The 108,628-nt window shown below is 41.4% G+C and overlaps 1 protein-coding gene across 5 annotated transcripts; it reads left to right on the top strand.

Annotated features, from left to right (window-relative positions):
• The first annotated feature begins 27,184 nt into the window (after positions 1–27,184).
• On the top strand, positions 27,185–102,007 carry LOC149468382 (inositol polyphosphate-5-phosphatase A-like). 5 transcript variants are annotated; one of them, XM_089670272.1, is made up of 17 exons: positions 27,185–27,317; positions 29,903–29,974; positions 40,622–40,663; positions 44,255–44,355; positions 45,462–45,549; positions 77,305–77,368; positions 81,940–82,043; positions 85,568–85,620; positions 86,196–86,315; positions 92,731–92,809; positions 92,897–92,968; positions 97,022–97,096; positions 97,203–97,276; positions 97,392–97,503; positions 97,584–97,652; positions 97,743–97,799; positions 101,828–102,007. In XM_089670272.1, exons 2-16 carry the CDS (start codon positions 29,918–29,920, stop codon positions 97,794–97,796), a joined length of 1,164 nt encoding a protein of 387 aa, XP_089526398.1. In that variant the 5' UTR covers positions 27,185–27,317; positions 29,903–29,917; the 3' UTR covers positions 97,797–97,799; positions 101,828–102,007. The 5 variants fall into 5 exon arrangements, with proteins under 5 accessions (XP_089526398.1, XP_089526401.1, XP_089526400.1 ...); XM_089670275.1 differs by lacking the exon at positions 27,185–27,317 and adding an exon at positions 27,392–27,437; XM_089670274.1 differs by lacking the exon at positions 27,185–27,317 and adding an exon at positions 27,446–27,628.
• Positions 102,008–108,628: the final 6,621 nt, after the last annotated feature.

Genomic DNA, 108,628 nt, shown 5'->3' with positions numbered 1-108,628 from the left:
AATCCATCTTCATTCTATCCAATACATAAAAAAAGGTTTTTCCTTTAGTTATACTTAAAGAAGTTGGCAACAACTGCATCCATATCTCTTTACTGACAGGTCCACTTTAAAGTATTACTAAACCCACAATAGTAAAATCAGTCTGTATATGCAGAAAAGCATGCTTATTATATTCACTGTGGAACCTAGGGGATTAATCCTCTGCATTGTGTAAAAAGGCTGTTTGATACCGACTTCTCTGATTTTCCCCTTCTTCCAGTGTCCCCTTCTTATATCCTGATAAGACGTGTGGAGTCACTCTGCTCAAGCTCAGTGTGGTGTGTATTGCTAGAGAGGAGGGTTTTTTTTTCTTGGGAGAGTGCATGTGATCAACACAGGGCCAATCAACACTGTCCAGACAGAGGTGAGGGGTTCTGCATCTTCAAGGAGCAGAATGAAAACTCCTACGAGCTGTAACCAGTGCTCTGCGGGACACATATTGAAGTCACAAAACTGCTCTAACTGCTGATGAGAAAAGGTATTTAGCAGTTTATATTTACTAAAATAATTGCATTTCAATATTATGTGTACTGTGGGAGACTAGATATAGTGAATGCAGGGTCCTGGGTTTAGTAACACTTAAAGACTTGCACTGCTAATGCAAACAGATTTGCTGTATTTAGCTGCAGAATGAAAGTGAAAAGAACAGAAAATTTTAAAATGATACTAAACTCACATTTTGTTATATTTAAATATATTGCATTTATTTTAAGTAGAATTTACCTCTTAGCTCTTTTTTCACTTTCTCATCTCTCAAATGCAAGCAAGTTTCTGCTATTCTCAGGTTTCCTGTTCTAGAGTAGCTAAGTTTGTTCTCAAAGTCCCGCTTGTGTATGTGAACGTAGCCACCCATTCCTGCTTGCCCCCGAGATGGACTACACAGCTACATGCAGACTCGTTCATCTCTATGGGAATTGTAGTATGCATAGAGCAGATTGTGTAACAATAGATAACGGCATTGCTTGCTCTACAACAGTAGCTGTGAGGTGCATCAGTGGATTATAGGAAGCGTACACAGGACTAAAAACAACCCCACTGAAATCCATAGTAGGAGACTTTTAAAAAAAACATACTATACTTAATATTTTAGAACAATTGATGGAAAAAAAATTTGAGTTTAGTGTCACTTTAAAAAAAAGTTCAACAAAAAGCTGTTGCTTACTGTGGCAGACCTTTATTGCTCAAGGTAGGCTTGTTCAATGTCTCTTCTGCAACAAACTACACCTGCCTGCCTCCTCACAGGACTGTAAACCGAGCTGCACATTACAGCGGTCTGCTCAATCCCTGTGTGTCAGAATGACTAGCTGCTACGCATACGCAGAAGTGATGTCATCCTACACCAGCCAATGAAAGTGGCCAAAGAACATCAAACAAGGAAGGTGATAGAAAGAAAGGTATTTTAACCCTGTAGTTCCACTTTGTTTTCTCAAAGTATAGGACCCTTTTTAAATATGGTAAAGTGAATAACTTGCTTGTGTTGTAACGCTGTTACAGTGAGGAACAGAAGTATTTGAACACCCTGCGATTTTCCAAGTTCTCCCACCTAAAATCATGGGTCTGAAATTCACATTGTAGGTGCATTCCCACTCTGAGAGACAGAATTAAAAAAAAAATTCAGGAAATCACATTGTTTGATTTTTAAAGAATTTATTTGTCTTGCACTGCTGAACATAAGTATTTGAACACCTAAAAAACAGCAAGAATTCTGGCTCTCAAAGACCTGTTACTGTGCCTTTAAAAAAGTCCACCTCTACTCCACTCATTAATCTAACTTAGTAGCACCTGTCTGAGCTCTTTAAAGACACCAGTCCACACCACAGTCAGTCAGACACCAACTACTACCATGGGCAAGACTAAAGAGCTGTCAAAAGACACCAGAGAAAAAATTGTGGACCTCCACAAGGCTGGAAAGGGCTATGGGGCAATTACCAAGCAGCTTGGTGAAAATAGATCAATTGTTGGAGCAGTTGTTAGATAATGGAAGAGGCTAAAGACGACTGTCAGTCTCCCTCGGACTGGGGCTCCATGCAAGATCTCTCTCATGGGGTGTCACTGATGATAAGAAAGGTGAGGAATCAGCCCAGAACTACAAGGGAGGAACTGGTCAATGACATGAAGAGAGCTGGGACCACAGTTTCAAAGGTCACGGTCGGTAGAACACTACGCCATCATGGTTTCAAATTATACATTGCACGGAAGGTTCCCCTGCTCAAGTCATCACATGTCCAGGCCCGTCTGAAGTTTGCCAATGACCATCTGGATGATCTGGGAGAAAGTCATGTGGTCAGATGAGACCAAAGTAGAAATTTTTGGTCTAAACTTCACTCGTCGTGTTTGGAGGAAAAAGGACGAGTTGCATCCCAAGAACACCATCCCTACTGTGAAGCATGGGGGAGGTAACCTCATGGTTTGGGGGTGCTTTTCTGCGAAGGGGACAGGACGACTGCACTCTATTAAGGAGGGGATGAATGGGGCCATTTATTGTGAGATTTTGAGCAACAACCTTCCCTCAGTCAGAGCATTGAAGATGGGTCGTAGCTGGGTCTTCCAACATGACAACGACCCGAAGCACACAGCCAGAATAACCACAGCCGTAAGAAGCATATCAAGGTTCTGGAGTGGCCTAGCCAGTCTCCAGACCCAAATCCAATAGAACATCTTTGGAGGGAGCTGAAACTCTGTGTTGTCCAGAAACCTGACAGATCTAGAGGAGATCTGTGTGGAGGAGTGGGCCAAAATCCCTGTTGCAGTGTGTGCAAACCTGGTCAAGAACTACAGGAAACGTTTGACCTCTGTAAGTGCAAACAAAGGCTTCTGTACCAAATATTGACACTGATTTTCTCAGGTGTTCAAATACTTATGTTCAGCAGTGCAAGACAAATTCTTTTAAAAATCATACAATGTGATTTCCTGAATTTTTTTTTTAAATTCTGTCTCTGAGTGGGAATGCACCTACAATGTGAATTTCAGACCCCTCCATGATTTGTAAGTGGGAGAACTTGCAAAATCGCAGGGTGTTCAAATACTTCTGTTCCTCACTGTATATCTTAATTCGTTCAGACAAGACTGAAGAACCCCGCAAATGATCTATGTGGTAGGATATTTGCCTTCTTTCCTTCACAATTTTATGAATCCAAATGACAGCTTCTTTCTTACTGGATTCTTCAGATTATAGAAATCACAATCACTGGGAAGTAGAGAAACCTCCACTATGGTTATGTGGAAGGTAAACAGAAACAAACCCTGGAAAAATCTCACCACTGAAGTCCCTGTGAGAAATATGCCAAGGTGCTTAAAGCTCAGCTCCAGGCAGGAAAAAACACCCTTGCAGTGCTTCCCCCCCCACACCCTGCCAGGTTGTAAATGCGCATTAAAGCAGAATTTAAGGCATTTTACAACAGATTGTGAGCAGGCAAACTATTATCGCAGAAGGGACATATGATGCTTCTTCTACAATATAGTACACCTACCTGCCTGCTGGTAGTCCTCTGCAGCATGTAAACGTGGCTGTGAATTACCTTTTGTTTATTTGTTGTCATATGACCGCTAGGCCTCTGTATATGTCCTTTCCAGGGAGAGCACTTGGTAAAGCTTCCTACCAAAGCCTTGATATCTGTAAAGGAATTGACTGTTCTGACTAAGCAGTGCCGGAGTTCAGAATTCAGTTGCAGAGCATGTGTACTTTAACCACTTTCCCTCCAGAGGATTTACCCCCCCCTTCCTGACCAGACCATTTTTCCATTACGGCGCTGCTTTACTTTAACAATTGCGCGGTCATGCAACGCTGCACCCAAATGAAATTTTTTGTGCTATAAAAAAAGACCGACAATTTGAGGAAAAAAAACAATATTTCTGACTTTTTGCTATTTAACATGTCCAGTGAAAAAAATGTTAAAAATCACATTTCGTCAAATTTAGAGCAAAATGTATTCTACTACATGTCTGCTAAAAAAATAAAATCCCAATACGTGTAAATTGGTTTACATGAAAGTTATAGCATTTACAAATGGCGGTATATATACTGGGATTTTCTTTTTTTTTTTTTAAACTAGTAATGGTGGCAATCAGCGACTTACAGCGGGAATGCGGCGGGCATTGTGACACTAGGGGGAACTTTCTTTGGGTCACTGACATCCCCAGTGACACCAATACAGTGATCAGTGCTAATAAAAAGCACTAACACTGTACTAATGGCACTGGGCAGAAAGGGGTTAACATGTGGGGCGATCAAAGGGTTAACTGTGTGCTGTTTTACTGTAAGCTGTGTGTGTGTTTCACTGTAAGCATACTGCTTTGTATGGCTCTGCTAGGTATCTCTTCCAAGGTAGCAGGGGCCTTGGGTACTGGTATATCTGTGCCATGGGGGATGGGACGAATTGCTGAGTGAAGATTGGGGTATGAAATGGAATGCTTCCATTTGAAATTAAACCCTTTCACATCGCATGAACAAAAGTAACAGTTGTCACTATACCATAGGAATCCCATAACGGAAAGAATTTTTTCTCACCCTTCAACCAGTTTCGGAGGTCCTCAACACACCGTTTGCACACTTTGAGGCGCCCAAACTTTATCTTGAGCTCCAATTTTTAGTCCAAAGTATGCAAAGTATACTTTTTTCACAAAGTCTATAATATTCTGCTGTTGCTTTAACACTGTATATTCAGCACAGATTAAACAAACTGTCTGGCAAATTAATACACTTTCGCGGAGCCATAACATAATGGTTGAAGAATGACGAGCTAACACGAACTGCGATGAAAAAGTGTGAACAGCCTAGAACCAAGAACCTGATGATGATTCGTGCGAAGTGTGGACTGCAGGAGAGAGCAGCTCTGTGTCTGTACGTCACAGTGCTGGCCACACCCCCCTGCACTGACCAGAGCAGCTGCTATCTGCCCTGTGTCTCCCTCCCACTGAATTATTCAGGAAAGATTAACCCCTTCTACCATTAGAAGCACAGACTCGGGGCTGAGGCTTACACATACAGCATGCCGTTGAGTATCCCAGTAGTCAGACATGTCACTCAGAGCAGCACTTGTATTCACCCCCTTTGCAGGGGGGGAGGGGCTGAGATTGTTTACCTGCAAATAACAACAAAGGGCCAGAAGAGAACTAGGGAAATGAGGAAATATTTTTTTTTCCCTAAAACTTGCTTAGCTTATGTATATATTGCTGACCATCAGATTTACAGTGCTATATTTTTTTTTACATAACTCGGACAACCCCTTTTTAAGGTTTTTTTTTGGCATTTTATATCTTAAATGCACTTACAGTGGGGCAAAAAAGTATTTAGTCAGCCACCACTTGTGCAAGTTCTTCCACTTAAAAAGATGAGAGAGGCCTGTAATTGGCATCATAGGTAGACCTCAACTATGAGAGACAAAATGAGAAAAAAAAATCCAGACAATCACATTGGCTGATTTGGAAAGAATTTATTTGCAAATTATGGTGGAAAATAAGTATTTGGTCAATATCAAAAGTTCACCTCAATACTTTGTTATATATCCTTTGTTGGCAATGACAGAGGTCAAACGTTTCCTGTAAGTCTTCACAAGGTTGGCACACACTGTTGCTGGTATGTTGGCCCATTCCTCCATGCAGATCTCCTCTAGAGCAGTGATGTTTTGGGGCTGTTGCTGGGCAACACGGACTTTCAACTCCCTCCAAAGGTTTTCTATGGGGTTGAGATCTGGAGATTGGGTAGGCCACTCCAGGACCTTGAAATGCTTATTACGAAGCCACTCCTTTGTTGCCCGGGTGGTATGTTTGGGATCATTGTGATGTTGGAAGACCCAGCCACGTTTCATCTTCAATGCCCTTGCTGATGGAAGGAGGTTTGCACTCAAAATCTCACGATACATGGCCCCATTCATTCTGTCCTGTACATGGATCAGTCGTCCTAGTCCCTTTGCGGAGAAACAGCCCCAAAGCATGATGTTGCCACCCCCATGCTTCACAGTAGGTATGTATTCACAGCATTCTCCTCCAAGCACGATGAGTTGTGTTTCTACCAAACAGTTCTATTTTGGTTTCATCTGTCCATATGACATTCTCCCAATCCTCTTCTGGATCATCCAAATGCTCTCTAGCAAACATCAGACGGGCCCGGACATGTACTGGCTTAAGCAGGGGGACACGTCTGGCACTGCAGGATCTGAGTCCCTGGCGGCATAGTGTGTTACTGATGGTAGCCTTTGTTACGTTGGTCCCAGCTCTCTGCAGGTCATTCACTAGGTCCCCCCGTGTGGTCCTGGGATTTTTGCTCACCGTTCTTGTGATCATTTTGACCCCACGGGGTGAGATCTTGCGCGGAGCCCCAGATCGAGGGAATTTATCAGTGGTCTTGTATGTCTTCCATTTTCTAATTATTGCTCCCACAGTTGATTTGTTCACACCAAGCTGCTTGCCTATTGCAGATTCAGTCTTCCCAGCCTGGTGCAGGTCTACGATTTTGTTTCTGGTGTCCTTCGACAGCTCTTTGGTCTTCACCATAGTGGAGTTTGGAGTGTGACTGTTTGAGGTTGTGGACAGGTGTCTTTTATACTGATAACAAGTTCAAACAGGTGCCATTGATACAGGTGAGTGCAGGACAGAGGAGCCTCCTAAAGAAGAAGGTACAGGTCTGTGAGAGCCAGAAATCTTGCTTGTTTGTAGGTGACCAAATACTTATTTTCCACCATAATTTGCAAATAAATTATTTCCAAATCAGCCAATGTGATTGTCTGGATTTTTTTTCTCATTTTGTCTCTCATAGTTGAGGTCTACCTATGATGCCAATTACAGGCCTCTCTCATCTTTTTAAGTGGGAGAACTTGCACAATTGGTGGCTGACTAAATACTTTTTTGCCCCACTGTATGTGAATTAATTAATAGTAATTTGGACTTTAAATTTGGTTAAAAACCCATAATATAAAAAAAAAATCAAAAATTTGATAAATTTGAAAACAATTTTGCATTTTGTGGCAAATCATGACGTCTTTTTTCAATATTTTATTTGTTTTCAGCACACCAAAATACATGGAAATTAGATGAAAATAACCAAACAGCTTTTTAGTCGCAGACCTGTGCTTTGAATGGGCTGCCAATTCAGAGGAATGAGAAAAAACAGACATGCAATATTTTTCTGATGCAGCATCACAACACATGGTAGGCTGTTACAATGCATTGTGGCGCACTGCAGTGCTTGTGCATCAGAGCTGTGTTGCCTTAGTGCTTTCAACATAAATGGCACTGCAATGTGCTAATACATATGACATGTGTTGTGGTAATTGCCACATTACAGCAATGCACGTAATCGCAAAGGTGTGCTTTTTGGTAAAGCCTTTGCTTAAAGTATATGTAAACCCAAAAAACAAAATCTATATAATATATAAGGTAATATATTGTGTTCTGGAACCCTTTTGGGTTTCAATAACATTGACCATTGAAACCAAATTAGAAAAGATAAAAAAAAAAAAATTCATAAATTCATCATGCTTGAGGTGATTGTAGCTGTATTAGTGCACTTGCAACAGAAACAATTGAGTACTGTCCGTGATATGTTTTTTATTTGCACTAACATACAATTTTCAGGACAAGCTTTTGGAGTATGTCCCCTTCTTCAAAGTCCAAGCAATACTACTTCACAAAGTTTTAGCAGAATGTTTTATAACCATTGCTCTGTACATTTGTTTGTGTGTTTTTTTTTTTTTTTGTTTTTTTTTTTGTTTTTTTTGTTTTTTTTTCTCTCCACCTCAGAGATTTTCTTTTAACATTGTGCTAGAACTTTGTGAAGTAGTACTGCTTGGATCTTGAAGAAGGGGACATACCCCGAAAGCTTGTCCTGAAAATTGTATGTTAGTGCAAATAAAAAAAGTTTCACGGACAGTACTTAAAGTCATCATGCTACTGGAAGGAGAGCAAATACAATACAGCAGAGTTTACACAATAGGTTACCCCTGAATAGCCGGGGGGCACTAGTACAGTTTTTATAGAGTGGATGAGAATCTCACTAACTTCTTAGAACATGAAATGTTTTGAGCTTAGCCTCTGCTCTTTCAGAATGGCCTGGGGACCTGATAACCTAGAAAACCTCAGTTATGTTCTGCTTGAGCCTCCAGTCCTCGCTAAGTGGAGTCTGTTTTCTCATATATGAGCTAACTGGTACAGGGTGAGTTTTTCACGCAAAGATGAATTACAGTGCATTAAAAACAAAACAAGATGGCTACTATGTACAAAATGGTTCTCATTTTTTTTCTCCTTCAATAGCAGCTTTCCAGACCTTGAATGTGGTGGCATTCGTGTACTTTACAGGCTTTTTGCCCTTCATTTTCAACTTGTGATTCTGCAGGTTACAGTGCTCCTTCACCCTTATGTATCAGAACAGGAGCAACAAGATTGGACTACAGAACACCACCCTTTTTCTATTTTCCATAACATAGAGGGGTGTGGCTCTGTAGTCCTCAGAGATAGCTAAGATCAATGTAATTGTTAACTTCCTGTGCTGTTATCAGCTCACAAGATATTTCGCAAAATCAGCAGGTATTTTTTTTTTACCTTCTTAAACGAGAGGATAATTGTTAGGGTTTTCATACACCTTAAGGCCTCCTTCACATCTATATATTCTGTTGCAGTGTGTTATGCAGTCCGTTAGGGCAGCCAATATATTTAGAATGGGTTGTCAACACATGGTAACTAAAGGGAAATTTAACCACTACACACAGCATGTGTGTTGTGGTGTGCTGTAGTGCAGTCTGGTACCAACATGTACTGATGTGAAGCCAGCATAAATGGAGGAGGCAGGGGTTTCCAATGCTTACCAGGTCAAGCAAGCCAGAAATAAGTCACAAGTGTTTGTGAGTGCTTGAGGATATAGTTGTTTTAAAGTATGGACGCAAAGGGGGTTAGCGAGGCTACTTGTTCAGAAGAAGTCAAGCAATGGCAGCCTCTATTCATAACATGAAAGATTTAGTAGAACTATAGGCAAACCTTTTTTTTTTTTTTTTTTTCTTTTTTTCAGGAAAGTTATAACCCCAAAGTTTTTGGGGTTTTTTGCCATCTGTGTCTCATTGGAGAGTTTTCCCTTCACTTCCCATAGCCAACACAGAAAGCGAGGGGGAATCCCTGCAAATTTAAGGGAATCCCTTGGGGCACCCAAGATCACCAGTAATAGTGTCTCTATTGGAAGATTTCCTCTCTATAACCTTTCTAGGGACAGCCCAAAATGTGGGATTTTCTTTCACTTTCAATGATAACCGTAAACAGGAAAGGGGGAATCTCCCTAACGGGCACTGGCAGCAATAAAAAACTGACAGGCGTTCTAATCCTTCTCCACTCTATCCAATAACAAAAAAAAGAGAGAAAAAAAGGTTTTGCCTTTAGGCAGGCCATAGATGATGCAATTTTCTTTCCTGTAACTACCTGTCCTGCAGAACACAATGATTGCTGCCAGGGCTATAGACTCACATGTAAACAATCTGACAGGCTGGTTGTACTGAAGTCAATTGATCAACTTCAATACAACCAGCCTGCCCATAGAATTGAGTCTATTTACGGCCAGCTTTAATTATACTTTAGGAAGTAGAGCTTGGCTCTTGAGTGTTTTAGGTTATGCATAGCTTATGGTATCTAGTGTTAGTAAATCAAACACATCCAGCTATTAATGTGTATCTAAAGCTAAAATACTTTTTGTTTTGGATACAATAGGGAATGTTTAAACGCCTTGCCAGGTTTTGTTTTTACTGTTTGTGTCCCATTTCTTGTTATTTCTGTCCCAAAGACACAACAGGAAGTGAAGGGAAATTTCTCCAAGGTAAAGGAAAGATTTTCCCTCAATTTCTGTTCAAGTAACAAATGTGAACTTTTGTATTTCCCATCAATTTATGTCCCAGTGATAATAAAGAGGGACAAAGAAAACCATGGTCTAACCATTTCACATTCTATACACAAAAAAATATAAAATATTTAAAAGAAACAAACTTTCATTAGCAAGTCCAGATGCGTTTTAACTATCATTACATTTATAAATGTAAACTTTTTTTTTGGTATTTGTCTGTATTCCTTAGTTCTCTAAATGCTATCAAGCAGCAGTCGGTCTCCCTGCCATTCCATGGACAGGAAGTGCAGTCATGTTCTTACAAATAACACTTCCCAGCCCCCGTACCTTTGTGCGTAGAAAATTTCAGCTGATGAAATAAAATCATTTAATAGGCAGAAAGTTGTAGACCATGGAGTCTTACAGAAGATGAATGTACATATGCTGTGTCTTTAAATTTGACCCTTTCCTTCTCTTTCATGTTGGCGTGTGTAAGTCAAAGGAACCAGGACATTTTTAAAACACAATACACATGTAGAATAGAGCTGCTTCAGCTAACGATTGACAGATCAAAATTAATCTGGTTCAGTAGGGTCTGGCCGAATTTCACTTTGTCTGATTGCCCCCACTTGACAGAAGTCAATCATTTCACCGACTTCTCTTGAAAGGACATGTTAGAAAACTTTTGTTGATCAGCGGCTGCAGCCTCAGATCAGTGTGTTCTAACATCAGCAAGTCCCGCTGTCAGAATACAATTTCCTGGATGGGGAGAGGTGGCTGGAGGAATCCTGTTAGGTTTTTTTTTTTTTTTTTGGTTTTGTTTTTTTGTCCAGCTGGTGGGCTGGAAAAAGGAAAAAAAAACTCCCAGTGTATGGCCAGTTCTAGACTGAGAGACAAGCCCTTACTTGGCTTTTCATGTCAACACCTTCATTTTCCAAATTATTTTGTCATTTATTTTTGCTAAAAATGCAAAGTTTATATGTATTTATGTTCTATCATTTTATCATATAGTCATGCATATGATATAAAAGGTGGCCATACACTATACTATCTGTACAATTGTTATCCAATCTCCTTTAGATTTACAAAAATTATATAATACGGGGACAAACATAAACAATACTTTTAATTTTGCATCCAATCAAGCAGACTCTTATGCCTAGTACCCATAATGAAAAAATGAAATGAAAAATACAGCTTTCTGAGCATTTGTCCAATAATCTGATCTTTAGTACACAGCTTTCAAGAGCCAATCACGACAGTTCATGCGAAATTATCCAAAGGAACAAGAACAAAACTTTTTCTCGTACGATAACAGAACAAACGATTTTTGGTTAACCAGTACAGTATTGTCCTGTGAAAAATTGAGTGACCAAGACCGCGCATGCTTGGAAATGAAAGAATACATCACATCATTGTGGGAAGCTGTATTCTATCTTACGAGAATTTTCATAACTTTAGTAACCTCTTCGTTTTCGATATGAGATGCATAGAAAAAAAAACAAAAAACGGACGATCATTCATCTGATCTCATCCTGTGTACAAGGCGTAATACTACATAGTTGATGGTAGTTTTAAAGGAAACTGTAAAGTGATCAATATTTATTTATTTTTTTTTTTTTTTTTGATGATGCAGTTGTAGGTGAGAACCATTATACAAACAATGAGAGGCTGACAGATCCTGCAGCCATTAAAAGCTGTTTGCTTGTAATCAGACATGGAGCAATTACCTGAGCGTGATTGTCCCGAGACACAGACAGTCTGTGCCCAAGACCGGTCACTCAAAAGTTAGCCCTGCTCGAGCGATTACATATGAGCGACCACGATTAGCTACAGTAGGTGTCAGCCTCCTATTGCTTCCAGTGGTTCTTCCTCATTCAGCTTATCGCCAGGGACCCCCACAGGGTTTCTGACATGTAATCGCACATGGCTCCATTCGCAAGTTTTAGCCAAGGTTCACATAGGTATGGCAGCCAATTCATTTGAATGGGCTGTCATGCCTCCTGAAACGCAGAGATAAGGTCCCTGTACCATTTTTGGAATCGCAGCCCACACAGAAACCACAAGTATAGTGCGAATCTACTTGCGGATGCAATTTCCAGTGCAGGTAGCATATCATTAGGTTTAATGGAACCCGCCTGCATCTCCTGCGTTTCACTGTGCGGGTGGTTGCAGCTGCGGGAACAGGTGAACCCGACCTAAATTCATGTATAAAGGTTTTCAAAGTTCACACATTTTTCTAATCAGATTCAATTGAGAAAATGTTTGAATTGGGTTAAAACATTTATAAACCGACCATTTAGAGTGCACCAAACATAAGATATATTTTGCATGTATTCTAAGTAATGTGTAAATATAACACAAGTATTTACTACCTTTCAGAGAATTCACAATACTCCTTCTGACCTTGTCTGCATCTATCCAGTGTCAATATCTTCTTTCCAATCTGGGATGCTGGTTCAGAGATGAAGCAGTTATGTAAGTTCTGGTGCCTTTCCAGTTACTGGCTGTGTTCACAAATGTCTGACACAACTCAATCCCTGCTGCGGTGTCTCGCCTTTTGAGTTGCTACAAAATTACAATGACTAATGACATGGTCTATACCTAGGAATAGTCACTTGACTGGAGTTCAAGGCCAGCTTTTAGGGCTCATTCACACTAGGTGCAACAACTGGCATTTTCCTGCATTGGATCAATTCCAGTCCCTGCAAGGGCACACAGAAAATAATTGTGCTGTGTTCACACTGCAACAGGGCCCCAGGTTGCCAAGCTGTGTCATCCATAAAAATGCATACCGTATATACTCGAGTATAAGCCGACCCGAATATAAGCCGAGGTACCTAATTTTACCACAAAAAACTGGGAAAAACTATTGACTCGAGTATAAGCCGAGGGTGGGAAATGAGGCACCTACTAGTCAATGTAAAAAATAAAGATAGAGAATAGTGCCCCATCATTGGTGTCCGTGGGAGGAATAGTGCCCCAGCATTGGTATTAGTGGGAGGAATAGTGCCCCATCATTGGTGTCAGTGGGAGGAATAGTGCCCCATCATTGGTGTCAGTGGGAGGAATAGTGCCCCATCATTGGTGTCAGAGCAACGAATCGTGCCCCATCATTGGTGTCAGTGGCAGGAATAGCACCCCATCATTGGTGTCAGTGGGAGGAATATCGCCCCATCATTGGTGTCAGTGGGAGGAATCGTGCCCCATCATTGGTGTCAGAGCAACGAATCGTGCCCCATCATTGGTGTCAGTGGGAGGAATAGCACCCCATCATTGGTATCAGTGGGAAGAATAGCGCCCCATCATTGGTGTCAGTGGGAGGAATAGCGCCCCATCATTGGTGTCAGTGGGAGGAATAGCGCCCCATCATTGGTGTCAGTGGGAGGAATAGCGCCCCAACATTGGTGTCAGTGGGAGGAATAGCGCCCCATCATTGGTGTCAGTGGGAGGAATAGTGTCCCAACATTGGTGTCAGTGGGAGGAATAGTGCCCCATCGTTGGTGTCAGTGGGGGGGAGGAAGAGTGCCCCATCGTTGGTGTCAGTGGGAGGAATAGTGCCCCATCATTGGTGTCAGTGGGAGGAATAGTGCCCCATCATTGGTGTCAGTGGGAGGAATAATGCCCCATCATTAGTATCAGTGACATCAATGATGGGGCACTATTCCTCCCACTGACATCAATGACACTTGCTGACTCCTGTTCTAGTATGGTACTGCTGCAGCCAGCATATGTGGTTGCAGCAGCACCTCTGCACTGCACACTTACCCTTACTCGATTTTCGCGGGTCCGCTCGGCTCCGCCTCCTCGCCCGTGATTGGCCGCCTGTGTGCCTTTCCTGAGCTACAGTTCTGGCTGCCAATCACCGGTGAGGAGGCGGAGCCGAGCGGCAGGAGTGAGGGAGTGGCCGGAGTGACTGAACGAGCAGCACTTCCTGGATGGATCGTCGTGGGAGCCAGGTAAGAGACTGCAGCCCTCTGCCAACCCCTGTACTTGGTGACTCGAGTATAAGCCGAGGGGGCCGTTTTTCAGCACAAAAAATGTGCTGAAAAACTCGGCTTATACTCGAGTATATACGGTACTTTGTGCATTTTTCTGAAACGGACTGGAGCTCACCCAAAGGCTCTGTCTACTGTCCATTTCTGCGTGCTTTTCATCTAAGCTCCGTTGCTTAGAGATAGGAATGCCTGGAAAAATTGGGGGAAAACATTTTTCTTCAATTTTTTTTCTCAAAAGCAGTTTGTTTTCTTTCTAGAAAAATTAGGAAAAAAAGTGTGGAATATCTTCTTTTGCAATGATATATTTATGACATGGTATTCAAGCTACAGTGGATATAAAAAGTCTTCACACCCCTGTTAAAATGTCAGGTTTCTGTGATGTAAAAAAATGAGACCAAGATAAATAATTTCACAACTTTTTCCACCTTTAATGTGATCTATAAACTGTACAACTCAATTGAAAAACAAACTGAAATCTTTTAGCAGGGGAAGTAAACACTAAAAACTAAAATAATGTGGTTCCATAAGTGTTCACACCCTCTTATAACTGGGTATGTAGCTGTGTTCAGAATTAAGCAATCACATTCAAAATCATGTTAAATAGGAGTCAGTACACACCTGCCATCAATTAAAGTGCCTCTGATCAACCCCAAATAAAGTTCAGCTGTTCTCGTTGGTCTTTCCTGACATTTTCTTAGTTGCATCTTACAGCAAAAGCCATGGTCCGCAGAGAGCTTCCAAAGCATCAGAGGGATCTCATTGTTAAAAGGTATCCTCCAGGAGAAGGGTACAAAAAAAATTCCAAGGCATTAGATATACAGTTGTGTTCAAAATAATAGCAGTCAGACATCACTAACCTGATCAATCACTGTTTTTGGTAGAAATGATATTTCTACATGGCAAATAATTTACTAGCAGGTGTAGTAGAGTAATAGAAATCCAACAGACCCAACAGTCATGACATGCATGCTGCTGATTCTGTGTAATTGAATCACTAATTGAAAGGGGCATGTTCAAAATAATAGCAGTGTGGAGTTCTATGAGGTCATTCATTCTTTGAAAAACAGGTGGCAATTATTGCCCTTATTTAAGGAAGGAAGGCAGCAAATGTTGTACATGCTGGTTACAGTGCATTTCTCTCTGAAATTCTGAGGAAAATGGGTCGTTCCAGACATTCTTCAAAAGAACAGCGTACCTTGATTAAAAAGTTGATTGGAGAGGGGAAAACATATAAAGAAGTGCAGAAAATAATAGGCTGCTCAGCTAAAATGATCGCAAATGCTTTAAAATAGAAACCAAAACCTGAAAGACGTGGAAGAAAGCGAAAAACTACCATTCGATGGATAGTAGAATAGCCAAAATGGCAAGGACTCAGCCAACAATCAGCTCCAGGAAGATGAAAGAAGGTCTAAAGTTACCTGTGAGTACTGTTACAATTAGAAGACGCCTATGTGAAGCCAAGCTATCTGCAAGAAGCCCCCGCAAAGTCCCACTGTTGGAAAATAGACATGTGCTGAAGAGGTTACAATTTGCCAAAGAGCACATTGACTGGCCTAAAGAGAAATGGCGCAATATTTTGTGGACTGATGAAAGTAAGATTGTTCTTTTTGGGTCTAGTGGCTGGAGACAGTTTGTCAGACGACCCCCAAACACTGAATTCAAGCCACAGTACACTGTGAAGACAGTGAAGCATGGTTGCGCAAGCATGTTTCTCATACTACGGTGTTGGGCCTATTTATTGCATACCAGGGATCATGGATCAGTTTGAATACATCAGAATACTTGAAGAGGTCATGCTGCCTTATGCTGAAGAGGAAATGCCCTTGAAATGGGTGTTCCAACAAGACAACGACCCCAAACATACCAGTACACTGTGTTCCAAATTATTAAGCAAATTATATTTTTCTAATTTACCTAAATAATCGATGTAAATAACAGTCAGCATAATTCTCATGTTATCAACTATTAAGAGTACAATTCAAATTTTATTGAGCAAACCTCCTAATGATAACAGTATTTTTGTTAAACATAAAACACTTACAATACACTGTTCCAAATTATTATGCACAGTAAGTTTCAAAACACTTTATAGGTTGTAAAGAACTGAAAATTGTCATTTGTTGTGTTTGCAGGATTTTTACTGAAATCAAAAGCTATTTCAATCAAACTTTTAACAACATTTTAACTTTTTAAACATTTTAACAGGTCACGTTACATTGTAACATAGGACCCCTTATTTGATAGCAGCTTCACAAGTCTTGCATCCATTGAACTTGTGAGTTTTTGGGCAGTTTCTGCTTGAATTTATTTGCAAGATGTCAGAATAGCCTCCCAGAGCTGCTGTTTGGATGTAAACTGCCTCCCACCCTCATAGATCTTTTGCTTGAGGATGCTCTCAAAGGTTCTCAATAGGATTGAGGTCAGGGGAGGATGGAGGCCACACCATGACTTTCTCTCCTTTTATCCCCATAGCAGCCATTGATGCATGAAGATGATTTTATTACGGAAAGCATAGTTCTTCCTTCTGTACCAGGGAAGAAAGTGGTCAGTCATAAACTCCACATACTTTGCAGAGGTCATCTTTACACCTTCAGGGACCCTAAAGGGACCGACCAGCTCTGTTCCCATGATTTTGGCCCAAAACATGACTCCACCACCGCCTTGCTGACGTCACAGCCTTGTTGGAACAGGGTGGCCGTCCATCAACCATCCACTACTCTATCCATCTGGACCATCCAGGGTTGCACGGCACTCATCAGTGAACAGGACTGTTTGAAAATTAGTCTTCATGTATTTTTCTGCCCAATGCAGCCGTTTCTGCTTGTGAGCATTGGTTATTGGTGGCCGAATAGAAGGTTTATGCACAGTTGCAAGACTCTGGAGGACTCTACACCTTGATGTCCATGGGACTCCAGAGGCACCAGCAGCTTCAAATATCTGTTTGCTGCTATGTAATGGTATTTTAGCAGCTGCTCTCTTGATCTGATGCATGGATCTGGCAGAAATCTTCCTCAATGTGCCTTTATCTGCACGAACCCGTCAGTGCTCTGAATCAGCCGCAAATCTCTTAATAGTGCGATGATCATGCTTATGTTTTTGTGAAATATCTAATGTTTTCATACCTCGTCCAAGGCATTCAACTATTTCACTCTTTTCGGCAGCAGAGAGATCCTTTTTCTTCCCCATATTGCTTGAAATGGTGCTCTGCTTAAAAATGTGGAACAACCTCCTTTAGTAGTTTTTCCTTAAATTGGGCTCACCGGCCAATCTAATTATCACAGGTGTCCGAGATTGTTTTCAGTGATCAAAAGAGCCCTGACACACAATGCTATCCATGAGTTAAACTGAAAAACAAAATATTTAATCTTTGTGACACTTAAATAGAATTTGCATAATAATTTGGAACGTGGTGTAAACATGCAACAGCTTGGTTCCAGACCAACAAGATTGACCTAAAAAATGCAGTTTCTGAGGCAAAACCAAATAGAGAAGAACTGTGGAATGTAGTCCAATCATCCTGGGCTGGAATACCTGTTCACAGGTGCCAGAAGTTGGTTGACTCCATGCAACACAGATGTACAGCAGTTCTCAGAAACAGTGCTTATACAACTAAATATTCATTAAGTGATTCAAAGGAAAGCAAAATCTTCAAACATTTTTCAGTTTATATAGTGAATGTTTGAGTTTGTAAAGAAGAATACAAACACTGCTAGTTTTTTTGAACAGTCTAATATTCACTTTTCTTCAATTTTTTTAGAGAAACAACACAAATTTGATATATTTTTCTTCATGTTTTGATTTGGAATAGAATGTGTAGTGTTCCCAATGCATTTGTGTGTATGGAAAGAAAAGCTATTAGAAGGATTTTGAACTTTATTCACTTTTTTTCAACACACTGCTATTATTTTGAACACAACTGTACCATGGAACACTGTGAAGACAGTCATCATCAAGTGGAGAAAATATGGTGCAACAGTGACATTACCAAGAACTGGACGTCCCTCCAAAATTGATGAAAAGACGAGAAGAAAACTGGTCTGGGAGGCTGCCAAGAGGCCTACAGCAACATTAAAGGAGCTGCAGGAATATCTGGCAAGTACTGGCTGTGTGGTACATGTGATAACAATCTCCTGTATTTTTCATATGTCTGGGCTATGGGGTAGAGTGGCAAGATGGAAGCCTTTTCTTAAGGAGAAAAACACCCAAGACTGGCTAAATTTTGCAAAACCACATCTGAAGTCTCCCAAATGCATGTAGGAAAATGTGTTATGGTCTGATGAAACCAAGGTTGAACTTTCTGGCCATAATTCCAAAAGATATGTTTGGCGCAAAAACAATACTGCACATCACCAAAAGAACTCCATACCCACAGTGAAGCATGGTGGTGGCAGCATCATGCTTTGGGGCTGACTTTCTTCAGCTGGAACTGGGGCCTTAGTCAAGGTAGAGGGAATTATGAACAGTTCCAAATACCAGCCAATATTGGCACAAAACTTTCAGGCTTCTGCTAGAAAGATGAGACATGAAGAGGAACTTCATCTTTCAGCATGACAGTGACCCAAAGCATACATCCAAATCAACAAGGGAATGGCTTCACCAGAAGAAGATTAAAGTTATGAAATTGCCCAGACCTGAATCTGATCAAAAATCTGTGGGGTGATCTGAAGAGGGCTGTGCACAGGAGATGCCCTCGCAAACTGACAGATTTGGGGTGTTTTTGCAAGGAAGAGTGGGCAATTATTGCCAAGTCAAGATGTGCTATGCTGATAGACTCATACCCAAAAAGACTGAGTGCTGGAATCAAATCTAAAGGTGCTTCAACAAAGTATTAGTTTAGGGGTGTGCACACTTATGCAACCATATTATTTTTGTTTTTTATTTTCACTCCACCTAAAAGATTTCAGTTTGTTGTTCAACTGAGTTGTACAGTTTATAGGTCACATTAAAGGTGGAAAGAGTTCTGAAATTATTTATCTTTGTCTAATTTTTTTTACATCACAGAAACCTGACATTTTTAACTGGTGTGTAGCTTTTTATATCCACTGTAAGTAATATAGGCAAACTGGGATTGGAAGTTCAGTCCTATGTACTTGGCAGAGGAGTGTGTGAGACCACAATGACAATAGCTTAATGTACAGTTGTGTAGTACCAGCACCATCCTGTGGCTGACAGTGATAATCGGGGAAAGCCTCAATATACAGTATTTTGTGATGTTAGGTTTTTCAAGTAAATGTTGTTTTACTTTTCTGGGGTCAATTTGCTGGGGGGATATTAGAATACTATATACAGTTTTTTTTCTTGTAACTATATGTTTAAAGAACAGAACCAACATCTGCTTCAAAGTGTTCACCTTTACAAAAAAAAAAAAAATGAAAACACAGTCCTGCGTGGAACTGCTCAGCATCACTGGAGGTAAGTACTGTGGGAACAGGTGACGGGGGAGGCTGTACAGTATTGGTTCATTTTATCTGTAAATTAGAGACGTGCACAAAGAAAAAAAAATAGTTTCATATTCATTCATTAAGTAAATCATTTAGTTTCGTCAGATTCATTCTGTTCCAATGATCCGTTTTTGGAATTCGTTTTGTATATTCGTTGTTTCGAATCAATTTGTAATTTCAGAAGTTATTTCAGAAGAGTGGTTATATTCCTTTTAATGTGTTTATTCGTTGGTGTCATACCTGCTAGTCCAACCCACAAAGAGTAACCCAGTAGAGGAACAGCAACCAATAGTGATCCAATCAGCACATTGGACAACAGTTGGAGGCTCTCTTCATCATTGCTGATCTTGCCTTCAGGTCTCCAGTACAAAGATGGAAACCACATCATGATCATCCTCAGGGGTCCCTACAACTTAACTTTGCTGCAACATTTATCTAGAGATAATTGCACGATTCCAGGAGTCATCCATGTCCTGCTAATCACTGGGCGAAATCTGAGCTGGTTCCGGTTCTTAATATCAGTATAATATGAGATATAAATAAAGGTTTACTGCTTGGTTAAGGACCACCAGGCGATTACTCCAAAGCTCAGAGATATATCCAGCTGATCCTGTTTGGAACCTGTATGCCAGTAGGAATCCCCAGATGGGTCATCTTTCATCATAGAACCATCTTTTGGAGTTTCCTTTCATCCACAGTCGGAGTGATCTTTGGTGTATGAGACACAAACGCACATTTAAATTGTGCTTCCGGTGAGTGCGCAATTCATTCATTTCTTCTGCACATTGCCGGACTACATGCATTACAAAGATCTCATCAGGATACACTCATCTGTGTTTCTTTGATGATTGGACTATATTGTGCATTTATATTGTGCGTTTTGTATTGTGAAGTGAAAATTGTTGGAGTTCATGTCATTCCTTCTCCTCCTCCTGTTTCCAACTTATTGGAGGATCACATATAGTGTGTTTGGTCACATATAATGCATATGGTCCACATCTGCTGATATTTAAGTAAGGGATATTGTACCATCTCCAATACTGGTACAGTCATATAACATCAAGCGCTGCACTATTTATCTTATAACATATTGAGCTGATTGGACAGTAATGAAAGTAACGTAATTAAATTTAAATTAATTTGTTATAAATTGGAAATGGATCCAACTCTATCCAACCAAACACAAGAAGTTGGAATCATCTTATTTCACTTTTATACCTTACGGTACTTATTGCAGTATGTTTCCAATTCATATATAGTAAATTTTTTATAATAATGAGACATGTTAATGCAAAATAAAAACAAATTTAATCTGAAACAATTCAGATCATTCATTATGTTGTTACATTTCTTCAGATGCTTGAAACTTAACAAAAGGCCCAAACTATCGCATCATGTCATATGAATGAATTTGTTGTTTCATTATAAATTATTTCAGATTCATTGAAATTCATTACTATTGTGATTCGGATACTTCCATTCATAATGAAACAAGTCACATGCTTACTGTAAAGGTGAACTAACATCTTGAGGTCTGAGGTCTGGTCTACTTGGCGACTGCCTACTGCAGATATACTACCACAGAGAGGCCCCGCTGCGCTGGATCACGTACATTTATGGGATCTGGCTCTTCCAGGTGGGGGGTGCGTCCACATGCACCCAACGCCTTGGCTGTGCTGCCATTCACTCCAGCACATGCCGATTAGTGGGTTCCAGTCAATGATTTATGGGCAGGACCTGCTGATCAGCTGAGCGAATGACAGAAGAGAGCACTGTATTGGTAAACAACACAGGACAGATAGTGGTTATGTGCCTTTTTTCTCTTTCTGTAAAGCAGGGAATAAAATCCGGCACATTGGTTAGTGAAACACAGCACACAGTAAGCATTGTTAGGCACACAGTTAACACTTTGTCCCTAAATGTTAACCCCTTCCCAGCCAGTGTCTGTACAGTGACATTGTATATTATTAGCACTGTATTAGTGTCACTGGAGATGTTAGTGTCATTTAGTCTGTTCCCACTCAGTGTCAGATCACAGTCCCGCTATAAGTTGCTGATCGCTGCCATTACTAGTATAAAAATTAAAAACAATTCCAGAGAATATACTGTTGTTTGTAGACGCTATAGACGCTATAACTTTCACACAAACCAACTAATATACACTTTATTGGGATTTTTTAACCTAAGCCATGTAGCAGAATACTTTTTAGCCTAAATTTATGACAAAATTTAGATTTTTTACATTTTTTTATTGGATATGTTTTATATCAGAAAGTAAAAAAAAAGTTTTGTTTTTCAAAATGTTCGGTCTTTAATTTATACAATAAAAATAAAATCCCAGTGGTGATCCACCAAAAGAAAGCTGTATTTGTGTGAAAAAAATTATATAAATTTCATTTGGGTACAGCATTGCATGACCGCGCAATTGGCAGTTAGTACTGCAGTGTTTAATTGGGCAACTATGTGGCAAATGAGGTTTAATGTTGATAAATGTAAGGTAATGCACTTGGGGACTAAGAATATACATGCATCATACATACTAGGGGGAGTACAACTGGGGGAATCAATGGTGGAGAAGGATCTGGGAGTTCTGGTAGATCACAAGCTTAATAATGGCATGCAATGCCAAGCTGCGGTTTCTAAAGCGAGCAAAATCCTCTCTTGTATTAAAAGAGGTATAGACTCCAGAGAGAGAGATATCATTTTACCCCTGTACAAATCATTAGTAACACCTCATCTGGAATATGCAGTTCAGTTTTGGGTCCCAATTCACAAAAAGAACATTGTGGAACTGGAGAAAGTACAAGGAAGGACAACCAAACTGATAAGAGGAATGGAGGAGCTCAGCTATGAGGAAAGATTAGAGGAACTGGATTTATTCTCTCTTGAGAAGAGGAGATTAAGGGGGGATATGATCAACATGTATAAATACAGCAGTGGTTCATATAGTGAACTATTAGAGCTATTCACCCTGAGGTCATCACAGAGGACAAGGGGGCACTCTTTACGTCTGAAGGAAAAGAAATGTAATCTCCAAACACGGAAAGGTTTCTTCACAGTGAGAGCTGTGAAAATGTGGAATAGACTCTCTCAAGAGTTGGTTCTGGCCAGCTCTTAGATACACAGAATATAACTGGATACTAACATTTATAGGTAAAGTTGATCCAGGGAATATCTAATTGCCTCTCGGGGGATCAGGAAGGAATTTTTTTCCTTGCAGGAGCAAATTGGGTCATGCTTTGCTGGGGTTTTTTTGTGCCTTCCTCTGGATCAACTGTGGGTATAGGATTAGAACTTTTTTTTTTAGGGGTGAACTGGATGGATTTTTGTCTTTTTTTCAGCCAGACTAACTATGTAACACATAACGAAAAATGGTCTGGTCATGGAGGGGGTAAGTGGCTAGTTACTAAATGGTAATTATATTGTGGGGCATTTATAAAGCCTTCACATGCAGAGATGTTGCATTTTTATGCATTGATAAAACAAAATAATTGCTAATTATTTACATATGAAAATATTTAAAGGTACAAATGAATGTGTTATACACTCAAAGTGTTACTATAGGCAAAATTAAAAATTACATTTATGATGTAGTATGTCATCAACATTAACACAGCAGTTTTTGTTTTCCTCCCAAGTTTTTGTTCTACCCACCAACAACCCAGTTAAACACTGGGCCCTGTCCTGATGACTTTTACCTGCAGCATAGGGCCAGATGTGCACCCAAAAATATGTGCTTCTTTCAAGACAAAGGTCATTCTCTCAGGTTGAGTGCTTTTTTTTTCCATTCAACCAAGTCACAGATCTCTGCATCCACACAAGCAATGTGGATGCAGAGATGTCACCTGCCATGGCATTATATTCTGACAGCCCCCCCCCCCCAGTCAGAATACACAGATCATGTGGCCATTGGCTACATGCACTGATCCTGATCTAATGCTGGTTTTCCAGCATGACCATTCAGCAGACAGCATGGTTGTTAGACTGGCTTCTGTTTAACCACTTCCCGTCTGGCCAATGTATATAAACGTCCAGAAGGGGGCATTGCAGGAGCGGGTGGCTATTTATAAACATCCTCCCTGCTTCCCTGCCTGTGCATGCTCCCTAGGAGCGCGCGGCACCGTGATCTGGTGGAACACCGAATGCTGTGTCCTCTGGACACAGCGGAATACCGATCGCTGTACAGGACCTCTGTGTGAGGTCCTGATCATGTGATCACTGATTGGTCAATCAGTGATCACATGAACAGTCGTAAGCAAGATGTCACTTCCTGACATCATTGCTTACTACTAGTGAAATTTGTGAATGATCACAGCTTTCACATGGTACAAGGCTATTCACAACAGCCTTGCACCATGCGACAGGCTGTGACCAATCACAGCTCACACAGTATTTCTCAATGGCTGCAAGAATGCAGCCAGAGAGGAGAAATGATTGCTTTTACAGCCTTTATGGGTGTAAAATCAATCAATGTAAAAAAAAAAAAAGAAATCTTCATCACCCCCCACAAGTAGTACAGTGTCACTATGGTGACACTGTACTGCTAGGGTGATAGTATGTTACAAAAAAATAAAACAAATAATAATATAAAAAAATATAAATGTCAAAACCTGTTTTGAAAAATTATAATTTTTGGTTATAAACTAATCTGGGTTATTTTTTTTTTTTTACTAAAAAGATAGATGAATACATTTTGGTCAAGATTTATGAAGAAAGATTATTTATTTGCAAAATTTTATATGAAAAACACTTTTTTTCTCAAAATGTTTGGATTTTTCATTTATATAGCAAAAAAATAAAAATCCCTGTGGTGAATAAATACCACCAAAATAAAGTTTTATCTGTCTCAAAAAAAATGCTAAAAATTCGTATGGGTACAGTGTTGCATGACTGTGCAATTGTAATTTGAAGTGTGGCAGCACTGAAAGCTGAAAATTGGCCTTGACAGGAAGAGGGTGAAGTGTCCGGACTTGAAGTGGTTAACAGAGAGAAGTACACACAAACTGCAAGTTGGCCAGTTCCTGACTTTAGAGCAGCTTCACACTGCTCCCATGCGGTGTTATTGTGCTTTCCCATATCTATCTGACATCTATGAGGTCCTGTGGTTTGGTCCGGTTTCAGAAAGCGCACCAAAGATGCAGCATGCAGGAATATTCACAAGTATCTTCTTTAGGTGATGTGGGATTCTAGATGGGCATAGTTGGGCATAATCCATTGTGTGCTGGAGCCTTGCACCACTTGTAGTTTGATTTTTATTATTGTACTTGTTTTGATACATTTGTGTTTTCTTGTGGGAGTTTTGCTGTAATTTTCTGAAACCGCACCAAAACTGCAGGACCACATTGAAGTCTATGGGAAAGCACAACTAACCTGCATGAAAACCATGGGTTAGCTGTGATTTAGCAAATGTACAGCAGGGCAGTGTGAAAGGGGCACAAAAAATATTTTTTAGGAGACAGATTAGGCCCAATTAAAATTTCTGGTTGTTTCCTATAATATACGGTATCAACTATTTAAAATCAGCTCCACCGTAACCGTTCTCTTTTCTATCCAAAATAAAAAAAAAAAAAGTTTTGACCGTAGATATATTGAAACCAAAATGTATTTTTTTCCAGTACTTTCAGATTTTTTTTCCCCTAGAACTGCATCAAAATGTGTCTTTGTGCATGAACATTTGGCTGGTACTACACTGTATCTGAGCACCATAAACCAAAAACACTATTGATTTTAATATTCAAAGCAAACCTTCTATTCAATCCATGCGTCCAAGCTTTATATTGTTGAGAAATCACTTTGAAAAAACACCCCCCTAGCATACCTCGCCATGGCCATCTTAAGTAAGGGCAGACGATTCATGTAGCAGTTACTTCCTGGAATCCGTTTGCCCTCTAGCTTAAGCATGCAGGCAGGAAGGTGTGTTTAGCTGTGAAAAATCCTCCTCCCTTCCTCTCATGAAAACTCCTGGGATGTGACATCATTTGCCTAGGCATGGAAACCAGGAAGTAACTTAACAAAAAAAGAAAAGTAACTATATTTTCCTTTTTACCAATGCTAGCAGCATAAGGATTAAAATTAGTCAATGTTGATTGAGAAAGTGAAGTTTTGCTTTAACTACTTGCCGACCGCAGATAGCCGAATGACGGCTACACTGCGGCCGGCAAGTTCTGGGAGGGCATCATATGACGTGCTCCCAGAACGCGCTCTCCGTGATCTCCGGAGATCACGCACCTGGTGATCTCCATGATAGCTGTGTCCTATGGACACAGCTGATCACGTGATGTGGTAAAAGGCCAATCACAGCGTCCTTTTACCACATGATCAGCCATGTCCAATGACACACTGATCACCGAGAAATGCAATTGCCGGTTCTTACCTGCACTTTCCTCATGCTGTTAGAGCGCGAGGAAAGTACTACCGAGAATCGGCAGTTGTCAGAGCAGGGATCGGCACCAATCATCAGGGCCCTGATGATCGTGCCCAGCAGTGCCACCCACCTGTGCCCAGCAGTGCCACCCACCTGTGCCACCTACCTGTGCCCACCCACCAGTGCCCATCAATGCAGTGCTGCCAGTCAGTGCCCAGCGGTTGCGCCAGTCAATGCCTAGCAGTGCCGCTAGTCAGTGCCCAACAGTGATGCCAGTCAGTGCCACCTATCAGTGCTGTCTATCAGTACCCATCATCAGTGCCGCCTATTAGTGCCGCCTATCTGTGACACCTCATTAGTGCTGCCTATCAGTGCCGCATATCCGTGCCACCTCATTAGTGCTGCCTATCAGTGCCCATCAGTGCTGCCTCATCAACGCACATCAGTGCAGAAGAAATAAAAAAATAAACAAAAAATAAAGCTCCCAGCGGCGATTAAATACCATCAAAAGAAAGCTCTATTTGTGAGAAAAAAAATTATAAAATATTCATGTGGGTGCAATCTTGCATGACCGCGCAATTGTCAATCAAAGTGCAACAGCGCTGAAAGCTGAAAATCGGCCTGGTAAAAAAGGGGGTATAAGTGCCCGGTAGGCAAATAGTTAATGAAGGAAACTATGAACAGGGTTATGGAAAGTGTCTTTAAGGCCCCTTTCAAGCAGGGTGGACTCTGTCAAGTGGATCTCTCCGCTGATCCCCACAGAGCATGTGGATAACAGGTCCATGTCCGCTCCACTATGCAGAGTGGACACAGACACAGCCTGCTGTTTTCTATGGGGCGCCTGTCCATTTCCATCCAACTGTCATCCGATCTGAACTATTGGACAGATAGGGAACAGATCCTCATCTGTCTGTTTTTAGCAGAGAGGATTGCATCGGATGCCGGCAGGTGTCAGCGGAAATGTCCGCTGATACCAACTGCTCCATAGAGAGCTATGGATGATCCGATCAGGTCCGCCTGAAAAACTGAGAGGTGGACCCAATCAGACCATCAATGTCAAAGGGACCTTAGGCGTCATTCACATGGCTGTAGAAATTTAATAAAATTATTACACGTGTTTTCTAGGAGAAAAGGTCCTGCATAATGATCAATAAAATTCTTGCATGTAGATGCATTTAAATGTATAAAGACACATAAGGTGCATATGCCTAAATAACTTGTTTTTATGATCACTTATCTTTCCCCTTTATTTAGACTTAATTTACAATTGTACAAATGCGTATACATGCATTTATATTCCTAAGTGCGTAAATCGCATGTTCTGTAATTAAAGAACATTCGTATGTGATTTTTTTTTTTTTTACGGCCATGTGAATGAAACTCTCCATACATATTTTTGTGCCATTTGAGAAAGCAGGCAGCTTGGCAATATGCAGGAGACCTTCCTGATGGTTTTGTAATCTTCTGAAGATTGTAGCGTGAGATCCTGGAGTTGGTACAAGCTGATTGTCTGTTTTCTGCTCACTACAGATAAGGACAGTGAAAAGCGGCAGCTGCAACTTTGTGTAATACCAGAAAGGAAGTACATGACGGTGTGTGGTGCAGGGGCTGCTGGGTGATGTGGCAGAGCCGAAATGTCTGCTCTAGGAGAAATCACAATGTAATGTAACACTGTTGGTTAGGTAAGAGCAACAGAAGTGTATTGATAAGGGGACTGGAGAAAAGAAGAACTGGAGGGATCAGCCTGGCAGGGTTTTTTAGTGGTTGAACCCTGAACATTTGTCTTTTTTCAACCTAACTATGTAAGTGTCAAAGCTGCTGAGTAGGATTTCACTCTCCTCCATGTTGTAACTTGACACTGAGTAACAGAAGAACTGTGCAAGGTAACAAGGGGACATGAAACCGAAGAGCGAGAAGAGCTGGGAGGTTGAGAAGGACACAGAGGAGGGACAACACCTGATCTACATGACATGTGTGTGGAGGGGAGGGACAGGTATGTGACAGGAGAGGTATGCACTTGGATGGGCTGAGGGCAGAGCCTGCAAGACACTCCTCAGCCAGGAAGGTGGGAGATTAAAAGAATGGCAGAAGGCGGCAAGAGATAAATAGTAAAAAGAGTGAAATCCTGGGATATCTACACGCCTATCAATTAGGTTATTACCCAAATCGGAATTACTGGGATATCCTGCCTTGGATACAGAAAACCTAATGCCTCCTAATGCCTGTGATGTGCATCATGTGTGACACTTTGCATACTATTTACCTGTCTCCTGTGGTTATGTAGCTTCCAGTCTCTCCGATGGCTCTGCACCTCTGTCCTTCTTTTTCTCTGTCCCTGCTGCTTCAGTTGGGTAACATCTAATCGTGGTCTCTCTGTTCTGGGGGTGCTGCCGTTCCTAGCTGCAAAATTTGGTTTTTCACTATTTTTTATTATCTTGGTGACGTTATATCTGTGTGCACTGTGCCTTGTCCTTGTGTCATATTATAGTCTGTACTTTGTACTCGTCATCATTCATTCTGTGTTTTAAATCTCTATTATTTATACTGTGTAGCTCTGTGCAGTAGTTGTGTCATTGTGAGTAGCCTGTGGCTCACTGGCTTCATTCTGTATACTTTGTGTCATTGTGAGTAGCCTGTGGCTCACTGGCTTCATTCGGTATACTTTGTGTCATTGTGTGTAGCCTGTGGCTCATTGGCTTCATTCGGTATCCTTTGTGTCATTGTGAGTGGCCTGTGGCTCACTGGCTTCATTCGGTATACTTTGTGTCATTGTGAGTGGCCTGTGGCTCACTGGCTTCATTCGGTATACTTTGTGTCATTGTGAGTGGCCTGTGACTCACTGGCTTCATTCGGTATACTTTGTGTTATTGTGTGTAGCCTGTGGCTCACTGGCTTCATTCGGTATACTTTGTGTCATTGTGTGTAGCCTGTGGCTCACTGGCTTCATTCGGTATACTTTGTGTCATTGTGAGTAGCCTGTGGCTCACTGGCTTCATTCGGTATACTTTGTGTCATTGTGAGTAGCCTGTGGCTCACTGGCTTAATTCGGTATACTTTGTGTCATTGTGAGTAGCCTGTGGCTCACGGGCTTTATTCGTATACTTTGTGTCTTTGTGAGTAGCCTGTGGCTCACTGGCTTCATTCGGTATATTTTGTGTCATTGTGTGTAGCCTGTGGCTCACTGGCTTCATTCAGTATACTTTGAGTCATTGTGTGTATCCTGTGGCTCACTGGCTTCATTCGGTGTACTTTGAGTCATTGTGTGTATCCTGTGGCTCACTGGCTTCATTCGGTATACTTTGTGTCATTGTGAGTAGCCTGTGGCTCAAGGGATTCATTCGGTATACTTTGTGTCATTGTGTGTAGCCTGTGGCTCACGGGCTTCATTCGGTATACTTTGTGTCTTTGTGAGTAGCCTGTGTCTCACTGGCTTCATTCGGTATACTTTGTGTCATTGTGTGTAGCCTGTGACTCACTGGCTTCATTCGGTATACTTTGTGTCATTGTGTGTAGCCTGTGGCTCACGGGCTTCATTCGGTATAGTTTGTGTCATTGTGAGTAGCCTGTGGCTCAGTGGCTTCATTCGGTATACTTTGTGACAAATACTCTGTCATCCAATATATCCCTGTACCAAACACTCTAACCTGTTCCTAGTACTCTCATTGTCAATCCAAATACCTTGTGCCTAATACTCTACCTTGGTCCTAATACTCTCATTGTCATTACCTATGCCCTGTGTCTACTACATTAATTTTCATTCCGTATACCCTGTTCCTAAAACGCACATTAAAGTCTGTGTATATCCTGTGCCTAATACTCCCATTGTCATTCTGTGCACCCTGTGACCTATATATATATATTAATTTGTAAATCTGTATACCCTGTGCCCAAAACACTCATTTTCCTTTCTGTTTACTGTGTGGCTAATACTCTCATTTTCATTCTTTATACCCAATCTCTACTACTCTCGTGGTCATTCTGTAAAGCCTGTGCTTCTCTCTGTATAATTAATTCTGTGTCACCTGGGGCCTTGTGGTGGTCCTGGCATTTTGTGTAGCCTGAGCCATTCATTCTGTGCCACTTGTGCCTTGTGAGGTCCTGGCATTTTTTGTAGCCTGAGCCATTCATTCTGTGTCACCTGTGCCTTGTGGTCCTTGTACCATTCTGTGTAGTCTGAGCCTTTCATTCTGTGTCACCTCTTCCTTGTGGTCGCCCTGCGATTCTGTGCAACCCAAATCATTCATTCCATTTCACCTGTACCTCACAGATACTGATCTGAATTATGGCACGCCTGGGAATCCTGCTCATCACTGCTAACATTGGCTCTATGTCTGATGAGGTGAGTTATGATCCATCATATTTTGCTTGCTAGCTATTGCTTATTTCTAGCTCCTTAGTCAATCCTATGACTTTTAAAGGGTCAGTCCTTTCAGCACTGATATTTAATTTCTGGGAGGTTGCCGATTGCTAAAATCACCTATCCACTCACCTACTTTTTATAATCTGTAAATACTGGCTGCGAGATCTCTGTACCAGCCTTCCCATGCCTTAAACTTACTCTTTCTCTATGTGACAGCACTGTGTGCCTATCCATCGGTACCAATGCTGTCATGAGGGAGGAAGAGGACTGAGTTTGCCATATTTGAAAGTACAGGGTAGTGTAGGTTTATTTATTTGTGATTAATTTATTTTTTGGAGTGTGATAAAGTCATTTTTGGGTATGATAGGTTTCATGTCACCAAAATATTTTTGTCAAAAATCTACTATGACAATTTCATTAGGACAACAACTTATGTACTGGCTAGGTCTACCTGCCACCAGTCACAGGCATTGTGAAGTCCCTCTCATCTTGATGGATTTTTATTTTTTATGTTAGATTATGCAGAATGCAGTGGAATGACTGAGACATACAGTGTATTATTATTATTATATAGGATGTATATAGCGCCAACAGTTTGTGCAGCACTTTACAAAATGAAGGTAGACATTACAGTTACAATACAATTTGGTACAAGAGGAAACAGAGGGCCCTGCTCGTTAGAGCTTACAATCTAGGAGATGGGTAGCATAAGTGCACTTTAATGGGAACCAGTCACAGTTGGGTTTATGCAAGAATATGATAATTATTACAACTGTACCAAGATTTTTGTATTTGCCCCCTAATTTAAAGAAGTCACTAGACTTCTAAAAATGTTCTTTGAATCTTTTAAGGGACCAAGTGCATGTAGCATTTGGCCCCACTGGAATCCGTGCCGCCATTTACAAGCAGCCTGCTAGGACAGTTCACCCTCTCCCCAATTCAACCACAATGCTAGATAGGAGTTGGATTTATGGGTGGAAGCCCTGGCATCGGGTTTCTCGGGAGACCAGCTCTTTCACTTTTATCACTGATCAGCGCTCATACATGGTATCAGTCCTGAATGCCCTGATCGTTCACTCATAAAATTGAAAGATCACACACTGCTGCGGGGCTGTGTGATCTGTGGGTCGAGGCTGTGTATGTGTACAGGCAGTCAAAGATAAACACACAGAGCTGCAGAACTGAGTGATCTTTTACTATTATAAATGAATGATCTCTGCTGCCCTTACATAATAGTAAAAGAACAGTCATCTTAGAGAGGGACAGGGCTCGGTGCTGGCTGTACCTCCCTTGGGTGTAGAACTATAGGCAAACTTTTTTTTTTTCATTTTGAAAAAGAGTAATGGAGGATTATAATTGTTGGGGAGACATACCGTCACTTCCTGTCCCATAGGCAAAACAGGAAATTAGATGAAATCCCTACAAATTAAAGGAATTCCTTGGGTTGCCTGAACCATTGTCCTCATTGGAAGATTTCCCCCCCTATTACGTTTCTGGGGACAACCCAAAATTTACTTTCACTTTCAATGATAATGTTAACAGGACAAATAGGGTGAATCTCACTAACAGGGACACAGACAGCAATAAAACCCTGACAGGTGTTCTAATCCATCTCCACTCTGTCCAAAACTAAAAAAAAATGTTTTGCCTTTAGTTATACTTTAAGAATAGAATGGAGCTACAGTCAGAAAAGGAGACACTTTTAATCCCCAGCAGGATCATATCCTATACGCTTTCGGTTCTCCGCCAGGTATAATAAAAGACAAATTATTATTTTTTAACTTTACTTACTTTTGTCCAGCTTGAGTCATGGCTCTGATGCTGTTGCCTCTGAGAGTGAGGCACCCTGTTAACTGCTTGAATTCCAAAAATAGTGTGTGATCAGACCCTGACCTCTGACCCTTGGCTCTCACACCAAGTAAGCCAAAATAAGGTTCTAAACTTAATTTTTTCATAGGTAATCATGCACATTCTTAGCAATTTTAGGAAAAACTCCAAGAAAGAAAATAAACATTTAAAATCTGCTGGCATGCAAAAAATTAAGTACAAAGAGGTGTATGCCACCTCCTGGATCTCTTTCTTATGATTACAATTTACTGTTTTACCTGTGCTCTGAGAGGGGAGATGTGGCTCTCCTACACAGCAACAACTCTGCCCACCTCTCTTTTCCCGTGCCCATTCACAGAAAGCATTGGATTTTTGAATGGGTTTACATAATACAAAGTGTTCCATGATTGGGCAAGGAGAGAGGAAGCACAGCTGCAAACAACTCTATGACTGCTGTGTAGGACATTGGTGGTTGAGGTCCTGGAGTGGGGGGGAAGTATAGCGATAAATACACTATTGCTGCTCAGTGAAACAATACACTGGAAGGAGGTGGCATACACCTTGTTGCACTTAACTCCTTGTGTGCCAGCAGATTTTGAAAATTTTTGTTTTTCCCCTGAAGTTGTTAGGACTGAGTATTGAGATTCATGTATAAGCCCAATTGTGACTAGCCTACTTTAAACTGTAAATTCACTTTTGCATTGCAAAAATGTAAGCCTCTTTGAATATTTAAAATACAACTTCAACTTTACCCTTGAAATACTCAAAACTTGTAGATTTAGGTCTGCATGACAGGCAGTTACACTAAGGCCATGTTAACATGGGGCATGTACTACAGTGTACGCCCATGGAGGGCAGTGTTTACCTGCACAGTGATGTACAGGTGTTCTGTGCATCCCCATGCAGCTGCTGCATCTCAATTGACATCAGTGGATTGCCTACATAGGGATTCATGGAACACCTGTGCATCCCCTTTTGGGTAAACATGGCCCATACACTAAAAAAATGATCGGCAAACATTGACAGCATCCTGTCAGATGCAGACACTGTTTGGGTAATCGGGCAGCATGGCTGCTTAAATACAATTGCTAGCAGAGTCCTTGATCCATGCTGTTTAGCGTTTAGAAAAATCTGAACCATATCTGGCTAGCTTTAGGTTGCAGTGATTCTTATCTGTACACATAACTGCTTCAGGTGATACAGATTTCCCATGACTATTGCACCAGAGATAGGCTTGTCCACTCCCCATTACCACCATGACCGGTCCGTACAAACCCCCCTTTCCCCTTAACCAATTATACTTATAAAACACATGACACCAATTTTGGAGTAAATGGCCAACATGGCCTTTTATTAACAACACAAATTTAAATACACCAACCATTCCTTATAACACAAACCCAAAGAATTGTTGTTGGTCTTCGAAGGCACCCCCAAACAATCCGAAATGCACCTGCGGACAACCATATACACTAGGCTTCCAGCCGCAACCAACCAGCTCGGAGACAACCATACCGTCCGCAGTGCAGCACCACCACCTTCCAGTTAAACATTGGTTAACTGGGAATGTCCCTGGGCATCCCATACCACCGATGGGTCCCACACCATTGTTTTTACCTTCCAAGATAAGAACCGCCTCCAAAGACCAACAACCGCCCAGGAACCAACATAACCCCCCTTTACCTGGAGGGACCCAATACTCACCAAAACAGGGAGGGCGGGAGGGAAGCTCACACTCCTGACTTCCAGCTCAACTGACACCCCCTCACTGAAACCCCCCACCCTAAGGTGCAGGAAACCCCACCTACTCTCAACCTTCCACCAACCAAATACCCCCGACTATCAAAACAAACCCCTTGGATCTGCCTTAACCCTTTCTGTTCCTCCTTCCCCACTCTGGGCCTAGTCATGTATGCCCTGCGCCATTTCTTCTTTCTTTTTTTGCTACGGGCATTTCTTGAAAACCAGCAGAATTATAAAAAGTGCTTTGGGCTAGTAAGTACAGTCAGGAACCCTGAGATGGTCAAATGAAAGCTAGTAATAACACAGATGAGCAATGTTGCAAATCAGCATTTCATGTACTGTATCTGTGTACTTGTTCCAGGTCAGGGAATCAGAATGTACTGAAGGAGGACCAGCATAATAACTCAGGCAATTAGCATTTTCTGGAGACCTTCACTAGAGTTATCCCCTATTATGTCTTTTATGACAGGTTACCGTAAAGCAGACCTTCACCCTAAACTAACTTTCCCTCTTCCTTCCACTCTCACAATTGGATACATAATTTTTTTCTGCATTTCTGGCCTAGGTAAGAATTCTCATTTGTGTCGCCCCAGCCCCTCCTGGTTTCTGTGAGTACGCAGATGTGCCACAGAGCTTCAGGTCTCAGACCTCTGTGGCATATCTGCACAAACATGAGTTTCCCCAGCAGATTTGCATAATCATGGAGTTCTCTGTGCATGAATGTGCGCAAATGTGCCGAAGGGCACTACCTGAACCCAATGGCCAGGCAGAGCCCTTTGGCACATTTATTTATTTATTTCAGGTACTTATATAGCGCCATCAATTTACACAGCGCTTTACATCTATATATTGTACATTCACATTAGTCCCTAACCCTCAAGGAGCTTACAATCTAAGGTCCCTAACTTACATTCATACATACACATACTAGGGACAATTTAGACAGGATCCAATTAACCTACCAGCATGTCTTTGCAGTTTAGGAGGAAACCGGAGTACCCGGAGAAAACCCACGCAGGCACAGGGAGAACATGCAAACTCCAGGCAGGTGGTGCTATGGTTGGGATTCAAACCAACAACCCTAGTACTGCCAAGCGGAAGTGCTAACTATTTAGCCGCTGTGCCATTTGCGCATGTACCATAATGGCAGCTCCAGAGGGGATTGGGCCTCTAAAAAGTGGACTGAAGTCCCTCTTAAAAGAGAACCTGAATTAAGATAAATACACCACTGACTCCTCGTGAAAGTTCTAACTACCTAGCTGTCATAGTTATCCAGTGGATTTAAAGGAGAATTAGGGCCAAAGCTCTTTTGGCCCTACTTCTCTTGTGGGTCACAGGAGTGCACTTAGTTCTGCACTTCTGTGACCTGTATTCAACCAACAGTGGGCTAAAGTTTGCTGTCGGCTGACATCACTGAGCCAGTCCAAACTCTTCAGGGATCTCAAATGTCGGGATCTGCCCAGATTCCTGGATCAGCAGCTGGCTCAGCCTCTCACACCACTGAGAACCTGAACCAGCTGCACCCGCTCCAGCCCCCTCCACAGCCTGGTGTTTCATTGAGTACTGGAGGGATAGAGCAAAGAGCTGGTGACTGACAGTCACCACTCTGCTCACTGAAGACCAACAACTGAGAGATCAGTGGTCTTTTATCGCTCAGCTCTTGGTCTTAGAAGCAGCGGGGGGACACTTGCAGCATCGGATCAATGCTACATCCACCTAGATCAGTATGTACGTTTGTTTTTTTTCTTTCACAAACTTCTCGTTTGTTTTTTCTCTTCTCTTTAATGCTTTTTGAGTCTCTGACCAGAAATCAATATGGAGATCAGGAGTTCTAGCTTCAGTCTGATTTCACTTGCTGCATACTTCCTAGTTGTTGCATACTTTCATACTTCCTGGCTAGAAAATACTGAAGCAAAGGAAAGTCAGGCTACTGCCATTTTTGTGAGAGAGGTCAGCACTGGCAGTCACCATATTTTTTCAATATAGATTTCCATAAAACAAATCTAAAGGCTCCACTTTGTCTTGTAAATCAACTAGAAATGAGAGCTTTATGAGTACAGTATACTGGGATTTGTAGTTCCTCTGTAGGCGTTTGGACTTAGCTTGGCTATGCATGTGCTTTAATCCATGCTGCTCCCACCTGCCACTGCTCCAGCTCACCCTCCCCCAACTTCCCAAGTATATCCCTGCACTATTGCACTCATTTGCATCCCCCAGCTGCCTTGGAAATAGTCAAATGTAGATCCTGATTTGCAGTTTTAAACCACAGAACATAAACACCTTGTTAACCTTTCCTGTCCCACATTTGCATAGTGTTTCTCTAAAATACAAACTAAGCTTCATGTTTATCTTTAGGCACAACTTCCATAATGTGGATTACTGGATTGTAAACCAGCAAATTTGTCTATACCAACCAACAAGCTTAACTCCAGCCAGGTGGAATATAGTCTTAATATCGCAATATATTCAAACCTCATACCAAAATGCTCTTCCTTCCTTTCTGCAGTGTGTATATACAGTGGGGCAAAAAAGTATTTAGTCAGCCACCAATTGTGCAAGTTCTCCCACTTAAAAAGATGAGAGAGGCCTGTAACACTGTTCAACAAATTTTTATTTTTTGCCAGTTTTGGAAACAAAAGGATCCATTTCCTAATGAATTTCACATTCTGAGTTCAAATATAACAATGAAATTTGTCAATTGGCTCTAGTTTTTCTGTAAACGGAAAGTTTTCTACTATAGGCGTAATGACTACATAATGCACAATAATTATATAGATAGATGTCTTTCCACAAATATAAAGCAAGTGATATTGACTACATAACAAAGCCTAAATGGCATAATATATTGCATAGGATTACCAAGAAAAATGATAGCCATAAGCTAAGTTGAATCATTTTAATACTTAGGATTCTCACTAGTTTTGTCTTCAGTTTGTGTCGGTTTTGCTTCTCTTGGCTTTTCTCTTGTATTCGAGGAAAGGGCTATCTCTTACAACTGCACGTGACTACACGCTTCAGGTTCTTCCTCACTTGACTCAACCACGAAGGATTCTGGTGCTTTAGGAATTGGTAGCCCCTCTCCATGAGGAACTGGACGTATTGCCGATGGAATATTTGGATAGTGCACAGATAACTTTTTCTTCTTATTTAGCCCTTTTACAATTGGAGGCACCATACAAAAGTAACAATTACTAACATGATCTGTTGGCTCTCTCCAAATCATTGGCACAGCGAAAGGCATAGATGCCTTTTTTCCATTCAACCATTGCTCCGGTGCCGTCCCACAAGAATTGCAGCATATATGTGGTGCCCAGCTCTTGTCCTGGTCTCCTATCTTGCAGCCAAAATACAAGTTGTAGGCTTTCTTAATCATTCCTGTTATCCTCCTTTTTTGTGAGATAAAAGTTATTTCACCGCAGATATAGCAGAAATTATCTGCTTTATTCACACAAGTTCGAGGCATTACTGAGTAGCCTATATAAGCATAAAACGAAATGTAAAGACGCTGTCGAACTACAATCAGCTACAGATACTGCAGCTTTTATGCAGTGAAGTGATGCAATTAAAGGCTAATATTGCATCATCTCAGTATACATGCAATTTTCTATTGGTCACCAGTATCAATTGCGCAATATGCAGCTGAAGTTGCATCATAATTTTGAATGGCTTACGTCATTAGATGGGTGAATATATCATGGAAACTAGAGCCAATCAACATTTTTTAGGGTCATTTTCGTTTTCAGCACCCCAAAATTATGTAAGATTAGCTAATTTTATGCCCAAAACTTTTTACCTGTTGAACAGTGTAATTGGCATCATAGGTAGACCTCAACTATGAGAGACAAAATGAGAAAAAAAATCCAGACAATCACATTGGCTGATTTGGAAAGAATTTATTTGCAAATTATGGTGGAAAATAAGTATTTGGTCACCTACAAACAAGCAAGATTTCTGGCTCTCACAGACCTGTACCTTCTTCTTTAAGAGGCTCCTCTGTCCTGCACTCATTACCTGTATCAATGGCACCTGTTTGAACTTGTTATCAGTATAAAAGACACCTGTCCACAACCTCAGTCACACTCCAAACTCCACTATGGTGAAGACCAAAGAGCTGTTGAAGGACACCAGAAACAAAATTGTAGACCAGCACTAGGCTGGGAAGACTGAATCTGCAATAGGCAAGCAGCTTGGTGTGAACAAATCAACTGTGTGAGCAATATTTAGAAAATGGAAGACATACAAGACCACTGATAATCTCCCTCGATCTGGGGCTCCACGCAAGATCTCACCCCAGGGGGTCAAAATGATCACAAGAACGGTGAGCAACAATCCCAGGACCACACGGGGGGACCTAGTGAATGACCTGCAAAGAGCTGGGACCAACGTAACAAAGGCTACCATCAGTAACACACTACGCCGCCAGGGACTCAGATCCTGCAGTGCCAGACGTGTCCCCCTGCTTAAGCCAGTACATGTCCGGGCCCGTCTGAAGTTTGCTAGAGAGCATTTGAATGATCCAGAAGAGGATTGGGAGAATGTCATATGGTCAGATGAAACCAAAATAGAACTGTTTGGTAGAAACACAACTCGTTCTGTTTGGAGGAGAGAGAATGCTGAGTTACATCCAAAGAACACCATACCTACTGTGAAGCATGGGGGTGGCAACATCATGCTTTGGGGTTGTTTCTCCGCAAAGGGACCAGGACGACTGATCCATGTACAGGACAGAATGAATGGGGCCATGTATCGTGAGATTTTGAGTGCAAACCTCTTTCCATCAGCAAGGGCATTGAAGATGAAACGTGGCTGGGTCTTCCAACATGACAATGATCCCAAACATACTGCCCGGGCAACGAAGGAGTGGCTTCGTAAGAAACATTTAAAGGTCCTGGAGTGGCCTAGCCAGTCTCCAGATCTCAACCCGATAGAAAACCTTTGGAGGGAGTTGAATGTCCGTGTTGCCCACCGACAGCCCCAAAACATCACTGCTCTAGAGGAGATCTGCATGGAGGAATGGGCCAACATACCAGCAACAGTGTGTGCCAACCTTGTGAAGACTTACAGGAAACGTTTGACCTTTGTCATTGCCAACAAAGGATATATAACAAAGTATTGAGATGAACTTTTGATATTGACCAAATACTTATTTTCCACCATAATTTACAAATAAATTTTTCCAAATCAGCCAATGTGATTGTCTGGATTTTTTTTTTCATTTTGTCTCTCATAGTTGAGGTCTACCTATGATGCCAATTACAGGCCTCTCTCATCTTTTTAAGTGGAAGAACTTGCACAATTGGTGGCTGACTAAATACTTTTTTGCCCCACTGTACGTGGTTTCAGTTCCAACAAATAGGTATTTTATGCCCCCCGTTTCTTCTTCCTTATGGTTTGTGTGACTGATTGCCTCTTTTTACCCAATAAGCGTCTAGTAGACAGTGAACTGCCGTAAGCCAGGCCCACATGCATGCACAGCACTCAAGTGAATTCTTATAAAATCACTGGTATTGTAGTGTATTATTCATCCTAAGGAACATGGTGGATGTATGTGACGTTAGACTCTCCGCACGGCACCAGGACACAGAAAATGAATGCAGAGGAAGCAGATGATATCACACGCAAGAAAACCTTCATTAATCAAAAACAAAGTTTGTTGTAACGTGAAAGCATTTTATTGTTCAAAGGCATAGGGCGCTAAGGGTGAAAAGTGGGCATGATCCCGGAGTTCAGCTTTAGGCAATTATCATTTAAACATATTTTTCACCCATCTTTAAGTTTGTCTTCCTCTTGAAATAGAGCCAACCGGACCATTGAAAGTCCACGATGCATTCCACAGAACGTTGGTGTGTGATTGATTGTCTTGGTTACCTGTCAGGTATCCAGCATAGCTGTCAGAAAAGACAGCCAATGACAAGAGTAAATAAATCAATTGTTTGTGGGATTGTGAAATCATTTTCTAAGGGTTAAACCTGTTTCAAAAAGCGACTAATTTGGAAACCAGCAACCAACCCAAAAATAAAAATGGAAAATGTTGCAGTTCACTGGAGGAGGTTTTCAATGGGGTTCTGTAGTCCAGAGAGAGAACTGAGAACAATGTTAACTGATGATAGTCAGCACAGAGAGAACGCACTAGAAAATATCAACTAACAAGCTTTTGGCAGGAACAATGGGTATTTTTTGCAATTAAACAGATTTAACAAAACACGTTTAATGGTATACAGTTGCAAGAAAAAGTATGTGAACCCCTTGGGATTATGTGGAGTTTTGCATGAACTGGGCATAAAATGTGCTCTGAACGTCATCTAAGTCACAACAATAGAAGAACACAGTCTGCTGAACATAATACTACACAAACATTAGATGTTGCCATGGTTTAATTACACATAACATGTAAACATTCACAGTGCAGGGAGGAAAAAGTATGTGAGGCCCTAGCTTAATGACTTCTCCCAGAGCTAATTGGAGCCAGGAGTGAGCCAACCTTGACTCCAATCAGTGTGATGATATTGGATGTGTTGCTGACAGCTGTCTTGCCCTTAAAAAACACACACCTCCACGTAATCCCAAAGGGTTCGCATACTTTTTCTTGCAACTGTATTTCACAGAACAAAAGGGAGTAAATAAGAGCAGTTAATTGTTAGGGTTTACATACGCTTTAACTACTTATTTGGTAAGGAATCCATACCTATGATGATTGAGATTCCATAGGAACCACTCATATTCAGGCTTGTACTGAAAAATTCTTTCCCTTGGGGAAGGAATACTTGAATCAAGTTGGGTGTTGTTGGCCTATACAGGCAGTTCTCACTATTCAGGCCCATTGTTGTCAGCTGCACCTTTCTCCTCTTAAAAAAAAATGTCAAAATTTACACAAGTATTTGTAAAAAAAAATACATAGGCAAATACAATTCTTCACTTTCTAACAGGAATCAGTAAGAGACTGTGACATGATGTATGGACACCTTGCTGACTCTGATGAAAGCTTTGTTTGCCAATGCAGAACATTGTTTATATATTTCATTCTATTAATCCAATTTATATATTATATTCCAACAGCCAGGGGAGATTGAAAAAAACTGGCTTCAGGAATTCTACAAGGTAATACCATTTACACTGTACAACTATATCTGTCATTTATGTAATAAAATGTAATACCAGTTAAAAAAAAGTAGTTGATGGAAATAATTCTATCATTGTGTGTAAGTGCCTTAAAACATTGATCCCATAGAGCAACATGAAAATATTCATGCAAATCAAAAGTAAAAAAATCAACGATGCTTCTGGTGACTATAATTATTGGTTACTATTGTTAAAGCCATTTCATCAGTATGACAGTCAGGCAGCTAGCATTTTGCAAAGGTTAAGTTAGCAGTGGCAACCAAGCCTAAGGGCCGGTTTACATCATGAATCATTTGATTCATATGCAATCAGGGTGCAGTGTGATTTCAGCCCATTCATTTAAATGGACTGAAATTGCGCTGAACTGCACCAAAAGTAATGTATCACTACTTTAAAAAATGCACTGCACCTGGATAACATGATACTACTGCACCATGAGATCTTGTACAAGCAAAGACACTGCATCAGGGTGTCGTTAAGTTAACACTGATATCCACTTTGGATTGCAAGTGTAGTGCATTTTGAACTCAGTATGGCAAACCTGCACGGAGCATGGGTTTCTCACAACACGTTCTGCTGTGAACTGGCCTTAAAGCTGGCCATATACTGATAGAAAGAACCTGCTGGACCAGCCAAATTTTCATCAGAGTGTGCGTTCTGCTGCTCAACAGAAGTCAAGCAATTGACAGAAGGTGTTTGTTTAATTGACTTCTGGCAAAGCTGCTGATCAGTGTATTCTGACAGAGGCAGGGGGATTACTCCATCCACCAAAGAAAAAACTAACCGTGTATGGCCAACTTTAGTATCACCGTAAAAAGAATAGAAGTCATTGCTGCACAAGGTGTGTCCGGGTTAGAGAACAAAAAAAACTATCCTAGAAGAGAACAGTAAACATTACATTACATTACATTGAGTTTATATAGCGCCAAAGGGTTTGCTCAGCGCTGTACAATAGAGGGGGGGACAATACATGAAACATTACAGCAGCTACGAACAGCACACGAGGGGTAAGAGGGCCCTACTCTTTTGAGCTTACAATCTGGGAGGGAGGGGGTAGTGGTACAGGAGGAAGTGGCTGTGGGGGATGGAGTGGTAGGAGGAATGAAGGAGAGCAGCAGTTAGGTGAGGGTGGGGTAGGCTTCCCTGAAGAGGTGGGTTTTCAGGGAGCGCCTGAAGGTGAGAAGGGAAGGTGACAGTCTGATGGATTGGGGTAGTGAGTTCCAGAGGATGGGGGAGGACCTGGAGAAGTCTTGCAGTTGTGCATGGGAGGAGGAGACCAGGGAGCAAGATAGAAGGAGGTCCTGTGAAGAGCGAAGGGTACGGGTAGGGTGGTACTTGGGAATCAGGTCGGTGAGGTAGTTAGGGGCAGTGTTGTGAATGGCTTTGTAGGTCAGAGTGAGTAGTTTGAATTTGATGCGTTGGGCGATAGGGAGCCAGTGGAGGGAGAGGCAGAGGGGGGTGGCAGAGGTGGAGCGGCTGGTGAGGTGGATGAGTCTGGCAGCTGAGTTCAGGATGGTCTGAAGCGGGGAGAGTTTGCACTGGGGTAGGCCGGTGAGGAGGGAGTTGCAGTAGTCAAGGCGTGAGATAATCAGGGAGTGCACAAGTAGTTTAGCGGTGTCTGGGGTAAGGAAGGTGCGTATTTTGGCGATATTGCGGAGGTGGAGCCTGCATGTGTTTGTCAGTGATTTGACATGAGGTTGGAAGGAGAGGTTAGAGTCCAGAATGACCCCAAGGACTTTGGCTTGCGGGGCGGGATTGATGGTGGTGATGTTAGTAGTGATGGATAGGATGGGGGGGGGGCGCGGGCAGGAGGGAAGACGAGAAGCTCGGTTTTGGAGAGGTTGAGTTTGAGGAAATGGAGCGACATCCAGTCAGAGATGTCGTTTAGGAGGTGAGTGATGCGGGCGGAGAAAGTGGAGGTGAGGTGAGGGGTGGAGAGGTAAATTTGAGTGTCATCAGCGTAGAGATGGTAGTTGAAGCCGTGGGAGTGTATGAGTTTGCCAAGGGAGGAGGTGTAGATGGAGAAGAGAAGGGGTCCAAGGACAGAGCCCTGGGGGACCCCAACAGAGAGGGGGAGGGAAGGGGAGGTGGCACCATTGTAGGAAACGCTGAAGGAGCGTCGGGATAGGTAAGAGGAGAACCAGGAGAGAGCGGTGTCTCTGATGCCAAGGGAGAATAGTTTATTAAGGAGGAGGGGGTGGTCAACTGTGTCGAAGGCCGTGGAGAGGTCCAGGAGGAGGAGGACAGAGTAGTCGCCTTTGGCTTTGGCGGTAAGTAGGTCGTTGGTGATTTTGAGGAGGGCGGTTTCGGTGGAGTGTAGGGGACGGAAGCCGGACTGTAGTGGATCAAGGAGGTTGTTGTCAGTTAGGTGGGCGCTTAGGCGGTTGTAGACTAAGCGCTCCAGGAGTTTGGAAGTGAGTGGCAGCAGGGAGATGGGTCTGAGGTTGTTTGGGTCAGAGGGGTCCAGGGAGGGCTTTTTGAGTATGGGGGTGATGTGCGCATGCTTTAGGGGGGAGGGGAATACGCCGGTAGAGAGGGAGAGATTGAAGATGTGGGTGAGGGAGCAGATGAGGGAAGAGGGGGGTGACTGGAGGAGTCGAGAGGGGATAGGGTCTAGGGGGCAGGTAGTGAGGCGGGCTTCAGAGAAGACCCTGGTGACTTCCTCAGTGGTAGCGGGGCTGAAGGAGTGCAGAGCTGGTGGGGTTACGGTAAGCGGGGTCTTGGGTGTGGAGGGGGGCAGTGCGGTTGCGAGGTCAGAGGAGGGAAGAGATGAGGGGGAGATAGGGGGGGGGAGGCTAGGTGGGGAGGTAGATTGCGAGTTGACTATGTCCTGACGGATTGCATCAATTTTATTGTGGAAATGAGTGGCAATCTCGTGGGCGGTGAGTGAGGTACTGAGTGGAGGAGGGGGGGGAGAGAGCAGGGAGTTGAAGGTGGAGAAGAGTCGGCGAGGGCAGGAGGAGAGGGTGTTAATCAGGTTTACGAAGTAAGCCTGCTTGGCGTCGTGGAGGGAGGAGGTGTAAGTGAGGAAGGCAGATTTGTAGAGGGAGAATGAACGGGGGGACCTGGTTTTGCGCCATAGTCTCTCCAGCGCACGACTGCGACGTTTGAGGCATTTAGTGTGGTCGTTCTGCCATGGTTGGAGCGGTCTGGGTTTGATGTAGCGTGTGGTTAGGGGTGCCAGAGAGTCTAGGGTAGCTCTCTGGCAACTGTTCCATCTAGGAGTTGTGGATGTATTGAACTTCACTTAGTGACCAGTAAGTACACATGCTTTGCAGGGGCAGGAACAACGAGGACCTGGGTGAGGATATTAGTAAGCATTAAGGTAGTCTCGAATCTGGATCAATTTATTAAACATGGGGATATGGTAACGACTGGTGACAACCCAATATGTACTGGTTGTCCTGCCACATATGCCATATGTGGCTTACACAGAATTCTTGTTCTGTTTGCTGCCCCTTTGCTTCATATTTATTCCTTTAGACTTTATAGAAATGTATTTCTGATCTGTTTTTGCAGTTTTACTTATAGTTAACTTTTTTTCCTTGAACATCTGTGTTCTCCTATTAGACAGTACAGGCGCACCAGCCAGCTTTCATAGCTCTTCATCTGCAGGAATTTGGGGGGAAGAATTACCAGGTGAATATGGGGTCTGCTGAAACCTTCATCAGGTAATATCCTCATCAGTATCTGTCAATAGACTATTTTAATTTAATCTGTACTCCACGCAGATATAAAAGACACAAATTAATGCACCTCTGTAATCATTAAAATACATTGTGAAATGTATTTTGTAATGCAAGCAGTAGAAGTACCTAAATCTGATGTAGTATGTATCAGCGTCTTACAGTCTATTGTACTGCAGAGTTCAAAAAGGAGGAAGGAGTAGCTGCAGAAGGAGACAGTCAGGTCTGTTGCAGTGCAAGGAGCATGCTGATAGGAGGAGAAAACAGAGAGATTAGCTCATCAGTGTGTTACTTCTCCTTCAATGACCAAAAAACGGGGTGGGGTCAGGGAGGAGACCTATAAATAAAACTGAAACTGCAGCAGAGAAAGATCCAGTCTCCTTCCCTGCTAAAAACTGCCTGTTGCAGCGCCAATTCAAGTTTGCCTCATTCACACGGATGCTGTGGCCCACACACTGATAGCATTTTGGGGCCATGTGCCACCCCTCCATGCGTTTCAAATTAGAATGGGTGGCTGTGTCCATAAAATTGTTTTGTCCATAGGCTGCCTGTGCACAGCTCCAGGGGCATAAACAAATGGCCCATTCGTGTTGTACAGGCCACAGCGGCCATGTGGATGAGGCCTGTGCGTTTCTTGCTTGGCTTAATTTGTATGTTGTCTGGCCACGTCTAAATATGAGCACAGAAGTGAAGGGTGAGAAGTGTATTAGTTTCTCTCTGTTGTCTCTCAGCAGTCGTTTGATTGATGAACTGTAGAGTCAAGTGTAGCTCTTTTATCAAGCAGACCGATGGTAGTAACTCTGGTTTTATTTTTATAATCATTTTAATGCTCATGTCATGGGGGGACAGACAGATATAGTTGAGGTGTATCCTAAGGGTTGAACATAGGGCAATATGAACTCCTAAAAAGACCCTGAATATCATTCAATATATGTTACTGTGACTCATTCAGTATAAACTGCAGACATTATACCGACGGTGTTGTAGAGCAATACTATGCAGCAATATGCTCCATTGACACAATTTAGTATATGTTACAATGAGTTGTATTATTCTGAACTGACCCTGATCAACTGCGTCTGATTTTATAGGACTTTAATACAGAGTGAAGAGATGTCACAATATGACTGGGTTCGAGCCTTCATAGACAATGACTTTATGAAACCAGACAGCTTTACAGTGAGTAAAACATGTTCATTCAGGACTATATTAACTGTATCAGCAATCTGTAATAATTCTTACATTGGACAGCTTACTACAGCAGAGTGAGATGTTTTACCATTAATCTAAATGCTCTCCACTAGCTCTCCACACTGCTTTGCATGGCTGTGCTGTGCACAGCCATCCAACACAGTGTGCACGAGCTGACAGGGAGGAGTACTGCATTGTTTACATACAGTTCTCCTCCCCATCAGAGATGCTCAGCAATCACCGGGTGCCGTCGAGTAATCACCGGGCTGGACCCCGTGATTGGCAGCCGCAGCCATGAATGGCCGCATGGGCAGGGCGCGCACGTGCCCCCTACCCGGAAATGCAAAATCACGTATACATACGTTATTTTGTGCACCTGTGCTGCCCTGTAGCAGTATATCTGCTATAGGGCAGTCGGGAAGCGGTTAATAGAAGTTAACTGGTTACAGTGGCTAAATGGTTAGCACTTCCGCCTGGCAGTACTAGGGTCGTTGGTTCAAATCCCAACCATGGCACCACCTGCCTGGAGTTTGCATGTTCTCCCTGTGCCTGCGTGGGTTTCCTCCCACACTCCAAAGACATGCTGGTAGGTGAATTGGATCTTGTCTAAATTGGCCCTAGTATATGTATGTATGAATGTGAGTTAGGGACCTTAGATTGTACACCCCTTGAGGGTTAGGGACTGATGTGAATGTACAATATATATATAAAGCGCTGCGAAAATTGATGGCGCTATATAAGTACCTGTAATAAATAATAAATAAAATACTATGCACAGATGCACCATCTCCTCCACAACTGACCAAAATCTCTGACTCCAAATCTGGTCATAGTGGTCAGGTAATCTGTACTGGGATGGCATAATATAATACTGGTACCACATCAGCAAGGTCTTAATAGAGTAACTTCAAAAAGACAGAAGAAAGCTTACATCAGAGACTGCTTGCCTAATTCTTTGTTTGAGTACATACAGTAAATGGTCTTTTCCAGAAACATAAAATACATATTTGACGCAAACATTTCAGCATAGAATTTGTATTTAATATATAGCCATACAGCCTTTTTTTCCAGTTGGCACATATTTTATGACCGCCTCTGTGACAGCTAAAAAAAATAGCCACAAGAGGGCGGCATCTGCTTATCTTTTAACATATATACTTGAAAGCACATTGATATCAGGTCTATGCCAGAACTGGATTTATCAGCTCAATCATCTTGTTATTATTATAATAAAATACTGTATGTTTAAACAGTATTCAGCTGCTGTAAAAAGCACATCACAATGAACTATAGCATACACAACCAGTGTAGTATTTATAGGTTTCAGCAAAAACTTTGTATAAGCCAAGACTTGGGCTACATTTCCACCTCTGTTTTCTCTGCAGTGCACTTTCATTGCAGTGCATTTAGACACATTTTTGCATTGCAGAAATGTAAAAATGTTAAATACATAAAGAGGGGGATTTACTAAATCTGAGGCATGCAAAATCTGGTGCAGCTCTGCATATAAACCAATCAGCTTCCAGGTCTTATTGTCAAAGCTTAATTGAAGAAGCTGAAGTTAGAAGTTGATTGGCTACCATGCACAGCTGCACTAAATTCTGAGTGCTCCAGTTTTAGTAAATCTCCTACAAAGTGTACCATGGTGCAGAATGGCAAATTGTGGGTGTTCTAAAGGGCTTGGTCTAATGTGACATCTTTTCACAACTTCAGACATCAGCTTTCTTTGCAGTTTCCAGCATTTAGTCACATGACATCTCAGAGCTGCAAAGAAAGTCTCTACTGAAAGATGTCCCTCTGAACTGGAAGCAGGTAGCTACACTATATTGCCAAACGTACAAGGACACCCTCCAAGTCATTGGATTCATGGCTACAAGTGTGTAAAATCAAGCACCTAGGCATGCAGACTGCTTCTACAAACATTTGTGAAAGAATGGGTCGCTCTCAGGAGCTCAGTGACTTCAAGCTAGGTTGCCACCTGAGCAATAAGTTCATCCAATAACTTTTCTTGTTACTAAATATTCCACGGTCAACTGTTAGTGGGATTATAACAAAGTGAAAGCTACTGGGAACAACAGCAACTCAGCCACCAAGTGGTAGGCTTTGTAGAATGACAGAGCAGAGTTAGTGTGTGCTGAAGCACATAGCACACAGAAGTCGCAAACTGTCTGCAGAGTCAATAGCTAAAGACCTCCAACCTTCATGTGGCCTTCAGATTAGCACAACAACAGTGCATAAAGAGCTTCATGGAATGGGTTTCCATGGCTGAACAGCTGCATCCAAGCCTAGAGTAGTGGAGGCGTGTTCTCTGGAGTGACGGATCATGCTTCTCTGTCTGGCAATCCAATGGACATCCCTGGGTTTGGCGGTTGCCAGGAGGACGGTAGTTGCCTGACTGCATTGTGCCAAGTGTAAAGTTTGGTGGAGGGGGGATTATGGTGTGAGGTTGTTTTTCAGGGGTTGGGCTTGGTCCCTTAGTTCCAGTGAAGGGAACTCTTAAAATGTGAGCATACCAAGACATTTTGGACAATTTCATGCTCTCAACTTTGTGGGAACAGTTTGGGAATGGCCCCTTCCTGTTACAACATGACTGCGCACCAGTGCACAAAGCAAGGTCCATAAAAACATTGAAGAGCGAGTTTGGGGTGGAGGAACTTGACTGGCCTGCACAAAGTCCTGACCTCAACCCGATAAAACACCTTTGGGATGAATTAGAGCGGAGACAGTGAGTCAGGCCTTCTTGTCTGACATCAGTGCCTGACCTCCCATATGCTCTTCTGGAAGAATGGTCAAACATTCCCATAGACACACTCCTAAACCTTGTGGCCAGCCTTCCCAGAAGAGTTGAAGCTGTTATAGCTGCAAAGGGTGGGCCAACTCAATATTGAACCCTACGGACTAAGACTGGGATGCCAATAAAGTTCATGTGCGTATAAAGGCAGGGGGCGCAATACTTTTGGCAATATAGTGTATATAATACCTGCTATGTGACTCTGAATGCTGGTCCTCCTCTGATAAATTTTGATGTATGTCCACTAGGGGACACAGCCCAATAAATACTATTAGTAGTGTGAGTGTCCTAGGGGGCAAATGGTGCTCTCTTCCAGGCCCAGTCCTATCCTGCTGTGCATGCAGACTTTGGGCCTCTGTTAACCAGCTTCTGTTGGTTTTAAATTGGTTTTGCGCACCCATATAAATGTATGAAAATGCAAAATGTGCTTAAAGCTGACTCCAGGAAAACAAAATGCTCCTTTGCAGTGGGGTTACCCCTGCAATGCATGGATTTAATGCTTGTTTAAGTCTAGGTCCCGCAAAAAGCACTTTTGCTTATATTAACCTCCAGTTCCACAGGCTCCTTCAGTTTGTAAGACCAGTCCCTGCAGCCTCTTCTTCATTATGAACTGGTGGTCACAAGTCTTCTGACATCACTAAGACCAATGCAGAGCCCATAGCCTTGCATTGGATGTAGGGATGCTGAGGGAAAATCTGCTGCCAGAGCGTGCAGCTCAGTGTGCATTCAACAAAAGATTGCAAGCAAGCAGATAAGTCTTTCTAACTGCAAACAAGACATAGCATGTCTCTTCTGCAATAAAGAGCTGCCTGCTCCCAGTTTTTTATTAGTCAAGTTTAGTTTCGCTTTAATGGTTGTCTTTCCAGTGCCCTTCAAACCTGTGCATTGCAGAGTGTTATACTACATTCCCAGTAATATGCAGTATCCCACGTGTTAATGTGCATTGTGTTAAGCCCATTCACTTTGATCTAAAACCAGATATGTTCCCTTTATTTTAAAGCCAACAAACGTATGGTTACCATAACACACAGATATGAAACCAGCCTTAGACTAAGATTGCAATGTGCAAAAAATTAATTTTTCGCTGATAAAATCTGCATCTGCTGAAAATTAATTTCCAACAAGCTGTTAAATTATTCAACCAACAGCTCCTATTTTATCGGTTTTCAATGGTTGTCCTTTATCTTTATTAAAGGAGAAGTAAGTTTTTTCTTTTTAGAAATCATACTCACCTAGGTGGATGCAGCATCAGTCCAATGCTGCATCTGTCCCCCGCCGGCTCTAAGACTGAGAACTGAGCAGTCAAAGATTGCTGATCGCTCAGTTCTCAGTTCTCCGTGAGCATAGAGTTGGTGACATTCAGTGACTTCTGTCTGCTCTGCACCCCCCTCCCACACTCACTGGAGCACTGTGTTGTGGAGGGGGTGGGAGAGGCTGGTTCAAGCTCTCAGCGGATCACTGAAAGGTTGAGCCAGATGCTGTTCCAGGCTCCTGGGTGGATCCTGTCCACAGGATTGGGATTTTTCCCCAGCCTGGACTGGCTCTGTGATGTCAGCCAACAGCAGGCTTCAACCCCCTGTCAGCTGAAAACGGGTCACAGGAGTACAGAATGAACTGCACTCCTGTTATCCATAGGAGAAGTACAGCCAAACAAGCTTTGGGTACAACCAGCCTGCCCATAGATTTTTCTAATCTTGGCTGGTCCCTGCTTAACCAGCCGAGATTTGATCCATCTATGGCCATCTTAAGTCAATGGCATTCAACTTTCTTGATCCACCCACTTGTTGTAGGTCGATGACTCAGAAAGCATTCAGAGCCGGTTCACACTATAGAAACGCAGTCCAGATGTGTTACGGATGTGTCTCTGCATGCACATTTTTGGCGCATTCCGGTGCATTTTTTATGCATTCCAGTGTGTTTTTTATGCATTCCACTTAATTTTTTCCCCTCTCTTTTTCTTTAATTTAAATAGGAACATGTGCGTTACAGTGCATTTTACTGCATTCTAGTACAGTTCTGTGCAGAAAAAATGCAGCTTGTTCTACTTTTTTTCCTGTTCTACTTTTTGTTGGAACGCACTGGAACTGCAAGTGCTGATGTAAACTATGGCATTGACAACCATATAACCTACTTTTTGTGCGTTTTGGATGCAGAAAAAAAGCAACTGAAACACATGTAGTGTGAACTGATCCTCGAGCCAGAGGGTTAGCTTAAGGGCCGGTTCACACTATAGAAATTCAGTCCAGATGTGTTCTGGATGCATTTCTGCATGTGCGTTCTGTGCATTTTTGATGCGTTCCAGTGTGTTTTTTATGCATTCCACTTCATTTTTCCCCTCTCTTTTTTATTCAATTTGAATAGGGACATGTGCATTCCAGTGTGTTTTTGGTGTGTTCCAGTGCGTTCTGGTGTGTTTTTGGTGTGTTTTACTGTGTTCCAGTACAGTTCTGTGCAGAAAAAATGCAGCATGTTCTACTTTTTTTTTCTGCAACTGGAACACAGTGGAACTGCAAGCACTGATGTGAACTATGACATTGGCAACCATATAACCTACTTTCTGTGCATTTTAGATGCAGAAAAAAAAGCAATTGAAACACATGTAGTGTGAACTGACCCTCAAGCCAGTCATCAGCAGTTTCAAAGGAAGATCAGCAATGGCAACCACATCATTTTCTTTTAGGGCCAGTTCACACTACATGCGTTTCAGTTGCTTTTTTCTGTATCCAAAAGGCACAAAAAGTAGGTTATATGATTGTAAATGTCATAGTTCACATCAGTGCTTGCAGATCCAGTGCGTTCCCGCTGCAGAAAAAAAGTAGAACATGCTGCATGTTTTCTGCACAGAACTGTACTGGAATGCGGTAAAACACACCAAAAATGCACTGGAATGCACATGTCCCCATTTAAATTGAAGAAAGAGAGGGGGAAAAATGAACTGGAATGCATAAAAAATGCACTGGAACATGACAAAAGCGCATCATATACGCATACGGAACACATCTGAACTGCGTTTCTATAGTGTGAACCGGCCCTTAATAGATTACTTTATATTCGCATATTTTTTTTGTTCTGCCATGAATATAGTGCATACAAATTATGCAGTATTTTACAGAATACATAGATCATTTATATCAGTCCTGAGTTTACAACTGAATATGCCCACTCCATCATACAGCAAACACTAGAACATGTTTTTGATGGAAGCTTATGTTGCAGAACCTTTAAATCTAAGATCGTCTGTCTATAAAAAATGTGCAAAGCCATTCATCAGTAAGGCTAGAAATGCATTATATGTGGATGGGGGACTATGTGCAATTGCATGTGTTCCTGCATCCACATCAACAACACACTGCTGTTAGAAGACATGCAGCGGTGCGTTTACTTCTTAATGACACCCCCACGGAAAAAGCAGGATGTTTTCCTGTGCTGGGAACCACATAACCCTCTGCGGTTTCAGTTAATTTTTCCTGCGTTTTCTGCACGTACAACATCAAATGAATGGGCTGCTGTTCCCAAGCAAATGCAGCCTCAGGGAAACCTCAATAGTGTGAACCTAATCTAAATCTGCATGTACAATCTTTAAATTTATTACATTTTTTGCAAATTTCCTCTAGCATTCTGTAGAATGGTTACATTGTATTTTTGGTTAAAATGATGTATGTATTTCCTATGCTCAATATGACCTCTAATGGCCATAATGTAGTATTTTGTTACGGCTCATAATAAAAGCATATTCACGCACTAACCATAATAAAAGCATATTCACACAACTAACCATAATAAAAGCATATTCACGCAACTAACCATAATAAAAGCATATTCACCCAACTAACGTACAGATTTACTGGACAAATGGCTATGAAATTTTTCATAACTAGACCGCAAAGTGTATGCAAATGCAAAATGTATTTTAGTATGTGTGGCATCATGCATCATTTTACACAGTAAGCAAATAATATTTTGTTAATCTATTCCAAGTGAATCTTTTTCTTATGCCAGTAACAGCATTTCCTGTATTGGCTGACAACACAAAGTTGCTGCCTTGCAATTAGCAGTAGTGTTGTCGGCTTGCTGTACAAGCTCCTCAGTTAGTTGTTATGCTGTCTGGCATGTCTATTAGATAGTTCAGCGGCTAAAGTTGGCCATATATGGCTTGAGTTTCGAAATGCGAGCTGTGGGTGACCCTGTTGGCACCACTTCTATTCAACAAAAGTTGATTTTAATGGATGGAGCCAGGAAGAAAATTATCAGCTGAGCATAAACTACAACCTGTCTGGTGCAGTCACTCTTTGTGTATTCAAACGGCTGTGGGTGCAGCAGCTGTCTGAAAACAATAGCCAGAAGTCTAGATTGCTCTATCCACGCCATTTAGCGCAGATTGATTATTGATTTTCTTTAGTTCAGCCCATGGTATGGCTGGGCATTTGTGCCACAAACCTCCCTATGCATTGCAATGTATTCACTACATTAACATGCAGTGCTCCTTTTTGTAAAAGAATGCTTACATTTTCAGCTGCTCATTCCATTAATCTTTTTTTTCTGGGGGTAGCTCAGCTGCTTGCACCTGAGCAGCATTTTTACCACCCCTTGACTGCTTCCCCTTAGGCTGCAAAAGCAGCAGATGGGGGCAAAAGTTATAAAGGGCTGTTGCACTGGACAGGGAGCATCAGCTATCAAATATGACTTATTCACCATGCAGTTGTGGCACAGTGGTGCAGGTTTTTTTTGGGTTAAAACAAGTGGTGAGGAGGCAACATTAACTTGCCCTCCAGAGGATTTACACCCCTTCCTGGCCAGGCCATTTTTTGCCTTACGGCGCTGTGCTATTTCAACTGGTAATTGTGTGGTCATGCAGTGCTGTACCCAAACAAAATTTATGTCCTTTTTTCACACAAATAGAGCTTTTCTTTTGGTGGTATTTGATCACCGCTGGGTTTTTATTTTTTGTGCTATAAACAAAAAAATTGTGAAAACCCCCCCCGATATTTTCTCATTTCTGTTATAAAAAATATATAGTAAACTCAAAATTAGTCATAAATTTAGGCCAAAATGTATTCTGCTATGTCTTTGGCAAAGAAAAATCCCAATAAGTGTATATTGATTGCTTTTTGTGAAAGTTATAGCATCTACAAACTATGGTATAGATACTGCAATTTGCGCCATTTTATGCTTTACAGGTCTGCACTAGTTTACCTGACAATTGTGTGGTCATGGAGTACTGTACATAAATTAAATTTGTCTTTTTTTTCACACAAATAAAGCTTTCTTTTGGTGGTATTTCATCACCTCTGGGTTTTTAATTTTTTGCGCTATAAACAAAAAAAAAGACCAAAATTTTGGAAAAAAAACTATATTTTCTCATTTTTATTTGAAAAAGTACCCAGTAAACTCAAATTTCTTCATAAATTTAGACCAAAATGTACTTATACTAGCTTATATGTGCTATATGTCTTTGGTAAAAAAAAATCCCAATAGGTGTATATTAATTGGTTTGTGTGAAAGTTATAGAGTCTACAAATGGCAGTATAGATCTTGGAATTTACGCCATTTTTTGCTATACGGTTCTATGCTAGTTTAACTGACAATTGCGTGGTCATGCAATTTTGTACATAAATTAAATTTGTTATTTTTTTCACACAAGTAGAGCTTTCTTTTGGTGGTATTTGAACACCTCTGGGTTTTTTATTTTTTGCGCTATAAACAAAAAAAGACTGAGAATTTAAAAAAAAAAACAAAAAACAATATTTTCTCATTTCTGTTATAAAAGACATCCAATAAACTCAAATTTCATCTTAAATAAGTGTATATTAATTGGTTTGTGTGAAAGTTATAGTGTCTACAAACTATGGTATAGATACTGGAATTTACACAGGTTTTACTTTCTGACTGCATATCACATTTCTTTAGGTGCTAAAATGCCAGGGCAGTACAAACACCCCCAAATTACCCCTTTTTGTAAAGTAGACACCCTAAGCTATCTACTGAGAGGCATTTTGAGTCCATGGAAGATTTATTTTTTTCCCCACAAGTTTTTGGAAAATTAGTTGTTATTTAAATGGTATATTTTTCACACATGCCATGGGTATACTTGGATTTACACCACAAATCATATTCTGCTACTTCTCCTGAGTATGGGGATACCACATGTGTGAGACTTTTTGGGAGCCTAGCCACATACAGGAGCCCGAAATCCAATGACCCCTTTGAAAGCCTGATGGTGTGTAAATTCCTCATTTCACTTCCTCACTACCTATCTCAGTTTCAGAGGCTCTGAAATTCCAAGATAACACCACCGCGCCCCATAAATGACCCCTTTTTGGAAAGTAGATACCCCAGACTATTTGCTGAGAGGCATGTTGAGTCAATGGAATGCTTTATTTTTTACCACAAGATTTTGGAAAATGACGAAAAAAATTGTATTTATTTATTTTTACACAAAGTTGTCATTTAAATGATATATTGCTCACACATGCCATGGGTATATGCAGTGGTGTATTTAGGTTTTGTGCTACCCTAGGCAACACAAAAATTGTGCGCCCCCCCAATTTGGCAAGTAATTTCACATATAACCATGGCATATATGAGCAATATTTCATAATATTAATATTATCATTTAAGTGATTTTTTTTAGTCATTATCCAAAACTTGTGGTAAAAAAAATAAATTCTTCTACTGACTCAACATGCCTCTCGGCAAATAGTTTGGGGTGTCTACTTTCCAAAAAGGGGTAATTTTTTTTGGGGGGGGGCATTTGCCCATCATACCCAGCATTAGAAGTTTATGCCACACATCACTCACGCTTCTAACCATCTGAAGACCAAGCCTTTTCTGACACTTTGTTCACATGAAAAATCTGTATTTTTTGCTAGGAAATTACATTGTGTATTTTTTTAAAGCAGACACCCTAGTAAAGAAAATTATGGTGGGTGCTGTATTTTTTTATGTCAGATAGTACTCGTGCAGAGATTTTTCAATTGCAAATTTAAAAAAATAAAACACTTTTTTCTTTTAATACACAAAAACACATTATATTGGCCAATTGTTTGGTAAAATATAAAAAAATTATGGTATGTCAAGTAAATAGATACCAAACATAACATGCTTTAAAACTGCGCACGCCCCATGCAATGGTGATACACTTTTGTTTTAGATTTACACAGGAGGTTTAGTGCTAGAATATCTGACGTTCATGGCGATACCTCACATGCATGATGCAACCGCTGTTTACCATACCAACACGGGGTCAACGGTTGCGTACACAGTTGCGCGGGGAGGCGAGGGTGCTTTTTTTTCCTCAGTTATTTTTATTTTTTTATTTTTTTTTTTACACTGTCCCTTTCATTTTTTTTTTATCAGTTTTATTGTTATCACAGGGAATGTAAATATCCTCTGTGGTTGCAATAGGCATTCTTTTCTGAGAAACCTGGGGTCTATTAGACTCTAGATATCTCCTCTGTCCTTACATTATCTAATCAAACCAAGATCGGTGTGATCAGATGCTTTCCCAATTTACAAATGGTGCTGTTTATATCCTGGGAAACGGAAGTGATGAAATGCTCGTAGCTTCCGATTTCTTAGACTATAGAGATGATTGGCACCATTCCGGTCTCCAATGAGCTCTTTGGTCAGCAGGCAGAAACACTGGCTGCATTCTCAGGTTCCCCCGATGGCACAGAACTGCCCAAGAAAGCTGTGGAAGGCAGCAGGGGAGGGGGGGCATCTTGTCCCACTGCTTGTAAAAGCAATCCTGCAGTTAATTAGCCACTAGGATTGCTTTTATATGAAAGCCTATCGCCAGCGGAAAAAAAACAATACCAGGTGCAGCTGTAGGCATCATCCTGGTATAACCACTCATAGTCCAGTGATGTACCAGTACGTTTCTGGTTCTTGTTGGTTATATATGCTATGTTATTTTTTTTTTTTCATGCAGCCTGTGGGCTGAATTAAAAAAAAAGAGAAGAAATCTCTGCTAGAAAAAGTGTATAGTGTACCCACCATTAGAATATACCACCCTGCATCCACCCACTTCTAATGGTGGGCACACATGAAATGTTCTTTTTTTTTTTTTTTTGTTCAGCCAGTGACACCCCAACGCACTAAAGCTGGCCATAAACAGAGCAAAATCTGTCTGTTTCAGCAGGGAGTGTATTAATTTTTATTGATGTGTGGCCCTCTGCTCAACAGAAGTTGATTGTTAAATTGACTTCTGTTGCATTGACAAGTTGGAAAACTTTTCTCGATCAGTGGCCACATCCACTGATCTGTCTATTATGACAGCAGAGGGTCCCTATGTCCATATATAATGTTCCCGGGGGGGGGGGGGGGAAGCATTGTTCCATCCACCTCATTTATGTGGATGGAGGAATATGTAAATTTTTTTGTTCCATCTCCAAGCAGCCCATTCTCAGTCAATCATTTGCCCTAACATAATGCAGTGGACAAGTGTAAACCCAGGCTTAGGGAGAACAAAGTCGGCCATGCATGGATCCAAATTTGGCTGGTTCAGCAGGGATCGGCTGAATTTCGATCCATGTATGGCTAACTGGTTGTATACAAGTTGATCTGTCAATTGTATTGTGTACAACCAGCCGGTCAGGTTTTTCCCAAATGATCAGTGGTGCTAGCTTTAGCACTGCTGTGTAAATAGGCGCCATTTAGCTAACTCTGAACGTCACAAACTATCTTCCCCTTCACGCTTGTGTGAATGGAGTGTGTGCTGTAGAAGGTGCACGTAGACTAGAGGGAAGCCGGCAGCTCTCACATTAAAGTGATTCTAAAGGCTTATTTAAAAAAAAAATAACAAACATGTCTAAACTTACCTGCTGTGTGCAGTGGTTTTGCACAGAGCAGCTCAAATCTTTCTCTTCTCTGGTCCCCCGCTGGTGCTCCTGGCCCCCACAGAAAGCAGCTTGCCATGGGGGCACCCGAGCATGCGCATTCCCCAGCCACTGCTCCGTATGTCCATGCACACACAGAGCTGTGACTTGGCCCCGCCCCCTCTGTCTTTTCATTGGCTCACTGGCTGTGATTGACCATAGTGGGAGCTAATGGCTTTCTCTGCTATCTTATTTATTTATTTCAGGTACTTATATAGCGCCATCAATTTACGCAGCGCTTTACATATATATTGTACATTCACATCAGTCCCTAACCCTCAGGGGGCGTACAATCTAAGGTCCCTAACTCACATTCATACATACACATACTAGGGACAATTTAGACAGGACCCAATTCACCTACCAGCATTTCTTTGGAGTGTGGGAGGAAACTGGAGTACCCGGAGGAAACCCACGCAGGCACAGGGAGAACATGCAAACTCCAGGCAGGTGGTGCTGTGCCTGGGATTCAAACCGACGACCCTAGTACTGCCAGGCGGAAGTGCTAACCATTTAGCCACTGTGCTGCCCTTCTTAGGCATTGAGGAGAGGGAGTCCCAGGATAGCCAAGACATCGCTGGATTGAGAGGGGGCTTAGGTGAGCAATAAGGGGGCTGGGGGTGATGCTGCACAGAGAAAGGGTTTTTACCTTCACGCATAGAATGCATGAAGGTAAAAAACCTTGAGCTTTTACAACCACTTTAATTATCAGCACACTTGAATCAAGTCAGCGAGGGTGACTTACTCCTGTTTTGTGATGGAGTTGGTGTGCTGTTTTCTCTCTCCTCTCTCTCTCTCTCCCTCCCCCCACACACAGTAGCTAGGATAGGTGTTCACTGAAGGGAGGGGGAAACAACAGCAGATCATAAATCGGCTGATATCTGAACTGCACTGCATGTGTTATACACGGGAGTTTTTTACAGTCTCTGCTCTGGGGAGGGGGGGGGGGGGGTTCAGCCCCTCTGACTCCCCTCTTATCTACGCCCCTAGGGAGGGCAATAAAATAGGGCACTTGAAAAAGTAAGCATTCTTTTACAAAAAGGAGAACTGCATGTTAACATATTGAAGACACTTTAATGCATAGGGAAGTTTGTGGAAAAAGTCAGTAAAGATAACCCTTTAACTGAAGCAGTGTGCATAACAGTCTGACAACTCTACTGCTGATTAGGAGGCAATAACTTGGCCCTAGAGCAATTTTGGCAATAACTTGCTTAACCCCCAGAACATTATATATTTTCTGAAAACGGAGGCCCTGTAGAACTAAAAGATGATAGTTGCAAATGTTAATGTCACATGACATTTGTGTAACTGTTTTTTAAACACAAATTTTCAGGAAAAATATAACAAAATTAATTTTAGTGCAAATACATACAACAAAAATGTTTGGTAAAATATAATAGATGAGGTTGCGTCAGGTAAATAGATACCAAACATGGCAAAGTCTTAAAAAAACCCGTGATATTGCAAAAAATCCCCATAGGTGACACTTTAAAATCCTTTACAGCTCATCAGTTTAGAGTTAACTGTGAGTTCTTGTGCCAGAATTATTGCTCTCACTCTGACGTTTCCGGCAAAATGTCACACGTGTGCCGCAACTGTAGTTTATAGTGGCCACATGTCACACGTGTGGTGTGACTGTGATAAACTGGTTTATTATGCCACCCACTCTGTGAAAGTGATCAGCAGCTAAACAGCCGCTGCATCACTTTCACTTTGAAGCCAGGAGCCGGTTGAAGAAAACCCACAGAAGCTGATGGCTGCTACTGCTATATTGTACATCCAAAGAGCTGACCTGGTTGAGCTAGCCAGTGGCATCAAAGTCATGGGAGGCCCTGTCGGTACCACCTGGCTTAACAAAAGACAAATGAGCCAAGTGCAGAACTATTGGCCGAACAGTGACTGCATCTGGATGCAGTCACTGTTCAGGTATTCAAACAGGTGCAGTGTCTGAAAATGGCCGGAAATGGAGATTCCGCAGTCTATACTGTTTATCATGAATGGAGTAATCTATTGCTATTTGGACTGAACAAGAGAATTCTAAGTGTGTATGGCTCACCTTAACCACTTGCCTTCTGAAAGATTTACCCCCTTCATGACCTGACAATTGTGTGGTCATACAACACTGTACACAAATTAAATTTACATTTTTTTTTTTTGCACAAAAAGAGCTTTCTTTTCGTTATATTTGATCATCACTGGGTTTTTTATTTTTTGCGCTATAAACGGAAAAAGACTGAAAATTAAAAAAAAAAAAACAGTATTTTTTACTTTTTGCTATAAAACATAGCCAATAAAAAAGTTCCAAAAATAAAATGTCTTCATAAATTTATGCCAAAATGTATTCTGCTTTGGTAAAAAAAAAATCTGGATTAGTGTATATTAGTTGGGTTGTGTGAAAGTTAAAGGCGTCTACAAGCAATGGTATATATACTGGAATTTTTTTTTTTTTTTTATACTAGTAATGGCAGCAATCAGCAACTTATAGTGGGACTGTGATCTGACACTGACGCTGGGTGGGAACTGACTAAATGACACTAACATCTCCAGTGAAACGAATACAGTGCTAATAATATACAATGTTGCTGTACACTGGCTAGGAAGGGGTTAACATTTAGGGGCAATCAAAGTGTTAACTGTGTGCTTTACAATGCTTACTATGTGTACTGTGTGCTGTGTTTCACTAACCAATGTGCCAGTTTTACTCCCTACTTCGCAGGGAGAAAAAAAAATGACACATAGCCACTGTCTGTAGAGTCCTGTGTTGCTTACCAACACAGGGCTCTCTTCTGATCAGAAGGTCCTACCCATAAATCAAAGGGTGTATTAGGGAGTGTTATTAGTGTGTACTTTGTGGTGTTTTACTATTTTGCGGAAATAAACACCAGCACGTTCCCTCTGACAGGACAGTGATCTGTGTTGTGTATATATATGTGATTCTGTGCAGAACAGCCGCCCTGTAGCCTTAAAACTTGAACAAAAAAAAAACAGAACCAATTCCCCCATCCACACACTCAAGGTGGATGTGGGAATCCTCCTCACTGTGTCATTGTACCCTGACAGCGGGGCTCCCTCTCTGTCAGAATACACTGATCAGTACTGCCGCCGATTGGCCACATGCGCTGATCGAAGCAAAATTTTCCAACATGCCAGTTTATCAGAGGTTGCTCAACTTCTCACGGACAGGAATGGCCATACATGGATTGAATTTCAATCCATGTATGGCCAGCTTTCATGTTCTTAGCTTGTAATAGGAAGATCTTGCTGACAGGATCTTTAGATAAGAAAATAATTACACAGCAACAGATACATGGAGTCATGATGCTAAAGATACTGTAAAATAGATTTAAAAAATACCTACACTTTAATTCAAGCAGTGTCCTTAGAAGCTATTGAACCCAGAGCTAAACAATACAGTGGTCTATGGTTATAGACATCTGTGACTATAAACATCTGCGGTTATAGAAATGCCATGCAGAAAAGGTTTTGGTCAGATCCAAACATATGGTCTGCATGGTGTATGCAGTCCCAATAATTGACCAGCCTGCTGTCCTATACCCTTTATTTACAATAGCTAGGAATAGCACAATGTCACCTAACAGGTGGTAAGAACATTGGAATGGCAGCTCATTAATAAAGCAAGGTTTTCTTTCGCTACCTCTGTAAGAATCCTCCCCATTCCATTTGCTTGTAAAAAAAAAATCTCTGATATACAGAAATGGAATGTGGCCATTAATTACAATATACAATGCGATATGGAGCAGAACTGTTCTCGAAGTGTGGTTATCTGCTCCATGTTTTATCATTTCATGTCTGATAAGAGAATCTGGTCCTATGACTACTTATCTACACTGCAATGAGAAAATTGTACATAATACAGATTACACGATTTACAAGCCATAAAATTAGAACTGTTACAAATGTCAGGTGCAAAAAGCATGGTATATCAGTGATGATTGATATTCACCTAAATGTTTGTAACCATGGCCACACAATGCGGGATACAATTTAGCTTACAGTAGACAGTAGTAGTACAGTTAAACCTGTCATATAAATAAAATCCCAGTCCCCCACTACTTTGTGCTGTGCAATCTCCCAGGTGTTGTAACTACAGATCCTGGGGACATAAAGCAAACTTTTGCGAATGCCCCCCAGAACCTGGCAGGGATAGAGCTCTCACCGACCTTAAGGCCTCGTTCACATGGGCTTACTACAGTACAGCTTGCGTGATGTGTTTACCTGCCCAGGGATGCGCAGGTGATCCTGCATCCCAATGCAGGCAGCTCCATTCATATTGGTTAGAACGCAAAGGCTGCATGGACACAGCTACGGTTTCCAATCTGACATCTGTGCACACAGTATGCATTCAGGTACGTGCACGCGCATGGATGTCCCGAAAAAATGGCTTTGTAGTTTTAAGTTGTATTTGTACTAGATTTATTCCTGTTGGCCACAAGGACATGAAGAAATGTTTAGTATGACTTTGAGAAGTAACCTTAAAATGAAGAAAAAAACACTTGTTTTGTTAGAATTACTGTCAGTAATCGGCATCAGAGAAGGCCAAATCTCTGTAGCTACACTTCTGAAGCCGGGACTAGACCATATAAATCTACTTCAGTGCCAAGCCATTTCTGGCACTTTTTGTTTACATTTAAAATCATTACTTTTTGCTAGAAAATGTCTTAGAACCCCAAACATTATATTTTTTTTAAAGCCAAGGCCCTGGAGAATACATTGGTGTTTTTTTGCATTTGTTAATGTAACACGGTATTTGTGCAGCGGTTTTTTAAACACTATATTCAAACCTTTTTCTTATCTTTAACTCAAATTATTAAATCAGACCGTGAAATTAAATATAAATGTAGTCCCAAAATATATTTCCAAGTCCAAACACAATCCTGTGTGTCCAACTTCAATATTTCCATCACTCTGGACCTGGTGAATACCTTGATAAAATGAAACTAAGATAGTGTATTACCTTCAAATAATAGCTTACCTTCACAATAAGTAAGTATATAATGAATTTGTGCAAAAACAAAAATAGATTCAACTGTGAGCAACACGTGAATCATGCAAATCACTATCATGTACACTATATAATAAACTAATAAATAGCGAAAAACTGTGTACACTCAAAAATTATATAAACAAATAATAAAAATAAAATAAAAAAAAAATTATAATTAAAATAAAAAAATATATAAATAAATAAACAAACCAAATTAATTAAAATTAATTACACCAACAAAAATATTAAGCAAATAAAATAAAATAAAAATATATAAATAAATAAAGTAAAAGGTGAACACTCCATGAACACTTCTATAGGGCAAGAATGCATACAATTACCATCATGGAGCAATATCAAGCCTTAAGGGATATTCAGATGTTTAGCAGTCTCTTTCAGGCTCTCAATAGCTGTATATAGGGTAAGCCTTTAATACACCATCATCCTCATAAAAGATAGAAAAGAACCCATGTAGCATGATATAATAGGTACCAAACCATTTAATACAGCATCTTACATTAGGGACTTGAACAATCAGTAATATATTCGAATGACTCAGCCACTGCAGCTTCCTAGGATGTAAAACACGTTTTCCATTAATCAAAAGGGCCACGCCGCCACTTTCTTTTTTTGCGCAATTATGTCAGACGTCACATCCACTGACGCGTTTCGTCACTTCCGGACTTCTTCTGAAGGGATCCCTTCATAAAATCCACATGGATATACTTACAAAGATGGCCGCCGGCCCAACACGGATTTGGCGGCGTGACGTCAGCACGTATGGCCCTTCCTTGGATTTATGGATACAGCAGACTGTTTGAAGGGTTCTCTAAGTCACCAAACCTCTCTGGTTACAATGCAACAAGGATCTTAAATGCTAGAAAAGAATTCACAGATAGGCTGAACAATGGTTACAATGCAACAGGGATATCAGTGTTCCTAGCTTTGCAGCCACCATCCAGTCTTCCTTCGCCCTCTGCACTTCAGTCAGGTATACACATTATCCCAGACAAATGACTACCCAGGAAAGGTAAATTAGATTACCTCCAAATTTATTTATGCATTGTGAAATGCATGTTATAAATGCAAGCAGTGTATGTATATCTGAATTTTACTTTGTAGCAGCCTCTTGTAGCCTCTTAAAGAACAGAGCTCAGTCTCGAAGAGAAAATAACACAACAAGGAGCCAGTCATTTGTGCTGCATTGCGTATCTTCTAAAGGTTGTGCTTGTAAGAGGAGAGATCAGAGTGACAGAGAGGTGTGCTCATCAGCCTGCTGCTTCTCCTTTCACTGTCCAGTCAAAGGCAGGTAAAGGGATTAAACCTGTAAGTGTTTTTTATTGACCAGAGAAGAATTAGGTCCCCTGTCCTACCAGATTGGTCTGTTCTGTGCGACAGAGCTGCGTAAACCTCAAAACTGGATAGATAGAAAATACAAATCCTATGGCAGATAAAACCGTTCTCATTTATGTATTTAATCTGTGTGATTATCAGTTTGCCTGGCATTTAGTATTAAGAAAGCTATGCTGTATTTTTGGTTTCTTAATGGGTGGATATTGGTTTGTTGTGGTCAACCTCACCTTAAAATGGCTCATCCTGTAATCAAAAAGCAATACTCTGTCTTTTAATGAAATTGCATAGTATGGCATTGGTGTAAGCTAGGTGGCTTTGCACACTATTTTCAGTACTTATGAACCTACGTATAAATCACGCACTTAACATTTCTGTCTGGGTTTTGCACTTCTACTTTTCCCTCTTTATAGTACACACACCAGTGTATTTTGATATCATATGACGTGATAATTGAGATATTGATAAATGATTTGACCCATTTGATTATAAATGCAAATCAATAGATTTTTGTTGTTGTTCTGGCTTAGTGTAATGGATCATGAATAAACAAATAATCATTCTAATGAGTAAGTTGGGTATTGTGGAGAAGAGGGAATAATCAGAGAAATAAATGGGTTCATTGTTTAAGATATAAGAAAAATCAATGTGTTGCAGGGGAAAGACACAACGCAGCTCATAAATAAACAAAACTGGTGGTGTGGGAACTTACTGTGGTCTGTAGCCTTCCTGCAATCTTTTCTACCCTGTCTTCTCCTTTCTAATCGTATATTATATTCTGGATATACATATTGTACAGTGTATGTGTGCGTGACCATCTGTCTATTTAAGGAGGCTTACAATGATTTGGCCACAGTAAGTTGATCAGCAAAAATGAAGTCTACCATTTTATCTGTCAGTTTTCTCTAAAACTGTATCCTGCCATCCCTCATAACACCTGTGGCTCTGGACGTTCTTTTAGTCACCCCTACGTTCCTGTGTACTGTACAGCCCTGTGTACCCAAACATTCACAAAGCAGAACTGAACTTCCAGTTTAACTCAGCTTATTAAATTCCATGTGCAAAGTCTTCCAGATTCTGAAAATGCATTGTAGATGCATGCATGTGTAAATGCCCATGCTTAGAAGCACCGGTGTTTACATGAGTACAGACGTGTACAGCCATTCACTTCTAGGGACAGCTGTATGCTCCACTTATGGCTTCTCAGGCGTGGGAAAACTCCAGGAATTTCTTCTGCCTGCAAATGTTCTTGTACTTGAGGCATTGAATAGCCAGAAGTTGGAGCTTTACATTTGTTTGTTTTTTTCACATTTCTCCAGGCTCCCTTTGCTTGTTTATTGTAAAGCCTGTTGTTTGCAGAACTCAATAGACCAAGCTCAAGTTTATTCATGCAATGACCCTTCCATTTTCATACTTCTCAGGACAAAGGGTCAGTCTAGGAAACTAAGTCTTAAAGCTCTTTTGGCCCTATCTAGGATAAAGCTACTGTAGCTGTAGGTTGACATCACTGAGCCTGTCCAGCTTTGGAGAGACCCCAACTCAGAAAGCTGCTGGGAGAGTGAGCCAGCCTCTCGCCCACTCCACAGCCCGGTGCTCCTGTGAGCACTGGAGGGCCAGAGCAGAGAGCCGGAGACTGACAGTCACTGCTTTCTGCTTATTAAAAACTGAGACCTGAGTGATCAGAGGTCTTTAGTCGCTCAGTTCTTGGTCATAAAGGTGGCGAGGGACAGATGGATGCTGCATCCACCTAAGTGAGTATGAATAATTGTTTTTTTTCATTCCTGAATTGCTCTTAAAGCAAGACTAAACTCCATATACTCACCTCCTCTTCAGCAATGTATGCTCCCACCTCTCCAGCTAGTCCATCTTCTTGTATTTTACATGGGTTTAACGTCTTCACCCATTGAAAGAGGGGGTTGATTTGTCTCAGCATTGAAGGCATGTATACTCACCTCTTTTTCAGCAATGTTTGCTCCCACCTTGCCAGACAGTCCATCTTCTTCATTGAGAGTGGGAGTTCATTCATTCCAGAATTGAAGGCATGCATGGCTTAGTGTGCGTTTAGTAGAAGAGGCGCCATATCTAAAATCTGGCCATATTTAAAATGTGGACATTCATCACCAAAGTTGAACGCAGAAAACATAAGAAGATTTCTTACTTTGTATACACCAGAAAATCTAACAATTATACAACTGTACTACTTATAGCCTTGTCTATTTTTACCTCACTGCAGTTTTGTATACACGCATATTTATGATGTAACATGTACCAAGTTCAGCATGCACCCTCTTTAACAGCGGGTGGGGGATCTTCTCCCTGCACCCACTGTAATAATGCGAAAACAGCACAGTTGTGCAGTGCTCCGTTCACACGGCCACATCAATAATTCACAGTTTCCTATGAATGAGTAGACTAAAAGTACTGTCAGTCATTGTGGCTGATGGCTTGTAGTTCTCAATGTGCTACGTGGACTCTGGTGGGTGCTCTAGTATTTCATTGTTCTTCCTGCTCTCAAGTAACTGCCTGTTTTTAGAACCACTTGAAGTATGACTTTTCAAATGACATTATCATATTGATGATTATATTATATTTACAGCAGTATTAAATCCAGAAGCAAACATGTATTATGTTGCAGCTTACTAAGTCTTAGATGTGGTTGCTGCATTTCATTTCTTTTTAAGGCTGAATTTTATTTTTACTTGGTGATCCTGCCAGTAAGTCTATAGTTTTTTAGCAGAACAAGCTGTACTGCAGATGTAGCAGTTAAACAGTTGAGGCAAACTATTTACCACTCCGGATGTGCTTGCAATGATCAGCTTTTATTCATGTAAAACCTTTATTCCAAAACAAAAACAAAACGGTTACTGTAACTGCTCAACCCCTTGACGCCGACGTCACACAAATATGCGGCCACACGGAACTGGGCTTTTTTCCGTGGGGCAGCATATTTGCGTACTTGTCTTTGTGCTGGGAGCGCGCCGCTTGGCGCACTCCCAGCACAAAGACCGCGAGGACCGGGACTGGGACCCGGGACTTCCGATTCCGGATCACATGATTGCTGTGATAGCCTCTGATTGGCTATCACAGTGATCAGTCACTGTACAACCCGGCCCCCTTGTTTTTTTTTCTCTCTATGAATGGAGAAGAGAGATACATTGTATCTCTCTAACTCCTCGCATAGAGGGGAAAACAATGTTTGTTACAAAAAAAAAAAGATAAATAAATAAATATTAAAAAATAAAAAAAATTTTAAGAAAAATACCTAGATCAAGGTTTGATCTAGTTCAATGCCAGGGTTAGTGTTAGGGTCAGGGTCAAAGGACAGGATTTAAAAAAAACAAATTGGTGTCAGTCAGTGTCAGTGTGTTTTAGGTAAAAAAAAAAAAAGACAAAATCAAAATGCGCACTATTGTTTCTGGGCTGTATTACGGGTACAAACAACAAATAACATACACATATATGGTATCGCTGCGGTCGCCAAGAGCTGGAGAATTTATTTTGGCTTGTTCTTTGGTGGTAGGTTATGGTAGCGACAAGAAACACACAGCTAAATAAAAAAATGATTTTTTTTTTTACTATTTTGGGCCAGTTTTCCTTTGATAATAAAAACAAAATCAGGAGCTATCTATTACCATTTACCACCAATTGAAAGCCCAATTTGTCCTGAAAAAATAAAGGTATAATCCACCTGGATGTACAACGTAGTTGTGATGATATGTACGGTTTTACTAACATATGTCAACGTTGCAGAATTGTGCTTAAGCATTTAGATTTGTTTTACCCTTAGGCGTGAAGGGGTTAAAAAGTGTTAGCTGGATTTCAGCTTCAAATTGTTAGTGTATCTAAATATGCTAGTACATCTAACATTTCCACCACCTCCCCCCCCCCCCCCAATCTCTATTGCTCCTTCATCCAGAGTGGAAACACCCTAAGGCAGGAAGTGTGTTACTGTCCAGATCATTTGGTGAAAAAAGATGGAAAAAAGCCTTAAAAAAAAGAAAACAAATGCAGCCACAACATCTAAGGATTGGTAAGCTGCAGTATGTTAGATTTTTTGGCTTTGGGTTTAATACCACTTTAAGTGACTGAGTGTAAATATACTTTAAGGATGTGGGGTAAGAATGTATATTCAGCAAGTACTGTCATCCCATTCCCTCAGTTAGAGGGGTTCCCCTTTATATATACTCCATGTCACTGAGGCTTCTGTATTATCACTCTATACAGAAACTTGTGAACCCCTGAAGTTAGTGAAGTCATGTAGTGTGCTGTGTGCGAGGCGGGGGTCACATTTATCTCCCCTCCTGTCTACCATAGTTAATAAATTTAGCTCTAGATTAAAAGTATTGATTGTGTCAGCAGCGTGATAAATACGCAGAGGGAGGGAAGCCGAGCGAGGTGTGAAGAGCATGAGGTGTGTGTGTAAATACTGTATGCAAGATATAGATGAACTCACATACTGGAGTGAATGATTTTGTAGTGCTGGTGCAAAAGTCTACTTACAATCCAGACATTTTATTTTGGAAATACAGCAAGTTTATATGTTCATAAACAACAACATAAATCTGCTCACTATCATCCAGGGGATGGTTTGTATGAACGTCCTTTAGGCTAGGTTCACGCCTATGAAGTTTGCGTTTGATCCGTTTCTGCAAAAACATGTGTTTTTGACGCCTTTTGGGGGGTTTTTTGTTTTTTCTTTTTGCTAGGCAGATTAAAATGCAAAATGCATCAAAAACATACTACATGCTTTTCTGCAGCCTCCCCTTTGAAGACTATAGAACCATAAATGCAACGTTTTGCGTTTAAAAAACTCCCTGACCCTTTCCAAAAAAACGCAATGGATGAAAACGCGGAGATGTGAACGTGTCCCACAGGAAATCATGTTAAATGGACTGTAGTGCTTTCTGCGAAACACAAAAAGCTGCAGAAAACACTTAGGCGTGAACCTAGGATAAATGAAGACCCATACAGGGGAAATATGGAGGCTGCCACTGCTTAGTTCTCATTTTGAAGAAGATACCAGTAGCCTGGCTGTCATATAGATCCAATGGCTTCAGCATTTTCTAAGTCACTGGCTCTTACAGCGGCTCTGTTGTTGTAGCGACAGGATTCTTCTGATTCCTTCTGCGGCTCTGAGCGGTTAGGTGCAACTGCCTGCCCTGTTCACCATAATACAGGTATTTGCGGCGGTACACACAGCTAGTGGTTACCTGCAGTGATCGTTTCTGAATGCACACAAAGTGTGTTCAGCAGCGATCACCGCAGGTAATTGCTGGCTCTGCAGAGAGCTGCCGGTGACCTGTCATTATAGTGAACAGGGCAGGTGGCTGTACCTAGCTGCTCAGAGCCATAGCAGAAATCAGAAGAATCTAGGTTGCTACAATTAGCACCCCCCTAAATCGCCGGTGTAAATATAGTCTAACAGAAGAGGGCATATACCTACCTTTACAGCAGCCTGTTTGTTTAAGTTCTGGCTCTTTGCTTTCCAGCTCTTCCCTTCTGAACTGAAGTCACATACTGCCAAGCAACTAGCGGTTTCAGTAGTTCAGTAATGGTAGCTTCAATATCTTTCTCAGTATAGGTTTCCTTTATTAAATTGCTACTCCAAAGAGTAATTTTAGTAAAAAATAAGATTTTTTTTTTATATCAGACTAACGTTACACTTGCAGGCTTAGTCAATAAGGCAAATAGCAAAGTACAGCAATTTATTATCTGTAGTCAGAATTCGTGTTTTAGTTTTATCAGTAGACGGAAATGTGACTGGTACCTATAGGTGCTATACGTAAGCAGGATGGAAAATGTGAATGGTGTGTGAGCTTTTTGCAATCCTTCTTTGTTCTTTTTACTGCCTTAAGGAATAAATGCATCTAATGTATGTGTATATATGCACACACCAGACATTTTATTAGGTACACCTTGTTAGTACCGTGTTGGACCCCCTTTTGCCTTTTGAACTGCCTTAATTCTTCATGGCATAGGTTCAACAAGGTGTTGGAAATATTCCTCAGAGATTTTGGTCCATATTGACATGATAGCATCACACAGTTGCTGCAGATTTATCAGCTGCACATCCATGATGCAAATCTCCCGTTCCACCACATCCCAAAGGTGCTCTATTGGATTGAGATCTGGTGACTGTGGAGGCCATTGGAGTACAGTGAACTCATTGTCATGTTCAAGAAACCAGTTTGAGATGATTTGACCTTTGTGACATGGTGCTTTGTCCTGCTGGTTATAGCCATAAGAAGATAGGTACACTAATTATAAAGGGATGGACATGGTCACCAACAATACTGGTGTTTAAACGATGCTCAATTGGTACAAAGGGGCCCAAAGTGTGTTAAGAAAATATCCCCCCACACCATTACACCACCTCCACCACCACCACCAGCCTGAACAGTTGATACAAGGCAGGATAAATCTATGCTTTCATGTTGTTCACGCCAAATTCTGACCCTATCATCTGATTGTGGTAGCGGAAATCAAGACTCCTCAGACCAGGCAACGTTTTTTCCAATCTTCTATTCAATTTCGGTGAGCCTGTGTGAACTGTAGCCTCCGTTTCCTGTTCTTAGCTGACAGGAGTGGCACCTGGTGTGGTCTTCTGCTGTTGTAGCCCATCTGCTTCAAAGTTCGACGTGTTGTGCATTCACAAATGGTATTCTGCATACATTGGTTGTAACGAGTGGTTATTTGAGTTACTGTTGCTTTTCTGTCATCTTGAACAAGTGTGCCCATTCTCCTCTGACATTCACAAGGCATTTTTGTCCACACAACTTCCGCTGGATATATTCTCTTTTTTTGGAACATTCTCTATAAACCCTACAGATGGTTGTGCATGGAAATCCCAGTAGATCAACAGTTTTTGAAATACTCAGACCAGCCTCCCTGGGTACCAACAACAACTATGCCCCATTCAAAGTCATTTAAATCCCATTTCTTCCCCATTCTGATGCTCGGTTTAAACTTCAGCAAGTCATCTTCACCACGTCTAGATGTCTACAGTTGATGCCATGTGATTGGCTGATTAGCAATTTGTGTTACAAAGCAATTGAACAGGTGTACCTAATAAAGAGGCCAGTGAGTGTGTGTGTGTATGTATGTGTGTGTGTATATATATATATATATATATATATATATAAAATATATATATATACTTTTTTTGACATTTTTGTGCACAAAGGTTTCTTTCCTTTGGTTGTTGGGGTGTTACTTATTCCACTGTCCATCTACTTTGAGTAGCCAAGGGTTGCCAACAATTCAGAAAGTCAATGTTTTTATGCTCACATCACTGTAGCAATGTCAAACTGCCCACAATCAGCATCTGTATGGAGTTGGAGGTGACAATGCAAATTTATTTGGGTTGAAGGGCAAAATCTTTTGAGCTGCTATGCAAAACCAAAATTATTGATACAAAATTGTTGTTATAAATTCGTGAATCGCCCACACTATTCACACTCCCATACAAAATGTGTTGTATAACATAAATAGCAATCAAGTGCCTCAATTCACCTATATATTTAAACCATATCAACCATCTCTGTCAAGTGGCATAAACATCTCTTTATATGTGTCCATGTGCTGATAGTCCTAAATTGTTGTATATGTTCACAGATGTTTTAATTCCAAATTACTTTGTAGAACACCCTGCGCTTCTATATGCTGCAAACCAATAAGCGTGTGTGTTCACCTTCACCGGATGTGCTCTCAACTGATATATATGACCAAACCATTAGGAGGAGAGCTAAGAGAGTGGAGGAGACTCATCCCCTTTGGACACAAGACATCAGTCCATATATAAGGGACACATGCCATTTATGACCTCACCTAGCGGTTTGGTCATATATATCAGTTGAGAGCACACCCGGTGAAGGTGAACACACACGCTCATTGGTTTTCAGTATATAGAAGCACGGGGTGTTTTACGAAGTAATTTGGAATTAAAGCATCTGTGAAGATATACAACAATTTAGGACTATCAGCACATGGACACATATTAAGAGATGTTTATGTCACTTGACAGAGACGGTTGTCCCTTATATATGGACTGATGTCTTGTGTCCAATGGAAATGAGTCTCCTCCACTCTCTTAGCTCTCCTCCTAGCGGTTTGGTCATATATATCAGGTGAGAGCACATCCGGTGGAGGTGAACACACACTCATTGGTTTGCAGTAAATAGAAGCGCAGGGTGTTCTACAAAGTAATTTGGAATTAAAGCATCTGTGAACATATACAACAATTTAGGACTATCAGCAAATGGGCAAATATTAAGAGATGTTTATGTCACTTGACAGAGATGGTTTATATGGTTTAAATATATAGGTGAAGCATGGCACTTGATTGTTATTTAAATGTATTTCGATTGTTCCAAAGAAATGCTTGATTGCTTGTGGAATGTTGTAATGGAGGGTTCTCCTATAGCCTCTCAACTCTTGAGATTGGATGTCAATAGAACTGATCCTTTATAGGTAGTTTAGGGATGTCAGGTGTGAGAAATGTTGCTTAAAGATGGTTACAAGTTGGAACAATCTATTTACTTATTTGAAAAATTAAATAAGAGTGCAGCCTACAGGATTCTGGGTGGGGGGGAGATGGGGCACATCAACTGCCCACAATAATGTTAGGACCTAATTTTACCTTTGCTTTAATATATGCTAAGATTTTATTCGGTAGCATACCTGGGCTTTTTCTTGGACCTGATGTCACCATGGAGTTTTGTGTGATCATATTGTTCTCATGTATCATGAAGGGCTTCTGCATACACAGGAATGATGTACTGAGACCCCAATTACATGGACCCCATCCATGATCACTAGTTTGGAGGTGTTTGCATTTCAAAAAATTCCCTTTTAGCCATAATATTGTTTTGTTTCACCCAAATGGCAATGTTCACGCCAAATACCAACAATGCACGGAGCACAAAATATTATATATGAAAAAAGCAACAGTCCTTTCCTTGTGATAACTGTTCAGACTGATTTTCTCATTATCTTTGTTATCTGCCCTTTTATTGACAGCCTTAAGGTAATGAGTAAGACTGTGTAGTGTGCAAGAACATGCTTGCAACATATCCTTGGCCTGGAGATGGGTCACTGAGGCACCGAGTGCCAAGTAGGGTTGTGGAGGAGTGCTGGGAAGGGTTATTTGTTCAGTGATATGGAAACTATGCTCTTGCATATATACATACTAATTTTTAGTTTAACCCTCCTGTTATCACAGCAATAAACATAATTGCATCAGAAGGGCGGGTAGGCCTAAACACCCAGTCACCTTGTATGTGTGTTGCTGTCTTGTTCTGAGGTCTGCTCCATTGGCTCCTTCAGAACTGTGACAAGCTGTTGTGGACAGCTCACGGTCAACTATCAACAATTGGAAGCTGTAAGGACAGGCAACCGATGACGTCAGTACTGTGCCGATTAGAGCGCTGCACAATTGGCAGCCCCTCTTACTAGCCTTGGGCATCACAGCCCATTTAAAGCGACAGCTCTCAGTAGCGTAGAGAAGTTTAAATGTTTTTCTTGTGTACAGGTTTGTTCTTAGCTTATGTAGACTTTAGAGTTAGGCAGCAGTTAGATGTTCAGGCATAATCTGACCACCAAAAATCTTTACCTACAAATCCCTTTTATAGTAAGTGCTCAGACTGCTCAAACATGCATATGTATGCCTATGTACAGTTGGTGAAAATAATTACAAATTATCCAACATGGACAATCAGTCTTCTGGGGTGTCTGACAGGTTTGCTGTTGATCACAGATGTCTAGATCAAACTGGGTATTGATCATCTCATATCACTGGCTTCCTGTATTTAAAAAATTGGTCAGCCCGCCTCAAAAGTGATTCTGTTATCCCTTTCTACCTTCTAGTCAGTGGTCTCTTTTCTCTTCCTCATTGGTTTGTCCTTGTATTATGTCTAGTCAGCTGTCTCTTTATCACTAGTTAGTCTTTCTATTCCCTGCAGTCGTTGCTCTCTTTCCTACTAGTTAGTCCTTCTATTCCCTTTTCATTACTAGTTAGTCTTTCTATTCTCCCTGATCAGCTTTCTCCTTCTTACAAGTTAATCCATCTTTTTCCCTCCAATCAGTTGTGTCATCCTTTCTAGTTAGTCCTATTTCCTTCAGTCAGCTGCTTCTTCACAACTAGTTAGTCCTTCCTTGCTCTCCAGTCATCTGTGTCTTCCTTTTTAGTTAGTCATTTTATTCCCCCTGGTCAGTTGTCTCTTCATCACTAGTTAATCCTTTTATTATATCAAAGCAGTAGTCTGTTCCTGTTTATTCATTTTATTCCCACCACTCAGCAGTCTCTTTGTCACTGATTAGTCCTTCTATTCTCTTCAGTCAGATGTATCTTCCTCTTTAGTCCTTCTATTCCTTCCAGTCATTGCTGCCCTCCACACTAGTTAGTCCCTCTATTCCCTCCAGTCATTACTGTCCTCTCTAGTTAATCTTTTTATTTCCTCTAGTCCGCTATTTTTTCTTCACTTGCTAGTCCTTCTTTTCCATCCAGTATTTGCTCTCTTCCACACTAGTTAGTCCTTCTACTCTGTCCAGCATTTGCTCTCTTCCTCACTAGTTAGTTCTTCTGTTCAGTATTTGCTCTTTTCCTCACTAGTCAGTCCTTCTATTCCCTGTAGTCTTTTCTCTCTTCCCCACTAGTTAGTTATCCTATTCCATCCAGCCTTTGTTCTCTCACTAGTTAGTCCTTCTATTCCCCCCAGACTTTGGTCTCTTCCTCACTAGTTATTTCTTCTATACCTTCCAGTCGTTTCGCTCTTTCTCACTATATAGTCCTATTCTGTCCAGTTTTTGCTGTCTTCCTCACTAGTTAGTGCTTCTATTCTGTCCAGTCTTTGCTCTCTTCCTTACTACTTAGTCCTTCTATTCCCTCCAGTCTTTGCTGTCTTCCTCACTACTTAGTCCTTCTATTCTGTCCAGCCTTTGCTGTCTTCCTCACTAGCTAAGCCTTCTATTCTCTACAGTCTTTGCTCTCTTCCTCACTAGTTAGTTTTTCTATACCATCCAGTCTTTGATCTCTTCCTCACTAGTTAGTTCTTCTATTACCTCCAGCCTTTGCTCTCTTCCTTACTAACTAAGCCTTCTATTCTCTACAGTCTTTGCTCTCTTCCTCACTAGTTAGTTCTTTTATACCATCCAGTCTTTGCTCTCTTCCTCACTAGTTAGTCCTTCTTTTCCCTGCAGTGTTTGCTCTCTTCACTACTAGTTAGTCCATCTATTTCCTTTAATCAGCTGCCTCTTCCTTACTAGTTAGTCTTTTTATTCCCTGCAGTTGTTGCTCTCTTCCTCACTAGTTAGTTCTTCTATTCCCTTTTTATTACTAGTTAGTCTTTCTGTTTTCTCTGGTCAGCTTTCTCATTCCTACAGGTTAATTCTTCTTTTCCCTCTGATTAGCTGTCACTTCATCACTAGTTAGTAAGTCTTTTCCCTCAGCTACCTCTTCCTTTCTAGTTAGTCCTATTTCCTTCAAACAGCTGTCTCTTCATCATTAGTTAGTCTTTCCTTGCTCTCCAGTCAGCTGTGTCTTCCTTTTTAGTAAGTCCTTTTATTCCCTCTGGTCAGTTGTCTCTTCATCGCTAGTTAATCCTTTTGTTATGTCCATTCAGCTGTCTCCTCCTGCTTATTCCTTTTCTTCCCACCACTCAGATGTCCCTTTGTCTTTAGTTAGTCCGTCTATTCTCTCCAGTCATATGTCTCTTTGTCACTAGTTAGTCCTTCTGTTCTCTCCAGTCAGATGTCTCTTGTTCTTTAGTCCTATTCGCTCCAGTCAGCTGTTTGTTTCTCAGAATTTCATCCTTTTTTTTCTTTGTTCAGTATTCTGTCCTCTCTCCCCACCTGTCTCTATGTCTGTCTATGTGTCTCTCCCCTCTCCAGACTCTCTCTCCTGAGTTGTGGCGTTCTCTCCTCTATCAGCTGTCTCTCCCTCTCTGGCGTGCACCTTTTCTCTCCCCAGGCAGTGCTGTCTCTTTCTCTTCTCACTCTTGGTTATTAACGCTCTTTTGATAGGCAATTATTTGGTGCTCTATATTTTTGCGACTCTCTCGTGCGAGACTCTGATTTATGAACATGTCTGTGAGTCTCTGCACCCCCTTCCACTCGCACAGCATCACTCTGTTAACCCCTCCTCTGCCAGGTGCTTCCATCTCTCAGTACCTGTCTAAGCCCCAGTAGGCTCTATGTACATTTAGGACAATGAGGCTTTATGTGGACCCTGAAGTATCTAACTTGCCATGGTTGCCATTTTAGTAGCCTCATTTATATAAGGCAGATAGTCAAAAATGAGGCATTGGACGGTTGTCCATATTTAGGTTTTCTTACTGTATCCTGAATAATGCATCAGCAGCAACTCCATAAATTCCTTTTTTTCCCTTTTTTATTTCCCCTCATTATCCCATTAATTAATTATTAACCCATATTAATAAAGATGCAAAGACTGCTAATGTGTAGTAACCACAAACAACCAATCAGACACCCACTTTCTTCACCCTGACTGCACTGAGTTTCTAAAGCTGATTTCTGATTGGATGCAGTGGGTTAAAGCACATCACCAGTCTTGTAGCTCGCTAAAAATAAAACATAATGACCTTCATAGAAAAACAATCAGTCACCAAAGTGAAAAATCTAATACCAACCAGTCAGAAATCATCTTTATTGTTTAGATTATCCTGAGCATTTCAAAGTTGATTGGTTGCTAGATTTAACTGCAGATTATTACTTTTTGCTCTCTTCTAAACATCCTGTAGACTTTGGGGGAGTTTTACAAAAAGTGGGGTGTTTAGAATTTGGTACAACTGTGCATAATAGCCAGTCAGGTTCTAACGTCAGCTTGTTCAATTAAGCTTTGACAATACAACGTGGAAGCTGATTGTTTTCTATGCAGATCTGCACCAGATTGTGCACTCTCCAATTTTAGTAAATCTCACCATTTATGTATTAAGGCAAATAAGCAATAATGCAATACAATGAGCCTCAATGAAAAAAAAAAAGAATTCATCTATTCATGGTCCATGAGCTCTGAACAGGTAAAACATGTAATGTTATTGGTTACTATAGATTATTGCACTAACTTGCTCCTTGACCCCCCATTTCTATAGAAGGTTTGTATAATACCTATAAGTAAAAACAATGTAAAAATCCTCTACTTTGTGTGATGCTTTATCACTCCTTTTTACGAATGAATATATACAGTTAACCTACCATTCCATAGCATAGACACAATGCCTGTGACACTCTGGTGCAGGACTTGACAGGGTTATAAGAAATAGATTGGCTGGGATGTAGTCCCATACTTACCTTCCCTAAATTCACATTCTGTGTACTTCTCCCTGCCCCCCCTCTCCTTCCTCCTCCGCTTTATTCCTCCCCTCCCTGTCTCTGTGGTATCCCTCTCTGACATAGCTCCAGACAGCTGTTAAACGACTTAATCTCTTAAAAATAGTTTTAATTTTCTGCCTCCTATTGATCGCCGGCTCCCAATTAATCAACCAAGTGGAGCAGTGAAGATGGGAGGTCCCAGTGTGCCCCCTAGGGCCGGTTGGGGGGCTGACGGGTTCACCTATATGCTTGTATATGGAATAGACTATGAGTAACCTATGGAAGGTTACTTCATTAACCCCTGCCCTGCAAGAGACCCCAGTATAACCACATTAACCCTTTTGCTGCTGATTGTACACAGTGATCTAACATCTCTTTCAATGTTTGTCTTTCAGGCTCTTGGCTCTGTCTATTTTGTACACAACTCTCTACGTATGGTTCAGATCTATGACTTTAAAGGTAAGGGATAGTGTTTGCTGTGCCATATGTTTTCTTTATTGCATATAATGGGCATACAGCTGGAGCAGCACAGTGGCTTAATGGTTAGCACTTCTGCCTGGCCGTACTAGGGTCGTTGGTTCGAATCCCAGCCACGGCACCACCTGCCTGGAGTTTGCATGTTCTCCCTGTGCCTGCGTGGGTTTCCTCCCACACTCCAAAGACATGCTGGTAGGTTAATTGGATCCTGTCTAAATTGGCCCTAATATGTGTATGTATGAATGTAAGTTGGGGACCTTAGATTGTATACCCCTTGAGGGTTAGGGACTGATGTGAATGTACAATATATATATATATGTGTGTGTAAAGTGCTGCATAAATTGACGTATATATAGTACCTGAAATAAATAAATACAGCGTATAAGTGAAGAAACTGGCATAACTACTGTGTAATAGGTAGACAGATATATTCAGTGTGTATATATCTATTATAGGAAAGTTTGCAATGAACTGTAAATGTGGCTACAAGCCAGACCTTCTTGTTCAGTATAGTACCCGACCTCACAAATTCCCAAAGACACACTGCAAAATCTTGGGAAAAGCCTTCCCAGAAGAGTGAAGGCTGTTAGTCGTAAAGGGAGGACAACACCATGTTATTAACTATGGCCTTGGAATGGGATGTCAAACAAGCTCTTATAGGTCACAAATCTTTGCCCATATAATGTATCAACTGCTCCTTGTATATATGTGAATAGTGGCATTGTGGTCTCTTTGCATTGATGGAGATGACTTTCGTATTCTAATTATTATGGCAAGACTGGCTTTGCCACCTGTTTAATTTGGAATAATTTTAAAATTGATATCTCCTGTGCAGAGGTCCAAAACAAAAGGAGCAGAGCTTTAGGTTCTTTTACACCTCGCACAAACTTTTAGTGTGGCATCCCATCATCCACAGAGAAAAATTCTTGCTTGCTCTAACTTTTATCACATGGGCTTACATCTGTACTTTGTAAAACGTCTCTCACCACCTGCAGAGCTTTCTGTCATTGGAGAGGCTGAGCACACAACTGTCAAAACTTCCTCTCAACCTGCAGGGTAAAGCAATTTTTTATCTTTTTTGGAGCTCCGCAATGCAATGCTTTTGTCAAACCCCTGCAAACAAAAAAAGTGAATTATGAAAATCAAACAAACATTTGCATAGGGGGTACAGAAAATTGCCAAACCTCTGAAGAGGACCAGCCCCTAACCTTAAGTCATTCAGGGCTCAAGGCTCCTGACAGGGGCAAGGTACATTATGGTTCTTCTAAGCTGAAGTCAGACCCCACTCCTTAGGGACCAACTATAACCGATCCACCAGGTACTTGGTGAGCAGCTCTCCTGAAGAGAGACCCCTCCAGATGGAGGTAGGCAAAAGACTTGAAGGCCACTAAACTTCCCTCGATAACCTGCAACCTCCATGTCTGTGCAAAAACAAACAAAACAACACATGTGCAGGGTAAAGCAATGCTTGTACTACAGTGCATACTGCACACAGCACAATGCACACTATCATAGGTCAGATGCTGTGTTCTATACACTTTGAGGGTGACTAACAGTGGTTGATTTACTAAAGGCAAATAGACTGTGCACTTTGCAAGAACAGTTGCTCCGGAGCTTAGTCAGCTTCTGACTTCCATCATCCAATCATGTGCAAGCAAAACATTTTTTTTTCCTTGCATGTAATTGGGTGTTCTTTGCAAAATGAAGATTTACTTCATTTACTAAGCTCTGGAGCAGGGGTCCTACAACTTTTTAAACAGGGGGCCAGTTCACTGTCCCTCAGACCATTGGAGGGTCGGACTATAGTTTAAAAAAAACAACTATGAACAAATGCGGACACAGTACAGGAGATGACCTGAGACTGCGGACATAGTACATGAGATGACCAGAGACTGCGGACATACAACCACCATAAGACGCACAGACATTTCCCCCCCAAGTGTGTCTTATGGAGCGAAATATACGGTAAATGCAGGACACCTTGTTGGGTCAGATCTGTGTACAATGTAAAGAGAGAGGGGGGGGGGAGAGATGAGGATGGGGAGATAGAGCGAGAGGAGGGGGGAGGGGGAGAGAGAGGGGGATAGAGAGAGAGGAGGGGGGGAGAGGGAGAGAGAAAGAGGGGGGGTGCGTGAGAGGAGGGGGGAGGGAGAGAGAGAGGGGCGGAGAGAGAGGAGGGGGGAGGGAGTGAGGGGGGTGAGTGAGAGGGAGGGGGGAGAGAGAGAAGGGGGAGGGAGAGAGGGGGGAAATAGAGAGGGAGGAGATCGATCATCTATTGCACTTATCTAGGGTCCGTGGCTGTGATACCCGACATGCAGCGATGGAGTCTCCTCTCTTGCTCCCCCTCTTCATGGTCAGCTCTAGGCTCCGCCCTCTGGCCGTGACGGTTGCATGCACTGATCAGAATAGATGGCCGGCTGGCTGCAGAGAGGCCAGGTGAGTGGTGTGGGTTCATAAGCCGAGCCCACCTTCCCCTGTTCTAGAATTGCTGATCCCGCCCTCCTGCCTCCCGCCCAAGCCCTGCCAAGCTCTCCTGACCGCGGCAGATACGCACCTGCCCGGCGGGCCGGATAAATGTCCTCGGCAAGCCGCATGTGGCCCGCGGGCCGTAGTTTGAGGACCCCTGCTCTGGAACAACTGCACTTGCAGAGTGCATGGTTTATTTGCCTTTAGTAAATTAACACCACAGAGTCGCACAGGGCTTTTTTGCTTTCTCTCCTTGCACCCTGTTTTAAAGTACTATAAAAATGCACTTAAGGCTCCATGCACACTGTGCTTTTAATAACGCTGATAACGTTAGCTGTGTAAAGTTCCATGAAAATTGTGAATTTTTCAGCGTTTTTTAGCATTTTTGCATTATCGTTTAGTGGTGTTTTGCCGCTTTTTTTTGCATGTTTTTTAGCAAAAACTAAGGTTTTTTTTTAGCAAAAAACGCTGGTTTGCTGCGATTTACCGTGTTTTATCATGTTTTGCCATGTTTTCCAGTGTTAGAGCATTTTTAAAGCTAAAAAACTCCTCTAGAAACCCACTGTTTTTTTTTTCCAGCCAAATAATGCCCCTGCAAAAGAAATGCTGATTACAGGCTATGTGTGTATGGGCACATAGGATAACATGCTGGGGCATTTACTGGCTGTAAAAAAAAGCAGCAAAAGCCAAAAACAGCCACTTTACAAATGTCCAGTGTACATGAGGACTAAAACTGTATACAGTTTCTGTTACAGTGATGCATAGTTATTGTAATTGTTGTGCATGAATAAACTAATTGAACACGTCACATTGGCTGTTCCTGTTAGAAGTCTTTTGCTTTTGTAACCCGCTCCTAGATAGGCGCAATGTCAGGTACATTTAGTTCTGGCTCACTGTAATCAGTGTATCTGCATGTGATTATTTACATCAGTTCTGTGTTTCACTGGTTGAAGGCCTGACTGCTCCTCCTGCACTCCAGAACTTTCTGTGTCGTTCTGGGACATAGGTGTGCAGCAAGGCAAATGGGCAGCAGGAATACTCATATTGTCTCAGCCAATCCCTGTGGGAGACTGCACAGATGGTTGCTGGGAAGGTGTATTATTAGTCTGAGATCTGGAACAGATGTGTCTTGTCCCTGAGGAAGAGATCACAGCCTAGGGGTGCTGTTTGCCCCCGTAGGCAAACATGCCACGTGTCTGCTGTTCGTTGAGGTCCCAGCTGGGGAGGGCTACTTTGCTGAAAGTTGCTGAAGCTGACAGAGGGAATTTTTGTCTAAAGTTCTAGTCTGGTATCACTGGGAGAAAGTATCCGGAAGATTTCGTAGGGAAGCAACCAATCGTCCCAAGGATATTAGTGAGTACAAACTAGTGTGAGAGATCTTAGCACCTGTGTGCTGTTGCCACCCCTGTGGTGCTATAAAGTCAGCTCAATGGGGACATTGTGGTTGGTGTCCTTAAGAACTCAGTCTATTTAATTCCTAGTGAAGGGACTCTAAGAAGAAAGATTAAAGGGTTACTTTTTGTAACCCACAACAGTAAAATCAGTCTGTATATGCAGTAAAGCATGCTTGTTATACTCACTGTGGAACTTGTAAAAACGCTCTAATGCTAAAAATCACTGCAAAATGGTGCAAAACGTGGCTATCCAGCATGTATGAGTGTTTTTGAACCTCAAGCTTTTGTGGGAGTATAGTTTTGTAAAAAAAAAAGCAAATGCAAAAATGCTACAAAATGCAACAAAACTTGCATTTTTAATGTGGACCTCTACAACTAACGCTACTGGCATTTTTATAACGTCCAGTGTGCATTAGGCTTCAAGGGTACTGGAGTATCCCTTAGTTACCATACTCCTATCAAGGTTCAAGTTATACAAAGCATCATAAAAGCATAACTGGACCGTTCATTGAGACAAAAGAGTGACTGTGTGCCTGGCTGTGGGGAACTATGGGAAAAGACCTAAGGGACCTTTAACTGCTTCCCGTCCGCCCTATAGCAGAAGTACTGCTACAGGACGGCATGGGTGCGAAAAATCACGTAAATATACTACTACATAAAATGTCTTCACCTTTCCCTTTCTTTCCCTTTCAGACAGGAATTTCATCTCTCTGTCTGGACAGACCGTATGTATGGGCTCTCTTGAAGACTGCCATATTGTGCACAAGGAGAGATTCCCACAGGACTTCTGGTCTGAAGTAAGAAATGCTATGTAGTGAACTTCTTATAAGGGATCTGAAATTCACATTGTAGGTGCATTCCCACTCTGAGAGACTGAATTAAAAAAAAAATTCAGGAAATCACATTGTATGATTTGTAAAGAATTTATTTGTCTTGCACTGCTGAACATAAGTATTTGAACACCTAAGAAACAGCAAGAATTCTGGCTCTCAAAGACCTGTTATTGTGCCTTTAAAAAGTCCACCTCTACTCCACTCATTAATCTAACTTATTAGCACCTGTCTGAGCTCTTTAAAGACACCTGTCTACCCCACAGTCAGTCAGACGCCAACTACTACCATGGGCAAGACCAAAGAGCTGTCAAAAGACACCAGAGACAAAATTGTGGACCTCCACAAGGCTGGAAAGGGCTATGGGGCAATTGCCAAGTAGCTTGGTGAAAATAGATCAACTGTTGGAGCAATTGTTAGAAAATGGAAGAGGCTAAAGACGACTGTCAGTCTCCCTCAGACTGGGGCTCCATGCAAGATCTCACCTCGTGGAGTATCACTGATGATAAGAAAGGTAAGGAATCAGCCCAGAACTACAAGGGAGGAGCTGGTCAATGACATGAAGAGAGCTGGGACCACAGTTTCAAAGGTCACTGTGGGTAGAACACTACGCCGTCATGGTTTCAAATCATGCATTGCACGGAAGTTTCCCCTGCTCAAGTCATCACATGTCCAGGCCCGTCTGAAGTTTGCCAATGACCATCTGGATGATCCAGAGGAGGGATGGGAGAAAGTCATGTGGTCAGATGAGACCAAAGTAGAACTTTTTGGTCTAAACTTCACTTGTCGTGTTTGGAGGAAGAAGATGGACGAGTTGCATCCCAAGAACACCATCCCTACTGTGAAGCATGGGAGTGGTCACATCATGCTTTGGGGGTGCTTTTCTGCGAAGGGGACAGAACGACTGCACTGTATTAAGGAGAGGATGAATGGGGCCATTTATTGTGAGATTTTGAGCAACAACCTCCTTCCCTCAGTCAGAGCATTGAAGATGGGTGGTGGCTGGGTCTTCCAGCATGACAATGACCCAAAGCACACAGCCAGGATAACCAAGGAGTGGCTCCGTAAGAAGCATATCAAGGTTCTGGAGTGGCCTAGCCAGTCTCCAGACCTAAATCCAATAGAACATCTTTGGAGGGAGCTGAAACTCCGTGTTGCTCAGCGACAGCCCCGAAACCTGACAGATCTAGAGGAGATCTGTGTGGAGGAGTGGGCCAAAATCCCTGTTGCAGTGTGTGCAAACCTGGTCAAGAACTACAGGAAACGTTTGCCCTCTGTAATTGCAAACAAAGGCTTCTGTACCAAATATTAACATTGATTTTCTCAGGTGTTCAAATACTTATGTTCAGCAGTGCAAGACAAATAAATTCTTTACAAATCATACAATGTGATTTCCTGAATTTTTTTTTTAATTCTGTCTCTCAGAGTGGGAATGCACCTACAATGTGAATTTTAGAACCCTCCATGATTTCTAAGTGGGAGAACTTGCAAAATCGCAGGGTGTTCAAATACTTCAGTTCCTCACTGTATGTTCCTTTCACTCCCTGTCCATGGACTTGTGGCTTACACATGGCTGTCACATGCTTTCCCATACCTAGAAATAATGGCTATGGTGCTGAGCGGAGCAGATGGGGATTGAGAGAAAGGTACATGCCGGGGTTGGTATGGGCTTTCAAAGTGATACTAAAGTCTATTATTTTAAAAGAAATAAAATTAAAAAGTGGTAATACTTACCTGCTCTGTACAAAGGTATTGCACAGAAAACACCCTATTTTGCTTTTCTGTCAGTCCCCTGCAAGTGATATTGGCTTCTCACTGCTCCAGGTGTCTCCTTAGAAAGCCACATGCCGAGGAGACACCCGTGCGTGCATGTTCCTGAGCTAGGCTGTGTGCATCCATAGACACAGACTGTGCCAGTACAGCATGGCCATGCTTCCCCTTCACAGGAGTTTGACTGACAGCAGCAGGAGCCTATGTTGGAGCAGTGCTGGAGCCAATGACAGTGCTGGAGCAGTGACAGGAGTAAGGTAATTGTTTAGGGATAGGGGAGCTAGGAAAGAGAGTGGGGTGGTTTTTATCTTAATGCAGAGAATGCAGTTTTAGACTTTTAATTTGGTGTTAAAGTTTATTCATACCAAATGTGTTGCCACTTTTTATGTGCTGGACTGTCTGTGCCCAGGGCTGAGGGGCAGAATGATGACCTCCTCAGTGTGGTTATGCCCCTACACTTTACAGACCAAAATGCTATGCTTAACTGCAGGAGAGAAATTAGGGGTCATTGACCTGGCTGTGCCTTCTGGTGTTGTGTTATTGCATCACAGGACTGGCTGGGTAGAATTGCAAATGTTTTTTTTCAGGTAAAATAATTTATATACACTCACCAGCCACTTTATTAGGTACAGCTTGCTAGTGCCAAGAAAATATCCCCCACACCATTACACCTCCACCACCAGCCTAAACCATTCATACAAGGCAGGATGGATCCATGCTTTCATGTTGTTTATGCCAAATTCTGACCCTACTGTCTGAATGTCACAGCTGAAATCGAGACTCATCAGACCAGGCAACGTTTTTCCAACCTTCTATTGTCCAATTTTGGTGAACCTCTGCAAATTCTAGCCTCCATTTCCTGTTCTTGGTTAACAGGAGTGGCACCCGATGTGGTCTTCTGCTGCTGGAGCCCATCTGCTTCAAGGTTTGATGTGTTGTGTGTTCACAGATAGTATTCTACATACCCTCGTAACGAGTGGTTATTTGAGTTACTGTTGCTTTTCTATCATCTTGAACCAGTCTGCCCATTCTCCTCTGATCTCTGACATTAACAAGGCATTTTCATCCACACAACTGCCGCTCTCTGGATATTTTCTCTTTTTCTGACCATTCTTTCTAAACCCTAGAGATGGTTGTGCATGAAAATCCCCATAGATCAGCAGTTTTTTAAATACTGAGACCAGCCCATTTGGTACCAACAACCATGTCATGTTCAAAGTCACTTAAATTCCCTTTCTTCCCCATTCTGATGCTCAGTTTGAACTTCAGCAAGTTAGCTTCACCACTTCTACATGCATAAATGCATTGAGTTGCTGCCATGTGATTGGATGATTAGCAATTTGTGTTATCAAGCTATTGAACAGGTGTACCTAATACAGTAGCTGGTGAGTGTATATTGCAACTGTTAAGTCGTACTAAGCCTTAACAACCTTTTCCCTAAAGTCTGTCTAATACTATTGTTAGATCATGCAATAATTTAGTTTTATTTACTTGTACAAGATCAGAGCATCATGTAGCTTTCTCCTGGTTCTAAGCCACTAGCCATGAAATGACTTGGAAGAGATTGGCCACATGCAAGAACAGATTTATGCACATGCATCTGACAGGAGCATGTACACAATGAAGATAAAAATGATATAATAATGGGTTATGTTGTATGGCCATCTTAGTTACACACAGTGCTTAGAGGACTCCTATAATTTTTCTTATTTGTCCTGCAGTTTCCCTGGACTCGCAAGGGATTCATGAGGACACGTTGGTTAGTCCACAACCGGTATGTATGGCACAGTCCCCTGGTAATGGCTTTGTCACATGCTTTTCCAACACATGCAGCTAATAACAGCCAAGTGCTTCATATCACAAGGCAGTGTGATTCTGCTGTGTGCTGGCAATTGCTGTGATAAATGTGTTTGTATTTGACTCATATCTTTAGTAATGAGCAACCCTTGATCCCAGCACTTCCTTGAGGCTTGATCCACTACAGACATGTCACCCTGCTGCTGAATATGAGTCCATGCTTTTCTGTAGCCATACCATGCTGTCTTATATAAAGTCTGGGTGACAGTGGCGGGCTACTTGCTAGATTTTACTTGCCTCACACTAGGACCCAACACATTCATTATAACACATTTACTAAAAAGTTCTAATCTAATCCAATCTGGTCTTTTAAATTCTATGGTCTTCCCCAGCAGAATTGTGAAAGATGAATGTACTTACATTTGTTCTGCACTAGTCCCTGAAAAATATCTTCATTTCACATGTTGAGATGTTGACAATTGCTCCATTATTTTTAGAGTATACCCCTATCTATTCAGGGTAGCCACATAATTGTCTTTTCTTATGTTTTAGGATGTTTGATCTTGTGAACCTTCACCTGTTCCATGATGCTTCAAATCTTGTCTCATCTGACTGCTCTCCCTCTGTGTATAGCTCCAACCGTAGGAGGGCCTTGACCCATGTACTCACAAGGTAACACACAGTTTAAAAAATTAAAGGGTCTGAAAACAGAACTGGGCTTGTTTCTCACCGAGGATAATTAGATGATCATGTTCCAGCTATAAGCACACTGTGATCAAGCCTACAGATGAATGATGGCCCATGTCCATAGATCCTTCTCTCTAAGCTAGTAAGAAATCCCGTGGTTTCTGTATTTGAGATATTAAAGTGAAACTACACTGTATCTGAGCACCATAAACCAAAAGCGCTAATTAATTCATTTTTAATATTCAAAGCAATCTCTTCCATCCATTCATGTCTCCATGCTTTATTTTGCTGAGAAAACACCCTCTAGCACTTTTGGCCATGACCATCTTGAGTAAGGGCACATGATTCATGTAGCATTTACTTCCAGGAATACATCTGCCCCAGCTCAAGCATGCAGGAGGGTGTACTTAGCTGAGAAAACCCCTCCTGAAGACTCCAGGGATGTATGACATAATTTGCCTAGGCATGGAAACCAGCTAACTTAACTAATGTAACTTGCTTATGATTGTGGGGTTCCTAAATTAATGGATGTATGCCAGTGATGTCTCAGTAACTGGGAGAGCAGGACAGTATTTGATGTGGAGCTTTTGTCTCTGTAGACTTCCGACCTGATTGTGCAGGTGATCGCTGGCTGTGCGAATAGGCACAAATAGCTGCGGCCCCCAATAAGCCTGTCTTTACAGTGTAGGGGCTTGGCTGCTGCTGCTATCCACATACAACTGGCAATCTCAGTAGCAGGAATCAGTAGATTCCCACTGCTGGGATTCACATCTTGGCTATACACTCATGTGAATGTAGCCTAATGCCTAGTACACAAGATGAGAAAATCGGAAGAAATATACCGCTTTCAGAGCGATTGTCTCATAATCTGATCGTTAGTACACAGCTTTCTAGAGCCAATCACAACACTTCATATAAAATTATCAGAAGGGACAAAATCCGAAAATTTTTCTGGTACTATAACAGAAAACTTACAATTTTTTTTTCAATCAGTAAAGTATTCATCTGTAAAAAAAAAAAAAATCGAGTGACCAAGATCACGCATGCTCAGAAACGAAAGAATACATTACAATACAATACATTACATCATTGCGGGACATTGTATTCTGTCTTACGAGAATTTTTATAACTTTTGTAACCTATTCCTTTTTCATATGAGACTAGCATGCAGAAGAAATTAGATGATCATTCGTCTGATATTCTCATAGTGTGTACTAGGCATAATTGTCCCTGTTGTTACACAGTGTCCCTACAACCAAGACACCATCTAAAAAAGTAACACTCCCTCTGCTTAAACCCTTAGCACTGTGACACGTTCTTATTCTTATACTCACCTCATCCTTGTACTTAAAAGAACCATACCGTGGCGTTGCCCAAAGCTTCACAAATTTTGGACGATGTCCTTAGTACGATGAAAATGGTATTTAAAGTCGCTATCCCTTTAGATCCCAAACCATGCCTCCTCAGTATGACAGCTCCCAATTAAAAGATCATACTAATGTGACCATTGCTAGAGCGATATTCTGGGGCAGGAAACACATTTTGTAGTATTGGAAAGCTGAGCAGCCTGGGCTATGTGTTGCAGTTAGACATCGGAAGACGTCTGGTATGTTGAAACACGTTGGGCGGAGCCTCCCTTTTGACATCATTGCATAAGAATCGCCATTCCTACTGTTGTTTTTGCTGACTGATGGTATTTCATTACGCTTGTAAGTGCATTTTAGTTCATTTAATAAATAGCTTTTTAACCTACTGCACTATGAGAGGCACCTTTTAATTTTTGTTATGAGTTTAAGTTGACCCCATAAGATCGGGACAGTTTGAGGAGCCTCAGATGGTACACATGATCTGATATGAGTCTGGATGGAATTATTATATATATCAGGCGTTTATTGACCCCCTATAATTAAGGGGTCAAAGCATCTGGTAAGCCTCCAGTTTGTTTCACGTTGGTGGTTATATTGGAATGAAGATTTTCTACTATTCACCACAGAATATGGGGACTGCTCTATATACTTTATAAAGACTGTTCCATATATATTCACTCAATTGCACTTTATTTTTGGCAATGGTTCACTATTGATCACTTTCATTTTTGTCCTCTTATGGACACGTCAACTTTATATGATTTATGACATTTTTTTAAATTTATTTATATTTCACTTAGCGCAACACTAGATATTTTATTTGATTTGTGATTTAGAGGGGATATCCTCTTGGTGTGTTTGCTGATTTGTACACAATTAGGTTCAGGTATTTGCATGGTTTTCAATTAATTATAATGTTGCAGTTAGAGAAACTTAATTTTCAACATTGTGGATGTCCTGCAAAATGTAACAGGCTATGGACCTGTTGGTTAGACACACCTGGCCTATCTCCTATGGACCTGGTCATGAACAGACTCCTCTAGCTAACTCACTATTGAAACAGATTTTCTTTTATTTGCTGATACTTGAGGACCTTCTATTTAATGTTAGGGTTCCCAAATGTCACGATCCAGTAACTTCAGATTGTTGATTTATTGTACCCTGCAATCCAGGATTCGGAACTGGTATATGTTCTTGCTGGTATATACGCATCTCCTATTGTCACTTCTTTTTATGTGTTTGTGTTGAACATTCTCCACTGTAAATGTTTTCTCTGGATGACGTAATAAATGTTTTTTTTCTGATTAAAAAGAAATAAAAAACAGTCATACCAGCAATAATCTTGAGCTACAAACCTATTCATTGTAAATCATTTGTAGATCTCACAAAGCCTTAAGTTTTGCAGATTCCTGGGTTGTTCATGCCTGACTGATCCAAAATGGCTAAAGCTATACTAGCTCAGTGGTAGGAACTCTAGTCTTAACAGAAACATTTCTATAGTTTCTAATGTCAGCATATTGACTAATCTGTTCCTATTTTTAAAATGGTAAATGCTGGTTCTATGAAAAGGATCTGATCTACTAAACATGACACCCAGAATAATTTATCTGCCTCAATGCTGCTTGAGAACCAGTCACTGGAACAGAAAACTGTATCTATACTCACCCCCACCATTGCATCATCATGGCTGACACATGAAGCATTAAAAGAAAAAGGACTATTAATAATGAGAGCATTTTTTGTTTTTTGTTCACACCTGGTAAGTTTCTGATGTCACAGTTTTTGTTGCTCTTTATTGGTCTGATCCTGGTATTTTTGGGCACCCCGGGCAGCTCGGCTGCCAGCAGCCTGTCAAATGCTGTAACAGGCTGGATACAAGTAGACTTGTGTTTAGGGCTGTATGGATGCAGGGATGTGTGCCCTGAACACAGAGTTCAAACATCAAGATTTTATGCTACTGTGTCAAACCACCTTTGTGCATGTAGCCTTAAAGTGTTACTAAACTCACAACAGTAAAAGCAGTCTATATATGCAGTAAAGCATGCTTGTTATTCTCACTGTGGAACCTAAGGGGTTAATCCTCTGCATTGTTTAAAAATGCTGTTTGATCCTGACTTCTCTGATCCTCCCCTTCTTCCAGTCCCCCCCCCCCCTTATCTCCTGATAAGACATATCGTGTGGAGTCACTCTGCACATCATACTCAGTTTGGTATGTACAGTTGTGTTCAAAATAATAGCAGTCAGACATCACTAACCTGATCAATCACTTTTTTTGGTAGAAATGATATTTCTACATGGCAAATAATTTACTAGCAGGTGTAGTAGAGTAATAGAAATCCAACAGACCCAACAGTCATGACATGCATGCTGCTGATTCTGTGTAATTGAATCACTAATTGAAAGGGGCATGTTCAAAATAATAGCAGTGTGGAGTTCTATTAGTGAGGTCATTCATTCTTTGAAAAACAGGTGGCAATTATTGCCCTTATTTAAGGAAGGAAGGCAGCAAATGTTGTACATGCTGGTTACAGGGCATTTCTCTCTGAAATTCTGAGGAAAATGGGTCGTTCCAGACATTGTTCAGAAGAACAGCGTGCCTTGATTAAAAAGTTGATTGGAGAGGGGAAAACATATAAAGAAGTGCAGAAAATGATAGGCTGCTCAGCTAAAATGATCCCAAATGTTTTAAAATGGCAACCAAAACCTGAAAGACGTGGAAGAAAGCGAAAAACTACCATTCGAATGTATAGAAGAATAGCCACAATGGCAAGGACTCAGCCAACAATCAGCTCCAGGAAGACCAAAGAAGGTCTAAAGTTACCTGTGAGTACTGTTACAATTAGAAGACGCCTATGTGAAGCCAAGCTATCTGCAAGAAGCCCCCGCAAAGACCCACTGTTGAAAAAAAGACGTGCTGAAGAGGTTACAGTTTGTCAAAGAGCACATTGACTGGCCTAAAGAGAAATGGCGCAACATTTTGTGGACTGATGGAAGTAAGATTGTTCTTTTTGGGTCTAGTGGCCGGAGACAGTTTGTCAGACGACCCCCAAACACTGAATTCAAGCCACAGTACACTGTGAAGACAGTGAAGCATGGTTGTGCAAGTATCATGATATGGGGATGTTTCTCATACTATGGTGTTGGGCCTATTTATCGCATACCAGGGATCATGGATCAGTTTGAATACATCAGAATACTTGAAGAGGTCATGCTGCCTTATGCTGAAGAGGAAATGCCCTTGAAATGGGTGTTCCAACAAGACAACGACCCCAAACACACCAGTAAACGTGCAACATCTTGGTTCCAGACCAACAAGATTGACGTTATGGAGTGGCCAGCCCAATCCCCGGATCTTAATCCAATAGAAAACTTGTGGGGTGACATCAAAAATGCAGTTTCTGAGGCAAAACCAAGAAATAGAGAAGAACTGTGGAATGTAGTCCAATCATCCTGGGCTGGAATACCTGTTCACAGGTGCCAGAAGTTGGTTGACTCCATGCAACACAGATGTACAGCAGTTCTCAGAAACAGTGGCTATACAACTAAATATTCATTAAGTGATTCAAAGGAAAGCAAAATCTTCAAACATTTTTCAGTTTATATAGTGAATGTTTGAGTTTGTAAAGAAGAATACAAACACTGCTATTTTTTTGAACAGTCTAATATTCTCTTTTCTTCAATTTTATTAGAGGAACAACACAAATTTGATATATTTTCCTTCATGTTTTGATTTGGAATACAATGTGTAGTGTTCCCAATGCATTTGTGTGTATGGAAATAAAAGCTATTAGAAGGATTTTTAGCTTTATTCACTTTTTTCAACACACTGCTATTATTTTGAACACAACTGTATTGCTACAGAGATTGTTTTTTTTCTTGGGAGAATGCATGTGATCAGCACAAGGCCAATTGGCACTATCCAGACAGAGGTCGAGGCTCCTGCATCCTCCTAGAGCAGAATGAAAACTCCTCCTACAAACTGTAACTGGTGCTCTGCTGGACACTGATAGAAGTCACGAGACTGCTCTAACTGCTGATGAGAAAAGATATTTAGCAGTTTATATTTACAAAAATAATTGCATTTCCATGTTCTGTGTACTGTAGGAGACCAGATATAGTGAATGCAGGCTCCTGGGTTTAGTAACACTTTAAGGTGGTTGTAAAGGCTGAAGGTTTTTTACCTTCATGCATTCTATGCATGAAAGTAAAAAACATTCTGTGTACAGCAGTGCCCCCAGCCTCCTTGATACTTAACTGAAACTCTTCACGATCCAGCGATGTGAATGACAGCCTCGGCTGTCCTGGGTCTCTGCCTCCTCATTGGCTGAGAAAGCAAGAAGGAGCCATTGGCTCCCATTGCTGTCAATCACAGCCAATCAGGAGAGAGAGAGGGTGGGGCTAAGCCACGGCTCCATGTCTGAATGGACACATGGAGCAGCGGGTTCCCCCAAAGCAAGCTGCTTGCTGTGGGGGCACCTGACACAGGAGGAGCCAGGAGAGCCTGTGGGGGACCCAAGAAGAGGAGGAGTTAGGCTGCTCTGTGCAAAACCACTGCGCACAGTAGGTAAGTATAGACATGTTTGGTATTTAGAAAAAAAAATGAACCTTTAGAATTGCTTTAAGCCTGGTACACACAGGCCAAATATCGACCGGTATCACCAATACATTTGGCACATGTGTATAGCAGCCTGCCTAGGTTTTGTTGAACGGACATGCTGGAAAACAGCAGCCAATTGGCATCCCATCAGCGCTCGTATTCCAATGGCTAGGTTGAGCAAAAAAAAAAAAACTACCTGTGTCTACCAGACTTTAGAGCAATGGCAAGCTTATGAACACTCTGTTGTGTTTTTTCTTTTTTTACACAAATTTTGTTACTTTCTGTAAAAGACTTTGGGTTTATAAGGTCAATTTAATTAAAATGGTGCTTTTATTAATGTTTTATTGTAGAGGAAACCAGCAAAACATGTGTGATAACTTTTCTTCTACAAATATCCTCTGTTCATGGCTCCAATTTTATTTAATTTCTTCCTCAGGTTACAGGATGGCTGCAATGTACCATTTTTCCTATTTGGAGATTTTAATTTCCGTTTGGATTTAAAAAGTCTAATCCAGGTGTGTTTATCATATTGTATATTTTATTTCTGTATACTGTTCTGTGTGGGAAAATACACTGTCCACATCTTATGTTGGTTTTTGCAGGTTCAGGGCTGGTCCCCAAGTTTCACTGGAGAGAAGGGCAAACAGACTGTAGTGTATGAACAAGATGGGGAGGTGATTGCCACTGACTCTGATTGACTGACATTGATTTATGCAATTTCCATTTTACTAACAAATTCACTAATAACTTGTATCTGTACTTACTGGACTGTGTATACTAGCTAACATCTTTGTTGTACCCTGCTTCCTTTTCTTTCCCTGTTCCACTCTGTTCATAACTTATTTTCTCTATGAATTCGAGAGTTGAAGGGTAAGTGAATGAAAATAACCAAATCTACATTTTATATGGATATATGTTTGCTGTTTTACCTACAAAAGGTTTTGTATATCTGGCCAGCCAGTCTTCTCATGTCCAAACTCTTGTCAGCAATTGCCGATATACATTGTCAACACTCACTGTAGAGTGCACGAGTATATTGCACAAAAGATCAGTTCTATAGACAAATAACTCATGGTTGTTGCTCTAGTGTATCTGTGGCCGTATCTTAACCAGGGTTATTCCTCACCCTCTTTATTAAAGCCAGATGCATTACAGATGCATCAAAACAAAAGGTGCGGAGTAGAAGGGCCTGTTCCAGCCAACAACTGCAGAGTTGGACTCTTGCTCTCTGCGTGAAGGCAGTGGTCTCATTGTAGACCACATGCCCTTTATATTGCAGACCAAAAGCTCTCCAATCAGCAAAGCTCATGCTGCCTACTGATTGCAGAGTTCTGACTCAGCAGGGGGCATTATGGACCTAATGGAGCTAAACAATGAGCAGCCCTGCTGGCCCCACTTTATTCGACAACAGTTGATCAATCAATAGACTTTTGTCAATGGTACCTGCTAGAAAAAGTTCAAGCAAAAACAGAGGCTGCATCCAATCAGATACAGCTGCCATCAGTGGCTGTCGGAATACAATAGCCCAACAGGGAAATTCATCCATCCACACTGTTTAGCATGGGTGGAAGAATTTGTTAGATTTCTTTTGCCACAGGCTAAATGAAAAAAATCTAATAGTGTATGGCCAGCTTAAGTCTGTGGATTTTTTTTTAAAGAATACCAACTGTAAGACTTGTACATACTTTGTTTTTATGTATTATCCTGATCATTCAGTAATAGATTCTCTTATTCCTTACATCTCTGTCTTATGTTCCTTTACTTATAGCTTTTTATGATTACTCTTCAATAATAGTTTTACCTGCTTCTCCTTTATAGATTTCCTTACCTTCCACTTCTTGACCTTACATGTTATTTCTTCATTGATATCCTGACCAGCCTTCCTTCTACACCACTGGTACTATTCTCTACCCTTCTTTACAGATACAAATGTCTACCTTTTTACTGAGATATGTACTTGTCCCCATCCCAATACTAAGATCCATTATATATTTTGTAAGATGATTCAGACAATTTTCACATCCCAGAACATGCACAGTTATGGAATTGTTCCCATCTCTAAAGAGCAGGGGTCTCCAAACTTTATAAACAGAGGGTCAGTTTACTATCCTTCAGACTTTAGGGGGGCAGGTCTGTGGCCATTGGGAATTGAAATTGTCCTGGTGTCAATGGGACTAAAAAATGCATCTTTGACATTAGGAGGAGGAATAGTGCCCCATTGCTGGTGTCAGTGGGATAAATAGGGCCCCATTGTTGGTGTCAGTGGGATAAATAGGGCCCCATTGTTGGTGTCAATGGGCCCATGCTGATTTAAGTAGCAGGAATTATGCCCCATTGTTGGTGTCAGTGGGAGGAATAGTGTCTTGTATCAGTGGGAGGAAAAGTGCCTAAAGGGCTGGATAAAAGCAAGCAAAGGGCCACAGTTTGGAGACCACTGCTATAGAGAATGTTGTACTGCAGAGAGCTGTTACATTTCTGTAAGCAATAATGAGCTATACATTTGTGAGAGTTTCTTATTTCTAATAGCTGAATTATTACAGCTGAACACATCACAAATGATACTTGAATTTATTGCATTGTTTCCAAATATCAGGCTATGTATGGGAAAGCTTTAGGCTAAACACTTGGTAAACTGAAATACACAGAGGAAAGTCATATATCTGAGCTGTTTTACCTGCCAAATGATTTGTGTTCCTGTCCATTCAGTTCTGAGATTTAAACAGTTCTGCCACAGCTAGACATATGATGCAATGTTCTCAATTATGGACTCTACAAGAAATTCAGTAGTGTCCTCTCTCCACCCCCAGCTTGCTGACTGGGCAGTGAAAGAGCAACAGCAAGCTGAATAAGTTTTCCCTCTGTTCCCTCTCTGATCAGCATATTCTTGTCAGCTCATTTGCATGAAGCATATCTCATTGGATACCAGTTTTGCCCTGCCTGCGTTTTACAAAAATTATTTATTACTAGCGTGGTTGTAAACCCTTACATAATCACAGTGATGTGACTGGTTCAGTGTCCAGAATTTATACAGCTTGTCTGAGATTTCAGAAAATGGGGAGCTGAATTTACACACTCCAGAGCTCAGTTAGCAAAGCTCTGAGAGCTGAATGGATGGAATGAAGGGGCACACTACTCTTCACATATTACACTGGAAAAGAGCTGAGGCTGTCAATTACAAGCAGTGTGCTGGAGCTCCCCCTTTCTCTTGGTATCAGGAAGACTTGTCAGAAGTGACTCATGCAGAGGAACAGAACAGCAGACAGAAATGACACTTAGTGCTTCTTAACTAGACAAGTACACACATGTCTGTTTACAACCACTTGAATGAATACAGAGCTGCATTAATTTCTTATAATAACATGGATTATACACTGGGCGTTTAAGTCAAACCAGAACTTACATAATAATATAACAAATTTCAAGGAGTGGAAACTGCATTTATTTTTCTACATACGTATGCGTTTATTATTATTCAGTGATGGAAGGTACGGCCATCTTTGAAACGTTTACAGCATTCAAATGTCTTACTGCAGCTGAGTGTCTCATCACCGTACTGTGCTTGAAGTCTTGTAGATATCCGCGGGTTTTCAGCCTTCGTTCACAATAAATGTCATCATCACACGCTGTTCCATGCATGCACTAACACTGTTGTCTGCCATCTTGATTAATAGTCTCTGGACTGGCCCGCAACATGTGTGCAGCCTATCAGTAATATGACACACTTGCCACTTACTACAGTGTGTAGTACCACCATGCTAGCATTCCTTTTTATACCTGTAAAGTTAAATGTTCTGGTTTGACTTGAACACCCCTTCCAAATTAGAACCACGGTCAGATAAAACACAGGCTGTGCCAAAATCCCTTACTGTGCATTTGTCTTTTATGTCTGCCTGGAGTTTGGCTTTGGTGCTGTTGATTGTTACGTCAATTTTTCCATCAATCACTTTCTCTCATTTTTATTATCATTGTTATTATTATTAATAAGTGTCATCAGGTCACTTCTGGCTTCTGCACCTACAGTGCAGTCTTCTTTGGCATGTAAACTCATTTTACATGCAGGCACGGTCCCTGTGTGCCAGAATGACTGACTCCTGTGCACGCTCAAGTTATGTCATCCTGCTTTGACTAATGAGGATGCCTGAAGACCAGCACGCAGGAGGAGCCAGGAATAAGATGTCAGCACTGGTGAGAGTGAGAGACCCCCTCATGGACTTTGGACTGTTAGAGAGGAGGTAAGTATAGTGAGTTTAGTTCCATTTTAAGTTTTTACAACAGCATGTTCATAATTTCTGTTACTGTATCCATACACCTTATTGCTGCTCATCCTCTTCCTCTTTTCTCTTAAACTTTTCTGTGCATATGTACCTTTTTTGAGTTGGTTCTTTTCATAATATGTCCAAAATATGACAGCTTCACGCTTGCCATCTTGTGAAAGGTCCGCGTGATTTGTTCATTTGCTTGTGTTCCTTGGTATCCATGGTATACTTCACCAGCACCAAAGTTCAAAGGCACCAGTACTTTTTCTGACTTGCTTCTTCATTGTCCAGCTTTCACACTTACTTAAGGAGTGACAACAAACACTGTACCATGGACAGTTCTGACATTAGTACTTATTGACACATGGACTCTTCACTAAGTGATCACTAAGTACTTGAGTCTTCACTGACTTTCCATTTCCCTCTCCCATTATTGTCCTGTCTTGTCAATATCTCTTCTTCTTCCATCAGGTTCAGCTTCTCATGAAGTGTAAAAGGTTTGAATATCAGAATGTGAAGATATTTCAGGATGATGGTGAACATATGGTAAGGCTTGTGTTACCAAAGCAGAATGTGGAGAACTGCATTCAGTAACATGTACTATATAAGTTTTATATAGATTTGCATTTTACCCAGTCGACTTTGTCCCTAGCTGCTGCGCTTTGACCATGAGCCAGTCCCATTTCTGAATGAGTTGACTGAGGTCCAGATCTCCTTCCCGCCCACGTAAGATATCTTTCTCTGCAATTGCCAGATGTCTTTTATAATGTGAAATAATACACAATGAATGTTTGTGTTATTGGTTGTTGGAACACTGATCTTGTGCTGTATTTATTGCCAGTTACCCGTTCAGTGAAAATTTTACAGAACCTGCAGAGTTCATGGGCACACGATGTCCAGCATGGTGTGACCGTGTCTTGATGTCTCACCCTGCCCGGGCTCTACTTCAAAATGTTAGTGATCTGTCTACTTTCTTCTCTGTTCTCCTCAGAACTCTTCCCCCTGCTCCTACTCACTCTCCTCTTCTCTGCAGGTTAAGGAGGGGGAAAACTGTGTTAAGTATCAGCGGATTGGAGGAGACGTCTGTATGGGCGACCACAAGGTAAGAGCAAGAAAATCAAAATATAAATGGCATGTCTTGGCATGTATAGTGCTTCAAACACACTAATGGGCTCTTCCTCCATCTCTCTAGCCTGTTTATCTCTACTTTCCAATGGAGTCACCATTAGAACAGCCTGAAAACTGACAGGTAATACTTAACACTTCTCACAGCAGACCTACCATACCAATGTTCTTAGGAAAAAATGATCTCAGGTTTGTGCTGCAGCCAACAGATCTTCCTTTTATTCCTCCAAAGTGCAAGGAAAGGGATAATGTGATTGGTTGCTATGAGCAACACAAACGGACTAATTCACTTCTTTTCTGTTCATAATTTAGGCCCAGTATTCTCTACTGCATATATAAGTTTCTGCTTAAAGTATATCCAAACCCAAAAACATAACATTTTATTTATAGCAGCCTACCAGTCCAGAAATGGTGGTGGCTACTTTAGTTCTCTTTTTTGAGGCTTGTTTTCCTTTATTTTCACCTGTTGATCCTGCCAGTAAAACTGGTATTTTTCAACTTTAACCACTTTCCGTCTGGCCCATGTACATAAACGGCCGAACAGGAGCAGTGCAGGAGCCGGTTGCCGTTTATAAACAGCACCCGCATTTACAGCCTGTGCGCACTCCCTGGGAGCGCGCAGCACTGCAATCCGGTGCCCGTTGCGTCCAGAGGACACAGCGGAACACAGATCACTGTACAGGACCTCTCTGTGATGTCCCGATTCATGTGATCAATGATTGGCCAAGAATGCAGCCAGAGAGAAGGAGAAATGATTTCTTTTACAGCCTTTACAGGTGTAAAAGCAATCAATGTAAAAAAAAAAAAAAAATAAAATCTTCATCACCCCCCACAAGTAGTACAGTGTCACTATGGTGACACTGTACTGCTAGGGTGACAGTATGTTGAAAAAAAAACTCATAATAATATATAAAAAAAATAAAAATGAAAACATTTTTTTTTTTAATTATAATTTTTGGTTATAAACTAATTTGGGTTTTTTTTTTACTAAAAAGATAACTGAATAAATGTTGGCCAAGATTTAGGAAGAAAGATTAGTTATTTGCAAAAGTTTATAAGAAAAACACTTTTTTTCAAAATTTGTGGACTTTTTCATGTATGTAGCGAAAAAAAAAATTTTTAATCCCAGTGGTAAATAAATACCATCAAAATAAAGTTTTATCTGTCTCAAAAAAATGCAAAAAGATTCATATGGGTACACTGTTGCATGAACGCGCAATTGTCATTCAAAATGTGATAGCACTAAAAGCTGAAATTTTGCCTGGACAGGAAGGGGGTGAAAGTGTCCAGACTTGAAGTGGTTATCAGACCAACTCCTGCATTCAGGAGTTTTGGTGCACTTTCAGAAAGTGCACCAAACCTGCAGGATATAATAGAAGTCTATGACTAAGCGCAGCAAATCCATAGGAAAGCTGCAGGTACACTGCACTGCACCCTCAGTGTGGGTAAACCGCAGTGCATCAGTGTGAAAGCAGCCCTATACTATTATGCCCAGTGTATTGCTTCACACTGACCCGCTAGCACTACTCTGAGGACTGCTGCTATCCAGGATAAGAGGTGGAGTACAGTTGATACCTCTCTGCATGGGACAGGAACCAGCACTACAGAGGAGGCATCGGTTTTTGCAGCTCTTGCTCCCTACTACAGCTCCAACTTTACAAGTAGTCCCTCTGCATTGCATTCTGATCCTCTGGGATGACGGGTCAGCAAGCCCAGACTGTGATCTACCAGTCACCTGGCAATAATCTGCTCATAGATCACAATCTACAGGTTGGTGAAACCCCCCCCCCCCCCCCATGTAGCAGGATGAATGACTCCCATGAGCATGCGCATCCAGAGGAAGTCTAAGGAGAAGAAGTTGGTGGCTGGCGAGGGATGCAATGATTGCATTGCTGGACTGGAGGTAAGTTTATGAGCTCTGAGCTATAAAGAATTCAGAGTGCTACTACTGTGCACATGGGCACGTTTCTCCACAAATGGTGAACTTGTCTGGTGGCCCACAGATTGTGGTCATAAGTATACAGAATCCTGCACACCCTTCACACCCTTCTGCAGAAGACACTTCCTATGAAGCCTCATGAGACACTTCTTAACTGGAAACCCACTGGGATTTCCAAATACCAATTTATGCTCATGACCCATGTCCTAACTGCTGCAAAGGTAGCAATAGCAAAAGCTTGGTTACCAGAAAACGTATTTGTGTCTGAGGCTAAATCTTAGATGCAGTGGATATTGCTCAACAAGAAACTAATGGCTGAACTTCAGGGTTCCGTGCCTAAATTCCATTGAGTCCGGGAACCGTGGGTCACTTACTTTCTGCCAAGAGACTTTGATCATTGTTTTCTTGAACTATAAAGTTTGCTAATGCTAAACTGCATCATAAATGTGGGTTCTGAATCCTCTCTGACCACTTTTCTTTCTTTTATTTCAACCTCCACATCCTGATATCCCTCTCCTCCTCCTGAACCTCACCCTCTTCCCTTTCCTCCACACTTTACCTATAACCATTCTCTTTTTTTTTACCTTGCAAATAAGTCTACCCATGATTTTAAAGACAGAATTTTATCTATTTATTTAAACACTCACTATGAATCTACTGCCCCCCTAACCTGGCTGCCCCACAAGTGCCTTTACAGTTCTCTACTTAAAGCATATCCAGCATAAGGGTGAAGTTGCACCCAGGCCATTTTGTCAACAGGAGACATATTTTATCAAAGTAACTTAGACGTATTGATCTCTGTCTGTATTACCCATTGCAACTAATCAGATCTTACTTCTCAGAATCCCAGTGCAGTATTTCTGAGAACCAGTGTGTGACAGACCAAACCAGGAGCAGGGCTTTTGGAGGGGACTAGGGGCTAGCCTTCTACCCACTGATTATGGCCCATGGTGACAGCAGATCATTCTCCAATGATGGACAACAACGTATTGAACACTAAGAGCGAGGCTTGTATTATTTCTCTAAGTAAAGACAATAAAGCTTCCTTTCTGGAGTGGATGGGAAGGTGTAATATTAATCTCATAGAGGTCAATGGTCAGAGGAAATATGGGGCCCTCCTGCAGACTGTTCAGACTGTTGTAATATTGTATGAGTTTTGTCTTATGATGGACAGATTATACAAATGAAAACAAACACCTGAAAGTCAGCATGTGCAATGTACTTTGTGTATTCAGGGTTGGATGTGCCGGGCCGTCTGGGGTGGGCTCCCTGGCTTGTTTAGGTGCTTGGCTGTTGATTAGCTTACTGTTAATTAGATCACTGTTAGCTGTACTGTTTACCGTTTGCACTGTTTAGGATGATGTGATCAAGCTCTTACCTAATCAGGGTGGAATGTTTATCCCAATGTGCAATATTTGTTTTTATTGTTCATGTGAGGACTGCCCCTGTTTATGAAGTGTATAAAAACCTGTATTTCTGTTAAATAAAGAGTTCCAGTGTTGCCTAGTCTTGGATGTGATGTCCAGCTATAATACCTTGGTCCTGTGTCCCAGCGGCGATGAAGCAGTTCTCTGACAGAATCACCCAGGCGGGGTGACAGGCAGTCAGTCACACAGGGGTTTATTTACTAAAGCTAGAGAGTCCAAAATCAGACTCCCTTCTGCATAGAAACCAATCAGCTTCCAGGTTTCATTGCCAAAGCTTCATTGAACAAGCTGAGGTTAGAAGCTGATTGGTTTCTATGCAGAAGGGAGTCTGATTTTGGACTCTCCAGCTTTAGTAAATAAACCCCACAGTGTCAAAGCCAGTCCCCTACATGTGAACATGTTCTGTTCCAAGAGTATGTTCATAAGTCCAATTTGTTTGTAAGTCCAACAAAGTTAGCCTAGCTACCCACCTAACACAGTTGGCCCAATAAAATACTGTAGTAGGTTTAAGACACATTTCACACAAATAATACATGGAAAAAAAGGTTAAAATAAAGATACAGTACTGTATACAGTAAAGTACACAGAAGCACCACCACTTGTAGAGGATGCACACATGAGGATGTACACCAGAAATGTGAACAAACTCACACGATTGGACATGCAAACGCATGTTCGTACCTTTGCAAGTTCACAACGTAATAGTTCGTATGTAGAACTATCAGTTTTGGGGGGACAGCAAAACCACTAACAAGAAAATGACCACCCTTTATTTTCTCTTTACAGGCAGACAACTGGATCACACTACAGATAAATGACACCACTGTTCGCTGCATCAGATAACTTTTAATATATGTTGCCCTCAGAGGTAACTCTGTTTAGGGATGTCTTTTACAATCATTGATATTTATAATATTGTTTTGTTTTATTTAAAATACAATTTGTATAAAGTGTTCATATTGTAAACTTTTCTCTTCATGGGTTTTATTTCTGGTGGAACTCCTGGCGGATAGCTAAATTCACAGACATACACATATAATGGGGCCGTTTTACCTGCCAAATGTCAATCCAGTTCTGAGATGTTCAAAGCTCTGCCATACAGTGCAGCCCTGTCTGGCCAGGGAGGAGACTGGGTTTTTATCTGCTGAAGTTCATTAACACCTGCAGGTATTGTTCGTCCCAGGGTTGTAACTGAACAGTCAAAGGAGAAGCAGCAGACTCATGATCTCATCGGTCTGTCACTTGGCTCTCTTTTCCTATCAGCATGCTTCATTGCACTGCTTCACCTCTCCTAGTCTGAGCCCTGCTGCACAGGAACCGCAAAAAACTGATACCAAGTCAATTTCAAATACATTGCCTGTATAAACAATACATGAAATGATGTACAGTAAATGATTATAGAGCTGTGCTAAATAGTGCCTTTTACTTCTCCCTGAAATTCAGCTTTTACATTCTATACTGTACATACGTTATATATGTACAAGGTAACACAAGGGTTTTCACACACCATAATGTAAACACTCCAGGAGTGAATTGTCCAGGTTTGTGCTGCAGTGGCCAGCAGTGGGACAAGGATCAGGTTTGGTGACAGCTTTTATAACTGGTGACAGATGGGCTGCTCAGGATGACCAAATGCTTCTTAATCTGCTGCTGTCAAAGCTGTTGTTTGCTTCTTTCCTTGGAGCACCGATAAGGAGAACATAAGAACATGTCCTGCATATGTCAACACCAGCAGTATATGCGTCAAAATCTCAAACACAAGCTTAGTGTACTTTATAGACACCTCACAAAACCCCACTGAGAAGTTCTCATCTACAGTGTTACAGAATATGAAACTAGATCGCTGGTGGGCAGCCAAATACAAGTTGGGACTCCATTCTGCCCCTCTTTTCTCTTAATGTCCTAACATTTCCTTGTTTCTGCTCCCTGTATTATTAAAGGAAATAGGGCAGAGTGCTGTCACACCCTTTGACTAAATGATCCTTTATGGACAAATCGGAAAATGGTAGTTGCCTGCCTGCCATACTGATCCTCTTCCTTCAGAACTTTCCATTACTGTGTTACCTATAACAAGTACTATACAAACATCTTATATAGGGGTGGATTTACTAAAACTGGAGAGTGCAAAATCTGGTACAGCTGTGCAGGGAAACCAATGATATTGTCTTTAGAGTTTAGTCTGTTAGCTTGGAGAAGGGAGGAGCAGGGGAATGCCTTGCCATCCTAACCGCAGGGTGGAGAACAGCAAGAGAAGTACAGAGGGTGGATTTATGGAGGAGAATGAACAATCAGAATAGTTTTTTTGTTAACATATGAACTTTAGTGAGGACTGGACAATCTGCATATGAAATGGTAACATTGACTAGGAGAAAAATGTTTATATCTTACTGGGAAAGTGTGCCTATTCATGGAAAGAGATGAAATGCCACAGACCTAACAAAAAAAATCTTTTTTGATGTACAATTCAGCATACAGAGTTTAGCTGTCTATGGAATGTAACATGTATTTCTCTCTAGTTCTCTGGTCTCCTCCTCCCATGCCCACCTCCAAGACTTCTCCAGGGCATCACCCATCCTCTGGAACTCCCTACCCCAATGCATCAGATTATCACCTACTCTCCTCTCCTTTAGGCGCACCCTGAAAACCCACCTCTTCAGGGAAGTCTACCCCGCCCTCTGCTAATTGCCGATCTCCTCCACTCTTCCTACCACTCCATCCCCCACAGCTTTTCCTCCCATACCACTATCCCCTCCCTCCTAGATTGTAAGCTCCAAGGAGCAGGGCCCTCGATCCCCTCGTATATCGCATTGTATTGTTATTGCACTGTCTCATGTATTGCCTCCCATTGTAATGTACAGCGCTGAGCGAACTGTTGGCGCTATATAAATACTGTATTATAATAATAATAATAATAATGTATTTATCTTCTGGTTCTGCAACCATGACCGTCATGGTGGGTGACATCAGCACCAGTGTCAGAACTATACAGGTAGTGTCGGGCAGATCAGTTCCAGTTTACTCTGGCTTTATAGATTTTCGCCTTCTGAGTGCAGCTCCCCCCAGCCCCTCCCTTATATTTACATGAGCCTGATCTCAATCCAGAAATCTGCACGAGAAGAGTGTCTCTCTTCCTCCTCATGGGCTCAAAGATAGCAGCAGGAGCCATTGTCATCCACTGCTGTCAGTCACAGCTAGTGAGGAGGGGACAGGGCTGAGCCGCGCTTTCTATGTCTATGGACACACAGACCCAGCTTGGGAGTGAGCCCGTACGAATGCCCCATAGCAAGTGGTTTGCTATGGTGGGCACTTGGGGGGGTGGAGGGTATAGGAGAGCTGTAAGGGCACCCAAGAAGAGGAGGATCGGGGGTTGCTCTGTGCAAAACCAATGCACAGAGGAGGTTAATATGACATATTTGTTATTAAAAAAATGATGGGTTTGCAATCACTTTAAATATGGCTGACAAATGAGGGATAGGTTGTCTGTTAAAAAGTATGTCAAGCCAAAAATTCTGCTCAGGTTTTTTTCTACCATCCTTGGTTCCATTAGAGAGATTTTTTTCTCATTTCCTGTCCTGCTGACAGCAGTTTCACCACACATGAAGTAAGGTAAAATTTGCAACAGGGACACAGACAGAAATAAAAATCTGACAAGGGTTCTTGCATTTTCCTACTCAACTAAAGAAGAACATTTTTATTTCTGTCTTTGTTGCTCTTGAAAAGTTTCCCTTATTTCCTTTCTAATAAAACCTAGTCAGCAGTACAATAAGGAAGGGTAAATCTCCCTAACAAAGCCATGGACAGTAGTAAAAACCTGGCAAAAATTCTGACCTTTCCCCACTCCATCCAAAACAAAGAAAAAATATTGGCTGCAACTACAATTTAGGGCGCTTTCATACTGATTAATTGTTTATGCAGTTTTGGGGTAAAAAAAGAGGAAGAAAAATGTATCGCTTTAATTCTATGGCACTGTTCACAACAGTGTGCTGTGGGTGCAGTCTGTTTTTAAAAGTACTGCATACTGCTTTTCAAAAGCGCAACAAAAATGCAGCTTTCATTCATCTCTATAGAAAGCACACTTGCCATGCAGTTTTGGTGTGTTTTTGGATCACATGTCCAAGTTTTACCGGTGCATGATCGGAGTCAGGAGTCCAGAAAACGTAGCAAAAAGGCATATGAAATTTTACCCTGTTTGTTCAACGCAGCAGTGTGAAAGGGCCCTTAAGGACAGGTAATAGCAGCTGCTGTCCTTTCTGATGAGGAAGTACAGAAGATTATTTGATGTATTTATTTCACCATGTGTGCAAACCTTTCATTACCAGCTTCTAATTGCAGTTTATGATATATGGACCAAGCCTGCAGTGTGTTAGTTTGTCGTTTTTCTTTTTTAAAACTGCTTCTCAAATCTTTAGTCCTTTGCACAAGGACTTCATATACATTAGAGAGCTTGCCAATCATCAAGAAAATTCATATTATCATGTATCAAACTGAAAAAACAGCCAACTGGTTTCACAGGTGGTAGAGGCTTTTTCTAGGCTGCATAAGATGGGATAAAGTAGCTAAACATAAAGTTATTGTAAACCTTCACTTTGTAAAACAACCCATTCAGTTTAAATTAGAAATGGAAGGCACAACATGTGTGTATAGATACATAAAAAAACCATCATAAATACCTTTTCCCCTTTTTTTAAAAGTGATCACATACCCTCTGTCCTCATCTGCATAGAGAGCTGGGGAGGAGAAACACCAATTACACTGGTCTTCCTGGTGAAAGGCTGTGAGGGGGGCGCGGGAAAGGGGGTCAGGACAAGTCTGATCATTGGAGGAGAGCACACTGAGTTCTTAGAATAGATAGAGAACTGACCACCGTGTGTTCTCCTGCCTTGTGTGGTTAGTTTGTAATAGGAAAGCAGAGGGGCTGAAACACCAGGGATTTCACACAAAGGAAGCAATACAAAAGAGAACAGGATACTTTTTCATACAAGTACATGGTACAGCAGGCACATATCAGGAATATGAAATGTTGGGTTTACATATTAACAAATTACTACAAATGAAATATAAATAAAAACACAGTCACCAATACAGATTTAAAGTGATATTAAAGGCAGCTTACTATGGGGGCACCCAAGCTCGCTACTGAGCCGTTGCTCTGTGCATCCATTCACATATAGAGCAGTGACTTAGCTCCGCCCCCACTCTCTCCTCATTGGCTCACTGGCTGTGATTGACAGCACAGAAGCCAATGGCTCATGCTGCTGTCTCAGCAAATGAGGATGGAAAGTCCCCGGAGAGCTGAGCCTCCCATGCACATTGCTGGATTACGATGGGTCTCAGGTAAGTATTAGGGGGGCTGGGGGACCTGCTGCACACAGAAGGTTTTTATTAGAATGCATAAAGGTAAAAAACCTTGAGCTCTTACAACCAATTTAATGGCTTAACCCCTAAAATGAAAGAAGTCCTCTTTTTAACTTGTACCTACAGGCAAGCCTATAATACGGCTTAGATGTAGGTACACTGAATATTCCTTAACCTTGCTCTACATTATTTGTTATTTGTACTTGTAATAATGTCCAAATAAACATTAGTTTCCTTGATACTAACCCTGACTCCATTACTGATCACTGTGATAGCCAGTCACATGATATCACAGTGATCAAGAACTGGTCCTCTCTGCTCCTGATTGTTAATACAAGATTTTGAGCTGTCAGTGACGTATATGTGCACATGCTCAGTGGCAAGGGGTTAAACACTCAATGTGTTTAGTAAAGAGGTAACCCAATACATAAATAAAATACAAACCGTCTAAATCAAAATGTAAAAATAATCAAATATCTTTACCCTAAAAGCTCACGCTAATTATTCAAAGAATTACAAGTTATAAAGTATAGCCAGATGACCATTTCCAGCAACAAACACAACATAAGTCAAAAAGTGTGAAAGGTGGGAGTGGCTGTTCTCTGCTGCACTAATTATGAATGATCCAAAGGAGGATTGGAGGATTAACCTCTTGCAGCTAATATGATTCATATGTGAAGTGGCAAAGAGAGTAGGTTTTAACATTCACATGCCGTATACTGTACATGAATCCACGGGCGGTGGAGGTTTCCACACTCCCAGCACAGGCAGCTCTCAGTCTCTAGAAATGACCGGGAGCTGGCAGGATTGGCTCTCAATCATGTGACCACTGTGACAGCCATTCACAGTGGTCACCTGATCAGGTAGCTCTTTCCACTTTGGATATACAGTTGCAAGAAAAAGTATGTGAACCCCTTGGGATTACGTGGAGTTTTGCATGAATTGGGCATAAAATGTGCTCTGAACGTCATCTAAGTCACAACAATAGAACAACACAGTCTGCTGAACATAATACTACACAAACATTAGATGTTGCCATGGTTTAATTGCACATAACATGTTAACATTCACAGTGCAGGGAGGAAAAAGTATGTAAACCTTTGGACTTAATAACTGGTTGACCCTCCTTTGGCAGCAATAACCTCAACCAAACGTTTCCTGTAGTTGCAGATCAGACCTGCACAATGATCTGGAGTAATTTTGGACCACTCCTCTTCACAAAACTGTTTCAGTGTAGCAATATTCTTGGGATGTCTGGTGTGAATCACTCTCTTAACCATTAGCCGCCCGGCCAATGGCCGTTTGGCGGCTTCAATTGTGTCCCTGCATTCCGGGTGCACGCCATTTGGCGTGCTCCCGCACATGCGCCGTTTGCGCTAATGCAGAGCGGCGCAGCAGTGCAATCTGTCAGCGGCCGTGCACCTCGGACACGGCCGATGACAGATCCGAGTACCGGCTCCCGTTGCTGGTACCATGTGACCTGCTGTGACCAATCACAGCAGGTCACATGACAGTTGTATACAATGGATGGCTTCATTCATGATGCCATCCATTGTATACTAGTGCCTAGCTGTGAATGGTCACAGCTAATCACATGCACATGTCATGTGATTAGCTGTGACCAAATCACAGCTAAGCACAAAAAAAAAAAGAAAAAAAAAAAAAAGCTGAATGAATCGATTTCATTCAGGTAAATGCTTGCTTATAGCAAAGTAATTCTTTGCTATAAGCAAATTGTGTAAAAAAAAAAATAAAAAAAAATACTGATCACTTCCCCAAAGTAGTGCAATGTTACTATTAGAGATGAGCGAAGAAATGAAAAATTCGATTCGGCTGATTCGGCGAATTCCAGTGTGAAATTCGATTCGATGCGAATTTCTCCGCTACGAAGATGACTTATTTAAAGGGTTTCTAGGCTTCAGAGAGCCTTTAAATTAGTGCAGAACACTGTACCTTTAATTTAAATGCCCTTGGAGATGAGGAAGGAGAAGGAGAAGGAGAAGGATGAGAAGAAGGAGAAGGAGAAGGATGAGAAGAAGGAGAAGGAGAAGGATGAGAAGAAGGAGAAGGATGAGAAGAAGGAGAAGGATGAGAAGAAGGAGAAGGAGAAGGATGAGAAGAAGGAGAAGGAGAAGGATGAGAAGAAGGAGAAGGAGAAGGATGAGAAGAAGGAGAAGGATGAGAAGAAGGAGAAGGATGAGAAGGAGAAGGATGAGAAGGAGAAGGATGAGA

This window comes from Staurois parvus, unplaced genomic scaffold (assembly GCF_062004578.1).
Source record: "Staurois parvus isolate SC_StPar_1 unplaced genomic scaffold, SC_StPar_1.0 ptg000088l, whole genome shotgun sequence".
Classification (NCBI taxonomy): Eukaryota; Metazoa; Chordata; class Amphibia; order Anura; family Ranidae; genus Staurois; species Staurois parvus.
The sequence above is the reverse complement of the archived record's forward strand: the minus strand, read 5'-3'. Positions and strand labels throughout refer to the sequence as shown.

What these genes read in the sequence shown, in the direction of transcription:
- LOC149468382 (XM_089670272.1), top strand. Translation starts at nt 29,918, where the DNA reads ATGGCACGCCTGGGAATCCTGCTCATCACTGCTAACATTGGCTCTATG. An exon ending in TGAAACCAGACAGCTTTACA is followed by an intron (nt 45,550 to 77,304) that starts GTGAGTAAAACA and finishes TTTGTCTTTCAG; the next exon opens with GCTCTTGGCTCTGTCTATTT. An exon ending in CAGATCTCCTTCCCGCCCAC is followed by an intron (nt 97,277 to 97,391) that starts GTAAGATATCTT and finishes ATTTATTGCCAG; the next exon opens with TTACCCGTTCAGTGAAAATT.